This window comes from Bos indicus x Bos taurus, chromosome 13, assembly GCF_003369695.1.
Source record: "Bos indicus x Bos taurus breed Angus x Brahman F1 hybrid chromosome 13, Bos_hybrid_MaternalHap_v2.0, whole genome shotgun sequence".
NCBI lineage: Eukaryota > Metazoa > Chordata > Mammalia > Artiodactyla > Bovidae > Bos > Bos indicus x Bos taurus.
The window spans coordinates 71,332,297-71,471,031 of record NC_040088.1 but is presented as its reverse complement, the minus strand read 5'-3'; the positions used below and the strand labels follow the sequence as shown (position 1 = coordinate 71,471,031).

The 138,735-nt window shown below is 39.4% G+C and overlaps 1 protein-coding gene, 1 long non-coding RNA gene and 1 pseudogene across 2 annotated transcripts; all 3 read left to right on the top strand.

Annotated features, from left to right (window-relative positions):
• The first annotated feature begins 18,860 nt into the window (after positions 1–18,860).
• Positions 18,861–114,530, top strand: UPF2 (UPF2, regulator of nonsense mediated mRNA decay). The gene is made up of 22 exons (XM_027560211.1): positions 18,861–18,967; positions 23,947–24,326; positions 26,737–27,516; positions 37,023–37,183; positions 40,198–40,395; positions 40,860–41,009; positions 42,237–42,340; positions 44,866–44,951; positions 58,745–58,853; positions 66,369–66,482; positions 70,074–70,190; positions 78,800–78,985; positions 80,834–81,037; positions 81,739–82,014; positions 84,355–84,538; positions 89,626–89,765; positions 95,466–95,570; positions 95,872–95,970; positions 100,752–100,919; positions 107,847–107,988; positions 109,269–109,389; positions 113,414–114,530. The coding sequence occupies exons 2-22, from the start codon at positions 23,965–23,967 to the stop codon at positions 113,421–113,423; spliced, it is 3,816 nt and encodes a 1,271-aa protein (XP_027416012.1). The 5' UTR covers positions 18,861–18,967; positions 23,947–23,964; the 3' UTR covers positions 113,424–114,530.
• Positions 76,099–76,213, top strand: LOC113903741 (annotated as a pseudogene).
• A 6,044-nt stretch (positions 114,531–120,574) lies between the features above and the next one.
• On the top strand, positions 120,575–121,634 carry LOC113902836. The gene is made up of 2 exons (XR_003513927.1): positions 120,575–121,158; positions 121,280–121,634. It is a non-coding gene; the product is annotated as an uncharacterized LOC113902836 (long non-coding RNA).
• The last annotated feature ends 17,101 nt before the right edge of the window (positions 121,635–138,735 follow it).

Genomic DNA, 138,735 nt, shown 5'->3' with positions numbered 1-138,735 from the left:
AAATATTGAGGAGGACAAGTTCAAACAGGGGAGAAGGAGCCTGTACGAAAGCGATAGGAGTGAAGAAAAAACTGGATTTGGAAGATTTTAGGTAATTGAGATTCTTGGTTGGTCTATCTCTGACACAGTTTCCCAAACTATTTTACTCCACGACTCACCTTTAATTTTACCAATATTGGGAGGTCTGAATGCTTCCCAGTTGGTCATCCATTCTTCCAGTCACCTGAGCAGCTGCACCCCCATACTCCCAAGAACGTTACACGTGTAAGCCTAAGATATCTTTCCACTGTACACACAGAGCCCTCTGCTGGGTTACAGAGATTAATAAAATACAGTGTCTGCCCCTAATCAGGTCCCAGTCCAGTTGCAGACTGAAGTCAATACACAATATGAGACACACGGTAATCCAAGTGTGTGCAGGTGCCCTGCAAGCATAGACAGGTGTGTCAGGGAAACCTCCAAGTGGAAGGCACACTAGAACAGAATCTTGAAGACTGACGAGTTAGGCAAATGTGTAAGGAGAGGAGCCCACCAAGGAGGGTGGGAAAGCATGAGCCCAGAAGCCGGGGCGAGGTTGCAAGGCATTGCAAGTGATTCTGAGGGGGTGGCAAATTGGGTGTGTATTGAGAAATGGGAGTGAAAAGGTGAAGATAGTATGAAATTGTTATTGAGGAGAGTAGTAAAGGTAGAATATTGTCTTTAAAGTTTTGAAGTTCACCCCGTTAAGGTCAGTGGCCATGAATATAGAGAGAAAGCACTTTCTGCTGCTTTGTGATTTTCTCCTGCCTTGGTACTGAGAAGGTCAGAAGGGTGATAACTGGGTTCATTCAGGGCTGAAGTTTTGCAGGCAGATGGGACAGAAAGGCCAAGATGCAAAGACGTTTAAGATATTGGTTAGAGGACGATTGAAATAACAAAACATGGGCTTTAACCTAACATTTAAAAAATGCTATCAAATATAAGAATGGGCAGATGGTAAAAGAAAAGGGCCAGTGGGTTGGCAGTTCCAATGAGGTTGAAGACTAGGTAAATCCGGAGTTGGTTGAGAATCTCAGCTGGAACAGAAGGTTGCAGACAGGAAACAAAATGTTTAAAGTGGTCATTGTAGCGGTGATGCAAATGTTGATACTGACCAGGAAGCTTGTTGGCTAAAGTGGAGTGGGGAGAGTGTTTTCAGAGGTGAGGTCAAGAAACTGAGAGAACAGATATTTAGGTTTTTTGAGTTGCCATAAGGACAACCAGCCAGAAACTTCAAAGTGCCAGGCGTTCACACACAAACCCTTTTTCCTTTAAAATTTCATTCACACTCATGACTTTAATTAGCAATAAAAAAGGAATGACACAGAATACAAAGCACCAGTATAACCTGTCTTCTGAACCCAGGATCCACACAAATATAATACTGCCTACCAGATATTTTTATTTTTGTGCATCATTTTGTGAGTCCATGATATGCTGTTGTGATATGTTGTTGTCTGTGAAGTGCTATGATGTTAAAATATGATCATTTTGCAAACTGGTGACCCACAGGTCCCATCTAAACTGCTTATATGGGGAGTTCCCTGGCAGTCCAGTGGTTAGGACTCAGTGCTAAGGTTCGAACTCTGTGCTATGTGTGAGTTCAATCCCTGGTTGAGGGATGAAGATCCTACAAGCCACGTGGGATGGCCAAAAATAAAAAAATAAACTGCTAATATATGCTTTGTTTGCCATCAGAAAGTCTTAATTTTTAAAATTGGATGCTTTTATTGAAAATGTGGAAGACTGCATATTAAAGTTTGGATCTGTGGTTTTTCTTAGAGATCTGACCACACTGCACTCATTGTCCTCCATGATGGTGATCAGCATGAGCTGAGTGGTTGCTGGTCTCTCTAGATGGGGTGTGTGGGTACCAGTTTTCAGTCCCCACCTCTCTTACCTTTATGTGATCTGCTTGTCTGGACCCTATAGCTGCTTGTGTTTGCAAACTCTCATCTGCTGTGGTTTGCCTGCCTCTTCTTTCACCCTTAATTAGAACCACACTTTCTGTGGTTCTCACTGTGCACCAGCAATACTATTTTTGGTTCCTCAAACATCCGTACTTTTCCTACTTCATGGTTTTCACACAACGTATTCCCTCTGCCAGGAAGGCTCTTCCTCCTGACCCCATCCCATCCCCAATAACACATACACCTGGAAGATTTCTATCCTCCTTCTCCACTGGCCCAGGAGTTACTTTCTGGGGGGAAAAAAAAAGTGTTCTTGGCCATCTTGGGTAAATTAGTTCTTCCTACTGTATGCCCTCCTAGTACTCCATAAATTCGCTTATTTTATTATACAATTTTGAAAAATATTTCTTGAGTACCAGATATATCATAATTGTGGGAATCTAAATTTTTACCCACTTAGAGCATTACAATGATTCTGCCTCTACCTTCCTATGCATAATTACATATTTGATTAAATTAATGTAAGCTAAATATAAATATAATGAGCCTCCTTTGTGGGTGGTTCTCCCACTAAATTGTAAATGACAAGAGTGTGTGATTATGTCTGTCTACTGCATTGCTCTGTCCCCAGTACCTAATTTACTGGTGACCATAGGTCCCATCTAAACTGCTGATGTGGGGAGTTCCCTGGTGGTCCAGTGGTGAGGACTCAGTGCTAAGGTTAGGACTTGGTTCTAGGGTGTGGGTTCAATCCCTGGTCGGGGAACAAAGATCCCACAAGCCACATGAGATCAAACATCCAGTAATTCACCAGTAGGTGCTGAGTAAAAAATTTTGAGTATGAGTTAATGAAAGAAGAACATAGGATGCAGTGATTGGATATGAAAACTAAGTGGGGAGGTGGGGAGACACGACTTCTTGGCTTCTGACTTGAGCCACTGTGTGGTTGGTGATGCCATTAACAGATAAAGGTGCACAGGACAAGCAGAGGGCTGTGAGGCAGGATTAATTCCATTTTGGACATTCTGATACTCAATGTCTGTGAGACTGCTCGGTGTAGACATCTGGTACATAATTGGACTCATGGGTCTAGAGCTCAGAAAACTCTTGAAGGTGGGTAACAGCAACTTTATTTTGCACGCTTGAGGGCTGATAAATCCCAGGCACATACAACTAATAAGCAACATTAGGACCTACATCCATATTTTTAGCCTTGACATTAATACTATCCAGTTTCTTCCTTATTGCTATGATACTTGTTATATTATAAAAACATTATTCATTTTAGAGATCTGTCCTTCGAAAACCTCCATTCTTTTTTTTCTTTCTTTCTTTTTTAGTTTATTTGACTACACCATGTCTTAGTTGTGGCATGTGGGATCTAGTTCCCTGACCAGGGCCCCTGTATTGGGAGTTTGGAGTCTTGGCCACTAGACCAGCAGAGAAGTCCCCAAAACCTCTATCCTTAACAAAACTTGTAATAAAGTAATACATTTTAAAATACAATCTTCAGTTTCTACTCACCAGTCCTTAAACTGAAGACAATAATGCAATGCACTCTTAGACTTGGGTTCCAGTATAAAATTGTATAATGCCTTTCTATCAGAACTAATATGTTTTCAAAAGATAAAGAATGGGTAGTGCTTCCTTCAAGAGCTCAGCTGGTAGAGCGGAGGACTGTAGTAATTCCAAGAATGGGGTATAGTGATACCAGATCTGTGTCAGAGAAACCAGGATTTGAATCCAGGCCCTGCCACTTATTACTGTAGGAGAGAAGAAAATGTACCTTCTATCCATTCATGTTCTGCTTCTGGCGACTGTGAATTAAACTCAGAAAAGACAGATGAAAATAAGAAAAGGCGTATATTTCTTTCCTTTTCGGTGTGTGTGATCAAGCAGCATGTGGAATTTTAGTACGCCAGCCAGGGATTGAACCCATGCCCTCTGCAGTGGAAGCATGGAGTCTCAGCCACTGTACCACTGGGGAAATTCCAGCATATATTTATTGGTGTTAATATTTTTCATGCAAGGGGGCTTAAGAGAAAGGAATGAAAATCCAAAGGGGTGACTAGACTTTGGGCCTCGTATACCGTTTTAACAAAGAGTAATATACAATATTCTGAAGAAGACACTAGGTAAAGGAAAAATGTTCTGAGCTCCTAGGAGTGGTATACTGTGAAAAGTGACTAGGAAAGGTGTGGTAGAGAAAGGTTAGCAGTTTCTTATGCAGACTCAGTTCATCTCTGCTGGTAAGAATCATTCTCCTCTTACTAGTATGGGAGTCAGGAAACTTATATCATCTTTACAAATGGAACTCTATGTCATTTTTACAAAGGGAAATTTGTGCTTACTTTTAGGTAGAAAGGGAGAAGCCAGTTTCTCAATTGCCTTCAGCTTAAAATAATGAATATGCCAAAGTGAAATATTTGGGGTAGCATGCCCTGATCCCCTTCACTATATAGGCCCTAGGCAGATTCCTTTAACTCTTAGTCTGTATAGTTACCTGTAAAATATTTAAACTTTTATGTAAAACACACAAAGTTCAGTGATTAGAACAAAGAAGATGCTCAATAAGTATTAGCTACCACTATTATTATTGTTATTATTAAAGAAAGAAAGCGATTGAGATGATGGAGTTGTTTATGACGCTGAAGTGAGATGAAGGTCAAAACTGCCAAAGCTAAAGTTAAGATCCAAAGAAGTAAGGATACAGGACAGAGTCGTCTACATAGACAATGAAATGGCCCAGAATAATAGTGGGTCTCTTATGCAATTTTGTCATTATCAGTTTCTGCCTGTCTTCATTGAGGCCAGAAATAGTGCTTTATTCATTTTTATATTTTATTTTCAATACAGTATTGATTCATAGTAACACTTTGAAAATTGGATGCATAACATTGTCCAGAGAATAAGACAAGCCACAAATGGGAGGAAAATATTTGCAAAAGATGGATCTGACCATAATGATGGATAAATGTCTTTATACATCTATTTAAACCCACAGAATGTATAGCACTATGGATTAACTTTAAAGTAAACTATGAACTTTGGGTAATTAAGATGTGTCAGTGTAGGTTCATCAGCCACAACAAATGTATAACTTGGATGAGAGATGTTGACAGTGGGGGAAGCTGTGCATGTGTAGGGCCTCAGAGTACATTAGGAAACCTTGGTACCTTCCCCTTAATTTTGCTGTGAACCTTAAATATATAATATATAATATATTTAATATATTAAATATTTATATGCCCTAAAATATAACCTTAAAAAAAGAGAGATATTTTTAAAAATTTTACTTAAGTATAGTTGATTTACAATGTTGTATTAATGTATGCAGTACAGCAAAGCGATTCAGTTATAGATATATACACATTTTCTTCCATTAGGATTTATCATAGGATATTGAATATAATTCCCTGTGTTACACAATAGGACCTTGTTGTTTATCTATTCTATACATAATAGTTTTCATCCCCTAATCTCGAACTCCCAATCCTTCCTCCCACTTGGCAATCTTAAGTCTGTTCTCTTTGTCTATGAGTCTGTCTATTTCTGTTTTATAGACAAATTCATTTGGGTCATATTTTAGATTCCACATATAAGTGATATCATATGGTATTTGTCTTTCAAAAAAAAAGACATATCTGATAAAGAATTAGTATCCAAAATGTATAAAGAACTCTTAAATACAGCAATAAGAAAAGAAAATGGGCCAAAGACCCTAACAGACAACTCACCAAAGAAGATATATAGATGGCAAATAAGCATATGAAAAGATGTTCCATATCATATGTCATTTGGGAATTGCAAATTAAAACAACAATGAGATAGGGATGTTGATAGTGGGGGAGGTTGTGCAAATGTGGGGGAAGGGAGTATATGAGAAATCTTTGTACCTTCATCTCAATTTGCTGTGAAGTTAAAACTGCTCTTAAAAAAAAAAAAATCTCAAAAAAAAAGAAAAATTAGATGGATATATGCATGCATGAATGAATGAAAACAAATTGTGTGGTTAATTCAGGAATCAATGGAGTTAAAAAAAAAGTGTTTATGAAATAGAAGACTTTAGGCCAGACTTAAAGTCTGAAATATGTCATACTTAGAAAATATATTTGTTTAACTATACGTATAAAACATGTAAGGTAGGGAATTCCCTGGCTGTCCAGTGATTAGGACTTGGGGCTTCCACTGCAGGGTTCCCAGTTTCAATTCCTGGTCGGGGAACTGAGATCTCGCATGCTGCAGAGCATGGCCAAAACAAAGACAAAATGTAATGTTAAAATAATAATGCTTATCATCCTACTGGCTATCTATTGTTGCATAAGACATTACCTCACAACTAAATGGCTTGAAACAACAAACCTGTATCATCTCGTGGTTTTTGTAGGTCAGTGTTCCAGACACAGCTTGGCTCAGGACCTCAGGCTCAAGACTGCTCCAAGGTTGCAGTTAGGCTGCAGGCTGAGATTATGATCTCACCTGAAAGCTCAAGCAGAGGACAGTCAACTTTCATTCCATTCATTTATTTGTTGGCAGGGCTGAGTCCCTCACTGGCTGTTGGCCAGAAGCCTTCCTTGATTCTCTGCCCTGTGGGTCTCTCCAAGGGTAGCTTTCAACATGGCAGCCAACTACCCTTAGGGAGTGGGCAGGGGTGGGAGTAGGGTAGGATGGGGGAGATGAATTAGAAAACTAATATTAGTTGTAACATCCTGTCACCTCTGCTGTATTATACTCACTAGAAGTTAGTCACTAAATGCAGTCCACACTCAGAGGGAGAACATTACACAAGGGCATGACGATCAGGAGAAAGGGATCCTTGAGAACCATTTTTAGAGGTCACCTACTGTACCCACTGGAGACGGCAATGGCACCCCACTCCAGCACTCTTGCCTGGAAAATCCCATGGATGGAGGAGCCTGGTAGGCTGCAGTCCATGGGATCACGAAGAGTCAGACACGAATGAACGACTTCACTTTCACTTTTCACTTTCATGCATTGGAGAAGAAAATGGCAACCCACTCCAGTGTTCTTGCCTGGAGAATCCAGGGACGGGGGAGCCTGGTGGGCTGCCGTCTATAGGGTCGCACAGAGTCAGACACGACTGAAGTGACTTAGCAGCAGCAGCAGCACTGTACCCACATGACCATTTTTAGGAAGCTTTGACTCAAGCATACGCAGTGTTTATCCTTGGCCTATCAATCAAGTAATCTCTCAAGTAACTCTTGCACAGGCTGCTGTGACACTCTGCCCAAACGATTAGAACTATGGTTGTGTGTGTTAGTCACTCTGTCATGTCTGACTCTTTACGACCCCATGGACTGTAGCTCACCAGGTTCCTCTGTTCATGGGATTGTACAGGCAAGAATACTGGAGTGGGTTGCCACTTCCTCTTCTAGATGCTGCATAAATAGTTCTGATGATAAAACATACCATATCATTTCAAAGAACTATAGTTACTAGCTTATTGTTTTTTCAATTAATTTCTTTAATTGGATGCTAATTACTTTACAATATTGTGGTGATTTTTGCCATACGTCAACATGAATCAGCCACTGGTGCACATGTGTCCCCCATCCTGAACCTCCCCTTCCCGCTTCCCTCCCCACCCCATCCCTCTGGGTTGTCCCAGAGCACAGGCTTTGAGTGTCCTGCTTCATGCATCGAACTTGCACTGGTCATCTATGTTACATATTGTGATATATATGTTTCGATGACTAGCTTATTATTATTATCATTAAACTGATATTAAATCTTGGGTATGAGAACATTAATACAAAGTGACATCCCTATTTAAATGAGTCTTCCCTTCAACTGGAAGAAAGAGGGTAAAACACAATGGAATGGCTGTTTCTACAACTTCTGTGGGGAAAATGTAGGTAAGTATAATGTGTATGGTATCCTGTCTAAAGTGCAAAAACTTCCAGAAGAAAAATAAGTTAGAAATGACACCCAGTCCTTTCCCTTCACCTTAGCAACTGGCACAAGAAGTGAGGTGATGCCAGAGGACTCCCTGAGTAATACCTTTTTTTTTTCCAGCTATATTTCTAAATGTGACGATATTGTCCTGGTATAGGAAGGTAGCCATTTTCTTCTGAATGCTTAAATACTTGGAAGCTGTGACAAAGTGCATTGCCAAAATTAAATTAAAATAATGAAGTTAGGGATCATAAAGCCTAATGTACTCATTTTTAAAATGAAGTATCTGAGCCACAGACAAGTTACAAATGACTTGCCCTAGTTCCATGGACATTAGCAGGGCTCTAAGACCAGACCCATCCTAAAGGAGATCAGTCCTGGGTGTTCATTGGAAGGACTGATGTTGAAGCTGAAACTCCAATACTTTGGAGTTTGGGAAGAGCTGACTCATTGGAAAAGACCCTGATGCTGGGAAAGATTGAGACCAGGAAGAGAAGGGGACGACAGAGGATGAGATGGTTGGATGGCATCACCGACTCGATGGACATGGGTTTCGGTGGACCCTGGGAGTTGGTGATGGAAGGGAGGGCTGGCGTGCTGCGGTTCATGGGGTCACAAAGGTCGGACTCGACTGAGCAACTGAACTGAACTGAAGACCAGACCCAGTTCTCTTCAATTTGCATTTTGCTTTCATGCTGCTGCTAAGTCGCTTCAGTCGTGTCCGACTCTGTGCGACGCCACAGACGGCAGCCCCAGGCTCCCCTGTCCCTGGGATTCCCCAGGCAAGAACACTGGAGCGGGTTGCCATTTCCTTCTCCAGTGCATGAAAGTGAAAAGTGAAAGTGAAGTCGCTCAGTTGTGTCTGACTCTTCGCGACCCCTATCGACACTATGGACTGACCCAGGCAGAGGTTCCTGTTTTAGTCTATGTGTTGGTTGGTCTTGTTAGGATTAAATTATAAAATTATGTCTTTTCTTATTCTATATTCTGATTGTGTAAAATGGCTATCTGTATTAACCCGTGTATGGTATTGTACACAGTTGTATAAGGTAGAGAAAACACACTAGAAAAAGAGGAAATATTAAATAAGACTGTGAACTTTGGGATCAGATGGTCCAGAATGAAGGTTCTATTTAGTAGCTGTATCATACTGGGCACCTTATTAAACTATGTTAAGTCCTGGTTTCCCCGTTTATAAAAACAAGAAAAACAGTATCTACCAAATAGAAACATTAGGTGGATAAATGCCTAATACATATTAAGAAAGAGGTGTCTATCTCTCCATTCATCCATTCAAAAGTAATTCAAGTTTTTAACTACCCAGTGTTAAAAATTTGAATTACTTTTAATGGAAATCACATAAAGGGAAATAGAATCCTATATTTGGATTGTTAAGATTTGCTATTGTTGTTGCCTGAAAGCTTTAGTTGTGTCCAACTCTTTGTGACCCTATGGACTGTAGCCTGCCAGGCTTCTCTGTCACTGGGATTGTAGCCTGGTGGGCTTCCGTCTACGGGGTCGCACAGAGTCGGACACGACTGAAGCGACTTAGCAGCAGCAGCAGGCAAGAACAGTGGAGTCAGTTGCCATTTTCTCCTCCAGGGGATCTTCCCAACCCAGGGATTGAACCCACATCTCCTGCATTGGCAGATTCTTTTACTGCTGAGCCACCTGAAAATGAAATCTCCATCTTTAAAATATTCTGTTCTTTTCACTCTAGTTTAATCCCACACATTCCTGCATAAGTACACAGGTTTTTCTCTCTCTTCCAAGAAAATGGTTTTTGGAAAGGAAAATCTTTTCTCTCTACCCAATTTTAGATTCAGTACCTGGGGTGTATGAACTAAACTGACAACAGATTAACACAGGGGAAAATTATATAAATTTAATTGATGCTTTTAATTTTGCATGAATGGGGTTACACAAAAAAAGAAGTGAAAGCCCAATGAAGCAGTTAGACTCAGAAGCTTATATATCATTTTAACAAAGGGTGACCAGAGAAAAAAAAGGGTGAACTTCTGGGGCAGAAAATTGTAGGAAGGCAAATACATGAAGTAACCAATGGAACTCATATAAGATATATTACCTGTATAAACTATATGTAAGGGTTATTTTAATAAGGTTTGTTTGTGTAGATTCATCTTCAAGTTGGCTTTTCATCTTTAGAGCCATAAATCTCCTGGGGAGGATATTTATGGCAGTCTCCATTTCTCAAAAGTTTCTGCTTTTAGTCAGATAAAGAGAGCTCCAAGAAGTTTTCTTTCTTCATCTGACTGACTCTTAATTGCCATCAGCTCAAAATAATCCATAGGCCAAAGTCTAGGCATATGTCGAGATGGTATATTCTAATCCTTTTCATATTCATTCATTTTTTTAAAAAATATTGGAGTATAGTTGATTTACAATGTTGTATTCATTTACTTTTAATTCTTCTCTCAAAATGTGATTGTGGTCCCAGGACACAAAGATGAATAAGATACAAATCATAGTCTCAAGGAGCTCACAGTCTTAATGGGAAAGCAAATACAAACAATTTACTTCAATGTAATATAGTGAATGTTGGAATTGAGTTGTTCAGAGACTACTGTGGGAACCCAAGTAGAGACAGAGACTTAATCCAATATATGTAGGGTGGTGGTCGTGAAGCATGGCTTCCCCAAAGAAATAACGCCTTTAGCGACTAGGCTGAAAACATTCATGGGAGAAAGTATTCCAGGAAAAGTTATAATATGTGCACCAAGAGAAGAGGAGGTTCAGTTCATGTGCTGTGCTGTGCTAAGTCACTTCAGTTGTGTCTGACTCTGTGCAACCCTATGGACTGTAGCCCGCCAGGATCCTCTGTCCATGGGATTCTCCAGGCAAGAATACTGGAGTGGGTTGACATGCCCACCTCTCCTTCACAGGATATTCCCAACCCAGGGATCGAACCTATGTCTCCTGCATTGACAGATGGGTTCTTTACCGTCTAGCTTTACCTGGGAAGCCCGGTTCAGTACATGCAACTTATTAACTACAGCTAGAACTCAGACCTGTGGAGAATCAGCCAGAAACTAGATATACAGGCAAGAGCTATGAAGATCTCCTGCTAAAGACTGAATTCTACCCTGTAAGTCAGTGGCTTCCAAAGTCACTTGGCACAAGGAGATATGCAAAATGATCTATTTAGGCAAAAATATTAGAACTTGTTTTTTTTTTTTTAATTTCTTCTACTTTGGGATGTGTAGTATTATGTACAAATTTAGGTAGTAATACATATAACATAATTTATATCTAAGTAAATAGACATGACTTGGGAGTGTATGCCCTCCTCCCTTCCCCATGGGATTATATGACCAGAGAAGTTTGGAGACTATTGCCATTAAAGGGTGTTTTGCACAGGAGTTAAACAGTTAGATTTGTGCTTGAAACAACGCTAAGGTCAGGAGGGGAAAAAATTAAAAGTAATTAGTTAGAAGAATTAAGATTGTTGCCAATAGTGTGGGTTTGAATTGATGTTGGTCTCAACTAAGGTTGTAGCAGTGGGATACAGAGGAGGACCGAGGCAAGATCTTTTTAAAAATTTTATTCATTTATTTATTTTGGCCCTGCTGAGCGCAGCTTGTGGATCTTATTTCCCCAACCAAGTATTGAACTCGGGCCAAGGCAGTGAAAATGTTCTAACCACTAGACTGCTAGAGAACTCCCAAGGCAAGATCTTTTTAAGACACACTGATTTCGGGCTTTCCTGGTGGCTCAGTAGTAAAGAATGTGCTTACCAATGCAGGAGACACAAGTTTGATCCCTGGTCTGGGAAGATGCCACATGCCATAGAGCAACTAAGCCCGTGTGCCACAACTATTGAGCCTGTGCTCCGGAGCCCAGCAGCCACAACTACTGAGCCTGTGTCCTGCAACTACTGAAGCCTGTGTGCCCTAGAGACTGTGCTCCACACGAGAAGCCACCACAAAAAGTAGCCTGGGTACAGTAACTAGAGAGTAGCTCCTTCTGGCCACAACTAGAGAAAAGCCCTCGTAGCAATGAAGACCCAGCACAGCCAAAAATAAATAAATACATACAATTTTAAAAAAAAGGACACTGAATGCATTTGAATAAGAGATGATGAAGGGCAAAGAAACTATTGGGGAGGAATAACTTTTCCTCTATCCTCTTATGAAACGTTGGGCTGGAAGAATCACAAGCAGGAATCAAGATTGCCGGGAGAAATATCAATAACCTCAGATATGCAGGTGACACCACTCTTATGGCAGAAAGTGAAGAACTAAAGAGCCTCTTGATGAAAGTGAAAGAGGAGAGTGAAAAAGTTGGCTTAAAACTCAACAGATCTTGGCATCCAGTCCTATCACTTCTTGGGAAATAGATGGGGAAACAGTGAAACACTGGCTGACTTTATTTTCTTGGGCTCCAAAATTACTGCAGATGGTGACTTCAGCCATGAAATTAAAAGATGCTTACTCCTTGGCAGGAAAGTTATGACCAACCTAGACAGCATAGTAAAAAGCAGAGACGTTAGTTTGCCAACAAAGGTCTGTCTAGTCACGGCTATGGTTTTTCCAGTAGTCACAGATGGATGTGAGAGTTGGACTATAAAGAAAGTTGAGCGCCAAAGAATTGATGCTTTTGAACTGTGGTGTTGGAGAAGACTCTTGAGAGTCCCTTGGACTGCAATGAGATCCAACCCGTCCATCCCAAAGGAGATCAGTCCTGGGCGTTCATTGGTAGGACTGATGAAGCTGAAACTCCAATACTTTGGCCACCTGATGCGAAGAACTGACTCATTTGAAAAGACCCTGATGCTGGGAAAGATTGAAGGCAGGAGAAGGGGACAACAGAGGATAAGATGGTTGGATGGCATCACAGACTCAATGGACATGAGTTTGGGTAAACTCTGGGAGTTGGTGAGGGACAGGGAGGCCTGGTGTGCTGCAGTCCATGGGGTTGCAGAGTCGGACACGACTGAGTGACTGAATTGAACTGAATTTATGTTCTTAATTGAGACTGTGCAGATTAAACTAACAAAAGACAGATTATTAGGAGAAAAGACATACAATTTTCACTTATATTTATGTGAGTTCCCAGAAAAGTGAAACACAAAGAGTTAGACTCCGGGCTTAGGTACCGTTCTAACAGAGGAAAGGGAGCTTGGGTTTCCAGGGATGACAAACTTTTGGGGAAACTAATGGGAGATAAGGATTATTTTAGTAAGATCTGTTTATGTAAACCTATCTGGGTGTTTTCTCTCCATCTCTGGAGATGAGACATTTCTTGATGCTGGGGTTGAGGGTTGGGGTAGACACTTTCACAAAAAGAAATCCATGCTCTGCTTTTAGGCAGTTAAGCAGATTTCTAGAGAACTCTTTCTGAATCTGTTGATTCTTAATTGCCTTCCTGGTGGCCCAGACAGTAAAGAATCTGCCTGTAATGCAGGAGACCCAGGTTCAATCCTTGAGTCAGGGAAGATCACCTGGAAAAGGGAATGGCAACCCACTCCAGTATTGTTGCCTGGAAAATCCCATGGACAGAGGAGGCTGGTGGGTTACAGTCCATGGAGTCATAAAGAGTCAGACAAGACTGAGCGACTAACACTTTCACTTTCGGAACAATCCTTATGATAAACTAGCACATTTCGGTGTGGCCTATGTGGTCTCCTTTAGCATCATTAACTGATAGAATAAAAACAGAAAAAGAAACAGGTGGGATTGGAGGCCAGTATTAAGTTCAATTTTGGACATTTTAGGTTTGAAGTGTATGTGGTGTATTTCATCACAATTATCTCACAGCAAAGACTTAGAATTGTAAGTCAGGAATTAAAGAACTGAGATCAATTAGATGACATAGGGTTAGTTTTCTCACCACTTACTTACCCATTAGTTTCCCCAAAGAATACTGAGGATGTTTATTCTACTGGGCGATAGAAGTGAAACCAGAATTAGAGATATTTACACACTTCTGTCTTTATTGTTTACAGTAGTGGAGAGCACAATTTCTTTTTTCTTCTCTCAGTCTTATTGGGGTATAATTGACAAAATTGTAAGAAATGTAAAACGTAAACTGAGGTGATTTGACATTTCCCCTTTCTTTTTTATCTTCCTTTTTCTTAGCAGGATACATAATGTTGGAGTAAAAGGTTCCTGGTGCACTGGTTTCATACCAGTGGGAGGGCAAAGAAAGGGTCGTTGAAGCCGTATTTATTCAAATTGCAAAGCCATTCAGATGATAGTGTTCATTGTTAGCAAAATGATTTGGTAATAGCTAACACTCAAAGAGCATAAACTATGAACACTGTGTTAAGTGCTTTTATTTAAATCACCTCAATTACTATTCACAAAACCCTAGAAAAAAGTACTGCTATTATCACAATTTTCAAGAATAAAAAGCTGTGACGTCTGAATAGCTAGTAAATACTGGAACTAGAATTTGGATTTATGTAGGCTACCTCATGCGAAGAGTTGACTCATTGGAAAAGACTCTGCTGCTGGGAGGGATTGGGGGCAGGAGGAGAAGGGGACGACAGAGGATGAGATGGCTGGATGGCATCACTGACTCGATGGACGTGAGTCTGGAGCTCCGGGAGTTGGTGATGGACAGGGAGGCCTGGCGTGCTGTGATTCATGGGATTGCAATGAGTCGGACACGACTGAGCGACTGAACTGAACTGAGTCTCACTTCAGAGATTCTACAGTGTTTTCGGTTTCCCATTGTAGCTTCCAAACCAGTTCTCTTCCAAGAACTTTGACCCTGTTGGGCTTGCTTCTTCTGTCTACACCTCCTGCTAGGGTAATTCTTCAGAACCACTTTCTGATGTCCTTGTCTGTCCCCATTCCCTCACTCAAGGTTTGGCTCTTTTGTCAGTTTTCTTTGCAACCTGTACTCCTATCAATCTGTTAACCCTATCCATACTCACATATAAACCTCATTTCCCTTTAATTTCCCTCCAAATCCAATATAGATCCTACGATCCTTCATTATAATTGTTCTTTTGCAAACACCCACAATACCTGTAGTTGTCTCTCTGCCATTACCCTCTTGGGGAAAAAAAAAAGGCAAGCTGATTAAATCCAACTGTCCATCTATTCTGGGGATATTGGCAAATGTAGGCTGGATGGTTTTAAACTTACGACCACATGGTGCTGGAGAAGACTCTTGAGAGTTCCTCGGACAGCAAGGAGATCAAACCAGTCAATCCTAAAGGAAATCAACCCTGAATATTTATAGGAAGGACTGATGCTGAAGCTCCAATACTTTGGCCATCTGATTTGAAGAACCGACTCATTGGAAAAGCCCCTTCTTCTATCAAAGGCACTCTTCCCATTTGTACTTGAAATTTTTTGACTGTGCCATACAGTGTATGAGATCCCAGTTCCCTGAGCAGGGATTGAACCTGTGCCCCCTGCAGTTGTAGCTTGCAGTCTTAACCACTGGACCACCAGGGTAGTCCCTCCACTTGTACTTTAGATGCTATTCCTTTCCATCACAATGATTTTCCTCCTTTGCTATCTTTTTTTTCTCCCTCTTGCAACCCCAGTATTTCCCTATTAGATCATTCCCATTAATAAACATTCTCTGTATTTTTCATTAAAAAATACAAAAACATAAAAGATACACAAACAAAATCCTCCCTGACTTCACATTCTCCATAGTTCATTTTCTACTGATCTTCAGAGTAAAATGCCTCAAATACTTGTCTTCACTTTTTTCATCTCCAATTTCAGTCATTTCAGTCGCTCAGTTGTGTCCCACTCTTTGTGACCAAATTTAGTCAACTATTCCAATCCACGCCCACTACTTCACTGATCTGATTCCGAAAAACTCAAGTGTTGAGCCCCACAGTGTCAATCCAATGGGTTCCTTCCTGCTTGATGTTACCTGTTCTCGCAGTAACATTTGAGACAGTTAGCCACTTCTTTTCTAGGCTTTTACAAAGCTATTCATTCCAGCTTTCCCCTCTCCGCACTGTCTTTTTAGGAACTTAACCTCTATATTTGGAAGTTTTTCAGGGCTTAGTCCTGGACCCTCTTCTCTTACCACATTTTCTTTGATCTTATTTTTTCTTTTGACTTTATGTATGTGTGCTTTTATTGGCCACACAGCACAGCATGCAGGATCTAAGTTCCCGGACCAGAGACTGAACTTGGTGGAGAAAGTGCAGTCCTAACTAGACCACCAGGGTATTTCCCTGTTTTTTTCATATGGTATAGTTCTGTCAAGTGAAGCAAGCCACAGGAGAAGAATGGACATTTTTGAGAATTTTCTGAAATACTTAAATAAACACTTAAAAACTTAATATAATTTAGCTTCAAGAAATAGTGAAGTTTGAGTCATCACAATGCAAAAATGATGGTTTCCTCAGAGCAATGTATTCCCTGAAGGTAAGATTCAATGACATCCCCACATCAGAGGGCTTTTGGTGGTTTGCTTGACACGCTCCTCTGGAAACAAAACAATTGGCAGCATTTTCAGTTTATGTAAAAATGTGCATTAAGGGAGTTGCTGCTGCTGCTGCTAAGTCGCTTCAGTCGTGTCCGACTCTGTGCGACCCCATAGACAGCAGCCCACCAGGCTCCCCCGTCCCTGGGATTCTCCAAGCAAGAACACCGGAGTGGGTTGCCATTTCCTGCTCCAATGCAGGAAAGTGAAAAGTGAAAGTGAAGTCGCTCAGTCGTGTCTGACTCTTCGGGACCCCATGGACTGCAGCCCACCAGGCTTCTCCGTCCATGGGATTTTCCAGGCGAGAGTGCTGGAGTGGGGTGCCACTGCCTTCTCCATTAAGGGAGTGGGATATAGCAAAAAGAGCTTGTTTTTTTGCAGTTAGAGTTCAGTATGATAGTAGAGAATATATTTACTAGTCTTTTGATCTTTAATAAATTAATCTTGTGATTCAGTTTCTATAAAATTCAGCTTACCTACAGGATTATTGTGATTATTAAAATAACAAATGTAAAATAGCAAATGCTCTGTTTTTTGATCCCTGTACTCACACAATTTCTTTTTAACACCTGAATTCTTTTTAACACCTGATGACAGGCAAAGGATTGAGAAGAAGGATTTACTGATCAACAGCACAGGTGAATCTTCTCAAGGTAATCAGACAAAATACAAAAAACTTCAAGGAGAACTTGGTGGCTTGGTGTTTTAGGACAGTTCTCTCATAATGGCTCATCAATGATACAAAAGCAGTATTTGTCTGTCTTTCTTTTTTACTGTCCTTTAAAGGGTGGGCCTATCAGTAGGGTTTTTTTTTTTTTTTTTTTTTAAGTACAAGAAGCATCAACACTCCGTTTGGAAGAGTAACTTATGTGCTAAGAATAAATGGTCTAAGTGTAAGCAACCCGTGTCCATCAACAGATGAATGGATAAAGATGATGTCACACATACACACTCAAGCATAAAAAAGAAGGAAACTTTGCCATTTGCAACAACATGATGAACTTGAAGCATTTTGTGCTTAGTGAAGGAAGTCAGACAGAAGTACAAATACTGTAGATTATCACTCACGTATGGTATCTAAAAAAGAAAAGAAGTAAATATAAAAGAAACAGACTCAGATACAGAGAACAAATCCATGGTTACCAATAGAGAGCTGGCAGGGGAAGGGGAAACAGAGGTAGAGGTTAAGAGGTATAAGTTACAAGGATATATTATACAGCTCAGGGAATATAGCCAATATTGTGAATCACTATAAATAAAAATTGTGAACCTATGTTGTACACCTGAATCTTATATAAGATTGTAAATCAAATACACAATTTGAAAAAAGAAAGATAAGTAAAAACAGTAAATGAGACAAATGTACAAAAGCTGAACACAAATGAACTCGGACATGCGTCAAGGATTTGAGGTGGCTAGTAGCTTATTTTGTGGGCGGAGCACCGCACATGAAAACAAGAATGAACACCAGTTTTGCACCTTTGTTCCTTTGGCTCCTGACCTGCCAAAGCCTGCAGTACTTAACACCCAGACAGATTCTGTTGACAAACCTCACACTTTTTCGATAAAAATCAGAGGTCTGATGCACGAATTCATCAATTTAAGAGAAAATAAGTTTAGATAAGCTGAGCGATTTTTTAAAAATTGAGTTGGTTCCACATTTAGAAGAAATGGCAAGACTGTCCAATTTTTTAACCTGGTGATTTCATTCAGTAATTCGCGGAGATGATGCTACTGTAAAAAACTTGCTGGCTACAAGAGGGTACTTTCTAAGACCTGTAAGAGAAAAGCCTTGATCCTTCTTCAGCCGTGGGGTACTTACAGATTGAACTTACAGCTAAAGCTGCTTCTGAAAGTTCCCCTACGGGACTTTCTTAAATCTAGATCCGTCCCTTACCAACCTGTACCTCCCTCACAGTACATATTCTTAGCTTCTCCAGCTTTCAGCTTCCTAAATCCTCAACATCCCACGAATTAGTCCAATCAAACTCGCCCTTCTTAGACTCCTCCTTATATACACTCCAGGAAAGGCCTCTGAGAAACACGTGGCTAAATTTGTCCTTAATGCCGCTCCGTAATTCGCCTACTCCTCCACCGCCCTTCCTCACCTCCTGTTAGCTCCGCCCCTCCCCATTCTCGCTTTCCCCCTCCGGTCTCCCTCCCCCAGCGCCTGCGCTTGCGCACCTCCAATTCAGGCGCTTTCCCTTTCCTGGCGACCAATCCACTTCCTGCCTCCGGGCCTCTGAATACTCCTCCCCTCCGCTGAGGCCCTGGCTGGAGGTGCAGGTTATGGCTGCCCTGCGAATTGCCTGTCTGAAAAATTAGCTCCTCCCCTTTAGTTGGGCAGCTTGAAGCCGCCGCTGTGTGTGTGGCACCTATCTGAGCATTCACTCGCGATCCTTCGCCCCGGAGCTAAGCTAAGAGCGAGGGAATGCCGGCGGAAGGGAAGCCCGGACTGTTTTCGACCTGGCAATAGTGCGGACAGCTGCTTCCTTTCCGCCGTCCTCCGCCCCGCCCCCACTCTCAGCCTGGCCGCGCTGGTGAGTGGCGGACGGGAGGGCCGGCGGGCGGAGGGAGGAGGGGGAGGTGAGGGAAGGCGGGCCCTCGGCTGCGAGCTAGGTGGGGGGAGGGGAGGGGAGAGCCCGAGCGCTGGAGTTGGTGCTGGGAAACCCGGGGCTAATGTTGACAACAGGCTCGAGGTAAGTCCCGGGGAACCTCCTTTCCCTCCGCTCCAACGACCAGGAGGGAGCGGGGTTGGGAGGCACCGGCCTGGACTCCTACTCCCCCGGGGACCCGTGAGGCTACTCGGCACCCCAGCGCTCCGGGAACGGCGAGCAGGAGACGGACCGCGGGTCCGGCGTCGTTCTCCTCAGACCCCTTTCCTCAGGAGGCTCCCTTCAACGCGGGAGGGAGGCAGGAGAGGCTGTCGAGGGGCTGCCTGCCTCATATGCCCGGGGTGGGCCTCGGGGCCGGAGGCGGGGAGCCCGCCGTGGCGGGGTGAAGAGGTTTGGGGTGTGGAGGAGAGCGAGGGGAGGCTGGGGAGAGCTCTTTGGGAGCCGGGAGGGAAGCGAGGGCGAGGAAATGGGGAGGGTGGGTGTGTGTGTGGGAGGATGTGGAGCCGGGAGACCGGCCGGAGCGTGTCGGGCTCCGGCGGTGAGGGAGTGTGGGGTGCGAAGTTAGGGCTGGGGCAGGGACGGTCCGCGAAGGTGACCGTGGACCCGGGTGGGAAGGGGAGTTGTGGCGAGGAAGCCAGAGGAGCTGAGGCGTGTGGAGCGAGAGCAGGGGGTTGTGGGAGAAGAGGGTGCAGGGGACGGGGTTCGGTGGATCGGAGAGTGGTGGGCAGGCATTCCTGGGTGGACTTCGTTTTAGTCCCATGGGCTGAGAATTCTTCACTTTGCCTTCATCCCGGGCTTCCCGGTCCTCCTGTTGAACTAAAGAGGCGATCGCGGGGTGTTTGGTTGGCGGAGCAGAGCCAGCTTATAAGTTTGAGGGGACAGTCTGGACCGGACCATCGGGTCTCTTGCTCTTTTAGGACTTGCACGCAGTGATGCATCAGACCTGAGGAAAACTCTCCCTCACTTTTCCCCTTTAGCAGAGTTATTAAGTGTTTAGAAGAACTGTACGACTCATGAAAAAAACCATTTTTGAACTCTGGTGGAATTTGTAAAAACTTTGAGTCCTTTTTCCTGAGAACGTTCTTTAAAGTCAGAGACTGGGAGGTAATGCCCTTGTGCTGTTCTGCCCTTAGACCATTTTAAATGAATAACCCAGAATGTAAAGATTAAATATCATTCTTTCACTCTGGAGCATTTTCAGAGCAGTCTCATTGTGATTTCATACATAACCCATATGGTACTTTGCGGATAAATAGCTTTAAAGGGAAACACCCCTTTCTCTGCACTCTCCCAACGGACCATTGAAAGTACCTGTTTTATTAGTAAAGTAGTTTTACTTTCTTCTGGAAGTTCAGGGTATATTTAGAAAACCAAATAAAATATACAGCCCAAGGGCCAGGACGCTATTTTGGGAGCCAGAAAGGTGGTTTTAAAGCATGGCTTCCTTTTTAATAACTGTGTGAATGTAATTATACTGGCTTGTGGGAGCTAATCATATTCCAATTAAAAGATCACTAATTTTTATCTTACAGACTCTATTTAAAAGTTCTAGTTTTTATTTGGAAGACTTGAGGTAAAATATTAAAGCATGAGTTTATTAAAATGTGAAATGGCATTTCACAATATAATTTAATGCTCAGTTTCACATTTGAAATTTGATGTGATACAAATACATACTTAATCTGAATTCTATAGCTTGTATTTTTTACTTGGCTTTTAAAAAATATTTATTTATTTGGTTTCACCAGGTCTTAGTTGGGACATGCAGGATCTTTAACTGCACCATGTGGGATCTTTAGGGATCTTTAGTTGCAACATGTGGAATCTAGTTCCCTGACTAGGGATCCAACCCTAGCCCCCAGAGTCTTAGCCACTGGATCACCAGGGAAGTCCCTACTTGACTGTTTAAGTCTTAGGTTATATAGGGGGAAAGAGCACTGGACAGAGTCTCAACCCAGTTATTAAGCTAGTTGTGTAATCTTGGGCAGTTCACTCAGTGTAAAAATTGAGAATTGGAGTAGTTAAAATCTAGTACTCCTAACTCTAAACAATTCTTATTTTAGGCTTAACTCTTCAGTTTTCTCTGTGAAAGAGAATAAGCATTTGTTGAATGGCTCTCATGCTCTCTTCTAGACTTACAGAAGTTTAAGACGTCTGTAAGAGGTGGCAGTATCTCCATCTTACTGATGAATAGACTCAGAGAAGTTACATTGCCCTGTTTCCATAGCTAGCAGGTTGTAGAGTTTGCAAAGTTATAAGTCTGACTGACTTTAAAGCTCATATTATTTTCTCATAGTGCATTGCTACCTTTACATGAACCTTAAAATTTTCATCATATTTTTGTTCATTTAAATTTAGTTTCAGGTGTACTTTGGGTATATGTTTGTAATATAAGGATGAAATGGTTCAAAGAAGATACCACTGCCAAGACTTGAGGGTCTTGTTGAGAACCTTTGCTCTAGAGCAGAATCTAATTCATGAAAGACTTCTGCAGTTTGATATAGAAGACGTTTAAAAGTCTAATATATGAGTACTGTGGAAAATCACAAAAATTTGAGGGACTGTTGTGCTGATAAATGATGATCCTTTATAAATTTGTCAGATTCCAAGTACGTTCCTTAATGTTTTAACAGAGCTTAGTGTCTAATTTTGTCTTCATAAATGAGATATTATAAATTTTGGTACCATTCTTTTTTATATTCTGAGAACTGTGCTTTCCCGTATTAGCTGAAGTGTTGCTTGTTGCAGCTTCACATCAGAAAGTACAAAATCTGTATAAAACTTTTTTTTTTGCATATAATTATAGATATCCCTAAGTAAGTTTATCTGATTACCTAGGAATTACCTGTCCCCATATCTTTTAGCTAGAATAGGCCAAAAGTTAAAACATAATGTAGAAACTGCTTAACCATCATCAGGGACTCCTTCTACTCTGAGAGATGTAATTCTGATTTGTGTAGTCAGTATCTCTTGTCACGTTTTCTAGCTGCATCCTCTTCAGGATTCTTAATAACTTTGGTTAAGCTCTGTCACTAGCTGTAGAAGCCTTGGTCAAGTTACTTGGTCAGGTCTCTTTTTACTCATTTATTAAATAAGGAAAATAATACTTATCTCATGAAGATTTTATTATTAAATGAAATAATGTATGTAAAATGTTTACTTTGTGAGAAGTAGCTAGTAGCTATTAGTATTCGCTCTTGAAAGTTTGCTTGCGTTAGGGCAGTCAGTTTAGGACAGTGGTGGGTATTGAAACTGTGTGAGAAGTTGATACTAAATTTCCCAGGTAATATAAATATTAACACTGTCTTGCCACATAAATAAGTAGTTATGCTCTTATGTATTTTAATGATTGTTTAAACAGGATTAACAGCCCTTTTTTGTTTAAGTTTCACAAATAGGGTTATCTGAAGCCTTTGGGTGTCATTGTCCAAAAAATGCATAGAACATGGAGGTGGAGGAGAATAAGAATAAAACAGAAAAGGGGAAGGAAGAGGTGGCTGAGATAAGATACAGACTATGACATGTGCCTCCAAAAATCACTGAAAGTGCTTCAGTTGGCTTAGATTGTCTTTCTGTGGTAATATTTTATTAGAGGGCTGAAATAAATGCTTTGTGTTTATAAAATATTTATTACTGCAAATGTTTTGTTTGCTAACATAGTTTTTATTGATGTAATTTAAAACATATATTGAAAATACTTGAGTACTGTGTTTTAGCTTAAAATAAAAAAACCCTCAGTAGTTTAAGTAATTCTATACTTCTTAAATGAAAAGTATTTTGATTTTCTTGTGTACAACTTTCAAATGATTTAGAAGTTAAAACGAAGTATTGTCCATAAAAGAAATGACATGAGAACACTAAGCTCTAAGTAGACACGTATTTTTAGAAAAGGAAATCATGAATTTTGGTGGAGAATACATTTTTTGTTCCAGAGTTTATTCCAGTTAACTATATGGAGGCTGTACTATAGACCAGTGCTCTCCAATAGAACTTTCTATAATGATGAAAATGCTCTATATCTGCCCTGTTTGATGTTGTACCCACTAGTGGCATGTGGAGTTGAGCAGTTGGATTATGGATAGTGATGGAGAACTGAATTTCAGATTCTGTTTAATTAATTTACAGTGTAAGTAGCCATGTGTGGCTAGTGTGGTGGTTTTCAGTTTTTTGCCCCCAGGGGAAATTTGGTGATGTCTGAGTAATTTTTGTTTTTTAAAACTGGGGCAATACTGGCATCTACTGTGTAGAAGCAGGGATGCTTCGCTTACAGTTTGTGCAGTGCACACGGTAGCCTTTCCTCCTCCCACCAGAGAACTCTTGCCCACGATGTCAGTACTCTTGAGGCTGGGAAACTCTGGGCTGGTGGCTCTTGTATTGGCAAGTATAGAACAGAATATTTAATTTAGGTATTATTTATAGTAATCATTATGTTTATAGACTAATTTTGACTACTAATAAAGAGATGAAAGGTCTAGTCTAGTTTGGGATAGTTAGCAGTTTTTGTGTTTGATACAGTTAGAGCAATGAGATGAAATTTATTAGTCTTGTCTATTTTATTAGTTGCTTCGTAGAAGGTAAGAGCTCGTTTATGGTCCCACTTAAATACTTGTAATTGAATATTGTATGATGTAGTGTCACCAGCATTTCTTAGTGGTTATGAAGTATGGTGGGTGAAACTGGTTGAAAATGTTCTCAGATAGTACTGAAGTATTTATGATTAAATGATATGTCATTTAATATCACCTGTGAAGTTGATAGTGGTTGAATGTAATGGGTACATGGAGGTTCCTTATATTGTGCTCTCTACTTCTTGTAGAGACTATTTTCTGACTAAAAAGTAGAAAGAAAGTGCTTAGACATAAGCATAACTAATAATGATAGAATATAGGATATGATCAGTGATTTATTTTATCACTGAAATAGTATTTGTTTTGTATGCATTTTATTTAATCTCTCACAGTTGCCAAGTTGCATTAATATGTTCCACTTAACAAAGTAGTGTCACATTAGTTAAAAAAAAAAGTCACTGCAATTATAATGCTGACATTCTTTTACTCTTACAGATTGTCTTGGGTAACATAATGCCAGCTGAGCGTAAAAAGCCAGCAAGTATGGAAGAAAAAGAATCTTCACTAAACAGCAAGGAAAAAGACTGCAGTGAAAGGCGGCCAGTGAGCAGCAGGGAGAAACCAAAAGAGGAGATCAAGCTTACTGCCAAGAAGGAGGTTATTAAGGTCCCTGAAGATAAGAAGAAGAAACTGGAAGAAGATAAAAGAAAAAAAGAAGACAAGGAACGCAAGAAAAAAGAAGAAGAAAAGGTGAAGGCAGAGGAGGAATTAAAGAAAAAAGAGGAAGAAGAAAAAAAGAAACATGAAGAAGAAGAGAGAAAGAAGCAAGAAGAACAGGTGAAACGTCAGCAGGAAGAAGAGGCTGCCCAGTTGAAGTAAGAACATTTATTCTAACTGTTAATGTATAGAAATAGGAAGATTGGAATGTTTTGGAAAAACAGTGATTATTTGAAATAAAATTTGCAAGGTGCAGTTGCTTGAGAGTTGAGAGTATCTCAATTTACTTGTTCTGTTAATTTCACTGACTACAGGCATGATTTCAGTGCTTTAACTCTTGAAATTAAATAATAGTAACCTTTAATAAATATTTTTTTGAGGTGTGGAGCAATTTGAGCTGTTTGTGCTTTTTAGAAAATCTTTTTTTCATGTTATAGTATGTAATCTTTCTAAGTTGAAAATCTTTCTTTTTTGGCCATGCTGTGTGGCTGGCAGGATCTTAGTTCCATGACCAGGGATTGAACCTGGGCCCTGGTGGTGAAAGTCCTAACTATTGGACTGCCAGGGAATTCCCGAAAATCTTCAGTTCTTAATGGCTGCTGTTGAGTTTCTTATATGCCAAACTCTGCAGTTGTATCAGTACCTGTCTTTAAGGCAGTCCTAATGAAGTAAGCTTATTGTTTTGTGAATTAATAAAATGAAGCTTCAAGAGATTAAATGACTTGCCTAAGGTCACAGTAAATAGTTGAGCAGCTGGGATTTGAACCTGGGTTAGGCTGACCTTAAAACCATTGTCTTTAAGTACAATTCCAAAATGCTTCCCTTTTTTATCTTTATGAAAATCTGTTTGTAACCTTGTAAATCTGTGCAAGTGATATAATGAACTGGTGAAAAACGAGGTAGTCCTCTTAGGAAGACTACCAGGATGTAGCAGAAATGACAGTTGATGAACAGTGCATGAGACCTAATCCAGTAGTGCATGGGCTCTTCCCTTTGTATATGTAATTTAAAAAGCTGTTTGCAAATATGAATTTTTATGAATCTCTTGAACAGCTCGGTTACCTACTTACCAAAGTTCTTCAGTAACTATTTTTAATGAGGAACTGGAGTCTTAGGTCTGAAAAGCAATAGTTTTGGAATATTCAGAACTATGATTCTTGAGAATTTCTTGCTTATTTTCTATTTTACTTAAAATAATTGGAAGGATATTTCATTTCACTGTAACTTTTGTTCTCTCACCCTTCTGATACAAAGAGCTTTAAAAAAACAATAGTAACCACAATGCCAACTTTTTATTTGGAACAATTCAAGCATGTAAAAGATAGAATGGAATAAATTAGTATCCCTTCCCATCTACCCAGCATCTGCAATTACCCCTTTTTTTTTCTTGAGTATTCTAAAGCATCATATTATTCACCTGTAAATATATAAATAGGTAAGTATAAATGTTTTCATTGTGTGTGTATATATTCATTATATATTAAAGTATTTTTAGTAAAGATGATAATTGAGTTGTTGAATGCATGGCAGTAATGAGTTATACTCTCTTAACGAGCACTCTCACTGCTGATTTTGTTTTTGTGTGGCTGGGAGGCTTCAAGGGATTCATGTCCCTGTTCTCAGTGATAGATGTAACTCTTTGTTAGCATATTGTAGCTATTAGTGGAAAAATTGTAGAGTTATAGAGTAACTCAGGGATGGTTATCTTAGAAAGATGAAAATCTGTTTTGTTAGAAATTTATATTTTAAAGTTATATATTTTGGTGTCTCAGAAACCTCAGATTGTCCTCATTCTCCCACTCCTGCCTGAGTTATTTTACTACTTCTGCAGTTTAAACATGTCCCATCTTTCTAGTGGAAACATAAGCAGATTTGATTTTAAATCTTCTCAGGATAAACTGAGTCTGCTAACCTTTTATTAAAGTGCTTTTATCCTATAGTTTTTCTGGTTCCTAAATGAGCTTTTAATTATACTTGAATTTTAAGGCCTAAACTTTTATTAAGAAAGGTACTTTTATTAAGAACGGTTTATTTAATGCTAAAGTATGGAAAATGGTACCTAACTCAAAGCATTTTAATATATTCTTTTGTAATTTTGTTCTTTATTTTTTTGTGGAATTTTTTCCCTGTTTCCCCAGTGCTTTTATTTGGTTTAGGTTTTATATTTTCCCAAACATATTACTTTGTTTTTTTGTATTAAGAATCCTGTTTTATCCATTTATATTTTTCAGCTTTATTGGGTTACAATTGACAAGTAAAAAGTTATATTCATTTAGCTTGCCAGTTGCCAGAATGATTTTTAATCTAGTTATTAAAAATTGCTCCACTCTGCCACTTTTGGTGTTATCAGTAGAATGAGTTCTCATTATCTGGTCATTAATCAGGTGTCTTTAAAGTGATGAAAGGGCCTTTTGCATTTTTTGTTCCTCTTGGATTCTGTTGCTTTTCAAATTTTTCTTTTTTTTTTTTGCTTTTCTAATTTTTCATTGGCTTTCACTCTTATGGGATTCATCAGTTATGCTTCAAAATATACAAGGTATCTTACTTACTTGTTTGTTTTTTATATAGAGAGAAAGAGGAATCCCTTCAGCTTCATCAGGAAGCTTGGGAACGACATCAGTTGAGGAAAGAACTTCGTAGCAAAAACCAAAATGCTCCAGACAACCGACCAGAGGAAAATTTCTTTAGCCGACTAGACTCAAGTTTGAAGAAAAATACCGCTTTTGTCAAGAAACTAAAAACTATTACAGAACAACAGAGAGACTCCTTGTCCCATGATTTTAATGGCCTAAATTTAAGCAAATACATTGCAGAGGCTGTCGCTTCTATTGTGGAAGCAAAGCTAAAAATATCTGACGTGAATTGTGCTGTGCACTTATGCTCGCTCTTTCACCAGCGCTATGCCGACTTTGCCCCATCACTTCTTCAGGTTTGGAAAAAACATTTTGAAGCCAGGAAAGAAGAGAAAACACCTAACATTACCAAGTTAAGAACTGATTTGCGTTTCATTGCAGAATTGACAATAGTTGGGATTTTCACTGACAAGGAAGGTCTTTCCTTAATCTATGAACAGCTAAAAAATATTATTAATGCTGATCGGGAATCCCATACTCATGTTTCTGTGGTGATTAGTTTTTGTCGACATTGTGGAGATGATATTGCTGGACTTGTACCAAGGAAAGTAAAGAGTGCTGCAGAGAAGTTTAATTTGAGTTTTCCTCCTAGTGAGATAATTAGTCCAGAGAAACAGCAACCTTTCCAGAATCTTTTAAAAGAATACTTTACGTCTTTGACCAAACATCTGAAAAGGGACCACAGGGAGCTACAGAATACTGAGAGACAAAACAGGTGATTTTCAAACGTTTCTCAGAATTGAAAATTTATTTTGGAGCTCATACTTTAAAAAATGTAAAGTCTTCACGCCACTGAAAGAACTTGTGGAAAAGGGTTTATTACAGGTGATTTCTTAACATTCCAGGAAAATTTCACAGGGTGATAACAGTCTAAGTACTCATGTTTAAATGTGAGTCTTTGATAGATTTTGTTTCTGATTTAATAGAAATTTGGCAAGTATATGATGATTTTTACATTGTGGATTTTTACTGTGATTTAAAAATCTTATGTTGAGGGATAAGTTTTCTTTTTCTATCACTTTAACTTATCTGCTATTATTTTTGTGTGTGTTTCACTGTTTCTTTTCTATAGCAGGTTTACTTTTGTATTTTAGTTTTATTGATGTCACCATTGATACTCGCTCTTTTCAAGAGAATAAGTCATTCATTAGTGATATTTTAGATCAGAAATTTGGAAAACAGTATACCAAAGTAGCTGTGAAAAAATTCTTTAAATGCAAATATGTAAAGTGCATTTACAGGAGTCTTTCTCCTGGGGACATCCTTTCAAAATTCTAAAGCCTGTGGTGAAGATCCCTGATTTAGGCCACCCTTGATTGTTATAAGATCCTGTAGACTACTCTGTATCATCTGCACCTGCTGCTGCTAAGTCACTTCAGTCGTGTCCGACTCTGTGCGACCCCATAGACGGCAGCCCACCAGGCTCCCCCGTCCTGGGATTCTCCAGGCAAGAACACTGGAGTGGGTTGCCATTGCCTTCTCCTAGAAGGCATCAAAAGGCTAGAAGTTGATGTAGTTGGTGGATATTAGGTAAGTATGGAGGTGTGTATGTGGGGCCGGGCTGAAGGTGTACAGAAAGAAGTCACAAGCGGTAGCCTTTGGCTGAATACTTTGCACCTATTTTAAAGTTCCTGTGTGGGGAGAACACTTACTCTTATAAGCCTGTAGTTGGGGAGGACTGGTTTATGTAGTTACTTCTAGAAGGTGCTTAACTTAGCCACAAAAGACTGCAATAGTGTATGCCAGTTGTTCACTTAGGTAAGGGATAAGATCACAGCAGAGGCTATATGGATAAATCTGTGGTGGCCGAAGCTCACTCAGGTGAGAATTTAAGATGGCAGTGGTGCTCCTTAATGTTTCTTAAAACAATCCTCATTTTTTGCTTTTGAATAGTGAGGACTGTTTTAAACTTTGAAGAGGCAACTTCAGAATGTACTTCTGTAGCCAGTAATGGGTTAATAAAGTAGTGGTCCTCTATTAATAATTTTCACATGTATTAGCTTTCTTAGTTACAATTTACATAGTCATTTTTACAGTCTTTTTCCTTTTCACATATGTTTTACCTAATAACGTCCCAGGTGATTTTGAAAGTATGCTTTGATTTTTTTTTGGCTACTTTCTAAGGTTTTTTTTTTTAATTAAACTTTGTATTTTGTGTTGGAGTACAGCCGATTAACAGTGTTTTGATAGTTTCAGGTGGACAGCAAAGAGACTCAGCCATACATATACATGTATCCTTTCTACATTTTGTGTTTTTGATTGGCCTCACAGAAGCTTTTAGGGCAGAGTCTATAATGATTTAATCTAGTCATCCTTCCAATGCAAAATGAAATCCATTTTACAGATTATCTGACATAAATTATTCTGAAAACTTCTTGAGCTTAGTGCCCTGAGCCATTGCACTGTTGGACACACCTATTCCTAGCCTGTTTGCTGGGAATTTGGGCTGAAATTTAACTCCTCATAAAATGGTTCCCTTTGATTTACTCATTTTTTCTGGTATAGACAGAATAAAGCTACTCAGAGTGGGGTTCCATGAACTGTTTACCTGTTGCCAGTGAATTAAGTAGAGAAACTGAGACATTTCATTAGACATTTTGATAGCAATTTTTCATTGCCATGATATTGTCATTATATTTTATAGCTGTGCAGTGATTGGAAATAAAATTATTCCTTTACGACAGATAGTTTGAGAAGCATTGATTGGCATGGGACATGTCTCTTCTTTTACACCATGATGTCTCAAAATATTTGCAGACTGCCAAGGTGTTTCCCTTTGATCTTCTCCAGGCTGAGTATCTCTGGTTCTCTCAATTTGCTGCCTGATTTTCAGTCACTTTGGATGTTTGTTTTTGATGCCTTCTTATCTGCCTATGGCCTACAGTTTTTATAGCTGCAGTCTTTTGACTTTTTGTTATACCTAAAGACATTTCTCAAATGGCATGCTACTGAGTCAGTTCTTCACTTTGAACTGGAGACATAATTTTTTATTCCTGATACAGACTTAACTCTTAAACTTTAGGTACTTTTGGCATATTATGTTAGCCTAATGATAATTGATGGTGTGTGTGTGTGTGGATTTTTTTTTTTTTTTCCCATGCCACATGGCTTCTGGCATCTTAGTTCTCTGACCAGAGATTGAAATAGTGGCCCATGGCATTGAAAGCACTGAGTCCTAACCGCTGGCCTGCCAGGGAATTCTCAATGATGTATATATTGTTAATTATACTTATCCACTGGTCACATTTAGATTAGATAAGCAGACCTGTTTTTGTTCATGATGAAAGTCACAGAAGAAAATGTTGAACCAGGATACAGTGTTGAGACCACAGCTTCGTGGCCTTTTCCTAGAAACTTACTCATGTTAATACAGAGCTATTGACCTATGGTTGGTTATTAGAGGAGGCTATTTACTAAATGTAAATTGACCTTACCCTGGGAGCAGTTATTTTATCACAGGAACTGTCCAATTATATGTAATTATTTGGGGGATGTGAGAATCTTAATCACAGTGTAGAAAACAATTGGCATATGGCTTAGTAAGTCACTCATGCCTTAGGATAGCTTCAATTTGAAGAACCTTTGTAAGTGAGGATTGAAGTGCCTGACTGAGGAAAGACACGAGGAATTGGATTAATGCAGAGTCCCTACTTGGCCTAATGTTAGTCTCCTTACTTCTAAAAGGGTATGTTATAAAATGTCCAGTTTCCAGAAGTTTCTTTCTGCCAGTCATTATCCAGTAGATGTTTTTAAGTTTTTCTCTTATCATAGGAATAAATCACAGATGGTCATTTTTCTCAGTAAGGTTTCTCTTAGGCATGATAATGCTAGAAATGTAGGTGCCAAGCTAGTGAGTATTTAAGACTCATGTAGTTAAACTACTTTAAGCCTTTATTCACTGTCTTTAATGATGGTTTTAAAAAAAGTGAAATACCCTGTGTTTTCAATCTATGGATTGTAAATGCTCTTGGGCATTCTGGTTAACTTGGGAGATGGCATGGTGCTTAGGGGTTGTGAAGTGTTAGTCTGTACTTATTGAAGTCTATACTTAAAAATCTATTTAACCAATTAAAAAAATAGAGTAATAAAATCTCTCATGTTTTCTTAAAAACACTGTAATGGATGAGTGAAGGCATAACTGAATGAGACCTGTTGAGTCTCAGCTGTTCTTTTCTGCTGTTAGCTATGCTGATATGTATTAGTTACAAGCCCCTGAGGATTTACAGTTGCTGGTCAGCAATGAAATTGATCCTGGGGTTGGGTGAATTCTAGTAAATGTGAATTTATAAGCTTTTTGTACTTGTTAAGTACAAAATCTTATTTTTAAATGCATTTTGGTTAAGTAATTGATTTGAAGAGTTAAAATTAATATTTGCACATTTAAAATATCATCTAATAGTATTTTCCAGTCTAGAATTAATAGTTTTACTTCTTGCCAAGTGTTATTTTTTATTATTTTCAGTGCTCTTACTTTATACACAAAATGCTTTGTACTTTGAGATTTTATTCTCATTGAGATAATATAACCTAGTATTTTTTTGGCATTTAATAAAAATTGGTTGAATAAATGATTTAATTTTATTAGATATAACTTAATTATGTAACAGTTAATTTCTTACAGTATAGTGAAATCATGAATTCAGATATTAAGTCAGAATACTTCAATAATTCTGAAGTGTCTTAATTTCTTTTTTTTTCTCCTTTATTGGTAGGAATGAGGGCACATTTCTCTTTTCAGTACTTGTGAATTATGACCTTCATGATTGCATGCTCAGTTCAACAGCAGTAAATGATTTGATTTAAAGTTTGGGAAGGAAAAAAATGTAGGTAGAATGTAGGCTTTTTCCCATGTTAATGTAACCAGAGAGGTTTCTTTTATTAATGCAAATTCATGAGGCATTACTTTAACAGTGTTGAAACCTGAAAACACATTAACCTGACATTCAGTGGTGTTGCTTTTACCTTTCATATTCTTTCCGGTTAAGTTGTACCTTGCCTTTACAGGAAGATTGTTTATTAAATGAAGTCCAGGGGGTCGCAAAGAGTCGGGCATGACTTAGCGACTGAACAGCAAGTATTAAGCACTATTAAAATGTTATATATCACTGTGCGTTATATTTACAGAGACTTTAGCAATTTTATAAGTGTTTCAAAATTGTTACCTCCTAGATATTTTCTGATTGAGTCAGTGACGTTGATATAGTTGATTAATCACTGGGTACAGTTATGCTTAATAGTTGCTCTATGCTCTTCATATAAGATTATACAACATTCATAACCAACTTCAAAATTGTTACCTCCTAGATATTTTCTAATTCTGAGTCAGTGCCTTTGATATTAGCTGATTAATAAATCTCTGGGGACAGTTATGCTTAACTATTGCTCTACTCTCTTCATGTAAGATTGTTCAACATTCATAACCAGAGTCTAAAATGAAACCACAAGAAAATTCAAGTTCTCGTGAGAATTTGACAGAGTAGTAAAGAAGATGAAAAGTGAAACCTAGTGGTTTTCATGGGTCTGCTTCATGGTTATTTTGTCAAGATTCGGCCATGTGTTCTTTGTTATTTTACATGAGTGGTTAAGGACAAAGCTAAAATAGATTTTCTGTATTCAAGATTTTTTTTTCTCTTTTAATTTGGCTGATAGAAGATTAAACTAATACTTCAAATTTTAAGTTCTTGACTTTGTTACAGTGGACACTGGCTTTTTTTTTTTTCTCATGAAAATACTGTTTTACTTTGATATAGTGCATCAGGTATATGATCTCAGTTGATCCTCACAGTACCCTTCAAAGAAATACCTGTATTTTGAAGGTGATAGTTCAGATTTAGTTATTAAAGACCTTGCCCAGTGTGACTTTGATAGCAAATGACAGAATCAGTTTCTTTCCTATCTCTTCATTCTTTATTTTTCACATCTTCCATAGTACTCATCTTCAACTGCATTTTGTTTAAGGTATCTAATAAACCCATTAGCTACTCAGAACTTCTAAAGTCAAATCCAAATGAAAGAAGGACCCAAAAGAGAATATAAAACCAGCACCTTGGTTTGGGAAGACTTGCCTTTGATATATGCATTTGAGAGACATCCTAATTCAATATATGATATCAAGTGGATAATTTGAGAGGCATTGTAATCCAGGAGTTAAGAGAATGAACTTTGGAGCCAGACTGCTTGGATTCAAGTTTTAGATTTGTCATTTACTCTGTAACTTTGGGCAAGTTACCTCACATCTCTGTGCTTTGGCTTTCTCTTCTGTAAAGTGGGATGACAGCAGCACTGTGTCTCTGATCATCATGTGAATGATGCATATGTGAATGTATGTGTGTAAAGGCGTTTAATAACAGTATCTGGCACATTGTAAGAATCAATGTTAGTTCACTGTTAATAGTATATTGCCTGCTCAGTTCTTCAGAAGGTTTTTCAAATGAGAATATCTCTTTGTGCCTTTTTATGATTCTCAAAATGTGTATGTTAAACTTCTTAAACTTTCATAGCTTATTTTTAAAAATTCATTTTTAAAAACATTATAAAGCAACAGAATAAACACTGTACAAAATAGTAGCATGAAGGCCAGGCAATAACAATAAAAATTTTAAAAATGGAAAAAAATGCATGTCTCAATAAAATTTTTTGAGGCATATGTGGCTTTCCTTATGAGATATATTGCTTGATTCCAGAATGGACTATTTGAGATAGTCAGATTTATAATATTAAATTACTGTTAAATATAATATAAAAAACACTCCAGAAATCAAGGATTGATGTACCTTAGAGGTGCTCCCCAATAGTGATATCTCATATTTTAGGTGCAAGACGTCTACCTTCTTTTTTTTTTTTTACAGCGAATAAGACTTGGAATTAATTTTGTATTCATTGCTTGCTTTTCATATCTTTAAAATAGTACCAGTTCCTCCCTATCATGCAAAGGAACCAGGAGAGGGAATGAACTTGTTTATAATATATTTAACAGTGGTACTTGGTTATCTCCAGTTACGACAAGGATTGGCAAACTATGGCTTTCAGGCCAGATTAGTAATTACATGATGTTCAAATTTCAGTGTCCATAAATAAAGTTTTATTGGAACATAGTCACACTCATTTGTTTACATATTGTCTGCACTGCTTTTGTGCTATGCCATCAGACTTGAGTGTTTGCAGCAAAGACCATATGGTCTGCAAAGCTTAAAATTATTATTTGTCCCTTTGCAGAAAGTTTGCTGACCTCTGATTTATGACAGCCTCAAAAGAATAGTTTTAAGTGCAACTTTCTATAATAGATGTGCTTCTGAAGAGATTGTAATTAAAATGATACACGATGAACCATATTTTCAGCTTGATTTTGCTTAGTGTTATATTCCCATGGAATTGGAATTCACATAAGAAATTTTGGTGAGATTTGCACTGATGTACAGAACATGTACTCTGGTCATATGTGCTGTGTATGTGTAAATCCCTCATACAGGCCTTCTAAAATTTAATTCAACTGAAAAACTTTTCCTGTGGACTTCATGAACTTACAAGAACTGTCTTATATAGTACATTCATTAGAAATTGTTTCATTTAAATTTCATTAGAACTTCTAAATGACGAGGAATTTTGAATTTTCAGGCACCTGCGATGGCTTCGTTCTCTGCTTGAAGTCTGTAGTCTTACTACATGCTGTGGAATTAGATATTAAGGAAATATATTTTAAATAAATGGTCAAGGAAAATGCATATGACTATGTATGGTTTGTATATAACGCATCTCTTCTAATGCCTTTTCGTTGTTGTCCTATACTGCTTTCTGACTGTACAGTGTAAGGTTCTATTAGAAAATCAACCAAAATCTAAGCCGCCTGCTCTCTAGGACTGTTCCTATTAGATAGTAACCTAAACATGTATGAGTTAAGTAGTTAAGTAAATTAGTACTATTAAAAGTTTAATCATGGAATTGAGGTTTTGAGGAGAGCGAGGAGTATCTCCGAAGCTTCAGAGTTTTAACTGGTTGCAGGAGGACTGGAAGAGAATCCCTCTGCCAGTGCAGGAGACGCAAGAGATGTGGGTTCCATCCCTGGCTTGGGAAGATCCCCTGGAGAAGGAAATGGCAACCCACTTCAGTATTCTTGCCTGGAAAATTCTGTGGACAGAGGAGCTGGGCAGGCTACGGTCCATGGAGTTGCAGAGAGACGTGATTGTGTGCATGCATGTGCATACACACACACGCGCGCGTGCGAGGACTGGATAGAAATTGAATGCACGCATTGGGACACCTCATAGAATTCAGCCATTTAATTGACTGCAAAGTCCAGGCAAAAGTTTCAAAGTGAGGTTGATATGGGGAAAAGTGTTCACTTTCTGTTTTGATAAAATAGGCACTACCTTGGTACAGCTTGTATGTCATAAATCTTTAGTGAATATTGTATAACCTAAACTGGATGTGTTTTCTTCAAATGATCAGAATGCCAAATTATTAGAGAAGTAAAGTTCCACATTATGGTATTTTGAGATATTTTTCAATTTTTTTTTAAGCACTGAAATAATTTTGAATCTTAGTTGTCATTAGAGGTTTTGAAATTCCTTGGAACTTATATCCCAAAAAACATAATTTGCTTCTAAATAAACTTTTTTAAAGTTTTTATTAATATTTCTCCCAATAATTGTAGAACATTTTAGAGTACCCTGCTTTTGAGTATTATTTATTCAAATCATTTAATTTTAATGGCTTTTTTAACTTGAAAAATGATGTGACTTCTAATTAAAAGTTCTACCAAGCTCATTTGAAGTAATGTAAGTCATTTTTCATGGCTTGAATATTTTTAAATGCTTGGGTTTTTGCTTTAATTTAAAAAAAATTCATAAAGCTTAATGAAAGGAAAGTCTGATAAATATTTGAAGAGAAAAATTGTTCTTTAATGACAGTGTTATTAGAGGAATACTGTTTAGCCTGGATTATTATGATTAACTGTCTTGGCATTTTACTAATCTGTTTGTAAAATGATATTGTCTAGTGTGTATTTAAATAATAAGAAAATGAGTGAAAAATTCTCAGTTTAGATCCGACTAGGCCAGATGTTGGGGAAAAAAGGATTGAATGTAATGAATTGTAGTTGTTTTTTATATTGATCTATCTTGTATTTGTAAATGGGACCTGATATTCCTAAAAATAGAAAATGTTAATATTTTAAATATTGTAGCATTGAAACAAAAGTTCCTGTTGATGAGAATGGGGGAAGATGGGAAAGTTTAGAAATGTGCCAAATAAACAGAGATAAGTAAGTGTAGGCAAGGATTTTTCTTCATGAAAACTTCATTTTCTATAACTTTTCAGAATATGACAACACACAAAAAAATCCATCTAACTCATTTTCTTCTCTGTTCAGAAGAAAACTCAAAACAAGGAATAAAAATACTTTTATATATTACTTTTGAAAGTGACTTAATTTACAGTTTATAATTGACTTTTTGAAATTGTATTTGTAATAAGGTTTATAAATTTCATGTCTTACACTACTACATATTTAGTTGTAGAAAAATTGAGTCCAGCTGTAGACATTTCAACCATCTAAGCTAATATAGTAAACTTTTTACTCGACTGTACAACTGAAAATTTTTCATTAGTTTTACATTTCTGTCAATAACTGTGGGCGGTTTATTAGTGAATTGTTGCAAAGTGGAAGAATACTTGTGTCCTCTGCTCCTCAGAGTGGCCTGGCCTTGATTAAGTGGGTTGCTCCAGTGATATTTGTTAAATGACTAAATAAAGAGTGCTTGCATAGTAAATTGAGAATTCACTGTAGGGAAGATGCAGGCTTTTTCAAGATAATCTTGAATCAAATCATTGTGAAAGGTTAAAGGTACTGAGTCTCTAACCTGTTTTTGAAAACCAACTTGTATGTCTGGGGTATATGACTGTAACAAAATACTAAAAATTGATTAGTGGCATACTGTTAAATTTTGTGTTTCTGCAGCATACTTGTTAATCATACTTCATATTTTCTGAAGAACCAATGTTAAATTTTAATTGCTTAAAAGATTAATTTGTTTAGGTGAATTTGATGATGTAAGTTTTGATTTTCAGATAACATCTTGAAAGTGTTAAGTATTGAACATAGGTTATTAAAGAAGGTTATGCTAATAAGCTTGTTTGATAAAATCAGACAATTCCCAGTATAATAATAGATGATCACATCTGTTTTGATAAGATTGTCAAGATTATTTCATCATTTGTTTATAGGCGTATTCTACATTCTAAAGGGGAGTTAAGTGAAGATAGACATAAACAGTATGAAGAATTTGCTATGTCTTATCAAAAGCTACTGGCAAATTCTCAATCCTTAGCAGACCTTTTGGATGAAAATATGCCAGATCTTCCTCAAGATAAACCAACACCAGAAGGTAAGATATCCTTAAACACTGTGATTTTTTTTTTTTAGTAAGCATTAATGACGTCTATCTAGTCTTCTCAGATGTATATTATTGAAATTAGATGTTTTGAAATGCCTTTAAAGTTTTTTTTAATGAAGTATTAAGACCTAATAAAAACCTAAATCTACTTAAAATGCTTCTCTGAATGGAAAAGTCTTTGTGCTTAGAGCAGTGAAGCCTTATAATGATAACTTATAATGATATGATGGGTTTCTTTAGATTCTTTTATAATAGATATTCTTAGATTGTATCTAACAGGGGTTGTCTTAAACTGTGTTTGGGACTATATAAAGATTTACTGTATTTCTCAGGTAGGTAATAAGGTGGATTGGACCTTTGGGATACTAATATTTCTATGTTTATTTTTATTTTTAATTTAGTTGTTTTGAATCATGTATTATCATAAATTGTTACTTGCAGTTTTCTTTATAAAACCTTGCAGTTTTATAAGATAAACTTACCATTTTGTACAATGAGTTATTTCTCATATTATTGCAAAGGTGTTCTAAACTTCCTTTTTGGTAGGGCTCCTAATACATTGCCATATTATATTATACCAACTACTTGAGAAGTAAGTTGATAAATGTTAATACATTATTAATTTTAAAACTATCTGAAAATCCTATTGACTTAAAATCTTAAGAGTGAAGTATTTGTAAAGTATCCGTTTATAATACAGGAAAGTATTTTGTATTTTACATCCTCAATAAGAAAATATTCATTGTATACTGTGAAAACATTTATAGTCCTTTGGTATCTTCAGGGAGCTGGTTCCAGGACCTCTGAAGATGCTTGAGTCCCTCATTTAAAATGGCTTAGTATTTGCATATAACCTGCACACATCTTCCCATATACTTTAAATCATCTGTAGATTACTTATACTACCTACTACAGTATAAATGTAAATACTATGCAACAAAATTAACAAAATTCTGCCATCATTTTATAAAGATATTTTCACTTGGTACAGAATTTAAGGGTGAGGCTTTTTTTTTTCTTTCAGTATTTAAAGATGTTGTTCCACTGTCTTCTTTCATTGTTTCCAGCGAGAAAGCTGCTATCATTCGTGTCTTTGTTCTTTTTAAATGTGTATTTTTTTTTCTGGTTGTTTTAAAATATTATCATCACTGAGTTTAAAGAACTTAATTATGATAATTGCTTTCTGTGGTTTACTTCATGTTTCTTGTGCTTGGGATTTGTTGGGCTTCTTGGGTCTGGGTTTATAATTATCAAATTTAGCAAATCTTGACCTTATTTCTTCAAATATGTATTCTATTCCTCTTCCCCCTTCTATAGGAATTCAAATACCACTACGTTTGAAGTTGTCTTCTCTGTGCTTTAGTATTTTTTTTCCGCCCTGTTTGGTATTGGTTAGTTTCTGTTGCTTAGTTTCTATTGCTGTGTCTTCCAGTTCACTCTTTTTTCCTTTTTTGGTGTCTGATACTCTCATGTAAAGATGTAGAAGCTAGTTATGTTTTCCATGGTCTCCAACATGCTTAGAGTATCTTCTAGTTTATTGAAAATATGAAATATAGTTGTAATAACTGTTTTAATGTCCATGTCTTAATTATATCATTTATATCACTTCTGCATTTATTTGATTGATTAATTGATCTCTATACCTTTGGTAATTTTTCTCCTTTGGTGATATCAATCTTTTAAACATAATCTAGTGGGTCAAAGTGATAAATGCTTTGTTTTATTTAGCATTATTCTGATTAGTACTGAGGTTAGGATCTTTTGATATACTCTTTGACTTATGTGTTCAGAGGGTTTATCCGTTTTTTTCTATTTAGATTTTGGACTTTATTTGCAGAAGCTCTTTATATTATGGATATTAATTCCTTTGTATAAATATTGCCAGTATTGGCTTCTAGTTTGTCCTTTGCTCTTTTTTTTTTTTGGCCACACAGCGTTGCTTATGGAATCTTACTTCCCCAACCAGGGGTTGAACCTGAGCCCTTGTCAGTGAAAGCTTGGAATCCTAACCACTGAATCACCGGGAAATTCCCTGTTTTTATTTACATTTTTGTTAAAAAGGAATTAAATTTATCAGTCTTTTCTCTTACATTGGTTCAGTGTCCTGTGTTTAAATACGTTTTTTGTAAGGCATATAAGTAATGAGTTAGGGAGCCAGTACTTTATTATTTTTGTCCTGCTCTTCCTAAATGACTTTTAATGAATAATCTAATTATTCTCAGGGTTATTTTTAATCTGTATGATCATTCTCTTACAATTCTAGTTTGGAGAGAAGTACAAAAAAAAAAAAAAGTACAGTGAGAATAGATAAAAATCATGAATGGTCTTTTGATCACGAAGTAGGAAATTACTTTTAATGTTCTGAATTTTAAGCATCTATAGTTGTATGTAAATGTAGCCTGTGTGTGTATACAAACGCATGGTTTTCCACTCTCTACTGAAATGTGTATATATGTCTTCATCATTCTTTCCCTTCCTTTCTAGTTATTAATCAGTTGACCATTTATGGCAATCTGTCTTATACCAAGTTTAATACCAAAAGGAGGGATGCTTCTTAAGGGTTTATGGTAAGATAAACCATAAACCATAAATATTTTATGTTCGCATAAAATTGCGAACATAATTGAGATAAAATCATACAGAGTGTTGGGAGTATTAAAAAAATGCTTCATGGGGGAGGTGGGACTTCAAGCTAGATGTTTAGGAATTGCCAGGCTTATGTATTTCTTATGTTGGTTTTAAGCTTTGTGAAGATGGGCCTAATATTATCAAATAGCTACTTAATCTCATATCAGTTGCTTAAAACTTCAAGAAAAAAGCATGTTTATCCTGCACTTTCCTTTGATCTGTCCTGGTTTAGAGCTTTACTTAAAACAGAATTTGTGATTTTCTGGTAAAGATGGTTACATACATAATCAAGAGTGCTTGTTGACTGAAGAAGTATCTGTTAATTGAAACATTCAAGATTCATTGGTTTTAATTCCCCGTGATTTATTTTACTGTAGAGCATGGGCCTGGAATTGATATATTTACACCTGGTAAACCTGGAGAATATGACTTAGAAGGTGGTATATGGGAAGATGAAGATGCTCGGAATTTTTACGAGAACCTCATTGATTTGAAAGCTTTTGTTCCAGCCATCTTGTTTAAAGATAATGAAAAAAGTTGTCAGAATAAAGAGTCCAGCAAGGATGATTCCAAAGGTAAATGCTGGAGGACAAATTTTTATATTAAAGTGCTATAAATTTTAGTTTCAAATATTTGTAAAAAAATTTTTTTTACTTACTAGTTTTGTTATATGAACATTAAGTTACTAGATTAAATGAATGATAGAATAATATAGACATCTTAATTAATTTGAGTCCACTTTATCTAATCAGATTTATTTTCTTTTCATCATTACCACAAATCCTCATGGCCTGTATGTCTCCATTCATCAGTCCACCCATCCATTCATTTCTTCACTGAACAGATGTCATGCACAAAGAAATTATGGTTTTTGTTCTCCATGACCATAATGTATTTTTAAGAATATAAACATCAAATTTGCCAGATATAAATGTAGATTCTAGGAAAAATGTTGCAGATTTTGTGAATCTTTATTTTTTGCAGCAGGATTTCAATATGACTTTTAATTCAGAGATACTGATTCTTTGATTTCAAACAGAGACAAAGGAACCTAAGGATAATAAGGAGGTATCAAGTCCTGACGATTTGGAACTTGAGTTGGAGAACCTGGAAATTAATGATGACACACTGGAGCTAGAGGGTGGAGATGAAGCTGAAGATCTTACAAAGAAACTTCTTGATGAGCAAGGTAAACATTTTTGCCAAAAATTTAAATTTTTGATTAGTTTTTTTTTTAATGTAATGTTTTACTTATTTTTTGGCTATCCCGTGCGACGTGTGGGATGTTAGTTTCCTGACCAGGGATTGAACTCAGGCCCTTGGCAGTGAGAATGCAGAGTCCTAACCAATGAATTGCCAGGGAATTCCTAACCTTTGATTAGTGTTTATACACAAAGCTCTTTGCCTGTGAATATGGGTCTTTACTCTTTAATTCCTTGTTTTCCTGTTGTCTCTAGGCCCTCACTTTTTTGGAATTTGATTTGGAACAGTAACACTACATGTCCCATATTATGTGATTACAAACTTTAGTGATGATCTAAATAGATATGTCTTGCACTTCAGTGCTTTTAGCATTGTCCTTAATGTATTTTATTTCTGATATAATCTTTACAATCTTAACGTAAATGCATTTGAAAGTTGAGAGATAAAAAGACAATTGGTATATCAGTTCATCTGTCATTTTTATCTGTCTTTACTATTGAGTAATGTTTTGTATTTAGTAATAAAAATATCACACTGTTCATTATTTCCTGACTGCTTCTATCAGGTTTCTTTATTAGTTAGGGTTCTTTATTAGAAGAATGCCTTTGTCAGGGTTGCCTTTCTCTCTGTGGGCTTCATTGTTTCCTGCTGCAGATTCTCTAGTTCTCCATGTCATGGAGGGAGGGAGGCATGGCTGGAGGCTGCCCTTGGCTCAAACCAGCTAGTGACATCTGAGGAAAAGAGGGATTCTCTCCCACTGTCTGTGTATAAGCATTTTGGAGGAGTTGGCTAGTCCTGTGTCATGCTTGCCTGTGGCCAGAGGAGTAATGGTATCTGTGCTTGGGCAGCACCCTTTCCCATCAGAATCCCATGGATTGCCTTTGAGGGGAAGCAGTGATCATGCTGTTAGTTGAAGACATGGGAAAAGGGGTGTTCAACGGATAAAAATAGTAGATCTTCTCTAAAACTACATGCAACTTACGACTTCTCATGTAAAAGTTTGCCCTTTTATAGTTGATAAAGACTAGTGATTTAGGCTTATGATTCTAAAGATACCCTTTCTTTCAAGAGTAATATCTGAAAAAGTTCTTCATTTTTCATAAGAAAAGTGCTTTAGATTATCTGTGCCTCAGATAACATCTTATTGAAGATTTTTATTCTTACATTGTCTATGTATATTTCTAAACCTACTTAAAACCCAATTTCATATTAGAACAAGAGGATGAAGAAGCCAGCACTGGATCTCATCTCAAGCTCATAGTAGATGCTTTCCTCCAGCAGTTACCCAACTGCGTCAACCGTGATCTGATAGACAAGGTATGAGTGCCTCTGTGTGACTTTACTCAAAGCATGTAGACCTTTTAAGATAGCTCAAATTAGGCATGTCTGTGGTTTTTGCAGTTTTGGCTGTAGAATGAGCCATTTCTTCAAATGGAATCTAATATAGGAATTCAAAATGAACACAGTTGGAGCCAATTTGTAGATGCTGTGTTTGGGGGTGGAACTGTCTCTAGAGTCCTGTGGGCTTGACACCTGTCCCCTTCACATATTGCCACAGTGTGGAAAATACTCTTTTAGACCAGATATTCTTAAAGTACTCTCTGTAGATTCCCAGTGTCTTTTTAGATACTTTCAGGGCGTCTGTAAGGTCAAAACTCTTTTCATACTAATACTAGGAGTTTTCCCCCCACTTTTTCACCATTTTTGACATTTGCAAAAGTGATGATGGGTAAACCTGGCATTTTAACGTGAAGTCAAGCTGCATCGGTAGCAGACTCTAATAATAGCCATTGTAGTCTTCATTGCTGTGCATTTGCGATTAAAAAACAATGTCGCTTTAATTTAAACATCTCTTTGATGAATCTGTAAAAATTAGTGATTTTGTTTCATTTCAACCTCTGAGTACACTTCCTTTTAACTTGATAAAATAAGAAGGATATGTGTCTACTGACTCAAGGTTGCCTTGAGAAAAGCCATTTGTATGATTGAGTTGCAAGCTAAACTGCTACTTTTTATATAGAGTACCATTTTTACTTGAAAGAATTGTGGGATGAACCATGGTTATTCAGACTTGGGTATTTAACAGACGTTTTTCTAACATGAACAAAATGAGCCTCTCAGTTCAGGGAAAACAACTAAAAGTATTTACTGCCAGTAGATAGTAGTTACCAGTTTCCTAATTTTCGTTGAAACATAGTCCATTATTAGCCATTAAATGTTTTTCTCTGTTTTTTCTTTTTCTTTTTCAAAAAATGTTGACTTGAGAGGTGTGTATGTGTGTGTGTCTGTGTGTGTATGTGTGTGACATTTTCTAGTGTTAACCAGCTTTTTTCTGAGTGGATGACCTTTGGGATTTTTATTATCCTAGTCCACAATTTTTTAGTATTTCATGTGGGTGAATTACTTGAAGGAATTTTAGTGTGCTTTCTGCTTTTCTGCTGTTATTCTAATTAGCTGTAAGAAGCTTTAATGTTATAAAATATAATTTTAATAAAATTTATTATACTCCCTTAACAAGCAGAAGAAAAAGTTTAAATTGGTTTTACTCTTAACTAATTCAATCTTGGTGAATACTTTCAATGTGCTTTTACTGGGTTTGAATCTAATCAACATTAATTGTGTTTTATTTCATCAAAAGTTTTTAGCAAATGGAAGGTTTTTCAGTGAGTGTGTCGCTGAAGAGTTGACATCCTTTATAGGGAAATCAGAGAATCTTTGTAGAAAGAAAGAAAAGTGAAATTGCTCAGTTGTGTCCAACCAGGCTCCTCTGTCCATGGGGATTCTCCAGGCAAGAATACTGGAGTGGGTTGCCATTTCCTTCTCCAGAGGATCTTCCCAACCCAGGGATCGAACCTGAGTCTCACACATTGCAGGCAGACTCTTTACCCTCTGAGCCACCAGAGAATCTTTGTATTTGATCCTACCTAAAGTTTGAGAAATTAATGATAAAATAATTATGTGAAACTGTAGAAGGAAAATACTGGTGATACCAGTAGAGTTATTTGATAATAGTTATTTTCTTTTTAAAATATATCTTAAATGTTGTTTTCATAAACTATATATTGAAAATCTTTAATATTTAAATAATATATATACCTGTATTTAAAAAATACCAGTTACTCATAATTTTGTTTTCTAGTGGTTTCCCAGAGCATAGACTTCTCCTAGCTTTTCTTCTACACTTATATTAGATTTTAGATACATTGATAAAATATTGAACACATTTTTGTTATTAAAATGTAAAAGAGTGGATTGCTATATTAAATAACAATTATAGTCCTTATGATGTGGTTTCTTTAGTTTGTTACTATATCTGATTGTCAACAGTAAACCATTTTAGTTAGTATTGAAGCACTTACTCTTAAATTTTTCTGGTTATAATCTGTATCTGTCTCTCTTACCTGGTTTGTCTTTATTCTTTTTTAATCCTTATTAGCATTAATAATTTTCTTGGTTCCTGGCTTCTTGCTACTTTGTAACTTCTATCAGAAAACTTTCCTGATACTAATATTGATCTGTGAGATCAAAAGCATGGGTTGCACATTTCATGCAGTTATTTGCCAAATGTGTCACCATAGGTCTTCAATCTACCCACTGGAAGTTCTGTTTTTAGCACTAGGTTGTAGTTAATAAGTTTGTGAAATATGTTTTGAGATATATAAGGAAAGAGGAGCTTAAGCTTGATGATTGTTAAAGTTTGGAATATCCTTGTAATACTAGTGTCTTAAAACCATTGTGAACTGTTTAGGAACTATTAGGAATCCATTTTAGCATGCTGTTTTAGTAGCTAAATTGAGTTTTGTTTTTTTTTTTAAGAAAAATGTTTGCTTTTTCTCCTTTAGGCAGCGATGGACTTTTGCATGAACATGAACACGAAAGCAAATAGGAAGAAGTTGGTACGGGCGCTCTTTATAGTTCCCAGACAAAGGTAGGTTTAAAAAGAAAAAGAGTAATTTTTTAGTGTTTCTACACTGCAGTGATTGTAAGAGCTAAGCCCCTGTATAATTATCTCTCTAAAAATATCCCTTGTCAATGGAAGTTATTATCATTGTTGTTAGCATATTTTCTAGAACGAACTTCTCCCTGATTTAATATTCCTTCTGATGCTTTCCTGTTATTTTAAGAATAATAGGAACTTAATAATAACTTAATCATTGCTAGAAGCAATTTATTTACACCTCCTCTGAGGAGAAAAAATAGTATATATTTTTTTTTTTGGAGAATTTTTGTTTTGTAGAAAGATCAGAGTAAATTGATTTTATCTAGTTCTTACGTGTTGTGTTTAAATGAAAATTCTCAAGGTTTTTTTGGTGTTTATGCTGGTTTGGACTTGAAGCTCACATTGGTGATTATGCTGCTAGTAATTCAAGAAGTGTATTCCGTTTCATAATGCTGATAGGGAATTCTAATGCTCTCTTAAACTAAGTTAAAGCCCCTACTTCACCCACATGTTTTAGGAGGTGACCATAGCAAGTCATAGGTTGTTGACTTTAGGAACTTTGAGAAGATCTATTTCCGTTTATTCAACAGGGAATAATTAAAGGATTTTGTTAACTATTAAAATGATTACATACATCATAGCTAATATAGATACTTCCCCCAGAAAGATTCTGTGGGATTTCACTAAAGATTTCTTAAGCAAAATTTTAATTTGGTTCATTTGTTGGTCTCTCATTGGTAACATTTCTCTGTGAAACAAATCACTACTTTTTTCATTTATATTGGTTTTTATCCCTGTCAGCAGCCTTAATATGAGCATTTGGTTTTTCATTTTAGTGGGGCAAGGGAGATAGAATGTGCTAATGTAGTGAGTAGTAGTTGAGAATTATCCAATTGAGAAAATCTTAGATGAATTACTTTTATTATGTAAAATTATATGCTACATTTCATCAAATCTGAGGTGCCATCAGTTGCAAGGTACACCGTTATTTCATGAACAACTGAAAAAATAATACTGCCAGTTACTTATAAGGTTTTTGACTGTCAGACACATTCTACTTTCAAACTCAGAATTTCAAATAGTTTTTGCCTTAATATTTTGGACCATTTTTTTAAACTGGTTCTTTTTTACCTTTGCAATGGAATGTTTTCTTGCATAGTTTTCTTTTCAATTGTTCATATGAATGAATAAACACGTAGTAACAATTATCTGAACTTCTAGTATAGAATGAAGCAAATTTAGCCAAAATAAAAGGCTTTTTTAACAAAAGAATTATGCAGTGATATTAAGTAGTTTGTTTATAAGAGATCATCTTGTCTCCTCCTATCCCCATTCCATCCCACTCCCCTGTCCATGGAGAAGACTGAAAATCTATATCTATATCTATATCTATATCTATATCTATATCTATATAAACACTCTTACTTGGTCTTAGGCCAGTTACATTCTTTGTTATTGGATTTATCTGCTTAGCTCAGCAGTTAGGTGCAAACTAGAAGTAGTTGGAATCTGCTAGAAACAGACTTGAAAGTAGTAGGAAGTGACAGTTGATGGTCTGAGAGGAGAGAAAAAGATATAAGTACTTAAAATGCATGGCCTTTTGGAGCCATGAGGAAGAGACCACTTGGTCTTACATACCTGAAATATAAAAATATTTAGGTTTTTTATAGTCAGCTTGAGTGATCAGGAAAGGTTAAAATTATGTTCTAAAATTTATTCATTCACTAAGGATCTACTCTATACTGTGATTAGTGCTGGAGGTACAGTAGTGAACAAGACAGATTCAACTCTTGTATTCGTGCAGCTTACAGTTTGGAGAGGAAGAAGGATAATTCTAAGAGCAGTTGACAAGAAGAATCCCAGCGTGCTTTGGAGTATATAACAGAGGAACTGATTGATTTAGTCTCGGGAGTCAGAGAAGGCTGCCTGGAACAAGGGTCATTTAATTCAATTCCTGAGAAAGGAATGAGCGAGGCGAGGAATGGATGAGGAGAGGAAATGTCGAGAGCATTTCTGATAGAGGCAACATTATGTGCAGAGCCAGAGACAGGAAAGGTCACACAGCAGACTACTGCAGAAACCTCTTTCTTGGTTTCCCTGGACATTGTTGTCTAGACTAAGTTGCAGGAGGGAGGCAGTTTTACTTCTTTTTTTTCAGCACTGAGCACAATGCCTCACAGACAGAAGGTGATAAACTTGTGTAACGTGGTATTTAATGCCCTTTCTTACCGAGCCCCTTTTCAACTTCTTCAGTCTTCATTCTAGCTATTCTTCGTCTTGCAAAATCCTGATCTGTAATGATTTCTTGGATACCCTTTGCTCTCTACTTCCAGGCCCCTGCTTTCTGCTCTGTCTGGGATATCCTGTTTTTATTTACTGAAAACCTCTGACTTAATCTTGAAGTCTTAGGATAAGAGTTATCTTCTCTGAACAACCATCCTTATTTTTCTTATGTATATATAGGTGTTCTTTTATAGACTTTCAACATAATGTCTTCACACATATGAAGAATTTGGCACATCACATTAGGCGTATTAGTTACAGCCCAATGTTGGTTTGCTGCCTGTATTCCTATGAAACTAAAAATATGGGGCCTTTAAAAGAGGACCAGATCTTTTCATTTTGAACATCCCCAACATCAAGTATAGTGTTTGGTACACATAAGTGCTTGAAAATATTTGATGAATTAATATTGGTCATATGCAATTAAAATTTTTATTAAAAAATAAGTGAATGCATTCATAGGACTGAAAACCCTTACGTGAAAAACCTTGTGCTAAAAAGTGTCCTTATCCTTGTCTCCGCGTCTGCTCTGCTCCCAGTAGGAAGCCACTGTCTTGATTACTGTGTATCCTTCCAAAATTTCTTCTGCGTATGCAGGAGCATGCCAACATTCTTATATTTCCTGTTTTATACACAGGAGCCACTTACTGTACTTATTCTTCCAAACTTTACTATTTTCACTTAACAGTATAGCTTGGAAATCTTTTCGTATCAATAATAAAGACTTCTATTGTTACTTTCTTTTAAATTTAGGAGGAGTTAACTTTTATGAATGTACTATATTTAATCATTTTGGACATTCCAGTCTTTGCCATTACAAACAATCCTGTTTTTGTATTTTTCCTTTCTTCATCCTCTTTATTAGCTAGTGGTTTATTCATTTTAGTTTTTTTCACACACATGCACACAAAAACCCAGTTTCTAGATTACCTATGTAGTCTACTGTTTTATTATTTTCCTACTGATTATTTTTGGATTTTATCTTTATTTTCTTCTTTTTTGTTTTCTTTCATTCATTTTGTTCCTTTTTTGGCATTTAATACATTGCTGTCCTCTTACCCTGGTTTTAGCTGTATCTGTTAGTTCTGACATGTGATTTCTATTTTTGTGTTTTCTAGAAATTCTTCATTTTCTGACCTGGTTAGTAATTCATATTTTTATCGTACTGTGATTAGAGAATACTGTGTGATTTTTGCTTTTTGAAGGTTTTTGAAATTTTCTTTGTGGCCTCTTACACAGTCAGTTTTCATGAACATTCTCAAACATATTTGGGAAAGGGGGGGTGCCTCCCTCTTTGTGTGGCATTTCCCTCCCCTTCCTGTAAGGGACGTGAATCCTAGTGAGTGTCTTTATTTTTCTCTATGGCCAGGAGTCCCTCTTTGTCTGTTTAGTCCGTCTAGTCTGAGTTGACCAAAAAAAAACCCAGAATGAGTTATTTAATAGTTACTTGAGTGCCTATGAGGACCCAAAGGTTTTATATGTGTGTATATGTGATAGAGAATTTAGCTGCCTTACCTTGTGTGTATAGTTTGGTTAAGGAAGCACTAAACTAAATAAATCTTAAGAACGTCTTCATAGTTATTATTATTATGTTTTTTAGTTTAAAAAATAACAGCAACCAGCTTTATTCGGATATAATTCTCATAACAGTTTACCAGTGCAGTTCACCACTATAAAGTATATACAGTTTAGTCTTTTGAATATATTTAACTATCACAATAATAAAATTTTAAGAGATTTTCGTCCCCCTAAAAGAAACCTTACATCCTTTAGCAAGCAGTTCCATTTCCCACCTCCCCATTCTCTCCCCTGTCCTAAGAAACCACTAATCTCCTTTCAGTTTCTATGGATTTACCTATTCTAGGTATTTCTTGTAAGTGAAATCATAAAATCTGTGGCCTTTTGCACCTCACTTCTTTGTCTTAGAATGATGTTTTCATGGTTCATCCATGTCATCAGATCAGATCAGTCGCTCAGTCGTGTCCGACTCTTTGCGACCCCATGAATCGCCAGGCCTCCCTGTCCATCACCAACTCCCGGAGTTCACCGAGACTCACGTCCATCGAGTCAGTGATGCCATCCAGCCATCTCATCCTCCGTCGTCCCCTTCTCCTCCTGCCCCCAATCCCTCCCAGCATCAGAATCTTTTCCAATGAGTCAACTCTTCACATGAGGTGGCCAAAGTACTGGAGTTTCAGCTTTAGCATCAGTCCTTCCCAAGAAATCCCAGGGCTGATCTCCTTCAGAATGGACTGGTTGGATCTCCTTGCAGTCCAAGGGACTCTCCAGAGTCTTCTCCAACACCACGGTTCAAAAGCATCGATTCTTCGGCGCTCAGCCTTCTTCACAGTCCAACTCTCACATCCATACATGACCACAGGAAAAACCATAGCCTTGACTAGACGAACCTTTGTTGGCAAAGTAATGTCTCTGCTTTTCAATATGCTCTCTAGGTTGGTCATAACTTTCCTTCCAAGGAGTAAGCGTCTTTTAATTTCACGGCTGCAGTCACCATCTGTAGTGATTTTGGAGCCCAGAAAAATAAAGTCTGACACTGTTTCCACTGTTTCCCCGTCTATTTCCCATGAAGTGGTGGGACCGGATGCCATGATCTTCGTTTTCTGAATGTTGAGCTTTAAGCCAACTTTTTCACTCTCCACTTTCACTTTCATCAAGAGGCTTTTTATTTCCTTTTCACTTTCTGCCATAAGGGTGGTGTTATCTGCATATCTGAGGTTATTGATATTTCTCCTGGCAATCTTGATTCCAGCTTGTGTTTCTTCCAGTCCAGCGTTTCTCATGATGTACTCTGCATATAAGTTAAATAAACAGGGTGACAGTATACAGCCTTGACGAACTCCTTTTCCTATTTGGAACCAGTCTGTTGTTCCATGTCTGGTTCTAACTGTTGCTTCCTGACCTGCATACAGATTTCTCAAGAGGCAGGTCAGGTGTTCTGGTATTCCCATCTCTTTCAGAATTTTCCACAGTTTATTGTGATCCACACAGTCAAAGGCTTTGGCATAGTCAATAAAGCAGAAATAGATGTTTTTCTGGAACTCTCTTGCTTTTTCCATGATCCAGCGGATGTTGGCAATTTGATCTCTGGTTCCTCTGCCTTTTCTAAAACCAGCTTGAACATCAGGAAGTTCACAGTTCACATATTGCTGAAGCCTGGCTTGGAGAATTTTGAGCCTTACTTTACTAGCGTGTGAGATGAGTGCAATTGTGTGGTAGTTTGAGCATTCTTTGGCATTGCCTTTCTTTGGGATTGGAATGAAAAGTGACCTTTTCCAGTCCTGTGGCCACTGCTGAGTTTTCCAAATTTGCTGGCATATTGAGTGCAGCACTTTCACAGCATCATCTGTCAGGATTTAGAATAGCTCAACTGGAATTCCATCACCTCCACTAGCTTTGTTCGTAGTGATGCTTTCTAAGGCCCACTTGACTTCACATTCCAGGATGTATGGCTCTAGGTCAGTGATCACACCATCATGATTATCTGGGTTGTGAAGATCTTTTTTGTACAGTTCTTCTGTGTATTCTTGCCATCTCTTCTTAATATCTTCAGCTTCTGTTAGGTCCATACCATTTCTGTCCTTTATCGAGCCCATCTTTGCATGAAATGTTCTTTGGTATCTCTGATTTTCTTCAAGAGTTCCCTACTCTTTCCCATTCTGTTGTTTTCCTCTATTTCTTTGCATTGATTGCTGAAGAAGGCTTTCTTAGCTCTTCTTGCTATTCTTTGGAACTCTGCATTCAGATGTTTATATCTTTCCTTTTCTCCTTTGCTTTTCGCTTCTCTTCTTTTCACAGCTATTTGTAAGGCCTCCCCAGACAGCCATTTTGCTTTTTTGCATTTCTTTTCCACGGGGATGGTCTTGATCCCTGTCTCCTGTACAATGTCACGAACCTCATTCCATAGTTCATCAGGCACTCTATCTATCAGATCTAGACCCTTAAATCTATTTCTCACTTCCACTGTATAATCATAAGGGATTTGATTTAGGTCATACCTAAATGGTCTAGTGGTTTTCCCTACTTCTTCAGTTTAAGTCTGAATTTGTCAATAAGGAGTTCATGGTCTGAGCCACAGTCAGCTCCTGGTCTTGTTTTTGCTGACTGTATAGAGCTTCTCCATCTTTGGCTGCAAAGAATATAATCAATCTGATTTCAGTGTTGACCATCTGGTGATGTCCATGTATAGAGTCTTCTCTTGTGTTGTTGGAAGAGGGTGTTTGTTATGACCAGTGCATTTCTTGGCAAAACTCTATCAGTCTTTGCCCTGCTTCATTCCGTATTCCAAGGCCAAATTTGCCTGTTACTCCAGGTGTTTCTTGACTTCCTACTTTTGCATTCCAGTCCCCTATAATGAAAAGGACATCTTTTTTGGGTGTTAGTTCTAAAAGGTCTTGTCATAACACGTATTAAAAAGGAAGACTGAATAGTATTTCATCGTAGAGCTCTACCACATTTTGTTTACCCATTTGTCAGTTGATGGACGTTTAAGCAGTTTTCACTTTTTAGCTATTATGAGTGTGTTGTTGTGACTCTATACAAGTTTTTGTGTGAACATAGTTTTCAGTTCTCTTGGGTATATATCTATGAGTGGACTTGTTGTGTTACAGGGTAAATGTATGTTTAATATTTTTAGTAACTGGTGAACTGTTTGTCACAATGGTTGCACCATTTTTCATTCCCAGTAGAAATGTATGAATGTTGCAGTTTCTCCATATCCTCACCAATACTTGTTACTGTTGCTGTTTTGCTTTTAGCTGTCTTAGTGTGAAGTGAAATTTATCTCATTGTGGTTTTGTTTGCATTTCCCTAATGGCTAATGATTGTGAGCATTTTTTCATGTGCTTATTGGCCATTTGTCTGTCTTCTTTGGAAAGTTATTCAAATCCTTTTAAATTGTATTATTTGTCTTTTTATTGTAACGTGTTCTTTGTATATTTTTTGTACATATCCCTTATGGGATATAATTTGTAGATGGTTTCTTTCATTCTGTGAGTTGTCTTTCACTTTCTTAGTATCATTTGAAGGACAAAAGTTTTAAAGATTGATTTATTCCATCTTACAGTTCTTCAAGGTCTGATCTGAAGCACTGGTTTAATTTTCATTTGTGTTCTTCCTTCATTAAATAAATAGTGGTTAAATTTTTTTTGAAAAGGCTGGACTGTACCTCTTAGCCTGTTAATTTGAATGAATCCACTGAAATGAAATCTGTAGCAATCCCCTTAATTATATATTTACATATTGTTCTATAGTTAATTTGTAGTATAACTGTCTACACATTTAATTGAAATTTCACACAAAGTGCTAATATCTTGTTTTAAAATTTTATTAAAGTGTAGTTGATTTCCAGCATTAATTTCTGCTCTATAGCAAAGTGACTCAGTCATATATATTCCTCTTCATATTCTTTGCCATTTTGGTTTATCAGAGAATATTGAATATCCCTGTGCTGTTGAGTAGGCCCTTGTTGTTTATCCATCACGTATATACTAGTTTGTGTCTGCTAATCTCAAGCTCCCAATCCTCCCCTCCGCTGCCTGACCGTGCCTTTGGCACCCACAGATCTATTCTCTCTGTCTGTGAGTCTCTTTCAGTTCCTTAGATACATTTGTTTGTGTCGTCTTTTAGGTTCTGCGTATGGTATCACGGTATTTCTGTTTCTCCTGCCTTACTTCACTTAGTATGATGATCTCTAGGTCCATCCATGTTGCCGCGAATGGCATTATTTCACTTTTAATGACTGAGTAGTATTCCATTATACTACTTTATTTATCCATTCACCTGTTGATGGACACTTACGTTGTTTCCATGTCTTGGCTATTATAAATAGTGCTGCTGTGTGAAATAGGGGTGCAGTATCTTTTTAAATTATAGTTTTGTCTGGATATATGCCCAGCAGTGGGATTGCTGGACCGTAAGGCATAAAGTGTTTACATCTTAAGTATTATGTGTATATCCACACTTAGATCAAGGTAGAAAACACTCCTAGCCCCCCCCAAGGCTCCCTCACCTAAGTGAACTTTCAGGTATGAAGTCAGCCGGAATCAGGGAACGTTCCTAAGCATCTCTTAGTTCTTCATTTTGAAAATAGATGAACTTGGTATTGGTTTTCATGACTTTGAAGACCTGTGGATTTTATCATGTTTTAGCAGATGGGTGGATGTTCAGAGTCTCTTTATATTAGTATAGACAGAACACTATTCACCAGTGAAGTGCTTCACTTCAGTCTTAGCTTTTCCTGATCCAGCTTGTAGGAGCATTTGCTGGACTTTTGGGGAGAGAGTTTCTAATTGAAGCTCCCCTTGCTAAGAATGAGAAACTGAGTTTTGGGAGCTCTGTTAGCACTGTACCACTTGATGGCACTGTTGCATGAGGAGCATGAACGTTGTGGGAAAAGTTACCGGGCATTTGCTTGTCTGTTTCAGAGTAAATGATCTAATTTTTTTTTGTTTTGTCCCTTTTGAATCATCATCTGCTTTAGTGTTTTCTATGAAGAAAAACCTTTGTATTCTTCAAATAAGCAGTAACAGGGTTCTTTCACATTAATTTTTTTCCAGGCATTTTTGAGCACAGAAATATAATAGCTTTCAACAGTTAAATCATTTAGATTTTAGAGAGAAAACAGCTAAAAACCTGATAGATTATGAAGTTAAAAACCTTTAAGACTTCCCTGCCCCTCCGCCCCGCTCAGGAACAAAACCGTGTAATTCTGCTTTCTTGTTTTTACCTGTAGTTAGTGACTAGATGTTTACTTACTTGATGATCATTAACTGCTTGTAGGGTACTTAAATGTGTGATTTGGGAGAGCTTGAAAGTATAAGCAAGGTTTTATTATTGTTTAAAAAAGAAATATTCTTTTTAAATTGTTCACTCATTAACTGCTGGTAAAAATATTTATCACTCAGAAGATTTTAAAATTCAGTTTTCAAAGGAAGGATCTAAGTTTATTTTCTAGTTCACTTTCAGAAAGGTTAAATAAAATATATTTAGCTTAAAATTTAATGCAGAAATTTGCTTTTTATATTGATTGAAGTGTCTTATAACATTTATGTGATTGGTACAGCATTTAGCACTCCATTCCCTTTGAGCTTGCATTTGTAGGAAAGTGAAAAAGTCAGAAGACTTTACTTAAATAGTTATGAATGTTGAAAAGTATGTAATTTCTTACATTATATACAGCATAAGGGATCTTACTTTGTGAAGTAATGAATATTCACAGAACTTAAAGGTTTAAATGGGGCAAGATGACTTTTAGTATCAACTGTTCATTTAATTGTAAAAAGTATAGTGGTAAAAGAGGAACTAGGAGCTTCTTGGTTTGAAAAGGATTTGGTGAATTTACTAGGAGTAGAGGATTCTCCAAAAGAAACAAAAACTAGAGTTACTGACTACTTGGAAAGGTATAATTAAAAGAGTTAAGATCCTCTCTTGGTTCTTTAAGGAGAAGGCAATGGCAACCCACTCCAGTACTCTTGCCTGGAAAATCCCATGGACAGAGGAGCCTGGTGGGCTGCAGTCCCTGAGGTCACTAAGAGTCAAACACAACTGAGCGACTTCACTTTCACTTTTCACTTTACTGCATTGCAGAAGGAAATGGCAGCCCACTCCAGTGTTCTTGCCTGGAGAATCCCAGGGATGGGGGAGCCTGGTGGGCTGCCATCTATGGGGTTGCACAGAGTCGGACACGACTGAAGCGAATTAGCAGCAACAGCAGTGGTTCCTTAAACTAATTTTTAAGTTCCTGTTGAAGCTGAAAGCACTGACCTGTGTTAGTAGTTTAATGATGTGAGTCTCCGGGGATAGCAAAAGCTGCTTTACTTTTTAAAAATATATATATGATTTTATTTATATTTTTGGTTGTGCTGGGTCTTTGTTGCTGTGTGGACTCTCTGTAGTTGGTGAGGGTTGCTCTCTAGTTGTGCTGTGCAGGCTTCTCCTTGGAGTGGCTTCTCTTATTGCAGAGCATTGGCTTGAGTGCACATGGGGTTCGGCAGTTGCAACTCCTGGGTTCTAGAGCATAGGCTCTGTTGTTCATGGGATGTGGGATATTCCTGGACCAGGGATCGAACCTTTGTCTCCTGCACTGGCAGGTATAGTCTTTACCACTGAGCCACCAGGTAAGGCCAGGCTGCTTTACTTTAAAATGGATGGTCTATCCGTCTTTCTTTTAGGGTTGGAAAAAACCTTTGAAGTAGATTGAACTAACTGGAAGAAGAAAATAATGCAGCAAACTATAGATGACTTGCCCAAGAAAAGAAGAAAAAAGATGACATACTTCAGTTAGGTTTTGATGCTACATGTTATAATCTCAAATTTTATTGAAAAATACACTGAAAAAGACAACCAAGAATTGATTTTGTAAACTCAGAAGCTAGTTCTTAAAAAAAAATCCAAATAGAGAACTATTTAGCAAATATAAAAAACAATAAAAACTTTAAGAATAAGCCAGCTGATAATGCTAGAAATGTTAAAAACCACTTGAAAACCTCAGTAAAACAGGTAATTTTTTGTAAAACATAAACATTTTCAAAATCAATTCAACACAAAATTAAATAGACCAGTGATTATGGAAGAAAATGTAAAAAGTTACCAGAGTAATTTCTCTGCTCTATCATTTTTGCCAGAACATAGGAAAGAAAAAAATATGGAAAAATAGGCAAAATCTTACCAACAACAAAAAAAGAGCATGGAAATCAAAAGTATGGGTCAGTCTCACTTTTAAGTGTCGAAACAAAAATTCTAAGTAAAACACTAACAAATCATATTTACTAGTATATTAAAGATAAAAATTCAGCACGATCAAAGAGAATTAATCTTAGTAATGAAAAGATACTTGAAATAGGAAATTTATTAATATGTATAACAGCAGGGACAATAAACTATATGATTAACCCACTAAATGCATAAAAGATATTTGATAAGCTCTTCATTGATAAAATATAAAACTTGATCAATTAATATTATTCTTAGAGAAATAGGATGATATTTTCTAAAGGTGTTGTAGAATATTTTAGAATAAGAGGTAACAGTATTTATCTAAGATGTATCTATTGAGCACTTACGATATTCCACATACTGTTTTGAGTGCTGACAAACTGTTTCCCATGGAGCTTACATTCTAGTGGGAAGGGTGACAGACAACAAACGTAACAAGTAAGTAAACTGTGTATGTTGGAAAGTGATAAATTTTATTTTTAAAAAAACAGTGTGGGATAAGGAGATGGGAGTGGGATGGATTTGCAGTTTCAGTGGCATATTCAGAACGGGTCTCATGGAGGGGGTGTCATTGGAACTAAGACTTGACCTGTGTGAGGGAGTATGTGGCAGAGGTGTTTGGGAAAAGTGGACTCCAGCTGCTGAAAACAGCCAGTACTGAGGCTCTGAGGATTAGTGGGAGTCTGGTGAGACTGGAGTGACTAGTAGGAGATGAGGTCAGGTCAGTTCTTGAGATCACAGAGGTACTGTATGGGAGAATTAGAACCTGAGCCTCTCAACTCCCAGTGCATAACTCTTTGTTATCCCATGACCTTAATTTTTGAGTTTTAATTTTTCTGACCTGCACTGTGGCAGTTGGGAGAGGTAGAACTTGGGCACAGATTTAAAGTCCTATATTTGTAATTGATCATGAACTGAAGGGAAAAAAAGTATTTGTTACTAAAGGGAATACAAGAAAACCAACATTGTAACTAAAATATAATAGCAATATATTAAAATGTAATATTCTAACTGAAGTTTGAAAATTTAGAAAGTAAATTTGATATTAGTATGGATCCATCTATTATGCTTGAAAATGAAGTCTGCAGTTGCCCTAGGCATTTTTTTTTTTTTGGTACTAGCAGATGTTAAGAAAATTATTACAAATTTGTAAGAGTGTTTTATAGGATATCTCAGTTCTTTACAGAGTGGATTATGCTTTTCATTTCTTTAAAGAAGGACAAAGTGAAGTGAATGTCACTCAGTTATAGTTGACTCTTTGTGACCCATCCATGGAATTCTCCAGGCCAGAATACTGGAGTGGATAGCCTTTCCCATCTCCAGGGGATCTTCCCAACCCAGAGATTGAACCCAGGTCTCCCGCATTGCAGGCAGATTCTTTACCAGCTGAGCCACAAGGGAATCCATAAAGAAGGATAGAATAAATTTAAAATATATTGAAGTACTACTATGGAGGCACCATATTCTTGACTTCTCAGCATCTGTAGCCTTATTTCTGAAGTGGTGATTATGGTTATTAGGATCAACAAGATAAATAATGGATATCAGATGCCTAGGACAGGGCCTGGCACGTTCATAAGAAAAAATAAATGATAATTTAAAGAATTGTGATGGTCAAAGAGGAATACGAAGTGTTTGAGGCTCCGAGTACTTTCCTTCCCTTAACTCCACCTTTCAAGTTTATCTCCATTCTTCCTTCCTCACCATGTCCCTTCTCTCAGCTAAGGCTTATATCGATCCACACTGGGAATTTTCCAGATCTAATTTAAGTCTTTCATGGTAGGCAGAGTTTTCTCTGATGATAAACCATTTTTATGGTTCTGTAGTATAATGATATATTCAAAGATGTGTAAGACTTGTAGAATTATTTCTGTCTGTTCTAAATGGCTTTGGGTTGTAGTTTTTGAGCTCTTGTTTTGAATTTTTCTAGTTTTTTGCTTCCTTCCTCACTGTTAGCTCCCATTACTTGCTGCTTTTTTTCCCTCATGACTTCTCATTTTCAGAGTCTGATCTGCTGAGTGTTGACTCATTGGATAATCGAGTTTTATAAAGTAATGTGTGGCAGGAATGGAAAATAAATTTTTAGTTTGTGTGTTGATTCTAATTAGTATTGGCTATCTGGAGTGCTGAATCCTGGAGTTGTATCCAAATTTGGCAAGAAAGTGCTCTGAAGATGAAAGTGGGTGGCAGCAATGCATATTTGCACTAGTTGTCTAGAGAAAGGGTAGGTCAGCCCCATGTGAGAGTCCAAGTGGACTTTATAATGGGTAAAATAAGTTAGTGTATAGGTTTTGTGATTTTTTTTGACTTCTTAGATACTCTTTTGGTTATTGGTTAACCCTTTTACTTTACTTTGAGGCTTCTAAAGAACTTCTTCATGGATAAATGAAGGAAATGCTTTAAAAGGATTGTTTTGTTCTTTTTAAGTTATCTTTATGTTTATCTTCCCAGTATTGTGTGATTAAAATTTTAAGCAATGTTTTCTCTGCTATTTCATTTTTTATCAAAATTGTATACTTGATGAAATTTGCAGATGTGCGATAATTGCACTGAATGGAAAATACCAGATGATTAATAAACTTTCACAAGGCAAATTGAATTGGATTTCCAAATACTTCATTATGATGGCAATCAATGGGCATGTCTGTATGATTACTAGTTTTTATAATCTTTTAATGTGTGACTATATCTGAGAAAGTTTAAATTATTTTAAAATGAGTTATTTCTGGTGTGCTTTTTATACATATCACATATAACTTTTGCAGGTTGGATTTGCTACCATTTTATGCAAGATTGGTTGCTACATTGCATCCCTGCATGTCTGATGTAGCAGAGGATCTTTGTTCCATGCTGAGGGGGGATTTCAGATTTCATGTATGTATTTAAGCATTTATTTTATGTTTTTTATATATATATATACTTATGAGTGGGGATTCTTTAGTTTAAGAATATGATTATTTTATTGGTAAGCACATTTTGAAATCTGATAGTGGTATAACAGTTCAGAATGTATGGACTTCTGAATTTTTAAAATGTGAATCTGTTCAGCAACACTTGAATTTTATAAATGCTATTCCAGTTGGAGATGAGTGGCTGCTGCTACCTTGTTTTCCCATTGTAGGTACTGTACTCTTTGCTTTTTTAAAGTAAAACCATTCTCCAAGGTCAGGAGAGCCAGCAGGCCTCCTTGGGGTCACCAGAAGAAACAGGGTTGGCCGTGATTCAGGGCACAGTGCCAGTAGGATGCCTCCAGGTGTTGGGTCCTGTGTTTGGGGCACATGAAGTTTTGATCTCAGTGAATGCGGTCAGAGACCATGTTTTTATTGATTCTTGCCTTAAAAATCTTTACCTTAAAGATTCTTAATAGAGTGTCTGTGAGTGGTTCTCCCAGACCCATGTTACCCCATCATCTTGGCTTGAAAGAAATAAAATGATATCTTAGGGGTGACAAAATGAACATTGGTAGAATTTGAAAAGACCTGAAATGCCAGTAGAAAAATTGTGTTTGTAAAATTTAGCTTTATATAGCAAGTTGCTTGGAATGCACATAAGTGTTTGCTGTGCTCAATATGTACTTTATTACACTCACTCTGACCACATCAGTAGTAGGGCTGAGCACCAGAACAGAAATAATTCTTGAGGTCAGGACTGTCATGATATAATTAGAAAGATAAGGCATAAATACAAAAGCAAGAGTGGAATAAAAAATTAAACCCTAAATGTGTATTGATGTTATAAGGAAATGCATCCTTACTTGCCAAATGAATTGTTGGAGACTCAGTGCCTTGAGTCTAGAGGAGGCAAATTCTCTGTGGAGGTAGGTGGTCTCTGAAGGCTTCTTGCCATAGGTGTTAATCTGTTAGTATGAGATTTGTAGGTAAATTTTTCCGAACCAGCTTTTCTGCTGAAGTGTATTTCAGACATTTGTGGATACTACTACACAAGGACAGGTTTCTGTGTCTAGAAAAGTTTGGAAACACTGAGATCAAGAAAGTCAAACCATTTTGCTTTTGCTTTATGGTAAGAATTCTCAATGCTTTAATAGGATAATGAGCACTGTGAACCTCCTGGAAGGGGCTGACTATACACTAGAAAGACACATTTTGATAAACGCTACTAGTTTAGGGGCAGATGGGCCTGAAGGCATATAGTTGATATCCCATCAGGCAGATACAGACAAGACAGTGTTTTACTAGCAGACAGTGTGACAATATTGGAGAAGGCAATGCCACCCCACTCCAGTACTCTTGCCTGGAAAATCCCATGGATGGAGGAGCCTGGTAGGCTGCAGCCCATGGGGTCACCAAGAGTCACACACGACTGAGCGACTTCCTTTTCACTTTTCACTTTCATGCATTGGAGAAGGAAATGGCAACCCACTCCAGTGTTCTTGCCTGGAGAATCCCAGGGACGGGGGAGCCTGCTGGGCTGCCATCTGTGGGGTCGCACAGAGTCGGACACGACTGAAGTGACTTAGCAGCAGCAGCAGCAGTATGACAATATTGTATGAGTTACATACACATACCCCTCCACCAAAGCTACAGTCAAACAAAATACAAGTTGCTGGACCACACATGATTAGTGCTTTTGGTGAGAAACCTAAAATTACGAAAATTCTGTTCTTGTGTACTTCTGTCCCATCTTTGAAAATTGGGGTGAGAGTTAAGGGAAATGGCATGTTTGTTACTGTTGTAAGGTTTCAGTATAAGGAGGAGAGTATCAGGATTCCAGAGAGTATTTGGGAGACGCTGCTCTCAGGGGAAAGGAGCAGGGCACTTGGTGTCTTCCATCACCTCTGCTGCTGCTTGATCCAGCCTTTCCCACCCTCAGATCTGCAGACTTTCCATTGACTTTTTATCAGGCAGTAAATGTGCTCAGCACTGTCCTATCTTTAAAATAAGGTATAAACAAGAATTTTTACACACCTGCACCCCTCCCCATCCTCTTTAATTTCCTTCTTATTCGAGTGCTGTAGAGTATACTTGTCTCTCACACTTCTGACAGTTGCTCTTTGTTTCCCATCATAGTGCCCTGGCAGAAACCTTCACTGCTCTCCTAAGCACCTCATCCTAGTTGATGTCCCTGAGGATTCTGACTATCACTGGCTCCATCACAATGGCCAAGTTACTTAAATGCTCCGTACCCCGGTTTCCTTTTATTAAATGAGATAATTTTATCTTTTAAAATAGGATTGTTCTCAGTGATTAAATGAGATAATGCTTACAAAGCTCATCACACGGTGCCCAGACACAGATGTCCTTATAATAATAATGACCCCTTTTATGAACCACGCTCTCCTGCTTTTCACTTCTGACTACTTTCCTCAGTATCCCCTTGCTCTTTTTTCCAGCTGAGTTTATGTGGTAGTATTCTTCCTCCACACTCCTTTTTGACAGAATGCAGTTTCCCCGGGGTTTGGTTGGTATCTATTTCCCAGCAGCCTCACGTACCTGTGTCTTACCAGAGCCTCTCTCCTGGTACTTAATAAGTTGTCATGTACTTTTAGCTAAATACATCCATAAGACAAACTCATTTTCTTTTAAAAAATATCTGTCTTTCCTTTCCTCTTACAAACTTCTGTATTCTTCCTGTAAATTTGCAATATAGTTTATATAATCACCAAGGGAAATAGCTCTACTTTTGCCCCTCTGACATTCAGGAACCCGTGTTTGCCAAATTCTATTGATAATACCTTCTAAAACACGTCCTTAGGATAGTGTCTGTCCTTCAGTCCCAGTGCCACTGTCTTTCACTCTCTGTAGCTTGAACTAGAATAGCTGTGTAACCAGGTTTGCCATCTCTGCCTTCTCTCTAGCTGTAACATATTGTCACAATCTGATCCTATTTGCTTCTTGCTTAAGAACCTCACCTGAGAAAAAATGCTGGTTGGCACAACTGTATAAACTCTTATCTGATAGTCAAAGAAATTCTAGTTAAAACAACACATTTGCTAATTTGACTAATTGGTTAGTGAAGGTAATAGAAATGAGAAACCATTCACATATACTTGAGATTGGAATTTGAAGAAAGGAATTTGGCAGTATGTTTCAAAATCATTGGAGGTATTCATACAGTAGACAACTCTGAGAATCTGTTCTAAGCAAATGATACTGAGTACCCCAAAAGCTTTATTCACATCATGAATTGTAATAGGGGAAAAAAGGAAAATAATCTAGAAGCCCAACAATTGATTAAGAAAATGGTTGTATAATCACAATGCTGAAATGATATAGAGCCATTGAAAGTCTTATTTACCAAAAAGTTTTCAAATCATATATAAAGTACTTTTCCGGGGGAGAAAAAGCAAGCTCTAAAGTCTTAAACATAATAAATTTACAGTTATGTTAAAATACTTAGAAAGTAACCAATAGAAAAAAGTATATATCAGTGTATTAACAGTGGCTGTTAGATAGTGGACTTATGAGAAATTCTTTTCCTTTCTAGTTTTCTGTGTTCTCCATATTTTTAGCAAGGGCTGCTTCTTTAATAATGGAGAAGACAACTTTTACTTAAATACAGACATAATCACCCTCACTCTTCAACATTTTTGAAATCTGGTTTTTTAACTTTTTGGATCAAACCTCTCTCTTGGTAAAATAAGTTGACCACATATCCCAGTATAGGCATATTTATTTATAAGTTATATGCATTTTTAATTCTACCAGATATTTTATGTATATCATAAAACATACAAAGGTAACTTTAAAGTATGAGATAAAAACCAAAAACCTAAGTAGAAGTTTGATCCCCACCACCCCAGTAGATCAAGAGTCTTATCCTCCCTACTTTGGCAATCAATAGTCCCTAGAATAATATAAATTTTCTTTGAAGGCAGATTTATTTATTTATAAACCCAGTGCCTACTTAGTGTTTAGTGTATAGTAGATTTTCCAAAATATTAGTTGAATGATTGAATGTTTGTGTAAAACAAATAAGCTAATTATGGAGGAAGGAAATGGCAACCCACTCCAGTACTCTTGCCTGGAAAATCCTATATCCCATGGATGGAGGAGCATGGTAGGCTATAGTCCATGGGGTCGCAAAGAGTCAGACACTACTGAGCGACTTCACTTTCACTTTCTTTCTTTCTTACAATATTTAGGTGAAGTTATTGAGGGGCCAGTTTGGGGCAAAGAGTTCTTCCTTTAGGGGAATAATGAATGATAGGCCTTGGAGGTTCTTACTTTTGTATGTTGACATAGCTGAAGAGATTTTAACTCATTATATGAATCTAGTTATTTGATTAATCTTGGTTTTAGCTGTCACTAATACATGAGTTGTAAGCAGCATTTTTGCTACATTTGATTATATAAATAAAATCTTAAGACATTATCGAATTAAAAATATATAGAAATTTTTACATTGTTAATTCACCTGTGTTACTTTTGCAGAAGTGTTTGACATACCATTTGATCATAAAGAATCAACAAATGAGATTAGAAAATATTAAATGAATCAGAATAAGTCTTTTTTATCAGTCACAGTCTTTTGAAAACTTGTTGTTTTTTTTTTCCCCCATTGAAAATGAGGGAATGAGATAATTCATACCTCATTTTAAAAGTCTGTAATCTTGTCATTTTAGTTAGATTGTACTACCTTAACTTCAATAATATGTAAGAATAATTGTGAATGATACACTGTTATGTGTTTTGGAAACTATGATGCTCAGTAATACCTAAAATTGTATGACCCTTACGAATTTGAGTCAGTTCTAGTGAGGTGGATGAACCCAGAGCCTGTTATACAGAGTGAAGTAAGTCATAAAGTGAAAAACAAATATCATATATTAATGATAAATGTGGAATCTATAAAAATGGTACTGATGAACCTATTTGTAGGGCATCAGTAGAGATACAGATGTAGAGAAAAGATTTGTAGACCCAGCAGTGGAAGGAGAGGGTGGGACAAACTGAGAGAGTGGCATTGCCAGTGGGAATTTGCTGTATGACTGCAGGGAGCTCAACTCAGTGCTGTGACAACCTAGAGGGATGATATGGGGTGGGAGAGAGGTTCATGTATGGCAGAAATCAACATAACGTTGTAAAGCAATTATGCTCCAATTAAAATAATTTTAAAAATTGTGTGATTCTGCACAGCACAGAGCTTGTACATCTAGAATCGCCTAAGGAGCTTTGTAAAAGCATATGTATGTATTTCCCAGCCTTTCTCCCTTTAAAGATTCAGCTTCAGTATATCATTTTTGAAATGCTTCTTTTTACTTTTTCCATTTCTGTATTTCTTTAATTGTAAAAGAAACACATGCCCAGACTGGATGATTTAGAAAATACAAAAATACATAAAGAAGAAAGTGGGGGGCAATCTCATAATTTCATCACTTAAACTTTGTTAATATTTTAGTTGTTTTTGTTTTTTTTTTTACTTTTTTGCTTCTGTAGTTTTTCATGGATGAATTTATATTTAGTACAGTTTTTCATTTTTTATTTCTCAGAAGCATTTTACTGTATCATTTAAAACACTTTGTAAGCATCATTTGTATAATCTTTTGTCCTGGACATTAGTTGCTTAGTATTAGGTGAAGTATAGTTATCATCATTACCGCCCACTGTCATCATCCTTGTTTTTATCCTTATTTTTCCAAGTGAGTGAGTAGGTTCAGGGAGTTTTATATGCATTGTCCAGGATAATATACACCTACCCTCACTCCCAAATGGCACAAAACAACCACATGAGCTCAAGTGTTGTGAACTGCACATCTTAATTCTTTCATGGCACTACAATGTATATATAAACATTAAGCATTTTCATTCATTTGTTCAGTCAGTGAACATTAATTTTGTGCCCATGTATTAGTGATGTATGTACAAATGTGGATAAAACTCACAATGACTAGCATTTATTGAACTCTTTATGGTCCCAGTCACTACACTATTGATTGTGCTTTGTATGTATCAGTTGATTTAATACCCACAACCCTATATGATACAGGTTACTTTGATTAGTTCCATTTTACAGATAAGAAAATTAAGGCATAAAATTTAAGTAACAGTAAAGTGTTAGAGCTGGGAATTAAGCCTAACAAATTAAACCTAGCAAATTTTTGTTCAAAAATTATCCCGGAACATCTAAAAAGTCTATAAACACCTACTTTTGCTTGCTACAAAAAGTTGGTCCTTAAAAGGAAGATGATGAATTCCATTTAAGTGTAAATTGTCTATGTAGAAGATTAATACTTACGTAAAAGATTGTCACTCATTGTCCGGGTAAGGGTGAGGTTAGAACACACACACACACACAGTCTTAACCACTGGACCACCAGGGAAATCCTGGTTAAGACTTATTTTGAACCCCAGCACGCACGCGCGCACACACACACACACACACACACACACACACACACACAGTCTTAACCACTGGACCACCAGGGAAATCCTGGTTAAGACTTATTTTGAACCCCAGCACATGCTTGAGCAGTTAAATTCTCAAATATGAGTTAGGAGATTGGGGTTTTGGTACTGATCCTTGGTCAAGTCATTTGACAGCTTTGTGTTCTTCTCTTGTTGTTTTAACCATTAAATCAGATTGATACAGATTTTACTCCTTTCTCAGTGTGGAACAAATAGGAAGTATTCTGAAAAATAAGGACAGTAAACTGTTTCAAAGAACTGCCATATTATTGTTATTGTTCAAAGAAAAGTCTTCTAGACTTCAGGTTTGGTTTTCTGATGAAAATATAATGCTGAGGTTAAATCCATTTACAGTTATCTTGATGTGTCTGCTCACATTGTACTGTTGTAATAGGATTTTGTTATGTTCATTATTTTTTGAAATGTGTGCCTGAGTACAGGGCTTATATTTGCAAAGGATTTGAGCTTTGGTATATGACTGTGACTGTTGATTAAAAAAAAAAAATAGCAATTGTATTGAAAATTTTGTTGTACTAATGCATTTATAATAAAAAAATATATATAGTTCATAACTATAATACACTTAATATTTTCTGCTTAAGTGAGCTTTAGGCATTTATTATTTTTAAAGGAGCATTTCCTAACATATATTCCTTATAATATTAATTTAACAAACTAGTAGTTGTTAACATTTCAAAAGAGGGATTTATATTTTATGTTGCCAAAGAAATGTAAGGAACATTGAATTAAGTTAAACAGGTTTCTTGTTTGAGAGCCTCCTTAAGGCTGATGAAATGCATTGTTTCCCCAAATTACTTGACCATGAAACTGTTTTGGAAAGCACGTCCTGGCCCTGGTGTTCCATGGAGCTAATTATGTCTTAACTTAGAATAATTTGAATATAGCAAGAAACTATACCCAAATTTATTGAAAATATCTTGAGTGAATTCAATCTTATTAAAATAACAGTTCTTATCACAGATTTCAGACTGTTAAGCAGTGTTTCTTTTCTTTTCATTTGTAGGTACGAAAAAAGGACCAGATCAATATTGAAACAAAGAACAAAACTGTTCGTTTTATTGGAGAACTCACTAAGTTTAAGATGTTCACAAAAAATGATACACTGCATTGTTTAAAGGTAAGTGCTGAATCATTTGAAATATTTTTTAATAGATAAATCTAAAGTTTTAATCCTTTAGTTTATAAATGCTGGAAAATGATACAATTAAGAAATATTTAATTAATCTATAGGAAAACAAAAAAAGTAAAAAGGAACAATAAATAGATGAGCAAACTAGAGAACAATAATAAAATGGTAGATTCAAATACAGCTATAATAGTAATCACATGTAGTATAGAAGGACAAAATATATTAAGTAAAAGCCTTAAGAATATAAGACTTGATTGAAACAACATTATATGCTGCCTACAAGGAAGATGCCCTTAAAATATTAACACCAGAAAGCCTAAAATGAAAAGATGGGGGAAATATACCAAGGAAGCACTAAAAAAATAAGATAAAGCACTTAGCTTCATTATTGTCAGACAAAGTAGGCTTTAAGGCATAAAGCATTGTTAGAAATAAAGAATCATAGTTCCTAAAGATAGTGTTAGCTTCCTGAATCAGTATGCATCCAATAATGTATTTTCAAAATACATGAAGCAAAAATCAACAAAGAAAGAGAAATCTGCAGTCATACTGAAAGACTGAAAAACACCTTTTAGTAGCTGAAAGCATAGGCAGGCAAGTAAGTGAGTAAGTATGTACCAGATTGGACAATATAGTTACTAACCTTAGTCTAATTGACAGTATATCCAACAGAATCAGAATTTACAGTCCCTGCAAATGCACATGAATGAACCAAAATCAATCAGAAAGTCTCAGCAAGTTAAAAAACAAAAAAGGAAATTACTCAGGTTACAATTTTTTGTCCACTATGGAATCAAACTAGAAACTCACTAGTAACTAACTAGTTATGTGTGGTAAAGCTGATAACAGCATCAGTTCAGTTGCTCAGTTGTGTTCGACTCTTCGACCCCATGGACTGCAGGATTCCCTGTCCATCACCAGTTCCCGGAGTCTACTCAAACTCATGTCCATTGAGTCGGTGATGCCATCCAGCCATCTCATCCTCTGTCGTCCCTGTCTCCTCCTGCCTTCAATCTTTCCCAGCATCATCTTTTCAAATGAGTTAGTTCTTTGCATCAGGTGGCGAAAGTACTGGGAATTTCAGCTTCAGCATCACTCCTTCCAATGAATATTCAGAACTGATTTCTTTTAGAATGGACTGGTTGGATCTCCTTGCAGTCCAAGGGACTCTCAAGAGTCTTCTCCAACACCACAGTTCAAAAGCATCAATTCTTTGGCGCTCAACTTTCTTTATAGTCCAACTCTCACATCCATACATGACTACTGGAAAAACCATAGCCTTGACTAGACGGACCTTTGTTGGCAAAGTAATGTCTCTGCTTTTCAACATGCTCTCTAGGCTGGTCATAACTTTGCTTCCAAGTAGTAAGCATCTTTTAATTTCATGGCTGCAGTCACCATCTGCAGTGATTTTGGAGCCCAAAAAAATAAAGTCTGACACTGTTCCAGTTTCCCCACTTATTTCCCATGAAGTGATGGGACCAGATGCCATGATCTTCGTTTTCTGAATGTTGAGCTTTAAGCCAACTTTTTCACTCTCCTCTTTCACTTTCATCAAGAGGTTTTTTAGTTCCTCTTCACTTTCTGCCATAAGGGTGGTGTCATCTGCATATCTGAGGTTATTGATATTTCTCCCAGCAGTCTTGATTCCAGCTTGTGTTTCTTCCAGCCCAGCGTTTCTCATGATGTACTCTGCATAGAAGTTCAATAAGCAGGATAAAGTAATGCTCAAAATTCTCCAAGCCAGGCTTCAGCAATACATGAACTGTGAACTTCCAGATGTTCAAGCTGGTTTTAGAAAAGGCAGAGGAACCAGAGATCTAATTGCCAACATCTGCTGGATCATGGAAAAAGCAAGAGAGTTCCAGAAAAACATCTATTTCTGCTTTATTGACTATGCCAAAGCCTTTGACTGTGTGGATCACAATAAACTGTGGAAAATTCTGATAGAGATGGGAATACAAGACCACCTGACCTGCCTCTTGAGAAATTTGTATGCAGGTCAGGAAGCAACAGTTAGAACTAGACATGGAACAACAGACTGGTTCCAAATAGGAAAAGGAGTAAGTCAAGGCTGTATATTGTCACCCTGCTTATTGAACTTCTATGCAGAGTACATCATGAGAAACTCTGGGCTGGAAGAAGCACAAGCTGGAATCAAGATTGCTGGGAGAAATATCAGTAACCTCAGATATGCAGATGACACCACCCTTATGGCAGAAAGTGAAGAGGAACTAAAAAGCCTCTTGATGAAAGTGAAAGAGGAGAGTGAAAAAGTTGGCTTAAAGCTCAACATTCAGAAAACGAAGATCATGGCATCTGGTCCCATCACTTCATGGGAAATAAGTGGGGAAACTGTGGAACAGTGTCAGACTTTATTTTTTTGGGCTCCAAAATCACTGCAGATGGTGACTGCAGCCATGAAATTAAAAGACGCTTACTCCTTGGAAGGAAAGTTATGACCAGCCTAGAGAGCATGTTGAAAAGCAGAGACATTACTTTGCCAACAAAGGTCCGTCTAGTTAAGGCTATGGTTTTTCCAGTAGTCATGTATGGATGTGAGAGTTGGACTGTGAAGAAAGCTGAGTGCCGAAGAATTGATGCTTTTGAACTGTGGTGTTGGAGAAGACTCTTGAGGGTCCATTGGACTGCAGGGAGATCCAACCAGTCCATCCTAAAGGAGATTAGTCCTGGGTGTTCATTGGAAGGGCTGATGCTAAAGCTGAAACTCCAATACTTGGCCATCTCATGCAAAGAGTTGACTCATTGGAAAAGACTCTGATGCTGGGATGGATTGGGGGCAGGAGGAGAAGGGGACAACAGAGGATGAGATGGCTGGATGGCATCACCGACTCGATGGACATGAGTTTGAGTGAACTCCGGGAGTGGTGATGGACAGGGAGGCCTGGTGTGCTGTGATTCATGGGGTTGCAAAGAGTTGGACACGACTGAGTGACTGAACTGAACTGAACTGAATGCACCCTTTAAATTATACCATAGAAGGAAAAATAAGGACATGGAAAATACTCATGTTAGCCAAAATACAAGCCAAATTATTAAGTGATATGACTAAATCTGGTTTAGAAAATATGCACAGAAAAATATTGGGGAGATAAATACTAAAATGTTGTAATGTGTTGTAAGTTTCATGTACTAAGCCTTTTGTTGTCAAAATTTTAAAGGTAAATGTCATATAAACCCAAACCAGAAAATATTTAGAAAATGTTAGCTATTTGTATGTGGCATTTATTTAAATATGTAGCATCTCCTGATAAATATAAGTTTTGATAAATAAATTTTCACATATCTATCTAAAAGGAATAACATTAAATATACTGAAGTTTTTAGATAAAATTTTATGGTTGAACACAAAAGATACTCTGTGATAAAGCTTGACATCTAAAGTAGACTAGTTTTTTTTTTTTAGTTCAAAGTATAGTTGATTTAAAATGTTGCATTTAGCTTTTCTTTTTTTTATAGTGACATTTTTAAGGTGTTCCACATATTAGGTATGTAATGTTTTCTTTAATAGGATTGAAATGTTGTCTTTGTTGGTTTTTATCATTATTATTATTACAGATGCTTCTATCAGACTTTTCCCATCACCATATTGAAATGGCATGCACCCTACTGGAAACATGTGGAAGATTTCTTTTCAGATCTCCAGAATCTCACCTGAGGACCAGTGTACTTTTGGTAAGGGCTTGAGGATAGTAGCAAGAGCTTGAAGTTCTTGATTTACTCCAGGGGTTAAAAGTTTTGACTAGTGCCTGTTACCTTGCTCAACCATTTAAACATTTTTACCTAAACAAGAACTCCAGCCATTCCTGAAGAGCTATAGGAAATTTTCTCATTTGGCTGTCTCAGAGAAGGCGATGGCACCCCACTCCAGTACCCTTGCCTGGAAAATCCCATGGATGGAGGAGCCTGGTAGGCTGCAGTCCATGGGGTCGCTAAGAGTCATACATGACTGAGCGAGTTCACTTTCACTTTTCACTTTCATGCATTGGAGAAGGAAATGGCAACCCACTCCAGTGTTCTTGCCTGGAGAATCCCAGGGACGGGGGAGCCTGGTGGGCTGCTGTCTCTGGGGTCGCACAGAGTCGGACACGACTGAAGTGACTTAGTAGTAGTAGTGGTAGTAGTAGCTCACACTATTGTAGAGTGGGATTGAATTCAGCCCCAGATAACTTTTGATAAACTTAGAGCCATCTTTCTGAATATTCTTGGTACATTGTTACTGTGCCATAACCACATAAATGATGGAGCTTAAATTTTTAAAATTAAAAAACAAAACAAGCTTAAAAAATTAACTTGGAGGAGAAGATATTTCTTGAGCTAATTTACATGCCAAAATGGCAATCAAGTTTATTAAGCAATTAAGTTATGCTTATTGGTAATATCCATGCATTCACTCGGAGAAGGCAATGGCACCCCACTCCAGTACTCTTGCCTGGAAAATCCCATGGACGGAGGAGCCTGGTAGGCTGCAGTCCGTGGGGTTGCTGAGTCGGACACGACTGAGTGACTTCACTTTCACTTTTCACTTTCATGCTCTGGAGAAGGAAATGGCAACCCACTCCAGTGTTCTTGCCTGGAGAATCCCAGGGACGGGGGAGCCTGGTGGGCTGCCGTCTCTGGGGTTTCGCAGAGTCAGACACGACTGAAGTGACTAGGCAGCAGGCATTCACTTGGAGCCTTCACAGGGGAGACAGTGTGGTGGGGGAGAGGTATCAGAATTAGTGTCAAAGAGAGCACTGAGTTAGGAATCCCTGGACATAGACTGTCATTGCATCGGTGTCGGTTTTATAGAAGTGCTGATTGTGTCTTTTTCTCTACGTGTGTTATTTTTTTAGAATCTAGTTATAAGCTTGATTACTTCTCTGACAATGGTATTTAAAATGGAAAAACATAGTAATTTATTTCTAGTAGACAGAAATATTAATGTGACAAGCATTAACATTTTGTCTAGTAGACAAAAATATTAATGTGAAATCATATGGAGTTGATTTCCACATTCTTTTTAGGCTTATTCAAATGAATAATAATCATTCCAAGTTAAAATTTTTATTTTAACATAGGAAAAACTCTTCCTCCTCTTTGGCTCAAGCTCATATGGCTAAATGAGACACTACATATTATAATGTAATAGAGATGCCAAGAAAGATTAGCTTTTAAAAGTGACTATATTTTGTTTGTAATACTGAACTGTCTATGTTTACTGTTTGCTGGCGAAAGTTTACTAGTCATGGTATGGATGCTTATCCCATTGCTGCAAACCAAAGTCCTTGCTTGACTGGCTTTCGTGGCTCAGTGTATCTTCCCCTGTCTTGTAACAAGAGCAGCCAGCCTTATCATTGATTGTGTTGCTTTCTGGATAAGAGCCTTATTTATCATATAACATTTTGGGGGCTCCTCCTGTATGTCAGGCACTGAACTTCAGGGATGATGTTCTTGCTGATTGGGTGGGATTAGTACAAAGAACAAACATAGTTGGCATTAAAGTGGTCCCTATCTAGTGCTAATTCCAGTGTAGCATTCTACATGTTTTAACAGGGAAAGGTGTGCAGAGGATCTTATGCACTTATAGAGGGAGTACTTTAAGCTAGACTTAATGAGTCAGAAAGGATCTTCCCTAATAGATGCTTGGTATTCGTTGAGTGCAGACTCTTCTGTCAAACCCTTGGGATATAAAAGTGAAAAAGATGCTCCCTGGCCTCAGGGAATTTATAGTCTTATAACTCAGATGAGTAATTAGACAATTGGAATACACAGAGGGGGAATGTGATCTAATACTGTGGGTCAGCCTAGGGTAATATGTGTCTATATAGGAGAGGTGCTTCATCTAGTTTTGGTATGTCAAGAAACGTTTCCTGAAAAAATAGTATTTATTTTAGAGACTAACCTGAACCTCAAAGGCAGAGAAGAGAGACACACTGAATTAAGTGGCTGCAGATAAGACTGGAGAGGTAGACACAGCCTAGATTATAAAAAGCGCCCTGAGTCTGAGTGCTGTGCTAAGAAACTGATACCCCCTCCCCCCTGATGGTAGTGAGTAGCTACTGAAGGATGGTAAGCAGGTAGGATAGGTATGATCAGATTTAATTTTTTAGAAAGATCAGTATAGAGATAATTGAGGTGGCTAAGGCTGGAGGTAGACAGAACAGTGAAATGGCTGTTTTCAGATCTTACAGAGGAAAAAAAGAAATGGTAAGGGTGGGAAGATGAGGAATGATAACTGGCTGTATGAAGAATTTTACGAGGTAGAACTGGTGAGACGTGATGAGACAATGAGAAAGAGAAAGTGCCCTAAGGTAAGACCCCAGATTCCATCTTGACCATCCCAGCAGATGATGATGCCAGTCACAGAGATGAGAAAATAGAAGAAAGGAAGAGAGGGTGAGTTTGGTTTGAAATACACCAGTGCTTATCAGTTCAGTTCACTCGCTCACTCATGTCCGATTCTTTGCGAACCCATGGACTGCAGCACGCCAGGCTTCCCTGTCCATCACCAACTCCCAGAGCTTGCTCAAACCTATGTCCATCGAGTCGATGATGCCATCCAGCCATCTCATCCTCTCTCGTCCCCTTCTCCTTATGCCTTCAATCTTTCCCAGCATCAGGGTCTTTTCCAATGAGTCAGTTCTTTGCATCAGGTGGCCAAAGTATTGGAGTTTCAGCTTCAGCATCAGTCCTTCCAGTGAATATTCAGGACTGATTTCCCTCAGGATGTTTTGATCTCATTGTAGTCCAAGGGACTCTCAAGAGTCTTCTCCAACACCATAGTTCAAAAGCATCAATTCTTTGGTGCTCAGCTTTTTTTATAGTCCAACTCTCACATCCATACATGACTACTGGAAAACCATAGCTTTGACTAGACAGACTTTTGTTGGCAAGGTAGTGTCTCTGCTTTTTATATGCAGTCTAGATTGATTGTAACTTTTCTTCCAAGGAGCAAGAGTCTTTTAATTTCATGGCTGTGGTCACCATCTGCAGTGATTTTGGAGCCCAAGAAAATAAAAGTCTGTCACTGTTTCAATTGTTTCCCCATCTATTTGCCATGAAATGATGAGACTGGATGCCGTGATCTTCGTTTTTTGACTGTTTAGTTTAAGCCAGCTTTTTCATGCTTCTCTTTCGCTTTCATCAAGAGGCTCTTTAGTTTCTCTCTGCTTTCTGCCATACGGCTGGTATCATCTGCATATCTGAGGTTATTGATATTTCTCCTGGCGATCTTGATTCCAGCTTGTGTTTCATTGAGCTCAGCATTTCACATGATATACTCTGCATATAAGTTAAATAAGCAGGGTGACAATATACAGCCTTGACATACTCCTTTCCCAGTTTGGAACCATTCTGTTGTTCCATGTTTGGTTCTAACAGTTGCTTCTTGACCTGCATACAGATTTCTCAGGAGGCAGGTAAGGTGGTCTGGTATTCCCATCTCTTGAAGAATTTTCCACAGTTTATTGTGATCCACACAGTCAGAGGCTTTGGCATCATCAGTAGAGCAGAAGTAGATGTTTTTCTGGAATTCTCTTGCTTTTTTGATGATCCAGTGGATGTTGGCAATTAGATCTCTGGTTCCTCTGCCTTTTCTAAAACCAGCTTGAACATCTGGAAGTTCATGGTTCATGTACTGTTGAAGCCTGACTTGGAGAATTTTGAGCATTACTTTACCAGCATGTGAGATGAGTGCAATTGTGCAGTAGTTTGAACATTCTTTGGCATTGCCCTTCTTTGGGATTGGAATGAAAACTGACCTTTTCCAGTCCTGTGGCCACTGCTGAGTTTTCCAAATTTGCTGGCATATTGAATGCAGCACTTGCACAGCATCATCATTTAGGATATGAAATAGCTCAACTGGAATTCCATCACCTCCACTAGCCTTGTTTGTAGTGATGCTTCCTAAGGCCCACTTGACTTCACATTCCAGGATGTCTGACTCTAGGTGAGTGATCACACCATCGTGATTATCTGGGTCATGAAGATCTTTTTTGTATTGTTGTTCTGTGTATTCTTACCACCTCTTCTTAGTATCTTCTGCTTCTGTTAGGTCCATACCATTTCTGTCCTTTATTGCGCCCATCTTTGCATGAAATGGTACCTTGGTGTCTCTAATTTTCTTGACGAGATCTCTAGTCTTTCCCATTGTGTTGTTTTCCTCTATTTCTTTGCACTGATCACTGAGGAAGGCTTTCTTATCTCTCCGTCCTATTCTTTGGAACTCTGCATTCAAATGGGTATATCTATCCTTTTCTCCTTTGCCTTTAGCTTCTCTTCTTTTCTCAGCTATTTTTAAGGTCTCCTCAGACAACCATTTTGCCTTATTGCATATCTTTTTCCTGAGGATGGCCTTGATCACTGCCTCCTGTACAGTGTCATGAACCTCCATCCATAGTTCTTCAGGCACTCTGCCTATCAGACAGATCTATACCCTTGAATCCATTTGTCATTTCCACTGTATCTAAATCAAAGGGATTTGATTTAGGTCATACCTGAATGGTCTAGTGGTTTACCCTACTTTATTCAATTTAAGTCTGAATTTGCCAATAAAGCGTTCATGATCTGAGCCACAGTCAGCTCCCGATCTTGTTTTTCATGACTATATAGAGCTTTTCCATCTTTGGTTGCAAAGAATATAATCCGTCTGATTTCAGTATTGACCACCTGGTGATGTCCATGTGTAGAGTCGTCTCTTGGGTTGTTAGAAGAGGGTGTTTGCTATGACCACTGCGATCTCTTGGCAGAACTGTTAGCCTTTGCCCTGCTTCATTTTGTACTCCTCAAGGCCAAATTTGCCCTTGAGTATTGCATGACTCTTGACTTCCTACTTTTTCATTCCAGTCCCCTGTGATGAAAATGACACCTTTTATGGATGTTAATTCTAGAAGGTCTTGTAGGTCTTCATAGAAGCATTCAGCTTCAGCTTCTTCAGCATTACTGGTTGGGGCATAGACTTGGATTACCGTGATATTGAATGCTTTGCCTTGGAAATGAACAGAGATCATTCTGTCATTTTTGAGATTGTACCCAAGTAGTGCATTTTAGATTCTCTTGTTGACTGTGAGGGCTACTCCATTTCTTCTAAGGGATTCTTGCCCACAGTAGTAGATACAATAGTCATCTGAATTAAATTCGCCCATTCCAGTCTATTTTAGTTCACTGATTCCTAAAATGTTGATGTTCACTCTTGCCATCTCCTGTTTGACAACTTTTAATTTACCTTCTTTCATGGACCTATGATTCCAGGTTCCTATGCAGTCTCCTTATTCTTTCTGGAGCTCTTTCTCCACTCTTCTCCAGTAGCATATTAGGCACCTACTGGCCTGGGGATTTCATCTTTCAGTGTCATATCTTACTGCCTTTGCATACTGTCATGGGTTCTCAAGGCAAGAATAGTGAAGTGGTTTGCCATTCCCTTCTCCACTGGACCATGTTTTGTCAGAAGTCTCCACCATGACCTGTCTGTCTTGGGTGGCCCAACACGGCATGGCTTATAGTTTCATTGAGTTAGACAAGGCTGTGCTCCATGTGATCAGTTTGATTAGTTTTCTGTGATTGTGGTTTTCATTCTTCTGTTCACCCTCTCATGGATAAGGATAAAACTGTATTTTCAGGGATCATTTCTATAATTTGTTACTAGAGAAGTTTCTCTGAATATGTAAAGCACCCAAATGCTTGTGGGATGATATAAAAAATATATTTATTTGGGAACACATAACCTTTTAACTGGTTGGCATTTAAAATTATTCTTGACTGATGTTAAAAGTAGCTTGGTGTGTGTGTTAGGTAAAGTGGTTCTGAATAACAGAACAGTAGTCTGGATTACAGGTTGAAGCTTGTGTTGATTTAAAACTGGGTTATGGGGAGGGATGTAGGAGGGTTCAGGATGGGGAACACTCATGGCGGATTCAAGTCAATGTATGGCAAAACCAATACAATATTGTAAAGTAAAATAATTAATTAAAAAAAACAAAACTAAAAATAGAGCTACCATATGATCTTAGAATCCCACACCAGGGCATATATCCAGAGAAAATGATAATTTGGAAAGATACATGCACCCTAGTGTTCATAACAGCACTATTTACAATAGCCAAGACTGAGAAGCAGCCTAAATGTCCATCGACAAATGAATGGATGAAGAAGATGTGGTGTGTGTGTGTATATATATATATACACACACACACATACACAATGGAATATTTCTCAGCCCCTCCCCCCAAAAAATGACATAATGCCACTTGCAACATTATGGCATTATCATAGAGATTATCATTAAGTGAAGTCAGAGAAAGACAAATATCATATGATATCACTATATGGAGTCCAAAATATGTCACAAATGAACTTATTTGTGAAACAGCTTCATATATACACGTAAGAACAAGTATATGTATAACTGAATCAATTTCCTGTACACTTAAAACTAACACAACATTGTAAATTAATGATACCTCAATTTTTAAAAGTTAAAAAAAATAAAACCATACAAAAGAGAAAAAAAAAACTAGGTTATGTATGTACAAATGATAAGTGATGCATTCCTTTTGTTTTGTCTAAAGAACCTAAAAGGATTGGTCATTATCTGTAGCCCTATTCATCAGGGAATTGTTCTGTCTGGAGGAGCCAGCATTAAATAAGCATTCACAGATTGTAGAATAGATGTCAGGAGAGGAGCTAGGCTACAACTCATATACTTTAGCAGATTCATAGACAAGCGAAACAGTTGTGAACCTTGGTATACCCATAATTGAACTTAAGAGCAAACTTCTCCCAAGTATGTGATGGCTTTACATGTATAGAAACACAGACCATGGGAAAGATTTGAATGTTTTTTAAAAAAAATTCATTTATTAATTTGTGTATTAGTAAACGTTAATTGCAAACCTCCCACATGCTAGGTCGGGCACTGATTAGGTGATGAGTTTATGAACCTGCTGCAACCCCTGCCCTTCCTGAACTTGTAAGACAGTTCTTTAGAAAGACACAACTATCTTTCTAAAATGTGACATCTTGCCTCCATCTGCCACCCGCCGCCACCCTAGTCCAGACACCTTCTTAAAGCTCATTGTGCTTCCCTTTACATGCTTCAAACTCCTGTTGCTACCAACTTCTGCAGAGTCTGGTCTCCCTGAACCCCTCCCCACTTGGAGCTGATCTTGTGCCATTTTGTCCCGACACCATGCTGGCCTGCATTTAGTTCCTGTAGTGGATCCTTCTGTTTCCTCATTGCCTCTTGTCTGGCTGTTGCTTCTGCCTCAGCTCCTCTCAACCTTTGTCATCCTTCAGAGCACAAACTTCAATGTCATTTTCCCAGAGAGGCTGTCCCTAACCTATCCTGACTAAAGTGGGCTCTTGTTACTCTCATTACTTCTTTCGTAACACTAATCACAATTCGTATTTAAAAGGTTAGTTTATTTGTTGGCTTATTTGTTCTGTCTTCCTGCAGCAGATTCTTAGGCTTCACAAAGGTAGGAACCATGTCTCTCTTGTTCATTGGTGACTTCCAGCATAGTGCCAAGTTAAGTGCCAAGTAAAATGTTTGATGAATGGCTGAATAAACTCAGTAATTTTAATTCTTACTATAGTGGTGTTTTAAGAACTAGGAGTGCTGTTTTGAAGATCTTCAGCTGGTTCATCTGTGGTTCTCAACTGGCATGTGGTGGGTATAGGTGAAGCTTGCTGCAGAACATCCCACAGTGTACGGAGCAGTTCCCACTCCCACCAGACAAAGAACTTTCCAGTCCAAAATGTCAGTAGTTTAAGGCTTGAGAAGCCTGAAGTAGATGATGACTGACTGTTTTACTAACCTCCTTGAGCCGATGCTGAGGTCACTGGGCGAGTTGTAAGACATTGGAAGGCTTTTAGTTTTCTTGTCTGTAGAGATATGTCAGATTTACCTGGTACAACATTGGATGGCCCAAGCTCTATGAATAAAGTTATTCTCAGCTTTTGTCTCAGCCCTTAACTTCAGTCACTCATATATAAGCCTTGTTTTATGTAGAGTTCAGATAGTTTGGCCGAGTTATAAGTGAAGTTAAATTTGTAGCAAAGTTCTCTTGAGTATTTTATTGGAGAAAGCCTAAGACCAAGCAGTTATGGAGTAATTTGTTCTAAAAACATGACTAGTGATATAGCAGTTAGTATGCTTGTATACTCTTAGAAATATCTAGTAATAATTTTTTCCCTTTTCTAGCTCTTTATCTTGAAACCTTATCCCTGAAAGGGCACCTTTAGTTAGGAACAAAGAAACCTTATAAAGAAAGTATTTTGACTGATTTAAGCTTTATACATCTTAGGAACAAATGATGAGAAAGAAACAAGCGATGCATCTTGATGCAAGATATGTCACAATGGTGGAGAATGCATATTACTACTGCAACCCCCCTCCAGCTGAAAAAACAGTGAAAAAGAAACGTCCTCCTCTCCAGGAATATGTCCGGAAGCTTTTGTACAAAGATCTCTCCAAGGTTACCACCGAGAAGGTAAATTTTAATGAAATAGAACAGTAGTCAACTTGAGATTTGTGGTAGTGCTGAGCTTGTATATTAATAACATTCAACCAAATTAATTCTTTTTCATCCTAATGATAATTGTACTGATGCAGTTCACTTTCTTTGTAGCCCGCACCAAATTGTTCTAGGTCAAGGACAAAATATATTTCAGTTTTCCTAAATCAACTCAGTTTATCAATTGCTTCAGTGCCCCACAAAGTATAGATAAGAAATGTAAGTAATTTTCAATATTCAAATCTGTAAATGGAGAAATTGAAGCAGAGCTATTAAAGTCTCGGCAGTACAGTGATTGATTCCATGTAAGTCATCACTAGAGGGAATTTATGTGATGATACTTAGTTTATGGGACATATGTTTTGTTTTCCTTTTTAACCTAATTAAAATGGTAATTCTCTTCATATTTACTGTTGATGCTGTGTATATTTGAAACTATTACTTAGTCTCTGACACTCTAGTGAATTTACCTTTAAATACTTTGCTTCAGTACCAGTGTTCTTAACCTTTAGTAGGTTTTTGGAGGCCCATGATCCTCTGACATTTAATGATTTTAAATCTCTGGACCTGACTGTATTTTTCTGGAAGAGGGTCTATAGCTTTCTTTAGATTCTCAGCAGGGGTCGATTTCCAGAAGAAATTAAGAACCACTGACCTATTAGCTTAATTATTATAGTTACCTCATTGGAACCTTCACTTCTAAGAAAGACATGTTAAATAAACATTTCTTGGTCAGCTCAACAAGTTGAAAGAACATGGTATGGGACTTTTTTCTTTTCAGAAAAAAAAAACAAATTAAATTCTGGACAGAGGAAACCTATGGATAAGAGGCAGGGAATAATACATGTGTCATAAGTGGCTGGGGTAGAAGGTGGTGAGGAATGATAGTGCAACTTAAAACATCAAAACCACCTTCAGGGAGCCAGAGACAGTAGTTGTTTAAAAAAATAGGACTTGAAAGGAGCTTTAGAATTGGCTAAAAGTTTGAAAAGTGTGGAATGTTTATGTATTTGAGATGACATGAACGCTTCCATCGAAGCCAATACAAGAACATACTTAGTGCTTGAAAGATGGATTGTGGGTATAGAATAGAGGTAAAAGGACTACTTTACAAGCTGCCAACAGTATCTATTTTCTTTCAGAATAAATGTGGAAAGAACTAGATGACAAGTAGAGCTCTGCTGATTATCTCATTACCAGTAGAGCTTTTTTTAATAGCTAACTTCTGTGGGGTGCTTATAATGTGCCAGGCATGTTCCTGTGTGCTTTTCACACTTTAACTTGTCTAACCCTTAGAGCAGACTTAACGGCCTAAGTGCCTGTTATCCCCGCTTTACATGCAAGGAAACTCTGTCAGTCTTGATGTTGTGTCCCCATCTTACTACTTAAGTGGTCTTTTAACCAACTGGTCTTTAGTTTATTTCCTTATTGGACATTTTTCATTTATATAAAGAAGTGTCTGAGATTATTTACATCAAATGATGCACAAAAGAAAACGTTATTTTTGTTAAGTCTTGGGTATTTCTTTCAGTGACCTGAGTATGAGTATATACTGTTAGCTTGATTGAAACCCTGGAAACTCTAGGAAATTTGAGGATATTATGAAAGATAAAGGGAAAATGTGAATATATTTTGCCAATAATTAGAAAAATCTTATTTTTCCTATCTCTAAAATGAAGAGGCTGATAGAGAATCTCTATAAAGTATTTTCCATTTCAAAAGTTCTGTGACTGTACCGTCATAATAAAATATCTGTATTATTGGATATGTTGGGCTACTTTGTGCTTATATTAGTAATTTAAATAAAATTCTCTTCATTTAAAGGTTTTGAGACAGATGAGAAAGTTGCCTTGGCAGGATCAGGAAGTGAAAGACTATGTGATTTGTTGTATGATAAACATCTGGAACGTGAAATACAACAGCATTCACTGTGTAGCCAACCTCTTAGCAGGACTAGTGCTCTACCAGGAAGATGTTGGCATCCATGTTGTGGATGGAGTTTTAGAAGATATTCGATTAGGAATGGAGGTAACAAAGACTTGCACCAAATTGAAATCTGTGGACAATTCAGACAGCTTTTAAGTCCTATTATTGAAAAATAAGGATTTGAAAACCTTTCTTTCCCCATATGGTGTCATTTACTGTTACTCTTTTGGAAATAGTGATTTCTTAATAAACCCTACTTGTGTCAGATTTTCTAGTTTCCTCTCAGGCTAATGCTAGAATATTTTTTACCTCTTTTTCTCAATCCAGTTAAGGTTATTTTAGAAGAATATAGTAAATTTTTATTCTTTCTAGGTCACACTTGGAGTTCATGTTATAGGAACTCATAAATTTATTGATTAGAATTGATACTCGATAAGAATTTCTGTAAGCAGCTTGTTCTATAAGCTTGTTTCCTTAAAATTCATGGATTACAGAGAAAATAAGTTACAGAGGGCTGATAGGGAGAATTACGTTTTAACTTTTTTCATAAACTATTAATTAATTTAACAATTTAGTTTTAAATTTAATATTTAACATGTTCTATTTACTAAAACATTTTAAAGGTAGACATTTTCTGCAGGGATAAAAAAGGATACCTATTATTGGAAAAGAAGAAAAGAACCCATTAGTTTTTCTCTGTTCAGTGAGTGATGTTTTCAAGTGACAGAGATGATTTTTAGCTCTTCTCAAACTCATTTCTGTTCATTAATGGAAATCTGCTTTTTTTTTTCTTCCCGCTTTAGGTTAATCAACCTAAATTTAATCAGAGGCGTATCAGCAGTGCCAAGTTCTTAGGGGAACTTTATAATTACAGAATGGTGGAATCGGCCGTTATTTTTAGAACTCTTTATTCTTTTACTTCATTTGGTGTTAACTCTGATGGCTCTCCAAGTTCACTGGACCCTCCTGAGCACCTTTTCAGGATTAGACTGGTGTGCACTATTTTGGATACCTGTGGCCAGTACTTTGACAGAGGTTCCAGTAAACGAAAACTCGATTGCTTCCTTGTGTATTTTCAGGTATACAAATTAAAATATGCAGTTGGCCATCATATAATGCATTGCTTGTGTTACAAAAATATTAAAGCAGTGGAAATTCCCTGGTGATTCAGTGGTTAGGACTCTGCACTTTCACTGCGGAAGACCCAGATTCAATATCTGGTTGGGGAACTAAGATCCTGCAAGCCACACAGTGTAGCCCCCACCCCCCCAACCCCCCCCCCCAAAAAAAAATCAAGGAAAAAACCATTAGAGAAGAATGCTGTAGCATTCATATATTATGTATAAGATATATTCATAGATTAGATTTATTCTTGTAAGGCTGCTTAGCTTTGGATATCTTAAATATATGATGTGTTCTATCATAAACATTCTGATTGCATTTTAAGTTTTGTGATTAATCATTACTTTGAGAAATTATTTTGGTACAGTTTATAAATTTGGTATAGTACGGGTTATTTTTTATTTGGTACAGAAAATCCAAAGTGTAATGTTTTTACATTTGATAATATTCTCACTCTTCTGTGTTCTGGTTTTATATCTAAAATTAATCTTCTAAAGTTTTTTTAAAGAGGGAAAAAAATCCCATCGTTAACACTACAAGAAATATTTATTCATTCTTTGTTAAACTCTTGGATTGTGCTTTCCACGTCTTAAGTTATTTATGTTAACTTGTGATTTAGAGCAAATACAATGTAAGTTAAATCAGATAAAAATACAGAGACATTTCTACAACTTCTTTGCAGTTTGTGTTCCAAAAGTTAGCTTGTAGGTTGGTTGTTTGGAATCCAGTCACTATTTCCCATTAAATGCAATGTTAAGTGCTGTTAGAGGGGCTAGCTCCTTATTGAGTTCTTCAGATGTTACTGAAATAAAGTACCAGTGGTAGCATTCAGTTCTGTTTGATCATTCTTTTCTGTATAATCTGTTGTTCGAGTTGTTTTCATTTATCCATTGATGAAGAAAATAAATTTAAAACTAAAACTTGAAGAATCAAAAATACACCCAAATAGTAGCTGGGGTTAGGTGGGAGTAACTACTCTTTGGGGAAGAGCTGTTTTTTAACTTTCTTCTACCACTGTACCTTTGCATTAAAGGATAACTTGTTATCCCCTTATTTTCTGAATTGATGAGCCAGCAATGGGGAGGTGGTGTTGCAGATTTGTGACTCAGATTCCTTGTTGCATGGAAGGGATGCCTTAAGTTGGAGACAGCCTGTATTGTAAACAAATTTTGCCACAGAATGTCAGCTGTCACTGTCAGTGTCCAAAAGCAGGGCTCCTTTGAGAAGAGTATCCTTCTTTGCACTCACTCTGACATCACTGAGAAAAAAGAGCCACTCAGAAATATTCAGAAGTAGGAAGAGACAAAAGTATTCTCCACATGGTTAACAGCAGGACTGTGTGGCAAGGATATACTTAGAGCATGGAAGTAAGAAGTAGGTGAGGCCTGGGAGAGGTGGTCAGTGTATGCTACCTGTAGTAGTGTCCAGTTATGTACTGGAAGTCAGATAGAAAGATCCCCTGCAGCAGTGGTTCTAAACTTAAGTGTGCACACACATTGCCTGGGGATATTTTTACAATGCCCACACTGTGATTCAGCTGGCCTAGGATGGGGGAGTTCTAAGATTCCATATGTCTAACAGGCTTTGAGTTCCCACACTTGGAATAGCAGAGATCTAGAACAAATTGGAGAGGATGATTAAACACCCAGAGAAATAGCTGTTTATATACAAGTAAATTTGTGGGTTGTGCTTTTTAGTTAAACTTGAGAATTACAGGTACAAAATAGAGGGAAGGATCCAGGCTAGAATATGAGAGGGACTATATCTGAACAGTGCCATATACACAGTAGATGTTCAATAAATGCTTGTTGATTTCTGATTTTTATATATTCAGTAACCCTGTCTTCAGATACTTTGACTCTTTAAAATATCAAAGCAAGTAGTATAGAGAAAATAAGTAACATTTATCAAAACCATGGCCTTAAATTTGGTTGTTTTTGTAAAATTAAATACTTAAGCCCTTTTTGGGGTATGGGAATGGAGTTTCTGCCTGGTTTCAGTACCTGAAAATGTATTTGGTGTTTATTTATAATTTTTCCTTGCTTTTAAAAAAGATTACGACAGATACAGTAAAAAAATGTATTTAAAGTTACCAAATGGCTTAGAAACAGACTAGATGGAGGGAAATAAATGTGTTACGATCATTGCTATTGACCATTAATAAAAGACATTGTAGGTGTCTTATACAACTCTTTAGCTTAGTTGTTATAACTAGGTGAAGTCACAATACAGATTATTATTTTAAATATTTTGTTATTAATTTCTTATAGCTAAATTTATTTTTCATTTGTTATCAGCGTTATGTTTGGTGGAAGAAAAGTTTGGAGGTTTGGACAAAAGACCATCCATTTCCTATTGACATAGATTACATGATCAGTGACACACTAGAACTGCTAAGACCAAAGATCAAACTCTGTAATTCTCTGGAAGAATCCATCAGGCAGGTACACGACTTGGAACGAGAATTCTTAATAAAACTAGGTAAGCAATTAATTACAGAGAGAAAGTAAAGATGGTATTTGGCAGATTGTTTCTAGGATTTGCTTTATAATGTTTTCAGTTAGCTTTTACTTTTTGTATACTTTTAATTTTTTGATGTTGAGTGTTACATAATAGTGTTAGGTAAGATCTGGGTGGCTTACTTCTTCATTAAATAATCCCACATTAGAGGAAAACAGTCATGTAAAACTTGAAACAAATGATAGTGATGGAAAAACAATCCTGTCAGCCTCTCTTAATTTTATAGTTTTTCATTGCTAATTTAAAAGTCTACTTTTGATTAAACCATCTCATATACAGTATATATTTTCAACAAACACGATTTCCTAAGACAGAGCAGGCTTGACACTATATTAAGGGAGTGCCAGTTAGAAGTTTGAAACTATCCTACAGAATTTCAGACCCTTGTCACTAGGAGAGTTGTCTCTGTTTTAAAGACTAGAGGACATGTGAGAAGCATGCTGCAGGAGAGTTGGTCTCTTTACTAACTCAATGTCCTTTAGCTGTTGTTCTGGAAGAAGAGTTGGTAAGGAACTGTAGAAGCTGACTAGCCTTGCCAGTGGAAATAATTGGAATGAGGTGGGGCCTTTCCAGTGTGGTTTGCTTGCTGATAGTTCTTACAGGTTCTAGTCATTTCAAAGTGACATGATTTCAGCCTATATATTTAGCATTTATTAGGAGATCCTTACCATGACCAGTTGTAATAATTGTATAAATTTACTATGTTCCATATCCGAGAAACCACTTTTCATGGCAAAGGCACTGGTGATTCTTTTCCTCTAAAACTATTTTTTTCATATTACATCCAGCATATTAATAGGGTTTCTTTCTCCAAGGCAAACCCTTTTTTGAAGAATGTGATTGCTGTTATCTATCTGAGCATTGCTTTAAAGATGCTACTGATTATGTAACTATTCACTTTCCTACTTACCAACCCATAAAGACACATGTGGTTCTTTTTATTGTTTAACTTTGTCCCAAATAATCCACTTTCTTTTCCTTTTCAGATTTCTAATTGTATACAGTGATTATTTCAAGCAGATTGTTTATCTGCTTGTTTATTTCATTTACTTTGTATGCTTTGAAATAGTCTTAGTCTTGTTACCCAAAGACTTAAGAATGAATGGCACTCCCTGTATAGTGGACATAAGGAAATACTAATTGGATTACCCAATTTGGTAGCAGTAAAGAGAGCAGTATGATTTATACCTTATAGAGCGAAGAATTAAAGAACTTGAGGCATCTTTTGAAGAATCTGTCCTTCTTTAGAAGGTGGAAAGGAAAAAAAAAAAAGAATGTGGAAAGGAAAAAAATAGGCCATCATTTGCAAATCCAGTTCTAAAGATGGTGTCAACTAGGATCATTATGCCCCCGAGTAGACCCATTCTCCTTCTATTTTAGAGTCTAAATATCAGAGAGAGGATACACATGAATAAATCTATATTAAATCTGTTTCCTGTTGTTAAACCATAAGATGATACAGCATCTTGCCTTTGGTGGTTTTATGTTTTCAAGCACTTGCAAATTTATTATCATTCTAATTTTATAGCAACCCAGTGCTAACTTAATAGAATTTTCTTATATTTAAAAAACCATTTTAATATTATTAAAAGTAATAAAAATGTTCACAGGAAAATTGAAAAATGCCAAGAAGACAAAAATCACTGTTAATTCGTATGCAAGGATAATCACGTTATTAACATTTTGATGCATGTTCTGTTTAAAATTTTTTTCACATGTTTGCAGTTTTATAACTGGACTTTTTTCTATCTAATATATTATGAAATTTTCTGACAAAATACTTTTCTAAATCTTTAATTTTAAAACAGCAGTCTTGTTTTCCTTTGTGTGAATGCATTAATTCTGTTTGACATTTGGGTTATTGCTAATTTTGCATCACTATAAATAACATTGTTATTTTTGTGTGTATCTTGATTTTCTCAAGGTAGAGAGAATTACTAGCTCTATGACATTCTCTTTAAGAACAATGGTAGTAAGCAATGTAATATAATTCTGGTTTGGAAATTCTAGATTATATCATAAGGAACAGAAATGGAGGTAATGAAAATGAAAAAAGTCATATGAATAAATTGCTTATGCAACAGAAGAGTATATTTCATAAATTAGAAATAAAATTAGCAGAATAAAATGCCCAGAAGTCATCCCAGTTAAATATAAAACAATTTAGTGTATGATGAAATAGCAGTCTTAAAATAGGATAAGAGCAACAGGTGAGCATTTGGGAGGAAAATTGATACAGAGCCACATCTTATATCGTCAAACTCCAGATGTATTAAAGAGTTAAATATTTTTAAAAAGTTAGAAATAGATCTGATCATCAGATATTTAAAGAGGTGTTAATTTTCCTAAATTTTAAAATGATACAGGCAAGTACACATACGTTGATATATTGGGTGTTTAAAACTTTTGTACAATGAAAAAAATAAGTTTGAAGTGAAAATAGCTCCTGTGCCAAGGTATCATCATTTACATAAAGAGCACAGGCAAATTGATGAAAGTAGAACACCCAATAGATGAATGAACGTAATATAAATAAGTGAGGGCAAAAAGAGTTGGTATTTTTATTAAGTACTATCTCTTTCCCAAAATTAAAGTGGAAGGTGTTGTTCATACTTGACAAAGGAGTTAGGTAACGCCCAAATCAAAACACTGGGTTAACCGATCAAGCCAGAATTCAAACTGCTCTTTCTGACATACTGGGTGTGTGGGGGAAATGCTCAGCATGTCTAGTTGAGCAAAGAAATAACAGATGAAAACCATTTGGAAGAGAGGGAGTGTTATTGTTACTGTCTCTGTTAAGAACAGGAAAACTGAGGCACCAAAGTAGCTCACATTCAAGAGAACAATATTTGACTTTGGTCCAAGTACACTTCATTCTGACCCATACTGTAAACATTTTGTTCTCTAGGTTTTACATTTTATTAACTCCATGTCCTTTATATGTACATTTTTATCTGCCTTGCTTATTTTAGACTGAGTGTGTCCTAGAGGTCAGCAACTGAATAGTTTATTATCCAGCTTAGAAAATGCAAAATATGTTTATAAACTGCTTTTGAAACTAACTTGCAATGCAAATGAAAATGTGTTAGAAATAGTATTTTCCTTACAAATTATGGCTATCAAAACAAAGGTACTTACCACTACAGTTCTTCCCATGACATATATTTTAGTGTTTATAAAAAAGATGTAATGATATATTGCTGCTGCTGCTAAGTCGTAACCGTCGTGTCCGACTCTGTGCGACCCCATAGACAGCCTCCTACCAGGCTCCTCTGTCCCTGGGATTCTCCAGGCAAGAACACTGGAGTGGGTTGCCATTTCCTTCTCCAACACATAAAAGTGAAAAGTGAAAGGGAAGTCGCTTAGTTGTGTCCAACTCTTAGTGACCTCATGGACTATAGCCTACCAGGCTCCTCCGACCATGGGATTTTCCAGGCAAGAGTACTGGAGTGGGGTGCCATTGCCTTCTCCGAATGATATATTAAGCCACGTCAGTTTATCAGTGCTGTGGTATTTTTAGGTTTATATGGTCCTGATTTTTAATTTTTTGCCTTTGATAGCATAAAAGCCCAGTATTTTGCTTCTGTTCAAATAAATACATTAATAAAATAGTGAGTTAGTGGTATCAATCGGAGACAGCAGCTTTTTCTATCAGTATTATATTTTTTCAAGATAGATTTGAGATTCATCCATCTCTCCTTACCTTTTTAATTTCTGAACTTGATTGTACCTACTTTCATCACTTTGTAGTCTCTGTTTTTGTCAGTTCTTAATTAATTGCTTAGACTTAAGACACTGGAGTAATTTTTTGCTGTTGATTGTGTTAGTTTTTCAGACTTTCTGGACTTCAGTACACCTCATAAAATGAGAGGGCTAAATCCCATCATTACTAAAGTTTCTGTCTGCTCTAACTGTGTAAGATTCTGTGAATAAACAAGGGTTTACTAAACACCTACTGTGTATTTATCAATATATGGCCTCTAATAAGTTTTGACTATATAAAAGAAGTTTTTTGTTCTCAAAGGCCTTATACTGTGACATAACATTTATTGAAATCATTAGAAAAACCATCGCATGGTGTATCTTTAAATGCAAAGTGCTATGATCAGTTCTCCAAGTAGCTTTAGGAACAAGTAGGAGGAAAAGTAACACTCATTGAGTTTATGCACGAAAGGAAACTTAGACTGAATTTGAAGAATATATAGGATTTAAAAGAGCATATTGAAAGATAGTCTATATTGAGAAGCAGTTTGATGAACACGATCCCAAGGAAGTATGCTTTATGATACAGAAGAGTCTGCCCCAACTGCAGGAGAAGGCTTGATTAAGACTTGGAAGTGTGGGGAAAAGTCGGATCATATGAGGCTGTGGAATGTGCACCTTCAAAGTAGAGTGTAGTTTGGAACTCAGATGATGATAAAGAAGAATTTACACTGCAGTGAGATGTGGATGAACGTGGGAGGTGGCCCATATTCACACCAGGGCGTTGCCTCTGGAGGAGCACACTGTTAGGAAGGGAAAAACAGCTCTGTGATGACACCCATGTTAGAAGTGTCACTGTGTATCTGCCTCCTCTCAGTCTGAATTTGCAGATATTCAAATTAATAGCCAAATGTGATTTCTGCATTAAAGCAATGTAATTGTATTGTATCTTTAAGTTTTTAGAGATTCTTAAAATGCCATTTGATAAAATATGTGACCATGGTTGCCTTGGGTGTGGCTAAAGCTGCACTATATGTGCTGCTGTTTGTTCATCTGAGACTGAGATAGTTTGAAGCTCTGAGAAAGTAAAAAAAAAAATTGTGATGTTTTGGGTTTTTTTGCTAGTTTTTAAGAAATGTGTCTGTGCTCCTTTGTTGAAATAAAGGACTGTTAAGTTTTTTAAATGGTTCTTAAAATAGCTTTAAATTCTGTTCTTAATTTACTGAACTGAGAACATGACTGTTGAATTATCTTCATATATACTTTAAATGGTATAATATTCACTGTGGAAATTTTGCCTTTATCTTGTTTTGTAAAGTCTTTTTCTACTTTCTTCTCACTTCAAGGCCTCGTAAATGACAAAGACTCTAAAGATTCTATGACAGAAGGAGAAAATCTTGAAGAAGATGAAGAAGAAGAAGAAGGAGGAGCTGAAACAGAGGAACAATCTGGAAATGAAAGTGAAGTGAATGAGCCAGAGGAAGAGGTGATGACTTTTATTTATAGCAGATAGATAACATTTGTGCAAGAGTATTTGGGTTATATGAACCAAAATTTTCTTTATAAAAGAAGATCTTCCTTTTAGTTTTATTCGAGTAAATGTAACTAGTAGTTCATGTCTATTATAAAACTGCTGGATTAATTAAGAGGGGTTTTGAGGAGTAAGAAAATACTGATCATAGGATTTTTAAAAATTACTATTAAGAGCATCTTTAAAGAGCAGTTTTAGGTTCACAGCAAAATTAATGGGAAGATAGCAAGATTTCCAGTATATCACCTTCTCCTATCTACTCACACAATCTCCCCCAATCAGCATACCCCACCAAAGTGGTACATTTGTTAATAATGATGAACCTACAGCAACACGTCATGACTCTTGACTGTTGACTCTTGGTGGTATACTTTCTATGAGTTTAGGTAGAACTATAATGACATGTTAACCGTCAGTATGGTTAGGATTTTTATTTAATAAGCAATTTGAAGACAAAAAATTATTTGATCTGCTCTGTGACTTAATCTCATTTTCGAATGTGGACTTTTTAACCTATGGGTTTTATGAAGAAATTGCTGACTAGATATTAGTAACTTTCTTTTCCCCAGATCTGATAGTATAGGAAATCTGAAAATCATCATGTACCATCATCTTTGTTGTTACAAGTCTATTAGGCCAGACCGTATGAAATGACTATTCTACCATTTTGGACCTACCTACCTGTCATTTTTATATAGGATTCAACATAATAGTTCTAATTCTTTCCACTTTTTTCTTGTAAACCTGCTCTAAGTTTTAAAAATTCCACCTGAAAGATTAAGTGTCTGGGGTTTGCTTCATCATCTGGAAGTAGACTGGGCAGTGAGTTAGGGATGTAGAAGACACTGAAACTGACCGTTAGCTGATCATTGTTCAGTTGTGTAATGAGTAAGTAAGGGTTTGTTACGCTGTTCTGTCTCCATTAATATATATTTAAGTTAGAAAGTTAAGAAAATGGAAAGTCAGGTAAGAATAACAATAACATACTGATGAATAAAATTTATACCTTGAAATTAGGACCTTTTCACTTTTTAAGCTTATAATATGACATCATGTGTATGGCTCTTTGTGCTTGGGTGCTAAAAGCATTTAGGAGAGAGTGATCATAAGTGTGATTTTAATTAAATACTGAGAAAGTTTAAATGTATAATCAGTACAGTGTTTTATGGAAATGGAATTTATTAAATTTTAAAGTTTTGATTTATAGTAAATAGAATGCAAATGTTTAGAGGTTATGAGTTGTTTAATGTGTAAAGCAGTATAGATTATTTAAGGCATTCATAAGATAGATTCATGAACTGGGTTATTTTTGGCTGTGCTGGGTCTTCATTGCTGCACATGGGCTTCTCTAGTTGTGGTGAGTGGGGGTTGTTCTCTGGTTACAGCGCGACGGCTTCTCATTGTGGTGGCTTCTCTTGTTGCTGAGTGCTGGCTTTAGTGTGCACAGGCTTCGTAGTTGAGCTGCTTGGGCTTAGTTGCTCCACAGCATGTGGGATCTTCCCAGACCAGGGATCAAATTGGTGTCCCTTGCCTTGCAAGGTGGATTCTTAACCACTAGACCACCTGGGGAGCCCTAAACTAGATTTTTTAAAAGCTTCATTTAGCATGAAAGAAAAACGACCTATGCATGCATACATGCTAAGTCGCTTCAGTTGTGTCCGATTCTTTGTGACCTTATGGACTGTAGCCTGCCAGGCTCCTCTGTCCATGGGATTCTCCAGGCAAGTATACTGGAGTGAGTTAAATGACCCATAGTTTAGGGTAATTAAGATTTTCTATAGTTAGAAGTAAAAATCCCTAAGTCTTTGTTTCTATTAGCCCTGAGGGTCTGTAGCTATTAATGAACATTTTGTTTAATTTGACTACATAGCAAATAGCTTCGCTATTAAAAATGAATGATTGTATAAAAGGCAGCTTGTTTGTTTGGCTTTTAAAATTGGCTGGGCTTCCTGTGTGGCTCAGCTGGTAAAGAATCCGCCTGCAATGTGGTTGACCTGGGTTTGTTCAATCCCTTGGTTGGGAAGATCCCCTGGAGAAGGGAAAGGCTATCCACTCCAGTAGTCTAGCCTAGAGAATTCCATGGACTGTATACTCCATGGGGTTGCAAAGAGTTGGACTTGACTGAGGGACTTTCACTTTAAATTTGGCTAGCATTTATAGGCAGTGGAAGTGCATCTTTATACTGGGTTTTTTTGCTACTACTTTTCCCCCAGTTTTATTGCGATATAGTGGATAATATTGCATTAGTTTAAGGTGTACATACAATAGTGATTTGATATATATATAGAGAGAGAGGCAGAAATGATTACCATAATAAGTTTAGTTAACATCCATCACCTAACATAGTTATAAATGTTTTTTCTTGTAATGAGAACGATTAAGATCTACTCTCTTAGCAGACTTTAAATAAACAGTACAGTATTGTCATCACTTTTCTCTTTCCAACCTGACAGCTCCCGTAAAGTAGATATAAATAAGCTGATAAAAATTTAGAACTGGAATATATTTCTATAATACATTTCTTTTTTTTTTTTTTTTACATGTGTCCTAAGCCTTATCATGTGACAAATGTCACATGTAGGTGATAACTTTCATTCTTTCAGTATGTAACTGGACATCTGCCCATAGTTGGTCTTCCAAATATATTCAGAAAGTATAAACCCTTTATAAACACAATTCAGATTTCGCTTTTACAGGAAAACTTGTGGTGGTTATGAAAAGTGACAGAAATTGCTCCATGTTAGGGACACTCTGGAATTTGTCCCTACCACATTTTCTAGAAGGCTGTGCAGCTTAAAAAACTTTATTCTAGAAAACCATTGTCTTATACGAAATAAGTCTGAAAGCCTAGTAAGTGGTGACTATTCCACCTGGAAAATTAATGCAAGGAAAACTAGCCTACAGTTTTAAGACGGAATGTTTATAAAATTCAAGCATTAAGCAGACATTTCACCATTTTAACATAGCTTGCAATAATGTTGTCGTGTAATTTTCAGGGAAGACGTTTAGTGAAGTTCTCAGGTTTTATGATATCTTAGTAAACTGAGATACTAAGGCAACATCCAAGAAATATAATACATTTCTATGAAGTAGACATTGCTATATTGCTTTTCTAAAAAATGAGGTCATAGAAACATTCAATTGTATAATTTAAATTGGCTTATTAAGTATTTTATAACAACAAAAGGAAATAATAAGTGTTTCGTAATTTAGACTAATTTAGACTATGTAGACTAATATTCCATTTTGTATTTTTAGACTAATTTTATGGCTGTTTATGGATTTTGCACTAATTTGATAAAGAATCTAATAAATGAAACATCCTTAGTAAATGTGACGTTAAAGAATAGCTCACTTTCCTATAGATTCCTTATTTGAATAGTTGTGATATTTTCTCCAAATGCATTTCAGCTTTTAAAAAGTGAACTTTATAATTTTAAAAATTGTATCATTTTAAACTATTTCTTTTCTGGTTGTAAAGTGGATATTATACATAATATATGTGAATTTGCTAAATGGGAAAACAAATTCAACAGGATGACTCCTGAGTCTTGGCTAGGAGGAGATGTGAAAGGAGTATGGTTGGTTTACTTTAAGAAATGGAATTGGAATTGTTACTTTCCCACCCAGGACCACCCTTTCCCATGACTATCCTCCAAACATAGGAGAACATTTTTAGAGAGAGAAGATGGGTTGATTATAAAGTAGTGAGGACAATGTGTAGAATATTCTATAAATACTTGCCTCGACTGAGAAAAGAACAGGGCTGGAGTGGAACTCTTCAGAAACATTGTACTTTTCTTTTCCATCTTGTTCCACAACTCTTCCAAGCTCCGGATGGCCTTTTGAAGTTACTCTTAACACCTCAGTTCAGTTCAGTCGCTCAGTCATGTCCAACTCTTTGTGACCCCATGGACTGCAGCACGCCAGGCTTCCTTGTCCATCACCATCTCCCAGAGTTTACTCAAACTCATGTCCATTGAGTCGGTGATGACATCCAACCATCTCATCCTCTGTCATCCCCTTCTCCTCCCACCTTCAGCCTTTCCCAGCATCAGGGTCTTTTCCAGTGAGTCAGTTCTTTGCATCAGGTGGCCAAAGTAATATAAAAATTGGTGAAAGAAAAAAATTCATGCATTTTAGCTTAGTTTTTGAATAGGAAGTATCTTTCCAGTGTTAAGAAATGATTAATTTTTTTCCAAGAGCCAGTTGAAGTGCATTTCTGTTGCAGATTTAATTTTGAAGTACAGAATTTTGTCAAAAAAGTTAATGCATTTCTGTACTATGCTCAAATATTTCCACTTCAGAAATTCTAAAAGTTTTCAAATATCTGTAAAGTATTAATAGTTTAGATTATTGAAATTAATTGCTAGGTATACTAAATGTATTATAACAAATTTAAATCATTTGTTTCTCATAGGAATTATTTCTCATTCACTTTATTTCTCTCAGCACAATGAAAAGCAGCTGGGTTTAGTGCAGTTTTTTTTTTTTTTTTTTCCTTTAACTTTTATGGAACAAAGTGGGAGTGAATTGTGTTGAAAGGTTCCTCAGATGGAATGCTGCCACTGTGTGGCTGTATTTTTTGGTTTTGGTTATGGTTTCTTTTTTGTGTCTCTTTGAAAATCCATTGGAGTTCTGCTCAGTCTTCCATTTGAAGAGGAATTTTGGCTGATAGACAAGGATGTGGGGGTACTGACAGGAGAGGATAGGGGAGATGTAATACTTGAAAGCCACCAGCAAGGGGAGTCAGAATGTCTAGCTCTTTGGCTTAAAAAAGCACATGTCCTTGGGCAAGTCATTTAACTTTTCCAAGCATTAGTTTTTTCACATATAAAAATGAAGACAATAAAGCTTATCCGTCCTTCTTCAGAACTGGGTGAGCAACAAAATGCTGTGAGAGTACACTCCACCCTGAGATGCTTTATGCAGTGAGATACTTTATAAAATGCAGTGTCATTGTTTTCAGATGGTAATGATGTTAAATTTGAATTGTCAGTTTTCATTGCAGAGTTACATGGGTATTAAAGAATTGCTGTGAGAAAAATCAGTCTTAACTTTGTTGCTGCTGCTACTGCTAAGTCACTTCAGTCATGTCCGACTCTGTGCAACCCCATAGACGGCAGCCTACCAGGCTTCCTGTCCCTGGGATTCTCCAGGCAAGAATACTGGAGTAGGCTGCCAGTTTCCTTCTCCAAAGCGTGAAAGTGAAAAGTGAAAGTGATGTTGCTCAGTCGTGTCCGACTCTAGCGACCCCATGGACTGCAGCCTACCAGGCTCCTCCATCCATGGGATTTTCCAGGCAAGAGTGCTGGAGTCGGGTGCCATTGCCTTCTCCGTCAAGTTTGTTAGGAAGGAGAAAAATATGAAAGGTGCAAGAAACTTGTTCCTTGTGGAATTCATGGATAAGTTTCTAAAAAGGATCTTTGTATTACTAGGTCAATGGAAGATGTAAAATGGGTTTTTTAGCTACTGTTGTGTAGTAAGAGTTGCCAGCTGATTTTGCCCTACCATTCTAGGCAGACTGCATAACAGGTTGAAACTGGAGAATAAGAAATAATTATACATAAATTTTAACATCTTTTTAAGGCATGTAAAATTATTAGTAAAGTTTTTCAAAAGTTTTAATCTTCTACAAATATTAAACAATTTCAGGAGGGTTCTGATAATGATGATGATGAAGGGGAGGAGGAAGAGGAAGAGAATACAGATTATCTCACGGATTCAAATAAAGAGAATGAAACTGATGAAGAAAATACTGTACGTATCATTAAAACTTTGCTCTTTGAAATTGTACATCATTTTCATAATATTTCAATTTTAGCCACTAAAGTTTTGATTTTTGTGATTATTGAAATATTTCTTTAGAAATTCATTTTTTATTTTCTTATCTAAACACTTTTCTTTATTTGCAAGTTCTTTGAATATTTAATAATGTTATTATTTTACCTAACTCATTCCTTGAGTTACGTTGAACAAGTTATCAATTAGAAGGCTCTGCCATAGAAAACATTACAGTTAGAATTCCCAGTTTGAATTGTTTCTGTTTTGTTTTAATAAGGAGGTAATGATTAAAGGAGGTGGACTGAAACATGTACCTTGTGTAGAAGATGAGGACTTCATTCAAGCTCTGGATAAAATGATGCTAGAAAACCTTCAGGTATTAAATGTTTCTCTATTCCAAAGTACTTAATATAAAATATTGCAGCACACTTGATTGTGATGGGAGAGTCTCTGCTCTCTAAACGTTTTTACCTCTGCAGCAGCTTTTCCTAAGTTAGGCAGTTTGAGGCTGCCAATACTTCTGGCATCCTACATCCTGATTTGCTATGCTTCTTTGAAATAGAATAGAAAAAATAAATGTTATCAGACTTGGAGCAGAGTAATTTCATTGTATCACCCTCTGCCTTTTCTCCTCTTTCTAAGACGCTTTACTTGCAGTTTGTTTAGGAGTCAAACTATAGAAGATTAGAATTTGGGGAAATTTAATTTAGTAAATTCTTTAGTTTGACTTATAATTTGAATAACTTGTATATAAATATCTGGAAGAATATTGGTTATTAAATGTTTAAAGTACTCATGATATTAAGATACTAGATTTTATTAAAAGCTCCATCTTCCAGTGATTTAGGTAATTGTGTTTTATGTTTTTCTGTAGTTAGGAGTAAAATCCCATGAACTGTTTACTTCAGCCCTATTTGTAGCTATTGTTAAGCCCTTTGGTGATTTGAGGGCTTTTGTCATTGGAGTGGTAGCTGAAAGCTCCACGGAGTGGGCTCAGTGGAAAAGGGAGAAGTGAACATACTGGATACAGGTAGAGCTGACTTGAGAAGGTTTTACTAGAAAGGGGAGAAAAATGGGCATGTGGCTAGAGAAAGTCAGTTGAAAGAGTGTTTTTAAGATAAAAGATATTATGGAGTACATGCTGATGGAATAATCCTCTAGAGAAGATGGATTTTACTTTCATTGTTGCTACTAAGGCCAAAAGCTATGATAATGTATAAATAGCAGTTCAGATACATTAGTCTCAGGAACCAAAGGAACAGAATACTTTGGTAGAGTGTAAAGGAAGATCCTTTTTTAAATGAGATAATCAGAGAAGACATCTCTGAGATCATGACTTTTAGACAAGACAGGTACAAAGGAACCATCTAGGTGAAAAATTAGGATTAATGTAAAAACTGTCAGAGGTCCTGATCAGGGCAGAAAAGTACTTGTTTGAAAAACTTCAAAAAGGGCGCCAGTAGTAATAGAACATAGTCTGTCTGTGGGAGGGTCACAGCATGAGACAGGTAATTGGGAGTGGCACAGTCCTTTAAAGAGCTGGTTCAGATTGTGTGTTAGTCGCTCAGTCGTGTCCGATTCTTTGAAACCCTATAGACTGTAACCTGCCAGGTTCTCTGTTCACGAGATTATCCAGGCTAAAATACTGGAGTGGCTTGCCATTCCCTTCCCTTCTCCAGAGGATCTTCCTGACCTAGAGATCAAACCCTGGTCTACTGAGACAGGACTAAAAGCAGAGAGACTAACCAGGGGTGTGGTTAGAAGGCTGTGGTGGTAACCTAGCTGAGAGATGATGGTCATCTGTCTAGGAGAGTGGCAGGACACATGGACAGAAGTCTGGATTTGAAAAGCTTTTTAGGCAGAATGAACTGGATTTATTTGGTGCTTGATTAGGTAGCAGTATATGGGGCCAAGGAGTCAAGGATGACACCCCGTCTTGTGGCTTGGATCACTGGCTTGTCTCTAAGAAACAGGAGAGTGCGAGTAGGAGTTACACTTGGTAAGTTTGAGGAGCCTTTGAAGGCATCAGTGTAAATGTCTGGAGAGCAAAAGAGAAACATAAACAGCGGTTGTTAGAGTACTTTTAAAGCCATGGCAATAACTGGCTCATCCAGATGTAAAGTGCGGAGACAGAAGAGAAGCAGGTTCAGGATTGAGCCCTAACAAACCCCAACATTTAGAAAAGGTGGAAAAGCTGATGAAGTCAAAGGAATGGGAAATTTCGGTGTGGTTCTGTGGTCATCACTTATTGAGAGTGCTTAAGAAGTGAGCTGGAAAGGTGAGAGGATGTGATCAGAGAGGAGGGAAGTTTGAATTCACATTTTTGCAGTTGTGTTTATGTATAGGAGAAAACTTCATCCACTGTTAGGCCCTGATTTTAAATCATTATCAGATACCCAAAATGAACAGTTGTACAGACTTTTTTCTTTTGCTAAAAATCATAGGAAGACACAGTATTGTAAAGACATCATTTCTCCATAAATCATGTCCTTAAATTTCATGCAGTCCTCATTCTGTCCCATCAGGGAAATTTGGGGGATAGGGTGAGGGTTGGAGGAAGAGAAAAACAGGGACATGGATGTAGAATGAACCTAATAAAATTGTTCTTAAATTCTTAAAGAATAACCGAACAGTTAAGAAACTTGTAGAAAATAAAGTGTGACACACAAGATAATAAAACATTTTAAATATACAGCAATAGTTTGGTATAGGAATGGATAGATTAATCAGAGGAGGGTCCAAAATAGACCTTGCATTGCATTGCCTGTGTACTCAGTTATGTGTGACTCTTTGAGACCCCATGGACTGTAGCCCACCAGGCTCCTCTGTCCATGGATTTTCCAGGCAAGAATATTGGAATGAGTTGCCAGAATCTAAAATACACCTTAGAACACGGCAGTTTAATCTTGATGAAGTTAACATATCAAATCATGTGAGGGAAAATGGTATCTTCAACAGAATGGATTTCTGTTTTTAATTTCCACCCTATAATTAATTGCAAATCTCTCAAATAATTTTAAAGATTGTAAAAACTGTTGAGCACTGCATTGACTTTATGTTTATTCTTCATACAGTGCCTTTAGCTGTTAGATACTGTTCGTATTCCCATTTTTCAGTTAAAGAAACAGGCTTGGAAAAAACAACAAAATAAACTTGTTTAAAGTGAAAGGGGTAGTGAGTGGTGCAGTCTCTTATCAACCATTTGTTACACTACTTTCCAGCACGAAATGCCATAGAAATCTCTTTAGAAATAACTAACCAGGAGAAAAAAATCTATAGCTGACACAACACAAGAGTCAGTATCTGTACTAAGCTAAAGAGATTGTTCAAACCAGTGAGAAGAAATGAATGACTCATTTTGTTGTTAGAAAGAATATAGTGCTAAAGCTCACTGATAATCAAATGATAAGCAAACTAAGAAGGGCCTTTTTATCAGGTCATAAAATATTAAGATTTAAAAAGTGATGGTACCTGTTGTGGTTAAGTGTAGGTAAACATCTATACTTGGTCAATGTTAAGTGAGTCCAGCCTTTTTTAGAGAGAAATTTAGTAAACCTGTCAGAATGACTTGCCATTTGATCTAAAAGTGTACCCTTAATAGCATGAAAAGTGTGACATTGTAATAGAAAAAAAAAGTCTAAGCTGTCAGTAGAGGGCCAATAAAATAATTAGCTCTGTACTAGATGCCCAAGATACAGAATCTAAAAGAAGAAGAAATATGTATGTTTAGCATAGAATAATATTTGTCATGGTTGCTCCTGTTTATATGTGTTATGTTGTATATGTCACGTACATGTATGTTTCATATATATATACGCAAGAAAAAATCTGGAAGGACATGACCCATTGTTAATAGTTCTTGCATGTTAGAGTCAGGCAGAGGGAGATAGCTGTAGGAATTGGTATGGACAAATTTGCTAATATATTTTTGTATTAGTTTATGAAGAGAATATGTTAATTTTATAATTAGAAAAGAAAGGTAATTTACATATCCAGATTCCTCTGACATGCTTGTTTCAAATTTTAAGTTAAAAAGTCTTTATAAATAATCTTATGAACCTGGGAGAACTTCAACCAAATTCTAACAGTTGGAGCTAAGAAATCAAAAACAATAAAACCTTACACCTTTATTACCGTTTTGCTGATTTGCAAGTCTCTTGCAAATATGGTGCCTGAATCAAAAGAGTATTTAAATGGCAGTAAAGAAGTTTTAATACCTTCATGCCCTTTTAGCATTGCTTGCTTAGCTTTGAAGTATCATGTTCAGCGCTTTCCTCATTCGTGCTCCATTCATTCAGACTTAGAAAATTATTTGCAGTTCCCTAAATGCACCTGCTGTTTCACATCTTTGCTTTTGCACCTGTTCTTCCCCTGTCTAAATTCTCTGTGTATCCCCCAAACTGCTCTTTTACCATCTGGTTGGAAGAAGGCTTGTGAAGTCTTTAATGTTCTCAAATGTCCCGTTTTCATTCAGCCTTTTGTGAAATCTCAGCACCCACCCACTCTCAACTAGTCGTATGTAGTCACTGTATTGTACATGTTATACACAACTCAGATAAATCGTAATTAATTTCTCTTTCTTACTTAACAAGCTTATGAGCTCTTTGAGGATTAGAGATTGTCTTTTTAATACTAGTATCTCCAAGCTTAACACATAGTAAGTCATCCATCGGTGAAGATTTGTTTTAATAATTGTTGATAAATCCAGTGTAAATGTTAAAAAGAATTGATATTAACAAGTAGGAAGTTATCTGTTCGCTCTTAAATACTGAGCTCTGACTGCATGTGCTCACAGCAGGAAACACCAGAGAAGGGGCACAGTGATGAACCCATCGGTCAGGTAGGGGTGCTCATAGATAAGGAGGCGGTTGTGGCCCATGATAATTACAAAGGAAGGTGTGTGCTCTGAGGGTGAATGAAAGGGCCCAGTGTACTCAAACAGGACAGTAGAACCTGCAGCACTGTGTGTTTGAGTTTGGGAGAGACCTGACCCATCAGCAGGAGCCAAATTGTTTGGTTCCAAGGGATGTGTGGAGGTGGGGGACGACTCTGGTTTCAGAAAGATTACTTGGGTCTAATGATTGTTCTAAGATATATAGCACTGAAGGAATTACAATTTATTGGGCTATTCACATTTTTTTCATTTCTGTCTTTAAGCAACGAAGTGGCGAATCTGTTAAAGTGCACCAACTTGATGTTGCCATTCCCTTGCACCTCAAAAGCCAGCTGAGGAAAGGACCCCCACTTGGTGGTGGGGAGGGAGAGACAGAGTCTGCAGACACAATGCCATTTGTCATGTTAACCCGAAAAGGCAATAAGCAACAGGTGAGAATCTGTCCACAGTGTATTCCCCGTTCATTGGTAGTTCCCAAGTGTAAGTGGTAACTTTGTTTTATAGGTTTTTGCTTACAGGGGGAAAAGACTGGTATTCAGTGGTAGAAATAATTTTATCTGTTATGTGCACAGAAGACACATGTAACTTCCATCAAATAGATGGGTGTTTTTTAATGGAAAGAACATTTAAAATTTAAGTCATATGCATTTGTTAGAAGATACACATACTGACTTTCAGTAGGAAAGTTTTATCAGTAAGCTCACAGTGAGAAAGGAAGGGAGGGTGATGGCAGATAATCTTGAAAAAAAAAAAATGCTCACTTGCCAAATGGCTTTTGGGAAAAAAATAAAAAAACATTGTTTTCTGACCCCTGATCCTTCTCCTCCATTCTCCTTAAACCACCTCCTCTTCTTTTCCTTATCTCACAGATGGCCCTCACAATCATTCCCCTGTCTACTAAGCTATCACTTTGATTCATACATTCAGTCCTCAAATATTATTTGTCTGCTCTGCCAAATACCCGCCCAAGTGTAAGGCAATGGTGATGAACAGGATGTAGCCCCTGGCCATGTGAGCACACACCAGCTGAGGGAGAGAGACAAGCATAATATTATACTTGCTGATTGTGGAAAGTGCCCTGAAGGAAATGGAGCCCGGCTCCCAGATCTAACTCGAGGATACATCATTTATTACTAGTTCTGTTTAAAAAAAAAAAAAAATTCATACTTAATTATTTCTGAGTTCAAGCTGCCTCTTAGAGTTGATGGAATCTTAGGATAATTGACAGCATTTTTTTCTGTTTTAGTGGTATGTGAAATAATGGTGCATCTTATAATTAACAGAAGCATCTATGAATATGGTGGCTAGAACAGCTTGTCAGACCAGTCTGATACCTGGTTCCCACGTTCGTTTAAATTGTCATTTAACAGCTACACTTATTGTTGACGTGTTATGTACCAGGCACTGTTCCACGTGCAGAAATATAGCAGTCAACCAAGTCCCTCCTCTCTTCGGAGCTTTCATTCTAGTATTGAGAGGCAAACAAGAAATAATGTCAGGTTGAGGACAATGCTCTGTTGGAAAATAAAGCAAGTTAAGTGGATAGGAGACTGAAGTGGGGAGGAGGTGATGAGAGGGAGACTGCTGTTGTAGAGGGTGACCAAGGAAGGCCGGGAATATCCTCTGTGACGCGAGGGACATTCTGTTCCCTCCCTTCCGGAACAGGCTCAAGGAGATGGTGCCTACCTTCATCTTTTATCTCTGCTTTGTCAGGTAATTTCTTGTTACTCAAAAGATCAAAGTTGCAGAGCATATCATCATTTTGCTGTGGTGCAAATAAGTCTTGAGATGTGAAAGCTGAGTACCAGTTAGGATCACATAATGGAGGGCTGGGAACAGGCTTTCCATCATGACTCACGTGTAAATAGTTAACTTGACTTCGCTTCTGAGCACTGCTGGGTCTTTGTCAGATATTCTTCATAATTCCATAAAGTCAACAGGACTTTCCTCCGTCCTAGACTTTAAGGTTATCAAGGTTTTACAAAAGCTCCCCACTTTCTCACCTTCAGGCCAGAGTTGAGCCCTGACATTTCCCCTCTCCCTCATCTTCCACCCAGTACCTAGAAAAATAAGGGTTTGTTTTTGATCAAGACCCTAGACTTGGTGCTGGAGTCTTTGTAAAACTACTCTTCCCAGCACTTGGAACTGCTGGTTCACCATGGCCCCCAGAATTCTCGAAGTCCAGAGTTTCTGCTTTTCTTTTCTAGGGATAACTTAGTTCTCTGAGTAGACTTTTCCCTTTTTTTTTTTTTTAATAATTGTCAAGGGCAGTACATGGCAACTTCAGTTCCATAGGCTGAACTATCACATGGGAATTGGTTCCTATTCCTATACAGCTCCTGAACTTTCTTTGCTACATTGACACATTTACTGAGTCTTGATTTTTCTTGTTTAAAAGGAGCTTTAGGAATATATTTCTGTGAAGATCAACTTGTTGAGTCACCCAGTTGTGTCCGACTCTTTGTTACCCCATGGACTGCAGCACACCAGGCCTCCATGTCCCTCACCATCTCCTGGAGTTTGCCCAAGTTCATACTCATTACATCGGTGATGGCGTCCAGCTGTCTCATCCTCTGATGCCCTCTTCTTCTGCACTCCATGTTTCCCAGCATTAGGGACTTTTCCAATGAGTTGTCTGTTCACATCAGATGACCAAAGTATTGGAGGTTCAGCTTCATTATCAGTCCTTCCAGTGAATGTTCAGTGTTGATCTCCCTTAAGATTGACTGATTTGATTTTCTTGCTGTTCAAGTGACTTTCAGGAGTCTTCTCCAGCACCACAGTTCAAAGGTATCAATTCTTTGGCATTCTTCCTTCTTTACAGTCCAGCTCTCTCAACCGTATGTGACCACTGAGACAATGATAGCCTTGACTATGGACCTTTGTCATCAGAGTAATGTCTCTGCTTATCAACAGACTGTCTAGGTTTGTCACCATTTTCCTGCCAAGAAGCAATTGTCTTCTGGTTCTGTGGCTGCAATCACTGTCCGCAGTGATTTTGGAGACCAAGAAGAGGAAATCTGTCACTACTTCCACCTTTTCCCCTTCTGTTTGCCATGCGGTAATGGGGCCAGATGCCATGATCTTAGTTTAATATTTACTCTTAAGGTGGCTCTTTCACTCTCATCAAGAGGCTCTTTAGTTCCTCTTCGCTTTCTGCCATTAGAGTGGTATCATCTGCATATCCGAGGTTGTTGATGTTTCTCCTGCCTATCTTTTAATTCCAGCTTGTAATTCATCCAGCCCGGCATCTCTCATGATGTGTTCAGTGTATGGTTAAACAAACAGGGTGAGAGCAGACAGCCCTGTCGTACTCCTTTCTCGATCTTGTATGGATCAGTTGTTCCATACAGGGTTCTAGCTGTTGCTGCTTAACCACATGCAGGTTTCTCAAGAGACAGGTAAAATGGTCTGTATTCCCATCTCTCTAAGGGCTTCCACAGTTTGCCGTAATCCATAGTCAAAGACTTCAGCGTTGTCGATGAAACAGATGTTTTTCTGAAATTCCCTTGCTTTCTCTATTTCAGTAAATATTGGTGATTTTATCTCTTATTTCTCATCCTTTTCTAACCCCAGCTTGGACATCTGGAAGTTCTTCATTTGCATAATTCTGAAGCCTAGCATGTAAGATTTTAGGCATGACCTTACTAGCATGAGAGATGAGTGCAATTATCTGATGGTTAGCACATTGTTTGGTACTACCCTTCTTGGAGATTGGGATAAGGATTAATCTTTTCCAGTCCTGTGGCTACTGCTGGGTCTTCCAGATTTGCTCATGTAATAAATGTAAAACCTTGATGGCATCATCCTTTAGGGCTTTGAATAGTTCTGCTAGAATTTCATCATATCCACTGGATTTATTAACAGTAGTGCTTCTTAAGGCCCACTTGACTTCCCACTCTAGAATGTCTGGCTCTGGGTGACTAACCACACCATCATAGTAATTCAGTTCATTAAGATCTTTTTTATACAGCTCTTCCATGTATTCTTTCCATCTCTTCTTGATCTCTTCAGCATCTACTAGGTCTCTACCATTTTTATCCTTTATTGTGCCCATCTTTGGGCAGAATGCTCCCTTGCTGTTTCCACTTTTTCTGAAGAGATATCTACATCTTTTCCTTTGGTTGTATTCTTCTGTTATTAAACATTGTTCATTGAAGAAGGCCTTCTTATCTCTTCTAGCTATTTTTTGGAACTCTGCTTTTAATTGGATGTACCTTTCCCTCTCTCCCTTGCTTTTTGTTTCTTTGTTTTTCCACTATTTGTAAAACCTCCTCAGATAACCACTTTGCCTTCTTGCTTTTCTTTTTGTTTGGGGTGATTTTGTTTGCCACCTCCTGTACAATATTACAACCTCTGTCCATAGTTCTTCAGGCACACTGTTAACAAGATCTAGTCCCTTGAATCTGTTCATTACCTCTACTGTGAATTCATACAAGATTTGACTTAAGTTATACTTGGCTGGCCTATTGTTTTTCCCAGTTTTCTTTAGTTTAAGCCTGAGTTTTGCTGTGGCAAGCTGATGATCTGAGCCAAAGTCAGCTCCAGGTCTTGTTTTTGCTGATTGTATACAGCTTCTCCATCTTCAGCTACACAGAATGTAATCAGTTTGACTTTGCTATTGACCATTTGGTGATGTCCATGTGTAAAGTCATCTCTTGTATTGTTAAAAAAGGGTATTTACTATGACTAGTGCATTCTTTTGGCAGAATTCAGTTAAGCTTTGCCTTGCTTCGTTTTCTTCTCCAAAGCCAAACTTACCTATTACTCCAAGTATGTCTTGACTTCCTACTTTTGCATTCCAATCTCCAGTGATGAATAGAATACCTGTTTTAGGTGTTAGTTCTAGGAAGTCTTCTAGATCTTCATAGAACTGATCAACTTCAGCTTCTTCAGCATCAGTGGTAGGGGCATAGACTTGGATTACTGTGATGTTGAATGGCTTGCCTTGGAAATGAACCGAGATTATTGTCATTTTTGAGGTTGTACCCAAGTACATTGTTTCGGACTCTTGTTGATTATGAGGGCTACTCCGTTTCTTCTATGGGATTCTTGCCCACAGTAGTAGATATGATGGTCATCTGAATTAAATTAGTCCATTCTCATCCATTTTAGTTCGCTGATTCATAGGATGTCTGTGTTTATTCTTAACATCTCCTTAACCACGTCCAATTTTCCTTGATTCATGGACCTAACATTCCAGGTTCCTATACAATACTGTTCTTTGCAGCATCAGATTTTACTTTTATCACCAGACACATCCACAACTGAGTATCGTATCCGCTTTGGCCCAACTGCTTCATTCATTCTGGGGCTGTTGGTAATTCTCCGCTCTTCCCCAACAGCGTATTGGACATCTTCAGACCTGGGGGACTTATCTTTTGGTGTCCTATCTTTTTGGCCTTTTATACAGTTCATGAGGTTCTCAGCAGGTATACTAGGTGGTATAACCTGGGTATAACCAGGTATAACCAGGTTTGCCATTCCCTCCTCCAGTGGATCACGTTTTGTCAGAACCCTCTGCTATGACCTGTCTGTCTCGGGTGGCCCTGCATGGCGTGGCTCATAGCTTTATTGAGTTATGCAAGCCCCTTCACCACAACAAGGCAGTGATCCATGAAGGGGGACGATCAACTTATACAACAATAAATAATCAATTTTCTTCATTCATCCCTCTGTTTCATGAGGCACATATGAAAAATTCATGACCTGTGTCAGTTTGCACACCCTTTTGATCTTTTCAGAATGTGTAGGCATAAAATTAAAACCTACCTTCAGAAACTTTTGAGCTTTGAAAAGTAAATTCATTTCAGTAGTCCTGAATTCTAAATTCTATGGGTCAAAGTAAGACTATGTGTCTGTATTTTAACAGAAATATTTTTTTGTTCAAAGTAGATAGATTATATACTGTGTAACCCATATAACTTCAGAATAAGGAGTGAAGTCCTTACTTCTTAAAACGTGAAATTTTGTTTAAGGAAACATTTTTATTGAACTTTATTTTTAAAATGTTAGCAAACATGAAATGAGAGCTCAGAGTACTTGGTTATTAAGTAAAGTTTCAACTCATAAACATTATTTGGAATTTTGGAATATGTTCAATTTTAGGAACATTATTTGAAGAAACATCGCTGTTGTTTTGTGGTCTGAAGAAGAAAGTATATTTTGTTCTGATTTTTATTTCTTTATTTGACTTTTGGGTGTTGGTTCTTCTGGTGCAACGGTTTTTCTAGAAATGTGAAATGCGTAGCCTTATAGGAATCTTTAGTTCTTAAGTGAAAGATCTCTTTGTGCACCAAATTTGTGCCCAGAAATAACTTTCTTCTGTAGTCAGTAGGAAAAGAAAAATTTGTACCAGTAAAGGAAGTAGTTGAAAAGAAAGGAAAATACTGTTGATGATTTCTTTCTAGATTCAAATGTCTATGAATTAGAATAATAAACTGAAAGAAAATGTCTTATTAAAGCAAAAGTTTTAATGTAAAAGAGCCATTATGTAATGTTTTAAAGAATTTTTTGTTTTAAACAAATGCAAAAGATATTTATTTTGGTTTAATAGTTGTTAACAATCCTGAACCAGGAACATCCTGCTAAAAACAAAACATTCCATAGATAAGAATTATTCCCCTATAACTAATTGTTCAGTTGCTAAACTCTTTCTCTTTTCCAGCATCACAGCTATCTTTAGACTATGAAGACTTGATAATCCTAAAGGTGGACTAGATTTGTTCTGTATAGTCCAGAGGGTAGAAATGAAAAGGGTGCAGATTACAGCTTGCTGTATAAGACCCTTTCTGACAATTAGCCATATGTAAAAGGGTCTACACAGTGGAAAATGATCCCCTGTTTAGATGTGTTGCTTCCAAACAGGGTGCAGAAAAGAGGAGTGTCTGCTTTTTATGGACGTTGAACTTGATGGCCTTCCATTTCTTATGCAACCCTCATGAGTTTATCTCTTAAGTAGAGTAACACTATTGTCTGTCTTATGTTTTGAGATGGTACTGTCTTTATTGACTTATTAGGAAAGGAAAAATTAATTTTCTAACCTCATTTAGCTCTACTTATTTATTTGGGCTTCCCAGATGGCTCAGTGATAAAGAATCTACCTGCCTGTGCAGGAGACACAAGAGACTTGGGTTCAGTCCCTGTGTTGGGAAAGATCCCCTGGAGAAGGAAACGGCAACCCACTCCAGTATTCTTGCCTGGGAAATCCCATGGGCAGAGGAGCCTGGCAGGCTGCAGTCCATGGGGTCACAACGAGTTGGGAGTGACTGAGAACAAACGCATGCACTGATTTATTTGAAATCTTTGTTTCTTGATTTTCTCAAGCCATTTGTGGTTTCTTTACTTTTTTTTCTCAGTTTAAGATCCTTAATGTACCCATGTCTTCCCAACTTGCTGCAAATCACTGGAACCAGCAACAAGCAGAACAAGAAGAGAGGATGAGAATGAAAAAGCTCACACTAGATATCAATGAACGGCAAGAACAAGAAGATTATCAAGGTATCACATTGTTTCCAAGACAGAAGTGGAAAATCGTGATGCCTTTTGGGTTTTTAAAATACAGAACATCAAAGCTATTATTCTGCTCCTTTTCATGTCATGTTTGTTTATATTTAGCCTGAGAAGTTGATTGTCTTTTATATTCCTTTCTGTCTTTATTTTTCTTTCACTTATTTATAAAATAAGACTAATGTAATGTTTATCATATTTTGCTTCCCTTGTAATTCAGTTAGATTCCATACTGTAAGAGCTGGATTGCAGGTGAGATAGTACCAAGTTTTAATTGCCTTGTGTTGCCAGTCAACTGTGAGCAAATTATTATTCAGCAAATATCATCTCTTGTCTGTTTGGGAATCCTGGTCTTGAGGACTCTCTTCCTTCCAGATTTGAGTGCATCAAGTTAGGATTCCAGTTTTATACAGACATACTCAGCACACTTGGATTAGCTAAACTTTACATATGGAGTCCACAGACACCTTAAAAGGCCCTCAGAGCCATAACATGGCTTTTATATAGTGTTGTACTCACAAAACTGCTTTTTATGCAAGAGATTGTTGTATAAATAAATATTTGGTTTTCTATCTTTAAATCCCACTTTTAGAATCTTCTCTTTTGGTTGATGCCAATTTTTAAAAAATAATCGTGTTTATTTATTTATTTGGTCATGACTAAAGTCATGCGGGATCTTAGTTCCTTGACTGGGTATCGAACCCATGTCCCCTGCAATGGAAGCATGGAGTCCTAGCCACTGGACCACCAGGGAATTCCCAGTACTCAGGGTTCTTAATAATAAAATAATGGTAGCTAACACTCAGTAGAAGTGCTTATTATGGCCAGATGCTTATGTATTTGATCACAGCTTTTAATCCTCACAATAATTCCATGAGATAAATGAAATTTTATATTTAGGGAAACTGAGCCAAAAGCCCCATAGCTAGTAGTATGTGGCAGAGCTGGGATCTAATCTAATATTGCTTAGCTCCAAACACCATGCTCTCAGCTGTTGTACTCTATTGCTTCTTACACTGTTTCACTGCCTCACAAGACACAGTTGTGGCCCCATTGACTGTAAGGGAGCATGGTGTTATATGGTACACAAGAGCATATCTCCTCTCTTGATTGCTCTTCCAGTACTTCTCAATTATTTTAGTCCATATAATGGTGATTTTTCTTTAGTTAGCTACCTGACAGAACTAATAAATTTATCTCCCTTTATTTACTTATTGAGAGAAGTACATTTACCAATGTTAATGCCTTTTCTGTTTTGCTCCTAACTACAGAGATGCTGCAGTCTCTTGCCCAACGCCCAGCTCCAGCAAACACCAATCGGGAGCGGCGGCCTCGTTACCAACACCCAAAGGGAGCGCCTAATGCGGATCTAATCTTTAAGACTGGTGGGAGGTATGACGATCTCGCTTGTTTCTGCCTTAGCTAGTTCTTTTTCATGGTGTCTGTTGTGAGTAAGTTAGATAGTTCTGGATTATACCTAATGATAAAGGCCCAAGGATTAGCACAATAGAAAAGTCTTTGAGTTGTAGATATTTGAGGGAAAAAAAAAACCTGTTTATAAAATAGTTACCTATTTTTTGGTTTGTTTTATAAAATCTTGATTTTAGTCATACCAGTATTGGTTTTCATTTTCTTTGACTTTTTTGGATTTTTAAAAATTTTCTCTTTTGCATTTATAGAGAGGACTAGTTATTGATTGATTGGAGAGAAGTCACAGGCTTTTTGTTAGAATTTCTTAAGCCAGTGTTAAGTAATCATAATGTTTATAAAAACTCAAAACCTGTTGTTAGACTTTGAGGCATGCAGATTGAGTTTTTTTGGGGGTATTTTGTTTGTTTTTAAATTATAAAATATCCTGCTGAGACCCATGCCAGTTCTTCTTAAACTTGAGTTGCCTGATGTGAAATAACTAAAACTGTAAGGTATTTCACATAGAAGATATTCCCTAATAAGACCTCACTCATCTTGTTTTTAAGGAACAAAATTGTTGAAAGTTTAACAGGATCTGATCTGAAGACCCTTCCCCATCAATTTCGTTCTCTGTCTTGTGTTTGGGTTATTATCAAAAGTGACATAGTCTTTGCTGCTCTTACAGGTCTGCCTCGGAGTATTAGTGTTTAGACTGAGGCTGTCAGAGCCATCAGGTATCAACGTGTTGTTGGGAGTAGGCGAGCAGGTGTAGGAGAGAGGTGCTGGGGTTGCAGAAATGGTCCACTGCTGGAGTAGTAGCACTGCAGAAAATGCAGATGTTCATCCTGTGTCTTTACTCACTAAGAATATTTGTGTTCCTGCTACCATTTTACTTTGAACTATATGCTCAGGCCCTGATAGCTCAGTTGGTACAAAATCCACCTGCAATGCAGGAGACCCCAGTTCGATTCCTGGGTCTGGAAGATCCGCTGGAGAAGGGATAGGCTACCCACTCCAGTATTCTTGGGCTTCCCTTGTGGCTCAGCTGGTAAATAATCTGCCTGCAGTGTGGGAGACCTGGGTTTGATCCCTGGGTTGGGAAGATCCCCTGGAGAAAGGAAAGGCTACCCACTCCAGTATTCTGGCCTGGAGAATTCCATGGACTGTATAGTCCATGGTGTTGCAGAGTGGGACATGACTGAGTGACTGTCACTTCACATATGCTCAGACAACTCTAATCTAATTTCAGTTTAGGAAATTGGTTTGTCACGGAGTTCTCACATCCTTCAGGGTTACTCATGGCTTGTGGGATAAAGTCCCAGCTCCTCACTTCATAACATGACCCTGGATGATAGGGTGCACTCTATTTACTGGCTTTCTCTCCTGCTGTTCTTTGCCCTCCTCCCCACCCAGCTGGCCTCTTAGTTCTCCTAGTTTCACTGTCTTTGCCTCTCTCTGTTTGGAACCCTCTTGGGCTCTTCCTCTGGATAACTCTTGCTTCTCTGTCTGGTCTTACCTTGATACTCAGGAGTCTCACCTTGGTGCCCTGAGTCACGGTGCTTCCCCAAACCTTACAGTGCTTCATCACCTGCCAGTCTGTCTCCGTCCCCCAGAAAATTGACGATCCAGGAAGCCTTGTCTTGCTTTCCATATTGTCTCCTACACAGCTTTTGGTGCCTAGCATGTAGTAGATCCCCAGTAAATGTTTGTTGAATGGACAGAGAAACTTCAAAAAAAATAATCTGTGTTTAATCGTTTAATCAGCTTTCTTCCTATGTTATGCTACCCAGCACTCATTCCCTTTTGTTTTCCTAATTTTATGAGACTCCAATTCTTCAGCTACTTCCTTTACCTATTTTAAATCTCTTCCTAAAATACTGATTTGGAAAGTAAAATCCTAACTTGTACAGTGCTCTTTAAAAATGACCCTCTGTAAGGTCTCATGGTTTTGTGGTATTTATAAAGCCAGAGCTCTCAAAATGCAGGTATGGATGAATACTGGGGAGGCGTAAAAATGAGTTTCTGAGCCTTTCAAGTACCATGTGTTTTTTAAACTTAAATTTAAGTGAAGTGTAGTCATGTGGAAGAACATTAGCTGATGGGGTGGTGTCTTTTGGTGGTTTGGCTCCTCTTTATTTTCTTCTGTTTTTAACACTGGGCCAGACTCATTGGGAAGCTGCTTATCTAGAGCCATGGTCCTCGGCTACCTGGTGCTGAATTCCTATAGAAGGAGGCAGAAGAAATTCTGTGAGGTCTAAAGAACTGTTTTCAGTTGACTCCTAACTTGGCTTGTACTCTTTTAAAAGTTATTAATATTGTTGACATTGTATGGCAGATGAAGGGAAATTTACTAGAAACCTGGTTATTAACGCGGTTTTAAGTTTTTCTTATCTCTAGATTTTGATAAGGCTCTCAGACATTAATTGTAATGATTTTTATATTTTCTAATCAGGATTGAAATAGGCTGTAAGTTAAAATTTCAGCCCTTCTCCCTGGGTATTAATGTTCTAACAAAGTATAAGCGTTTTGCGAATGAATTAAGATGGCAATAGCACTCTAAGTAATACAGTTACCCACGTGTTTTGTAAGGCAGTACAGGGTTGCTTTCCACTCTGCTAGTGTTGAAAAAACTGTGAAACACAGCATTATGGGAAAGATTGAGGGCAGGAGGAAAAGGGGGCACCAGAAGATGAGATGGTTAGATGGCATTACTGACTCAGTGGACATGAGTTTGAGCAAACTCTAGGAGATAGTGAAGGACAGGAAAGCCTGGCGTGCTGCAGTCCATGGGGTTGCAGAGAGTCTGACATGACTTAGCAACTGAACAACAATAGCATCTTTTGCAAGTACAGTTTACACTCTGTGAATTCGTGTGGATTATACCATTGCTCCTCAAACTTTAAAATACACATTTTAACCATCTTGACTCTCATTAAACTACTGGTTCTGATTAGTTTCTAACAAGCTGTCAGGTGATGTCAAAGCTGCTGGAGTGTGGACTACTCTCAGAGTGATTATATATAGTGAGAGATTATATGGCAGGTGTGTCTCACTTATCAAAGACTGAACACTTTTCCTTTATTCACTGCATTTGTCTAAAATATTCTGTTTTAGACCATTGCTTTGTCTTGACATCAAGAGAGAGACTGTTTCTTTCTCTCAGGGGGTACTCCTGTTACTGACCTTTTCCCATTCTGTTCAGTTCTGTACAACTTGCAGATGTATCCAACTGAAGATAGACTTTTCCTTATTTGCATTTTAGTCTTTGGAAGTTTCTTGCTAATGCAACTGGCCTTGTGTAGGCAACCTGTGTTAATTTGCTAGAGCTGCCGAAAGATAGCATAGTACACGGTGTGATTCACACAACAGAACTCGCATCTCACACTCTGGAGGCCGGAATCCAAAGTCAAGGCAGGGTCGCTTCTTTCTGAGGGCTGAGAGGGACAGTCTGCTCCCAGCTCCCTCCTGGCTCCTGGTGGTTTGCCAGCAGCCCCTGGCACTCCTGGCTTCTGCAGCACCTTCTGATCCCTGCCTTCCTCTTCATGTGGGGTTCTCCTCAGGTGTGTGTCTGTCCAGATGTCCTGTTACGAGGACACAGTCATACTGGATTAGGGGCTCATCTGATTCCAGTCTGGCCTCCTCTTAACTAATTACATCTGCAGTGACCCTTTCTCCAAATAAGGTTGCATTCTGAGGTTCAGAAGTTAGACTTCAGCACATAAATTTGGGGGTTACGCAGTTCAGCTGCGACACCATGAGTTTTCAGCATCTTAGAAAGTACTTATAGGAAAGCTGACAGGCCCACCCTCCCCATCACTGTCAGAATTGCCCTGTTCAGTGTCCCTCTGCCCCTCTTGTTTCTTCGGTAGGAATCTGTACCCTTTTTAAAAAGCACTGACTTCTCTGTAGTCAGTGAACAGTGGCTGGTGGTGCTCAGGGGGCATTTTCTTGCTGGAGGGGCATCCTCAGTCCTGGTTCTTTAACATTGCCCTGTTTGTGCCTCTAGGAGACGTTGATCCAGCAGCACGTGTCATTTCATTAGGTCCTGTATCTGATGTTGTGGATAGTGGAGTCCTCCAGCAATTGAATGAGAGCAGTGGACACATCTCAGCATGTCGGTCTAGAGAGTTGCGAATCTAAACCTGGGACAGGCTGGGGCCATGAGGCAGAAACAGCAGCCTCTGCCAACACCGGAACAAGCCGACGCTTCCAGACAAGGCGGAAAAGGCCTTTTGTAATGGAAATCACGTGAGGGTTCATCTTCTCTTGAGAATGGCAGTCAAGAAATGAGGTGGTTGACTTGACTCCTGAGCAGTTACACCAGGAAGAGCGTCAGTGAGATGACTGAGCCGGAGAAGAGACAGTTGTAATGGTAATGGTATGGGGGAAATGAACTTGAGTTTAAACTTGATTTGAGTTTCAGTGTCTCTGAATTGAACATCCTATGTTGAAAGAAGATACATTTGGGGGCTCCAGAACTACAGTAGAAAAGTATAGAGCAAGCAGTAAAATCTTCTAGTGAAAACTTACATGCAGGACAGCAAAATGATGAAAGATATCCAGGTACCAGATAATCCACCAGGAAGGCTTTTGTTTAGGAATCTCTTTCATGAGGAACAAGGGATGGGGGAGAAAAATCAGTTTTATCCATCAGAGTCAGTAATACAACATTGCCTATCAGGGTAAAGGGAAAATGTGAGGACGATTAGTACACACAGCATGCACCCAGATGGCTTAGGGGAGTCTGACACCAGCCTCAGAACAGGGATGGTCGAGCCCATTGTAAGTATCATTGAAAACAAACAGCGTGCCAGGCAGACACCACAGAAGATGGACGAAGGACAGCGAGAAGGGGATCCGGAGATTTTGTTGACCTTCATGGGTTTACAGCCTCTGTCTCTAAACAAAGTATGGAAACAGTAGAGCTTTTATTTTGCTTTTGTTTTTGTTTTGTTTTGTTTTCCCCCCACTACATAGAAATGAGAGTTCTTAGTCTGTTTCTGGCCAATCTGTTAATTTATTAGGATAGTTGTCTTTCGTTTGCTTTCCAGTAGGCATAGTGAATTTAGTTGAAGAGCAAGCACATCTGTAAGCTACAACTTGATTACATCTTTTTTTCTAGATGTTTTGCATTTTTTCTTTCACCATATTTTAGTTTCTGCATGTAGAATTAAATAAGAAACAAAACTGTAAAGTTGTAACATTTCACATGGAAATGCTGCCCGATCTTCACCAGCTTCAGAAATCTGACCTTTGCCGATGCTGCAATAAAGTGTTGTAATTTCGATTTGGTGTGGTTGTGTTTTATTTGGTGTGGATTTTGGAAACCTATTAAATGGGTAAATCAGTATCTTCCACGGGTATCTTTGTTCTTTATAGTCTTAGAGACGATTTTGTTTGCATTTCACTTGTATCGTTGCTTTCGTTTTAGCATCTGTTACTTGCATTGTTTTCTTGGGTGCCTGAGTCAGCTTACCTTGGGGTCAGTACAGAAAGTAGCCCATGGAATCTGATCGAATAAACATGTTTAGAAGAGGCTTGAACCAGTTACAATGGAAAATGCTGGCGCAGCACCATCTGGTCTGGGTGGTGTTTATGTTGTTACCTGAGGGTGTGCAGCAGGGTTGATAAACGCCGCTGTAAGACAGGCAGCTCAGAAGGGAATCGTGAGAACCATTGTTTTCAATTTCTTTCAGGTGTTCATTCCAAGGTTGACTGAGACAATCCAGAAGGTGTGACTGTAATCACTCTTGCTAAAATTCAGCTGAGAGTCATTCATATTTGAAAAGAAAAAGACTTAATAAAGTTTCAAAACTCAATTCTCTCAACCCTGTTTCCCAGCCCTCATTGCCGTTTTACTTGCTGGCTCCACTTGGCACAGCATCCATCCCTGGACCAGTATCAGCGGTCAAGGGGGCAAGTTCTGTGAAACCACTGGCTTCGCAGGCAGGAGCATTAAGAATTACCTGGATGAGGCCGCTTCCTACACTCATCCATAACTGGGGTTCACTTAGATTTTAAACATGAAGCTTTTCCACATAGTTACACGTTTATTTCTAGTTTGGCTTTTAAAGAACTCCAAATGTTTTATCTATACAACATCTCATTAAAACATCTCTCGCTCTGTGTGGCCGGCACTGGAGTAGCTGCACTAGCTCTGTCTAATGCTCTTCCCTAGGCTTGTTTTGAATAAAGACAAAATGGAGGTGGAATCAGTTTAAAAATACTTCGCATGCTATAAGTAAAACCACGTTTTTGGCATTCTTACTGTGATGCTTTTTTAAACCTTTGGACAAAGTACAAAGGATAGTCAGCCATCTTCTGTTATCTCAGTAAGTGCTTCTTTCTGGAGGAGTAACTTTGGAAATTGTTGGGTTATTACTCAAATGTTTCCTTGGAAGAGGTTTTAGTTCTATAGTTATTGGGGAAAGCATTTCAGATTCTGCTGAGTATGTGCATGAATGTCTACAAGCACTCTTTTTTTTTTTTTTTTTTTTTTAAACCTTTTCTTTGGTTTCCTATGTGACACTGGATAGTTAGTCTGGTTGGATTTATGGATTTAAACATTTTGATGAATACTTGGCGACCATGGGAAGGGAAGGATTGATTGACCCCATTCTGTTTACCAGGCACTGGGGATACAGAGGTCGGGGGGAAAAAAATCCCTGCTCCCATGGGACACGCTAGTAAGGGAGAAATGTGACAGTTCTGTGAAGTTAGGTGACCATATGTGTAAACTGCTTGTGCAGTGCGTGGCATGTAGGAAGGGTCCACTTGATGGCACTGTTACTATGATACCTTGTTTTCTCCTTACTGCCTGGCTTGGTTACTTTCAAGATGTAGTTCAAGCTTCGTCTCCTCTAGGACACCTTGCTGTTCCCTCATCCCTCATTTGATTTAGATGCTGTCCTTCCCTTGTAGCTCAGGTGGTAAAGAAGCCGCCTACAATGCAGGAGACCCAGGTTTGATCCCTGGGTTGGAAAGATCCCCTGGAGAAGAAAATGGCAACCCACTCCAGTATTCTGGCCTGGAGAGGAGCCTGGGGGGCTACAGTCCATGGGGTCGCAAAAGTCGGATACAACTTAGCGACTAAACCACCACCTTGAACTTCATCAAAGGTGCTGCCCACCTGCCCCTGGGTGGGGATGAGATTAATTGCAGGGTGGTGCTCAGCAGCTGTTCTGAAAGAGTTACACAGAACTCCTATCTATAGGAGCACCAGGCTGGACTAGGGGACCCTGGGAGGTGCTCATCACATGCTCCCCCGGACGCTGAGAAATCTGAGGGAACTTGCTTTACCCCAGGAAGCGCATGTGGCCACATTCTCAATCACCTGTCCTGCCGTTTCCACAGCAGGACTTCTGCACTTGACCCAAATGCCACTGAACCCCAGGCCGGGTATGTGATGGGTTCTCATCTGCTGACCAGGTGAGCTCAGGAATTTGGAGAGTGGACACAGGTCCCACTAGTCTCCCATTTCCCGGTTCACTCTGACTCTGGATGCTGGCCTGAAGACGGGCCAGCACTCACAGGGCATTTCTCGTTTGGACTGATGGGCAGAGTGTCGGTCTAGTTCCATGCATTGTTTGCTTTGTAATCTAGGAGGTGAGCAGGGGCACTTCATATGTCCCCTGAGATCTGTGTGCACCTGTACACACTTGCCACTAAGGAGCCCTCAGGCCTGGAGCATTTTCTCACTAGTGGCCCAGAGGCCTGAAACACCTATTCCCAAAGGGGATGTAGAGGTGCCAGGCGGACACCCTCAGTAACTCATTAGATGTTTATTGAGCACCAACTCCCGTGCTTCCTACTTGTATGAACTTGGATGGTCATTGACCTCTAAACTTCAGTTTTCTCTGTAGACAGTTTACTAGGGTTGTCTGAGGAATTAATGAGATAATGGACTTGAGGGTCTTAAAGTGGCTAGGATTGATATATAGTAAGTGCACGATAAATGTTGACCAGTAGTGGTAGTAATATTAGCACCACAGCTTCTGTGTGCTCTGCACATTGTACATAGTTGGATTCAAAGTTGGCCAGGCTTGGCCCTTGAGCTCGTAAACCCTTCAAGTGTGCAGAGAATCCTGCGTTCAGACCTTGGTGGCTGAAAATCACACACAACTTCCAACAAGCTCCACTTTATTACCCACAGAAAAATGTTCCTGAACTGTTGTGGGAATGCCACCTTTCAGTGAAACAGGCCTGGGCTACGTCCCGTTACCTTGTCAGAGAGAAACAGTGTCTGTCTCCCCAGAGATCACTGGCCACTTGATTTCAGGCATACACCTCTTTATTTTCTCAGTTTTTTCCTCTATATATCTCTTGGCAGTAACAGGGTTGAATACTAAGGAGAAACACACAAGGTCCTAGTTCGTCTGACTTCAGAAGTAGCACAGGTGGCTTGGGGGTCTTCCAGCATCCCAGAAAAGCATGGGCTTTTGGCTGAAATGCACCCTTCACCCAGGACAGATATGGATGGGGGTCAGATTGACAAGATTTAGCCCTCTTGAGGCTAAATGGGATTTTCGCCAGGCTTCCTCGAGAGGGCATGGTGAAGGGGAAGAAGCGGATGGAGCAGAACAGGCGGCAGAGTTGAAAAGAAGAAGCAGAGTTGTCTTCAGCTTCATCAGATCTTCGCCCCCAGACACCCCTGCTTGGGTGCAGCGCAGGGCACGTAGTGCTACGGCTTCTGTGTAGGGGGTCATTGACTTAGCACTGAGCCCAGGAGGGATTGTAAGGTATGACCCCAATCCTCCAGTAATTGATAATCTGTTCCAAGCCACTCATGAATGTGCAGCCTCTTCCTTGATTCCAGCAAGGCGGGGCCACTGGCTGGGATTGCACACCTGCTGTTCCTTGGGTAAGTTTCTCAGCCGAAGCTTCATTGATGTCGCCTGTGCCATAAGAATCAAATAGTGGGTTTTTCAGGGTGATGGAGAGTGGAGAACATACACTCTGCACCTGCCATGTGCTAGGCTAAGGTCCTGGCGACACGGCAAATCCTGCTTCTGTGGAGCTGTTCTTGAAGGAAGAGCACACAGGAACAAAAAATTAAGAAGAATATCAAAATGAGAGAAGCTGAGATGGATACTGCGATGCTGAAGGCCCTGTTCTGGGATGGGCTTAGCTGCAGGTGCGGTAGGGGGCCTGTGGGGGCCCACACGCAAGGGCTGCTCGGAGCAGGAGCACAAAGACCTGGTGTCCTTAGCCTGAGTCAGGACAACACGGGCCAGTCCAGCTGTTGTCAAGCCTGCCCTGCCCACCCTGCTGCTTGGCTGCTGGTCCCCAGAGTGCTCCCTCATGAACACTGCACTCTAACCACCTTCCCAGGCTCTGCTCCCCTGACACCCAGACTGCAGCCCACGTGCTCCAGGGATGAGGTGCCGTGGTCTGTGGTCCCTCAAGCTCGATTCCCTGAATGACAAGGATCAGCCCCTGGAAGATGGGGAAGGACATTCCAGATGAGGGATTGGAGATGCGGGTATGAGCATGGCCTGCTTGAGGAATGGAGGGAAAAGCCAGTGAGAGGTGGGCACAGAGCTGTCTGTGTCAGAGAGGACTCATGAGCCAGAGTCGGGGGCATGTGAATTTTCTTCTGGGTGTGGTGTGATTGATTCAGTCTGACTTCATGGGATCATCCAGCTGCTGAGTGGAGGTCAGATTGTAGGTAGGGGCTGGAGTAGAACTGGGGAGACCTAGAGGCAGGAAATGGTAAGAGCCTGGCTGAGAAAAGATGGGGTGATGGTGGAAAGGGGACAGATTTCCTAGGTAGAGGGGAACGGGCTGGCTTAGGAGGGGTAGGTGTAGGAAGGGGTGGGATGAAGGGAGTGTGGGGTCCTGGGCTGTGCAGTTGGTGGGCGGGGAATGCAGAGAAGGATGGAGAGTGCAGACAGTCCCCAGGTGTGGTTCATGTAGGGGTGCTGCCCGGGGGCCCCCACGGCCCCCGTTGAAGTGTTTGCATACTCTGGTTCCACGCCTGCTGGGGAAAAGGGCCACTGCCAAATGGCCCTGGTTTCTGGAGTTGCCTAGCCTGCAGGTGGGCAGGCCAGGGTCTGGGCCTAAGAGCTGAGGCCATGATGTCGCCCTGGGCAGGGGGAGGAAAGCACAGGGCCCCTGCTCCAGAGTGCTGCCCCACTGTGTGCGTGGAGCTCAGGCCTGCTGTGAGGAGCAGGCCCTGGCAGTGTGGAGCCAGGGGACACTCCCACTGGACCCTGTGCAGACTGGGGAGACGGGCTGACTGTAAGCGGATCTATCTGTTCTGCCTGACCTGATTTTCCCTTCCTTTTAATTTGACTTTTGTTTGTTTGCTTTGCATTGTTTTTGAGAGACCCTGGAGACAGACCTGAGACAGCCCGCACTGGTAGCTGCACACCCGGATCAGGCCAGGGCCTTCTGGCCTCAGCCTGCCCTTGGCCCTCCCAGAGGCCCAGGCCTCCCTCTGCAAATCCCTGACTTCCTGCAGTCACAGAACCAGGCAGACCACACCCACCAGGGCCTCTCTTGCCTTCCTCTTCACCGCCTGCTGCAGCAGGAACCTGCTAGAGCCACTGGCCCACACGGCCCCCTCAAGAGAAAGCCTGAGGAAGTGCTGGTGGATGAGAGAGAAGATCTGTGTTTTTAGGTCCCTAGAGCCAGCAGCCTGTGACTTTGGTATCCTACCCCTTGCATGGTCCACCCAGGTTTCTGTACCGGCTCCCAGGTGCTCTGTTCCTGCTGCTGTGATCTGCAGACAAGCACCTAGGGCCTGACAGTCGGCCACCCCGATGTTACTGAGGGAAGGAAATCAAAAACAACTGCAAAATCTCTAATCGCATTTTACTTTTAAAAAACTTTTTATCTCGAAATAATTACGTCAAGTCCCGCAAACCCTTTGTCCACCTTCCCCCAGCAATGATGTCTAATGTGATGACACTAAACATCAAAACCAGGAAACTTACATTGGTTCAACATTGGTAACTAGAGTCTAGGCCCCATTAAGCTTCCACAGTTTTTACAGGTGCATGTACCTGTGTTCGGAGAAGGCAATGGCACCCCACTCCAGTACTCTTGCCTGGAAAATCCCATGGACGGAGGAGCCTGGTAGGCTTCAGTCCATGGGGTTGCTAAGAGTTGGGCACGACTAAGCGACTTCACTTTCACTTTTCACTTTCATGCATTGGAGAAGGAAATGGCAACCCACTCCAGTATTCTTGCCTGGAGAATCCCAGGGACAGAGGAGTCTGGTGGGCTGCTGTCTATGGGGTCACACAGAGTCAGACACGACTGAAGCGACTTAGCAACAGTAGTACCTGTGTTTCCACAGAATGGGATTGCATGTGTAGATTTGCCACCCTCAAGGTACGGAAATGTTCTATCACCACAAAGGAACTCCTTCCTGTGTTCTACTCCTTCATCCCTGATGTAGTAGTTCTTCAGAGAAACAGAACAAAGGATAAACAGAGATGTATATTTTATTCTATTTTATTTATAGGAATATTGAGGGATATTATAGGAATAGGCAATTATGGAATTATGCAGGCTGAAATGTCTCACAGTCTTCCATCTGCAAACTGGGGAAGCATAAAAGTCAATTCTACAGTTCAACACAAGTCTGAAGGCCTGAGACCCAGAGGTGCTCACAGTCCAAGATCAAGGGCCCAAGAGTCGGGGGCCAATGGTGTGAGTCCACTCTGAGTCTGAAGAAGAGAACCAAGAGCACCCTTGTTTGAGAGCAGGGCAAGACGGACCTCCCAGCTCAAGCAGAGTGAGCAGGTACCCCTTCCTCCATCTTGTTCTTTTCACGTTTTTGATCACCTGGTGGACGCCCACACGCACTGGGGAGGGCCGTTTTCTCTACTCAGCCTTCTGGTTCAAATGCTTATCTCTTCTGCAGACACCCTCACGGACACACCCAGAAATAGTGTCTCATCAACAACCTGCGCACCTCTTAGCTCAGTCAAGTTGACACGTAAAATGTGTCATCATACCTGGAAACAACTGCCCTGGTTTCTTCTGTAGCGTTTTGTCATTTTGAGAGTGTTATGTAAATGAAACTGCACAACATAGATGGATGATGGATTTATGCTGCCCTTGAGATTCCACTGAAGCCGGTGCCTGTGGTTCCTTCTTATGGACGAGTGGTAACCCTGTTGGGTGGCTGTCCCTGAGTTGAAACATGCACCTACTGAAGGACATTTGTGTTGTTCCCAGTTTGAGGCTATTCTGAATAAAGCTGTTGTAAGTATTTCTATGCAAGTTTTTTTTTTTAAGTTTGGTAAAAATATGCATAAAATTTACCATTTTTAAGTGTACAGTTTAGTATGTGTACAGGTTTCCATATGGATGTAAGTTTTCAGTTCTCTGGGACAAATACCTAAGAGTACAGTTGCTGAATCATGTGGCAAGTGCATGTTTAGCTTCTTAAGAAACAACTGCCAAACTGTGTTCTGCAGTGACTGCACCATTGTCCATTCCCACCAGCAATGTAGGGGAGATCCAGCTTCTTCACAGTGTTGCCAGCATTTGGTCTCATCACTGCTTTTTTTTTTTTTTTTAAGCTGCCATCGTCCGTGTGTACTGGTGTCTCCTTATTATGATTTGCATTTCCCTAACGGCTAATGATCGGAGAAGGCAATGGCACCCCACTCCAGTACTCTTGCTTGGAAAATCCCATGGATGGAGGAGCCTGGTGGGCTGCAATCCATGGGGTCGCTAAGAGTCAGACACGACTGAGCAACTTCACCTTTCACTTTCATGCATTGGAGAAGGATATGGCAACCCACTCCGGTGTTCTTGCCTGGAGAATCCCAGGGATGGCTGAGCCTGGTGGGCTGCCGTCTATGGGGTCGCACAGAGTCAGACACGACTGAAGCGACTTAGCAGCAGCAGCAGCAGCAGCAACGGCTAATGATATTGAGCATCTTTTTGTGTGGTTGTCATTCGTGTATCCTCTTTGGTGAAATATCTGTTCGTGTCTTCTGCTTTTCTAACTTAATTAAAAGCAGGGTCTGCTTTCGTGTGTTGTTTTTGAGTTTTGAGAATTCTTTCACTTCTTTTAGAGGTTCTAGATATAAGTCAGATATGTGGTTTTCATATGATTTTCCCCAATCTGTGGCATGTCTTTCGTCCTTTTAATGGCATCTCTTGCTCAGCAAAAGTTTCAAATTTTGATGAAGTTCAACTTATCTTTTTTGGTGATAGCTCTACTTTTTGCCTAGCCCTAGATCTCAAAGGTTTTCTGTTGTTCTTCTTTCCTAGAAGTCTAATAGTGGTGCATTTTACATTTAGGTCTGTGATCCACTTCGAATTAACTTTGGTATAAGATATGAGGTTTAAGGGTTTTCTCTTTTGCCCATGGATGATCAGTTGCTCCACTGCCATTTGTTGGAGAGGCTGTCGTTCTCCACTGGGTAAGGTTTACACCTTTGTCAAACCAACAACAACCACAGAACCTACCATGTGGGTCTGTTTCTGGTTTCTCTATTCTATTCCACTGACCTCTGGGTCTGTCGCTTCACTAATACCACACTGTGCTACTGTAGCTCTGTGGTGAGTCTTGATATCAGGAAGAGTGAGTCTTCCCACTTTATTCTTTGTTAAACTTGTTAGCTGATTTAGTTCCTTTGCCTTTGCATATAAATTTTGGAATAAGCTTGTCTCTGTCTACAAAGTATCTTGCTGGGGTTTCCATAGAAATTGTGTTATTATTTTTGAGCTGTCGTGGATTAAATGGTTTTTGTAATCTTATTTTCAAATTGTTCATTACTAATATCTAGAGATGCAGTTGAGTTTTTTACACTAGTCTGGTATCCTGTGATGCTGCTCAACCCATCAGTTCTAGTAGTTGTTTCTAGTAATGGATTCATGTCATTTGCAAATACAGTTTGACTTCTTGCTTTCCAATCTGGATGACTTTTCTTTTTCTTACCTGATTGCATTGGCTAGAATCTCCAGTACAATAACCAGTAGAAGTGATGGGAGTGGACATCCTTGCCTTGCTCCTGATCTTAGGAGAATCATTCTGTTTTTAACCATATAATATAAGAACTACAGAGAGCATCATATACTGACCCAATACCAGGGTCCTGAGAAGAGGGGAGGGATGGGTGAAGGCAACTGGAGCTGCTTCCCAACAAGATGGGTTGGGAGGAAAACGAGCTCACCGAGGTTAGGAAGTCTATGAATTTGTCCTGACATCCCAGTGTGGGAACTGACAGCTGAAGAGGACAGACTCAGCATTGCTGATGCTATTGCAAGTTCAGCTGTCCTTCCCTGACAAGGTCAACCTCCTCTTCCTCCCCACCATACCCATGAATGAGACAGACAGACACCCTGTAGGTGTCCTGTGCCCCACAGTGATGCCCCATCGCTCCAGAGTTGGGGTCTGGAGCTGGCCAGGCAAACTGAGAGGCTCCCAAGTATTCCAGGGAAGAAAGGCAGGACCAGGCATGTGGGCAGCTGCCATTAATGAGGATCCTGTGGACCTTCCTCCCCTGTTAGGAACCTATCCTCCATTGATCCATTCACTTATTTAATGCATTTGTCTGATACCTGCTAGGTGCAAGGCTTCTTTTGAGACACAATGTGGGATGAAATAGACTAACAAGGTCCTTACTTACCAGACAATTATAGTTTACAACACAGGCATGTGTCTCAAATGCTTATTCCTTAGGAACAATGTGAGCCCTGGGACTAGAGAGGCATAAACCAAGTGCTGTGGTTGTTTTGAGAAAGGAAACAGCATGTGTGTGCGTGTCTGTGTAGGGGTGTATGTGAGGGGGGTGTTGTTAGGCCAAAGTGGGATGGGGGCTGTGAACAGTGGTAGGGGCTGTAGGCAAGCTGAACCCTACATGATGTAAAAGATTTTAACTGACGACTACTGGAAGGAGCTTTGCAGACACCGTGACTCTCAAACTCTCATGAGCATGACTGACATGAGGTCTTGGTTAAAGTGCAGATTCTCATTCCATGTGTCTGGGGAAAGACTTGAGAGTTCCGACAAGCTCTCAGGTGGGGCAGATGTGGAGGTCACCCTGCATAGCGGGAGTGCAGAGATTGCCTAATGTGATTTGGCTGCAGAACAGTGGGAAAGGAGGAGAGCAGAATGGGAGAAGTGGGGGGGCCAGATTCCAGGCAGAGGAGTTTGAACTGTATTTGGCAAGTAGTGCACAACCTCTGAAGGTATTTGGGTCATGCCATGAGCCAAGCTGGACGTTAGGAAGATTAGCCTGGAAATTACTCAATGGAGAGACAGAGCAGGCAAAACTAAAAGGATATCCATCCATGTGTCCACCCATCCATCCATCTATCCACACATCTGTGCACCTACCTAACATCTGTCCGCCATCCACCAGCATTTGTTAGACACATATTATCCTCCAGAGCCTGGGGAATGATGGAGAAGCACCAGTTCCCCCACCCCCACCCCAGCCCAGGGATCCCAGAGCCCAGAGGGATTGAAAGATCTACATTTAAAGAAGTCTGGAAGCAGAAACTCCCTACCAGAGGTGACATCAGAGACAGAGCTCCTGTGAGAACTTCTGGACAGACAGGGGTTTCCTACTGGGGTTCCAGCCATTACTGACTCAAGGATGGCAGAAACAGAAGGGCCTGTCTGCCTGGGTTGCCATAACCAAGTTTCGCAGACATTTGTTTCTCACAGTGCTGGAGGTTGGAAGTCCAAGGTCACAGTGTCAGCAGGGAGACTTCCTTCGTGGTCCAGTGGCTAAGATTCCGTACTCCCAATGCAGAGGGGCTGGGTTCCATCCCTGGTCGGGGAACCAGATCTCATATGCCCCAACTAAGAGTTTGCATGCCACAACTAAAGATCCTGCGTGCTCCAGCAAAGATCGGAGATCAGGAGTGCCACAACTAAGACCTGGTGCAGCCAAGTAAATTGATAAATAAATAATACAGTGTTGGCAGGGCTGGACCCTGGTGAGGCCTCCCTCCTTGGCTTGCAGCTCGCTGCCTTCCCACGGACTGTCCTCTGTACACTGGTGGGAGTGAGAAGGATGCTCTGGTGTCTCTTCCTCTTCTTCCAGGGACCCCAGCACTAACCACCTCATTTAACCTTGGTCACCTCCTAAAAGGCCCTGTCTTCAAATATGGTCCCATTGGGGTTATTTGGGGCTTCAACACATGAATTTGGGTCGACATACATCTAAGAAACCCTCTAGTCCAGCCCTGTGACTTTACTGGTGAAAACACAGAGGGTCAAAGATGTTAGGGGATTTGCTCAAGGTCACACAGCTGGCTGGCAGCACATCCAGAGCAGGAAGTCAGGCCCATCATCTCCCAAATGCGCTGGGAAAAGGACAGTGTCTTCTGGCTGTTGAGGCTGAGTGCTGGGGCCTGCGGTGGCATGCCCTCCAGTACCAGCCCTGTGTTTATGTGAGGGACAGGGCCGGAGGGGAATAGCCCACCCCGAAACCAGAAGGATTTAGCTGAGACCTCAGAAAGGCTTCCTGTCCCTGCCAAGTATGACCAGTGGTGGTTATGGGGCTTCTTCTTCTGAAAATGGCAGAAAGCTGGCCAAAGGGGCAGGGGAGGGACTTTACAACTGCTTCAGGCTCCTCCTAGACTTAGGATTCTCTGATGACAATTAAAGACCTACTCAACCGAAACCGCTTGAATCCAGAAGTCCTGCCAGGAGGAAATAAGTCACCAAAAAAAATCATCCCGTGCATACCTTTGGCCCAGCAGCCTGACCTTGAGGGTGAGGGCAGGGCCTGGGCCCTCACAGGGCTGTTTACCTTGGTTAGGCAATGCAGATAAGTGGCCTTGTTTGTGTTTGCACATGGGGTCAGTGTTGGGGCGGGCAAGGTCAGTCTGGAGCAGTGGGCAGCCAGCCTTAGGTCAGGGGCTGTGGTGGGGCCTGAGGACGGGAGGAGCAGCTGCAGCCCAGCCCAGAGGCCCGGCTCCACGCCCTCCTCCCCTCCCTGTCCACCCTCCGTTCACCCGGGCTGCTCTGTCTCTGCAGTCTCCGCACGGCCCCCATCCCTCCACAACCCGCCGCTGACAACAAAGTTCTGTACTGATCCTCTCCCAGAAGAATTTTTCTTTTTGAGAAAATTTTTTCATTGAAAAATGAATTCAGGCAATCCCTTTCAGACCCACAAATGCCGTTTTTAGGAACTTAGGAGATCCTGAGACCCACCCTGTTGGGTCATAAAGAGTGTTTGCCTTTCTGAGCGCTGTCCCTCTTGATTTGTGGTGGGAGAACACACTCCAGAGAGGCCTGCTCTCAGTCCAGTGTTTTCTGGCTCCGTGTAATAAAGGCATCACCCCCTGGGAGGGGGTCAGGAAGAACACCTATGGTGGAGGTAGGGATGGAGAGGACGGGAGTGCTGTTTGCTGCTGAGGACCCCACTTGCCCCCAAGCCTGTGCAGCCACAGCTAATCTAAGTCACATTCTCCCTGGAAAGAGATTCCGAAAGAGTTCTAGAACACACACACCTCTTAGAACTGTGACTGCTCTGGGAGAGAGCCATGCTCCATGGGGTCCCACGCTCCATCCCACCTCATGACTTCCATGGACCCGCTGGCCAGTGGAGGAACCACTCAGGCTGGCAGGGCTTGCTCAGTTTATTTTGGCCATGCCCACCCTTGGTGGAGAGGGGGAGTGGAGGGAGGGAGAGTCACGCCCAGTGATGGCGGGACCCAGGATTTGGTTTAGTCCTGGCTTCCAACACTTGGCTCCACTGTCTGCAGAGGCAGCTCCTGGCAGAGACTGTTGATTTGGGAAGTGTGGTCAGTGGGCACAGAGCCTTCTCAGCGCCTGGTTTACTGAAGAAATGAGTACATGTGAGACCAGAGTGGCCTCTGTGGACGGAGGAAGGCCCTGCTTCCTGCTGACGTACCCATCCCGGGACACTCCTTTACCCAGGGTCCCGGTGCCCCCTGAGCAGGTTGTGATCTCACCTGGGCCCTCAGGTTCCGCCCTGCAAGGATGGAGGTTGTAACCTTTTCTCATGACTTCTTCTAAGACCTCCATTTACCAGTACATCTTCCTACATCCACCAGCTGGGGACAGGATGTGGATGGTGCCCCAGGCCCAGCTGATTGACCTCAGACATGGGGACGCTGCCTCACCGGCCTGGGTGTCCCTGGAGCATCCTCCTCCCACCCACAGGGCGCTGGCTGTGGGGTCGGCCGGTATCAGAAGACGGGATTTTTGTCCAGTGTTGCCTGGTCACCTGCTGGCTCTGTGACCTTGACCTTGGCGTCTCTAACTTTAAGTTTCCTCATCCTTCAGTGGAGATGGTAAAGGACCGACTGCACAAGTCTGTCACGAGAAATTAAGGTGACCCACGTCCAGCCTTGAACATGATACCTGGCCCAGAAATGCTAAAACCTGGGTGCTCCCACCGGTTATGGGTCATGAGCACACTCACCTGAGGTGGGATCACACCCAGTCACACACTGCTTACTCGGCAGTGAAGACAGTGAGTCCCCACATAGACGTGAAGGGACCAGCCTCACCCCGAACAGCACAGTCTCACCTCCCAGGAGTCTCACTGGCCCTAAACAATAAACTGAACTCGAATAATCAGACTCTGCCCCTTATCCCCATCACAAACTCTGGCTAGGGACATCAGGGAGACCCCCTCCCATCCCAGCAGGCCCCAAATCATCCTCAGTTGAAAGGGCTCCTGGGGTCCCAGAGATGCACGGGACAGGCTGCTTTAATCTCAGATAAGCCAGCTTGAACCCCTTCCCAAGACCCCTGAGACCTGGGAGTGCAGCTGGCAGCTAGTACAGCAGCCGGAAGTGAAGACAGCACAGGGAACATTCCAGCAACCTATCCTCTGGGCCCTGCAGGAAAATTCTCAAGGCCCAGAGCCATGATATCATTTCTGGCCCAACCTATAAGTCACCTTTTGGGTAGGTCTGGCCACCCCAGATCAGGGCCTTCTGCTCTCCAAGGGCGGGACAGGCAGCCTAAAATCTGAGACGATGTGGAGCCAGAGGTGCCTGGAGATTGAAAGGATCTCCTGGGCTGATCAATACTGTGGATTGAACTCCCAGTCAGGTCCCAGCGGGGCTTGGTCTCCCTGGGGCTTCCATGCAGCCCTCCCCTGACAGGGGGCCTCAGAATGGAATGTTCTGGGACTAGCAGATGTGTAACAAATACTACAAATGCTTGCTCACTGATGTCAGAGGATCAGGGCCGGCCCTGAGCTGGACGCAGAGGTGAAAGCTGACTTTGTTAATCCCAGCTTCCCTCTCTCTTTGTACCTTCTGCTGCCCTTACCTCTCCTGGGCCTCTTCCTTGCTCCTTTCTCCTGACCTTGAAACGTCTCCTCAGGAAAGGGGAGGAGAATTTAGACTATAGTGTAAATGACTGATTGCTTTAAGTGTCTGATCCCTTTAAAGCTCTGCAGCCCCCCTTTCTGTCTATCTTTTTAACAAGCTAGATATGTCCTCAGTCTTGGGCTTCTGAAACAGGGATCATGAATCCCTGGGGATATGTACTGATGTTCTGGGGAGCAGACAAAGCCACAGGATAACCCAGATAACCTGCTATACTTTCCTGGAACATTTTATTCAGTGAAAAGAAAATAATACATGAAAAGAAAAAAGTTGCCTGGATTTTGAAGACAAAACAAAGAGTCTACTCGCCATACACAATAGTTAAATTCATTTCCACAAAGCTCAGAGGAGCATAGTTCCCACCTGATTGCTCCCACCACGGACTGTGGAAACATCTGGTGATGACAGGACATCCCCTTCTGGTCATCATCATTTATCATCTTGGTTGGTAGAGACCTGCTCTGCAGGACTTAACGCTTTTCTATAATCAATAATATTTTTGAAATGAAGGTTAGACTTTGTACAAGTGTAAACCCACGTTGCGCAGTCTGGACCTTACACAGAGCTAAAAGGGCATCTAGCAGGTTGCCCTGTGTTTCTGAGCCCATGTTTACTTAAAGGTTTAAGAGTTTTAAGAAGTACAAATCTGACTGCTCCAGATGTAAAACTCTGAGAAAGCACAGGTGGAAACTGTTCATGGAACCTTAGTGGAGAGTGCAGGCTACAAGTACAAAACACGGTTCAAGGAGCGCAAAGATGGACTTGAGAAAATGCGTGAAAAAGGAGAAAGCTGGGACACTGGGCGAGAGGGCCATCACTGGGAGATCACAGGGGACCTGGGCAGGAGAGTCAGGAGCTCTGGGCCCTGCAGTGCCCTGGACCCTGCCCTCCTCCTGTGCCTGCACACGTCCTGTGTCTCTAAAAGGAGAAAGTTCCCTGGAGTCCAGCCATCTCCAGGTCAAAGCCATGGTGTCTGACTTTTGACAGAATCTGACTCTGTTTCCAAAGCTTCTATTTGCTCTCTGATGACATTTGCTGCAATGAGATTTCTCTCAATATTCCCAGTGTTATCATCAGTCAGTGGATGCTGGAGAAATGAGATGAATCACGTTGGTGGTGTGATAGGTGAATAAGGAAGTAGATGAGTTCATGTTTTGATTAGGACTGCCTCCTGGAACTGGGCAAGGATGGGCCCCTCCCTCGGGGCACTGGGGTCACTCCTCAAAGTCCTCCTCTATCGTCCTGAAGTACCCTGATGTTCTCCTGGTGTGCCTCTGTCCAGCACCCCTCACCTCCATGGGCTCCAGGGCTGATGGTGATGATGTTCTTCGTGATGCTTGAAGGGCTTCCTGGGCCATTGCCCCCCACCCCACACCCTCTGTCTCTAGCGAGCACCAGGCGCCCTGTTTGCCTTCCTCTGTCCTCAGCTACATCCTGTCAGTCACGATGGCCATGAAGGGCCAGAACACAGACAAACAGGGCCCCTGCAGACCCATCTCTGGATTGAGAGCTGGTGTGAATTCTCTGGGCTTCCCAGTGGCTCAGTGGTAAAGAATCTGTCTGGAGTGCAGGAGATGCAGATTCAATCCCTGGGTCAGGAAGATCCCCTGGAGGAGGGCATGGCAACACCCTCCAGTATTCTGGCCTGGAGAATCCCATGGACTGAGAAGCCTGGCAGGCTACAGACCATGGAGTCACAAAGAGTAGGACATGACTGAAGCGAGTGAGCACACATACATGAGTGTGAACTCTCTAGGGGGCAGGTGGGGATAGTCATCTGCCTCCCTCCGTTCTGTAGAGAAGCCAGACCCAGGAAAGCAGAGAAGAAAAAAGAAGGGGAACATGCACACATGGAGAACCTTCTAGAGTGGCAAGACATTCACCCTCAGTGTCCCTTGCTGGGTGTGGGAACAGTTTCCTCGCTTCCATGCTTGAGGAGTGGAGGCCCCGAGATGCTGAGGAGTAGGTGTGGCTGGTGTCACCCAGGGCCTGCTGACCAGTGCCAGCCCACTCATGACTCACCTGCCCCATCCCGTAGGCACGGTGATCTCCGTTTTATGGATGGGAAACTCAGATGTAGAGTTACCACGTAACCCACCCACAGGTCAAGCTCGTAAATGCTGGAGCCGGGACCGCAGTCTCAGAGTTCTGACTTGAATCTGTGTGTTTCACCACGGGGTTGTTCTGCCCTCCAGGCCTCAGGGCTTTTAAATGCTGGACCCCGAGTTCCCTTGTCTCTGGCCTCAGCCAAAGGGGTCCTGAAAGCCGAGTGTCTGAGGCCACCTGGCACGTCCCTCGGTGCAGAAGGATGCTCAGTGGAAAAAGAAAGGCAGGGATGCGGCTGCCGGCACACGTACACCGGGCCCCTCAGCCTGGCTCGAGGGCAGGTATTCCCGATCTTCCCAGGCATCTTCCACTGACACTGGTCCACAGGTGGGTGAGGGTGGTTTCCACCTTTCCCCATCTGCCCGCAGGACCGGCTCTGGCTCCCACCCACAGCCTCGGCTGCCCTGAGAGCTGGCTGAGAAGTCACTGTTGGCCAAGACCGAGGCTCGGTTCCCCCAGGGCCACACCTCTGTCGTCTCCTCTATGACCAGATGAGTCAGGTGGAGTCTTGATGTACAGATGGAGGTACCCCAGCAGCTCTTCCCCCTCCGCCTTCCCCATGACAGAGTAGGAGCCTAGGGGCTGAGCCCAAAGCAGAAAAAGATGTGGACACAACAGGGATAGTGTAGGATATTAGGAGAGATTCCCGAGAGAGACCAGGGGGTGACCCTGACCACTGTCTAGTGTGGCTCAGTTCCTGCACGCACTTCTGAGCAGAGAAAATTGGCTCCAGTTTAGACCTGGAAGTGACAGCTCTGGAGAAAAAGACTTTCCTGTTAATTCTGAGCATCTAAAATGCATTACTTGTGTGACAAAATTGCTAGTTGATGCCCCAATATACATTTGTTACATAGTACCATTATTATAGACCTTTTAGAACTAACACCCCAAAAAGATGCCCTTTTCATTATAGGGGACTGGAATGCAAAAATAGAAGTCAAGAAACACCTGGAGTAACAGGAGAATTTGGCCTTGGAATATGGAATGAAGCAGGGCAAAGGCTAATAGAGTTTTTCCAAGAGAACGCACTGGTCATAGCAAACACCCTCTTCCAACAACACAAGAGAAGACTCTACACATGGACATCACCAGATGGTCAACACTGAAATCAGATTGATTATATTCTTTGCAGCCAAAGATAGAGAAGCTCTATACAGTCAGCAAAAACAAGACTGGGAGCTGACTGTGGCTCAGATCATGAACTCCTTATTGCCAAATTCAGACTTAAAATGAAGAAAGTAGGGAAAACCACTAGACCATTCAGGTATGACCTAAATCAAACCCCTTATGATTATACAGTGGAAGTGAGAAATAGATTTAAGGGACTAGATCTGATAGATAGAGTGCCTGATGAACTATGGACTGAGGTTCGTGACATTGTACAGGAGACAGGGATGAAGACCATCCCCATGGAAAAGAAATGCAAAAAAGCAAAATGGCTGTCTGGGCAGGCCTTACAAAGAGCTGTGAAAAGAAGAGAAGTGAAAAGCAAAGGAGAAAAGAAAGATATAAACATCTGAATGCAGAGTTCCAAAGAATAGCAAGAAGAGATAAGAAAGCCTTCCTCAGCGATCAATGCAAAGAAATAGAGGAAAACAACAGAACGGGAAAGACTAGATATCTCTTCAAGAAAATTAGAGATACCAAGAGAACATTTCATGCAAAGATGGGCTCGATAAAGGACAGAAATGGTATGGACCTAACAGAAGCAGAAGATATTAAGAAGAGGTGGCAAGAATACACAGAAGAACTATACAAAAAAGATCTTCACAACCAAGATAATCATGATGGTATGGTCACTCACCTAGAGCCAGACATCCTGGAATGTGAAGTCAAGTGGGCCTTAGAAAGCATCACTATGAACAAAGCTAGTGGAGGTGATGGAATTCTAGTTGAGCTATTTCAAATCCTGAAAGATGATGCTGTGAAAGTGCTGCACTCAATATGCCAGCAAATTTGGAAAACTCAGCAGTGGCCACAGGACTGGAAAAGGTCAGTTTTCATTTCAACCCCAAAGAAAGGCAATGCCAAAGAATGCTCAAACTACCGCACAATTGTACTCATCTTACACGCTAGCAAAGTCATGCTCAAAATTCTCCAAGCCAGGCTTCAGCAACACGTGAACCATGAACTTCAGTTGTTCAAGCTCATTTTAGAAAAGGCAGAGGAACCAGAGATCAAATTGCCAACATCTGCTGGATCATGGGAAAAGCAAGAGAGTTCCAGAAAAACATCTATTTCTGTTTTATTGACTATGCCAAAGCCTTTGAGTGTGTGGATCACAATAAACTGTAGAAAATTCTGAAAGAGATGGGAATACCAGACCACCTGATCTGCCTCTTGAGAAACCTGTATGCAGGTCAGGAAGCCACAGTTAGAACTGGACATGGAACAACAGACTGGTTCCAAATAGGAAAAGGAGTACGTCAAGGCTGTATATTGTCACCCTGCTTATTTAACTTATATGCAGAGTACATCATGAGAAACGCTGGGCTGGAAGAAGCACAAGCTGGAATCAAGATTGCCAGGAGAAATATCAGTAACCTCAGATATGCAGAAATTGAAGAGGAACTAAAAAGCCTCTTGATGAAAGTGAAAGAGAAGAGTGAAAAAGTTGGCTTAAAGCTCAACATTCAGAAAACGAAGATCATGGCATCCGGTCCCATCACTTCATGGGAAATAGATGGGGAAACAGTGGAAACAGTGTCAGACTTTATTTTTCTGGGCTCCAAAATCACTGCAGATGGTGACTGCAGCCATGAAATTAAAAGACGCTTACTCCTTGGAAGGAAAGTTATGACCAACCTAGATAGCATATTCAAAAGCAGAGACATTGCCAACAAAGGTCCGTCTAGTCCAGGCTATGGTTTTTCCAGTAGTCATGTATGTATGTGAGAGTTGGACAGCTGAGCGCCAAAGAATTGATGTTTTTCAACTGTGGTGTTGGAGAAGACTCTTGAGAGTCCCTTGGACTGCAAAGAGATCCAACCAGTCCATCCTAAAGGAGATCAGCCCTGGGTGTTCTTTGGAAGGAATGATGCTAAAGCTGAAACTCCAGTATTTTGGCCACCTCATGTGAAGAGTTGACTCATTGAAAAAGATTCTGATGCTGGGAGGGATTGGGGGCAGGAGGAGAAGGGGACGACCGAGGATGAGATGGCTGGATGGCATCGCTGACTTGATGGACGTGAGTCTGAGTGAACTCCGGGAGTTTGTGATGGACAGGGAGGCCTGACGTGCTGCAGTTCATGGGGTTGCAAAGAGTCGGACACGAGTGAGCAACTGAGCTGAACTGAACTGAACCATTATTATTACACATCACTTAGTGCTCGAGTTGCTAGGTTCTTAGCCTGGTTCTTAGCTGTCTGTGACCAGGAGACAACATCCTGGCTAGTGGGATACACATGAAAGTGAGATGTGTGTAAATTCTGAGTCATATCCTCAAAGGAGGTGGTATGCCCTTGCCTTTCATCGTGTCGCCTTCGTCATGGCTGGAATGTGAACATGATGGCAGGAACTGGAGCAGCCATTCTGGGCCACAAGATGGAAGCACTTATTGAGGATGGCAGAGCAAAGAGTTACAGAGTCCTGGATCCCTGATGGTTGTGGAGCCACCATGATACTTCCACCTGTGTGTTTGAACTTCTACATGACAGAGGTAGAGATTTCCATCTTGTTTAAGCCAATATGATGTGGGTCTCTTTGTTAAAGCAAGCAACTTGATATCCCACCAGTGCAGCTCAAAGATCAGACTTCCTGAATACACTTTGGTTGTGAGGTTCTGTAATTCCTCAGGTAGATGAAACACCATGCTCTAAGGCCCTGCATATGCCTCATGGGTGTAAATCGTTGGGTGAGTTTGTAGGGAAACGGGCAGTCTCCTTCTCTGCTAACCCGTGACTACTTTCAGGCAGGCTGACAGGTCACTACTTCTAGAACACTGGGACCAGCCTTGGCTCCATTTCATTAGACTGAGGTTCATTTGATGGAAAGAGTTGGCAAGGGAAGAAAAGTCATGGGGACCAATCGGGGGATGGTTGTGTTCTGATCCTGATGCTGTGTTACCAGTCCTTGCTGTGGCCCTGGGCCAGTTTCTCCAGATGTGAAAATGGAAATGACCCTGACCACCATCCACAGGGCCTTGTCCCCATGATCTTTCCCCCAGGAGCCTGGGGAAAGTCTCATCCAGCTTAGGACAGCTTGTCTTTTCTAAAGATGACTGCCCTCTTTGATTTGATCTCAAGTAGCTTGACTTCAGGGGACAAAGCTGTAGGAATCTCCAGCCTGGTGTCACATCTGTGTTTCTTGAGCCGGTCCTTCTATGCTGTCACACCCCAGCCACGAGACTTAGCAGCTTTTCTTATTCCTCCTTTTAAATGACAAGCCTATCACTAAAGAAAATCAACCCTGAATATTCATTGGAAGGACTGATGCTGAAACTGAAGCTCTAATACTTCGGCCACCTGATGCAAAGACCCAAGTTATTAGAAAAGGCCCTGAGGCTGGGAAAGATTGAAGGCAGGAGGAGAAGGGGATGACAGAGGATGAGATGGTTGGATGGCATCACCGAATCAATGGACATGACTTTGAGCAAGCTCTGGGAGACAGTGAAGGACAGGGAGGTCTGGTGTGCTTCAGTCCATGGGATCACAGAGTCAGACAAGACTAAGCGACTGAACAACAACAGCCATCACTCCAGCTTCCCGCTTTGTCTGGGCCATGTGCAATGAGGGGAAGTTGGTCTCATGTGGGCTGACCCCTCCAGGCACAGATAGGACTTTTTCTCACTGTCAAGGGGAAAAGCGGCCAGGGCAACCTCTCCTGTCTCCAGGTCTGCTTGTTCCAGAGGCGTTTTCCCTGAAATAAATGTCTTTGACTCCTAGTCCTTCCATAGGTAATACTCACCTTTCTCCTGGAGCAGACTCTTTCTGAGGAATTCCTTCTCCCTGACCCCGTCCCTATGGGCTGCAGGGGCCCTGAATGGCTGCAGTGGGACCTTTTCTTTCTCGGAGGACTTGAAAACAGGCATAAGGTCCCCAGTCATCTAAGTTGAGCCCTGACCATCCATTCCTATTATTTTTTCTTTACTGCTTTCAACGTGGCAGTTTCCTGGTCAGGAAGGACTCTAGGGCACAGGGTGGAAGCAGGGCTCCAGGGAAAGGTGCCCAGGTGCCCTGCTGTTCTGTATGTGGTTCCCACCATCTCTTCCCCCAGTCTCAACCGCTTGTGAAATGAGCGACTGAAGGCCAATCACACTGCCAGCTCAGTCTCATCTGTCTCTTCTGCGAAATGGGGGCCAAGAAAACCCTTCACCCCTTCAGACAAGGGACCAGCCTGTCTAGTCTCTTGGGTTCCCTGCCATCTCTGAGACCTGCAGTTCTGCAGAAGACTGAGTCACTAGAAACAACTGTGAAATTCCTAGTGAAACCTGGTGAAAAAATATAGATATTTTTTCCAGAAGTGTTAAGAAATAAACTGCTGGCACGGTGGCCATACCCCAAATACTTTGGCGTGTATTTTCTACACACAAGAATATTCTCCACCAACACAACCATCAAATGAAGTCAGTGTGCCCTGTTCTACCATCCAGTCTTCCTAGTAATTAATTGTCCATTGTAAAGCGAAAGGGACACAGGATCCTGTGTCCCATTTAGTTGTCACATCTCTTTGGGCTCCTTGCCTGGGAGGCATTTCTCAGTCTTTTATTTAAAAAAAGTTCTATTTCCTTATTAATTTGTTTGTTTGTTTTTGATTGTGCTGCATCTTCATTGCCACACAGAGCTGTCTCTTGCTGTGGTGAGTGGGGGGCTACTTTCTAACTGTGGTGCATGGGCCGCTCACTGCTTCTCTTTTTGCGGCACACAAAGCTCTAGGGCACAGGGGCTCGGTAGCTGCGGCTCCCAGGCTCCAGGGCTGCCTCATTCGCTTTAGTTGTGTCCAACTCTTTGTGACCCTATGGACTATAGCCCACCAGGCTCCTCTGTCCAAGGGATTCTCCAGGGAAGAATATTGGAGTAGATTGCCATGTCCTCCTCCAGGGGATCTTCTCAGCCCAGGGATCGAACCCATATCTCTTATGTCTCCTGCATTGGCAGGCATGTCCTTTACCACTAGGACTACCTGGGAAGCCCCCTGGGTTCTAGAGCAGGCTCAATAGTTGGGGCACATGGGATTCACTGCTCCATGGAATGTGGAATCTTCCTGGAGCAGGGATCAAACCTGTGTTCCCTGAATTGGCAGGTGGAGTCTTCACCACTGAGCCATCAGAGAAGCCCCTCAGTCTTTTATTGGCTTACATGATCTCAACACTTTTGAGCATCACAGACACGATTTTTTTAGCATGTCCCTCAATTTGAGTTTTCTGGTGTTGCTTAGATTCAGGGTCTGAATCTTGGTAGGAACAGAAGTGGTACCTGTTCTCATGGCACAATTTTCTCTTTGCTCTGTCACTGATGGAACTAATTCCTAATTAAGGTCTGTCTGCCAAGTTTCTCCACCGATGTGAGTTGTTGTCTCTAATTAGTAAGTGTTTTGTGGAGAAATACTTTGAAACTATGTAAGTAACCAATTACACATCAAATATAATTATGGTTAATAATTCTAAATATCCGGGTAAATTAATTAACACAGTTAATCAATTAACATATGTGTGGACTTGTGGTTTTCTGTTTCATCCAGTGGATTATGACTCATTTTTATCATTATTTATCCTGATGCTCAGATCATCCCAGATCTGGTCTCTGGGAGCCCATTAAGGCCAGCCTCTGTGTCTTTTTGACACAGCCCCACCATTCTTGAGTACTTCCTCCCTTTCTAGCACAAGCATATGTTCTGGGCTCATCTTGTGGTTTCTGGTCCCAAGCTCTGGAATCAGCTGTTCCTCCCCAGAGCTCTGACGCTTTTTAGTGGAGAATGAATGGTGACAAGACTCTCTTGATCTAACTTTAACCAGGCTCCTCTGGTTAGGGGTCGCTGGGCCTCTTCTCCCTCTGTGTGTTAGGCTCCATGCATGGCCTTGGATGGGTTACGTTTTAATGATCCCAGCAGCTTCAGGTCTGGGCAGGAAATTTTCCATAGCTTTCCCCCAGCTCTTCATGCCTTTGAAAGCATGCCCAGGGCCAGCAGCTTCCCAGCCTGCATGGCTCAAAGCAGCCTGCACTCAGTGCCCCGCCCAAGGGCCCCAGATCCCAGCCCTTGTCTCAGAAGTGGGCTGAGGGGGCGCCTGGGGATTTGGGGGCTTCCTGTGGACCCCACTATGGTTTCCCCTCCTGGAGTATCATTCCTCTTCCTAGAGAAGAGATATGCAAGGTGCCAGTGGACAGAAAAATCCCAGAATCCCTTGCACAGATAATCAGAGACTGACAGCCCCAGAGACCACCAGAGCAGAGGCTTGTTTACATGAGGACAGTAGAGCTGAAAACCCAGGGCTGTTCCTGGCCCGGCTGCTTCCAAAACCTGTATGATTAGTCAACATCGTGTTGTAGTCTATGCCTTAAAGAGGGGCTCCGAGATTGTCTGACCTGTGGGCCCCACTGCCTGGCCTGCCCTGGGTCCAAGGTCACACGCACCATGGCTCCTGGCTCCTGTGAGCCCTAGAGGGTGAGAAATGACCAGTGCAGGACCCTGTGTGGGAAAGTGGTCAGTGTCATGGAGAGCAAGACGGCCTGGGCTTGAACCTCAGCTCTGAGGACTACCAGCTGCGAGATTCCAGAAGTTACCTAGCCATGCTGTCCTCAACTTCCTCCAGTGGTACCTGCCTCACCCCACAGGGCTGATATGAGGAGTAAATATGTTCATCTCTATATATATGGACTCTCTATATATGTCTGTCTGCTATTTATCTTTCAAATCTGACTTCCTATCTGTCTATGAACTCTACCAACTCTGGATCTACCTACCTATCAACTCTATCTATGTCAACTCTTATCA

Coding starts and splice junctions, on each gene's coding strand:
- UPF2 (XM_027560211.1), top strand. CDS start 23,965: ATGCCAGCTGAGCGTAAAAAGCCAGCAAGTATGGAAGAAAAAGAATCT. Junction 27,517..37,022: donor AATACTGAGAGACAAAACAG/GTGATTTTCAAA, acceptor ATTTGTTTATAG/GCGTATTCTACATTCTAAAG. Junction 66,483..70,073: donor ATACACTGCATTGTTTAAAG/GTAAGTGCTGAA, acceptor TTATTATTACAG/ATGCTTCTATCAGACTTTTC.